The sequence below is a fragment of the Pinus tabuliformis genome, chromosome 4_2, assembly GCF_031772625.1.
Source record: "Pinus tabuliformis cultivar Carrire ecotype Pingquan chromosome 4_2, CPIR1, whole genome shotgun sequence".
Taxonomy (NCBI): domain Eukaryota; kingdom Viridiplantae; phylum Streptophyta; class Pinopsida; order Pinales; family Pinaceae; genus Pinus; species Pinus tabuliformis.
In genome coordinates this window covers 576,240,408-576,384,586 of record NC_142304.1, presented here as the reverse complement: position 1 = coordinate 576,384,586, position 144,179 = coordinate 576,240,408, and the positions used below count along the sequence as shown (strand labels likewise).

The 144,179-nt window shown below is 38.3% G+C and overlaps 2 protein-coding genes and 1 pseudogene across 3 annotated transcripts; all 3 read left to right on the top strand.

Annotated features, from left to right (window-relative positions):
• The first annotated feature begins 36,538 nt into the window (after positions 1 to 36,538).
• Positions 36,539 to 107,606, top strand: LOC149170615 (uncharacterized). 2 transcript variants are annotated; one of them, XM_089423940.1, is made up of 7 exons: positions 36,539 to 38,492; positions 99,269 to 99,512; positions 101,046 to 101,190; positions 101,275 to 102,005; positions 102,830 to 103,140; positions 103,245 to 103,307; positions 107,097 to 107,606. In XM_089423940.1, the coding sequence occupies exons 1-7, from the start codon at positions 37,217 to 37,219 to the stop codon at positions 107,480 to 107,482; spliced, it is 3,156 nt and encodes a 1,051-aa protein (XP_089280066.1). In that variant the 5' UTR covers positions 36,539 to 37,216; the 3' UTR covers positions 107,483 to 107,606. The 2 variants fall into 2 exon arrangements, 1 of the variants encoding a protein (XP_089280066.1); XR_016258999.1 differs by having other exon boundaries at positions 36,540 to 38,492; positions 103,219 to 103,307; positions 107,100 to 107,172.
• LOC149170614 (uncharacterized) lies at positions 107,522 to 108,400 on the top strand. Its single transcript, XM_089423941.1, has 2 exons — positions 107,522 to 107,602; positions 107,709 to 108,400. The coding sequence occupies exons 1-2, from the start codon at positions 107,561 to 107,563 to the stop codon at positions 108,114 to 108,116; spliced, it is 450 nt and encodes a 149-aa protein (XP_089280067.1). The 5' UTR covers positions 107,522 to 107,560; the 3' UTR covers positions 108,117 to 108,400.
• Positions 108,401 to 131,667: 23,267 nt separating this feature from the next.
• On the top strand, positions 131,668 to 132,084 carry LOC149170613 (putative sugar phosphate/phosphate translocator At1g12500 pseudogene; annotated as a pseudogene).
• Positions 132,085 to 144,179: the final 12,095 nt, after the last annotated feature.

The window sequence follows — 144,179 nt, the reverse complement described above, 5'->3', positions numbered from 1 at the left end:
ACTGACCACACCAGCAGATGCACAGGACCCTGTGATGGCCGGCTGCAACCAGTTAAGAGGTCTGTAAATCTAGTTTCTAATGCAAAGACAGGATGACAGCTCTCTATGCATTAAACAACAGAAACCTGCACACATGTTCTATGATACATGCTAAATCCTAACACAGAGGTGGGATGACAGCCCCTCTGATGCTAAACATTCACAGCAATAGAACAAATGCAAACATGCACAACCTGGAACAAGAAAGAGAAGTGGAAAGTGAGCAATAAACAACAAAAGAAGCTTGTATTAGCTGGAAATGAAGACCAGACGCTGCAGGTTACAAAGTAGTTATAGTCTCCAGAAGTTGAACCTTACAACAGGGTTCTCTTCATCTAACACTCATCAACCTTATTACATCCCTCTTTTGGGTATATATGGAGTTTGTTTACAAAATTGCTCTACTGGTGATGCGTGGAGGAGCCCATAAATGGCCACCAACCACATTTACAGTTAAAAATGGGCCTCTGCTACGATCTGCATGCTTTAATGAATAAATTGACCCTTTCTGCAGTTCGGCGGTTCTTCTCTGAGCAGGTGGCGTGTGATATGGACGAAGTCCATGACTGATAATTGCTGCTATCTGCCCAAGGCATGTCCTCTTTCCATGCGGCCATGTTGTGAATTAATTGCAGCCGCTGCTGCGCTGTACTGCCCCATGCTTGCTTTAACACATTCCGCGCCGCTGAGAAATTGTGCCCCCTTTGCCTCATTTGAGCACCAAAGGCTCATTCATGCATAACTCCTCTATCGGGTCGCCTCTCGGGTCACAGTCACGTATAGTAGCCGGCTGATCCTCTGTTCCTTGAAATTTGAAGAATACACAGAAAACGCGCCCAAAATCAATGAAAATGGCCTCAGCACGGACTTGAAAGTTTATAAAATGGAGCGCTGAATGATATCGGGTCCGGACCTCATCGCAACAGGCACCCGCCAAGGCTTCCTTTTGTATTTTCTTTATATAAAGAAAATACACAAAATACATTGAAAACGCTAAGGGCGCAGACTTGAAAAAATATGAAATGGAGTGTTGTGTTGTCATCGGGTCCGGCCCATCGGGTCGGAGGTATGCATATGTTTAAAGCCCCGCCCCCTTGTCATTGCCGATAGCGATATTGTTACGGACCCGCACATTTATCAAAAGGGATTTAATACCGTCGTCGGGTCCGGCCCATCGGCGATCGCTAATATATGCAAAAGGCCATGCTCCATTGAAACGCCGATAGCGATACGTCGATGCGATATCGGCCATCGCTCATCGCACAATAATAAAGCCCCTTTGTAAATCCTCCATTGCGATACGCCGATAGCGATATCGGCGATCGCCCATCGGCGATACCACCTCGCTGCTGCTGCCGCTGCCTGCCTCCTCCGATTGCGAAATGCCGACGCGAGGCCGAGATTACAGCGGATCCTTAAGCCTGCTTTTTGAATTTGTTAATGATTTTAGAGCAATTGTGCCTCCCGATAATGTATTTCCGCCCCTTCAAGGACTTTCCTCTTGCAGTTTTTTAATCGGAGGGAGGTTTTTGGCCATAATTTGAGGATTTCAACGGCCACCATGGATCCTCTGGCATAACAAAGCTAACATACACCATATCGAAGTAATTAATAAACGTATAAAAATTTAATAAATTTAAAATAAAACTATTTTTACTATAATAGTCATAAATTAAGATCCATTTAACCCTATAAATTAAAATAATAATTCATATTTATAACTATTATATTTTGAACTAAAAATACTTTCTTGAGTTGAACATTTTCCAAAGAAAAATTGATGTCAAGGTGTTCATTAACATTAGATGTAGAGACCGAAGGGCAAGAAATGGATGGAGCCCTATAGACCTGGTTTGTCACGGTTAAGATATTTCCCTAGTTGCTTGATGCAATCTAAGTGTCCTTTGAATCTCATTTTTTTAATGGTATCGATCCCGAGACCCGTGGGTAATGACCACAATATGCTTTTGTCGCGCTTTAATCTTCATGAATGATATACCTACATACTTTCACAAGAATGTAGTCATGCAATGGTCATGTGTTTAAGGATGGGCGTTATCTTTTATGCCATGCATAATGGCTCCACCATGGATTCCAAAGTCAACTATTAATACAACCAACGCAAAAAGTATCACAACGAATGATCTGATAATTGCCAATTTCCAGCAAGATCCATGCAATTTACAACGTTAAAGATTCACACACAAATACATAGATCCGCCTTAATACAAACACACATAAACCAAAATTGTAAATACCATTTCTCCTATACAATCGAAAACCTCTCTCAATCACTATCAGAGGTTTAATTACATCACACACCACACCATGGCTCAGTGTCCCGATTTACATTCAAATGGTCGTGCATTACAACGCACAATTTTATAATTTATAGGAATAACTACATAATCATGGATCATTCTAGATCCATGATCTTCTCCTAAGATCATTCAATGACTCCCCTACAGGCTCTTAACGATTTATTATGATCCCTTGAGGATCTCAACTATCCAAATTATAAGGCATTTCGAATGCATGTACATGGGGATCTAATCCTCTTACAAATGACGTGGCACTTCTAGAAGTCAAAACTCGGATTTGACTGAGGCTAATTGATGCTCTTGTATCATTGGGAAAGTTTATTGGCCTGTGGCCAAGTTATGAAGTCATTGAAGATTGGGTTTTTGACAACTAGGCAAATCATGAACCCCAACACATTCTATATTGTGAAAATGGGTACTATGCATTTCTTTTTGAAAACCAGGAAGCTAGAGACCATATCTATAAATCAGATCCTTATTTCATGGGTACTAGAGGTTTGTTTGTCACTCTTTGGTATCTGAAATTTAATATCATGATGGAAATTTCATTTGTACTTGTGTAATTAGATTGTCATTCACCCCTCTTCTTTGTTGGGGTGAAGACATTTTTAAGGCTATAGGAGATAATATGGGCACATTTATTTCTAGTAATATGGAACATGGGAACACAATTTCATGTGCCAAAATTTGTGTGGAAATTATGGACTTCTCAAATGGAAATGGACTTCTCAAAAGGCCTCCCAGAGGAAATCAAGCTAAATATGGATGGATGGTCTCACCTCCAAGCTTTGGAATATGAACATATTCCTTTTAAATGCAATCTATGTCATGAGTATGGACACTTTGCGAAATGTTTTCCAAAAGATTCAACCTCTCAAAGCTACCCTAACCCATCGCCTCCAGAAAAGCAAGGTGAAAATAAGCAAGGATTCACTCCAATGAAAAGGAAACACAAGAAGCATGGAAATAAGAAGCAACAACCATATAAGGTTGAATCTCAGCAACAACCTCCTTTTAAAAATAGCTTTGAAGTTTTTAATGTTCCTAAGGCAAAAGGAGAAAATTCAGAGGAAGAATGTGAGAATTTTGAGGCCCAAGCGCATCAGCTTAATAATCTTGTTCCAAAGGCCCCTCTTGATTTGATTGATGAAGAAGAATCAGATCAGGACCCTCTAAGGAAAACTCTGGTTGCGGGAAAGCTTTCCCCAAATGTCTCTCATGTATTAAAAGATGAAGAAGATAGTAAGGCGGCTGAGAAGAAGTCCTCCTATTCTCCCCTTCGTATTCAGATGTGCTTAAAAAGAACTGCTCCTCACAATTGGTAATAATAAGCAAGAAATATCATAGTCGAACGAACTCTAGTCCAGACTCCCACAGGCCAAGTGGTGGGACATCTTCTAATAATCTATATAAATGTTTTGTTTTTGAATTTTCTTGTGCAAACAATTTGTTAAAATTTACTCCTACTCTCATGAAGCAGTAGGAATAAAAATAAGAAGTCTTAGTTTTGGAACTTTGCCCTCCATGCCCTTATTGGGAGGTTGTTGGTCTCTTATTTATTTTTTTGTAAAAGTGCAATCAGTCGAAGCTGGTCAAAGAGGCTCACAAGAAGGACAACATATTGTAATTCATTTCTCAAATAATTACTGTGATCAAGCACATATTTTAATCTAAACTCTACTTGTTTTTGTTAAAAAAATATTATATTTCGAACTTTAGATTTAAATTTAATTAAACCATATAAAAATTCAATATTTATAATAATTTATTTTTTCCAAAATTATATATATATATATATATATATATATATATATATAAAATAAACATAAATAAATAATATTATTAAGAATCAACATAGATATTTCTTTAAGTCCAAATCTATCAAGTGTCGAGAGAAATTAATTTTTTCTAGGTGCAAACTTTTCTTGAAGTTTACACTCGAAAAGAGGTTTATATCTGATTGATTTGAGCTCTCTATGCCTGATAAATGTGAAGTTACAATGAATTTATATTGATTCACTAAATTTAATGATTCTTTTTTTTTGGTAGGTAAGCACCCACGGGGGATTTGAACCAGTGACCTATTGCAAGGAGTGTCTTAACAGTGCACCCATTCACCGTCAATCCAAAGCCCCATGAGCACTAAATTTAATGATTCAATATTTACATACAACTTAATTTATAAAGTCACCCTAACACATAAATCACCATTAACAATACCTCTATATAAACTTATAATCAATGTTTAATACATCAACACATACAAATAATTTAAGAATATTCAATTAATTTAGTATCACTGAAAATACTTTTATCAAATTTTAAACTTTCATTTTCATTAGACAAGTATTTCAACAGAGTACTTAACCATAGTGCAAGGTAAGGACATTATAAATTTTATTTTTGTTTACACATTTTTATTATGAATGTAGCAAATATTTTAGTTTTAATTCTATTTTTATCATTCCCTGATGGGGTGCTCTACCATTTTCAAATCATCGAATCATCTAATGTTTTTGTTTTCCGGCAAACAAAATATCCCTTCGGTCATGAGTGACATGCACATGGTTTGTATGGCCAAGTTGGAGGCAACCCTTGGTGAACGTGTTGTGGCCTCCACTTGGTGGGTCTTAGAACATGCGTGAATTGATGTTGGTTTACGTAGTGCCTTTGTATGGTGGAGGTGTTTTCACATTAAATACATGAGGGTGGGAGACAGGGTATGTGTGATGCAAGATCTTTTGCTTATAGATGTATTAAAGAATTACATGCATAAATTGTAGATTAAACATAGAAATTTAATGTGCACATGAGAGAAGAGGAGAAACACATAAAAAGCATGAAAGAAGACAAGAGACTTGATAACGGAGTTCGTCCGATTTGGACTACATCTCTGGGCCCTTCTCAATCAATGGGGAGGCCTTCATTCATAAGTGGCATGAGAAAGAAGAGAACAATCATCATTTACAAAAAGGAGTCTTATACCTCCATTCTGGAAAATGGACGGAAAATGGAGAACTCTATTGGAGAAACGGACAACACCATTGAGTTTGTGGCATCGAGAAATGCTGAAACCATATAAATTTTGTCGAAATCTAACAAAGTGAAAATCTGGCCCCTTAGAGAAATTGCACTGCTCATGGTTCTGCCACCTACAAAATTGGTATGCCTCGAACTGCGTTTATGCTCCCCCTCGCTGGCACACTAAGCAAATATGTTTATTTAATGTTTCGATGGGCGGACTTAACAACGAAGTGGTTTGGTGTAATGGTAATATTAGTAAAGTTGTTGAGGAGGGGTCGAGCAATCAAATCCCGCCCCTCCCCTTTTAACAATAACATGTTACAAAGTTTGTTTTGGGGGCTGGGTCCGCCAGTCTCGGTGGCCCGCTCCCCCCATTTCCGTTATGTTTGAGTGAGGTGGAGGGGTGGCAAGGTTGACAGCCCGCGCCCCCAACTATTTCAAGCGTGATTCGTTGTATGGTTCTGGGGTGGTGGGGTCATGGCTACCCACCCCACTTGAATTAACATATGGTTTCGGTGGGTACCGGGGGAAGCAGGGTCATGGCCGCTTGCCCCATTTTTTTATTAATTTTTTATAACCACCACCCCCTTGGGGATTTTCCAGAACCTAGGAGTTAGGAGACAAATTAACGGACCCACAAATTTTCCCAGAAAACTGGTCAGATTTCGGTGCCGGATTCTTTCCAAATTGTGCCCTCCTTAAGCCTGCCACATGGGTAAGTCAACCCACAACTTTGATTGCCTCTATCTTCCTCATCCGGACTCGGATTGGGGTGTCGTTCACACCATTTGAATTAGGACGACGAGCACTTCGATCTAATGTCAAGTTAATCGACTTTCTGCCACTTTGAATTTTGAGCCTTTTTCATGCCCTGGTGTCTATAGATCCACCTGGATCAATCCTCCCCATTGAGGAGCGTTTGGACCACCAAAATATTTAACAGTCAATTGGCAAGTGAGGGAATTGTTCCCTCACTCTTTCTTTTTCCAACCATTTTGCCTTACTAGGGTGCATCCCTTTGAAACCAACTTGAAGGTATTCCACATCTCCCTGTCGTGAAGTCCTGGTTCTTCTGTCAAAGATGATATCTTCAGGTAACTCATCAAGATATTATAGTGTAAAGTCATCAATTGTAGGAACTGTGCCCACCTCTTCGGTGTCCATAATCAATGGTGGCTCATACAGGCTTAAGTTTTCCACATTCACTATAGAGTACATTTGCATATATGTCGACAAATTGAGATGGAAGGCATTGTTTCCAATCTTATCCAAGATGGTGAATGGACCATACCGGATTGGTTGCAACTTTTTCCCTTCTCCCTTCATCTTGTCCTTGCTGATATAGAACCACACTTTGTCGCCCACTTGAAATTGATGGTTGACTCGGTGTTTGTCATGTCAAGCCTTGTACCGGGTTTGACTTTTCTCCAACTGCTCCTATACTGCTTGGTGAATCAACTGGATCCGTTGAATGAACCGCTACACTTTGTCCCTATCATCACGTCCACTAGAGTCATCTTCCCTTCCAAAGACCATATCAAAAGGATCTTTTGGTAGGTAGCCAAAGCATGTCTCAAATGGTCAACGATGCGTAGATGAGTGCATTGATCGATTGTAGGAATGCTGCACATATGGAAGATGCTCATCCCACAACTTAGGATGTTTCCCACAATAGCCTTGCAACAAGTGTACCACGATGCGGTTGACAACCTCTGTCTGTCCATCGGTTTGTGGATGAAATGTCATGCTTCTTTTCAACTTGGTGTCCATCATCTTCCACAAGCTAGTCCAAAACTCTCCGAGAAAGCGAGAGTCCCGATCTGACACAATCGATGTGGGCAACCCAAAATGGACCCAAACATGTTGAAAGAAAAGATAAGCAGTCTGATCTGTAGTGATCTACTTTTTACAAGGCATTAAAATACACATCTTACTAAAACGGTCAACGACGACATACAAATAGTCGTGACTTTTTCTAGACAAAGGCAAACCTCCTACAAAATCCATCGACACACTTTCCCATGGACGACACAGAATAGGGAGTGATGTGTAGAGCCCGAATTTTCTATTAGAGGGCTTTGAAACAAAGCACATCACACATCCCTTTACATAGCGAGTCACAATTTTCTTCATATGAGGCCAAAAAAAAAAAATCTTTGTACATGACACAAAGTTTTTTCAACACCAAAATGACCAAGCACAAGGGAGGTGTGGGCCTTTCAGATTAGATGTATTCTTTCCCCTATGGGTATGCACAATTTACCAAGGTGATACAACAGTTTCCCCTACAAGTGACAGTTGTCCAACTGTGAACCATGGGTTAGTTTTGCATAAATCTCCTTAAAGTCATCATCGTTAGCATATTTTTTAGCATAACTTTCAAAATATAACGAAGCATTATGCAAAATAACAGAAGCATAAATAGGAGGGCGAGATAGCATATCGACCACTTTGTTTCTAGTGCCCTTCTTATACTTTATTATCAGATGAAATTGTTGAAGAAAACCCATCCACCTGAAATAACGAGATTGTTGCAACTTGGTTTGTGACTGAAGATACTGCAAGGGCTGATGATCCGTATGGATGATGGTCTCCTTGCCGATCAGGTAGTGTTTCCACTTTTTCACACTCTGGACCAAGGCATATAACTCCTTGTCATAAGTGGGATAGTTTATCACAGCCTGAGAGAACTTCTCTAAATGGTAACATATCGACTTCTTTTGCTGCATCAGTACAACTCCCATGGCATATCCACTAGCGTCTGTTTTGATCTCGAATGGTTGTTGTAGATCTAGTAAGGCCAAGACCAGTGCGGTGCTGATATTTTCTTTCAATGCTTCGAAGGACTTATGCTTCTTTCCTCCCCATTGAAAGACCTTCTTTACACTTGTAAGCGTGTGTAAAGGTGTTGCAATAATAGATAAATTGGCAATAAATCTCCTCCAATACTGTACTGCACCCAAAAAGCTGCGAACCTCGGTTACACTAGCAAGCTTAGGCCAATTTACAATTGCTTCAACTTTATAAGGATCAATCTTTAACTGACCATGACCAACAATATGACCTAGGTAAACCAAAGAGGTTTTCCCAAACTCACACTTTGACAATATTACATAGAGTTTTTCTTTTTTCAATACATCAAGCACTTTCTTCACATGGCATACATGTTCATTCCAACTTTTACTAAAGACAAGAATATAATCTAGATATATAAGAACAAATTCATCAATGAAAGGCCTAAAGAGATTATTCATGACCCTCATGAAAGTGGCTGGAGCGTTGCAAATTCCGAATGGCATCACCATCCATTCGAACAACCCCTGTTTGGTCTTGAAGGTGGTTTTCCACACATCCTGCTTTGCAATTCGGACCTGGTGATAACCACTACGCAAATCCAATTTGGTGAAATAGATAGCATTATTTAACTGATCTAGTAAATCATCAATGTGCGGAAGAGGGTAACGATTTTTTACCGTGATTTTGTTTAGTGCTCGGTAATCCATGCATTTCCTCCATGTGCCATCTTTCTTCGACACTAAGACAATTGGTGAGCCGCATGGAGAAGTGCTCGGTCTTATGACCCCTAGGTTCAATAGTTCCTGCACCTGTTTTTTGATCTCCTCCATCTCAATGGTCGACATCCTATACATGCCAATATTTGGTAAAGGAGCGTCATGCTGCAAATGGATCTCATGTTGGATTTCCCTCTTTGGAGGTAATCCCCTTGGTTCCTGAAACATCTCATCATAGTTAGAAATTAATTCACATAATTCCTTTTTATGCACATGATCACAACCCTAGAAAGCATCGGATAATTCTGCATCTTTCCCCCTTACAACCATAAACATGCAACCCTTACTGGAATTCACCAAGCTCTTCATTTGTCCTGCACGTATAAGGATGGAATTGATTTTAGTTTGATGAGCCCTTACAATATATTCTACCCCATATTTTGTGATTTGGTATTTGTTTTCATGACGGAAGAAGATTGCTTTTCTATCATATAGATATGGACTCCCTAACACCATGCCACAGATATCCAATGGTATCACATCAAGTTCTACCTCATCCACTAACTTAGAAGCTATCACAAATTTAACCTTGCATTGCTTAGTTACATTCAATTTTGCTTTATCATGTATCCATCCAAGTGGGTAAGGTTTTGGATGTGGTTTGGTTTCTAAGCCTAGCTTCTTTACCAAGGACTCTGAAATTAGATTTTCTTGGGATCCGGTATCAAATAGAGTTTCCACTTTTGTATAGCTCAATTCTCTTTCGTTCATTAGGAAGAGACTCATCTATTGAACTAGTGCCTTCATGTGATTTAGAATTAACATGAGGTGTAAGAGTACCTTTTGTTCCTGCTGCTGTGATCAATGCTTCATCTCCGGAATCGGATCCAAGGTCTTGTTGCACAGTTGCCACTGTCTTTTGTGTGCCTTTTCCTCCATACTTCTTTGGTCTCTTTTCTGGGTACAGTTTCCAACAATGATTGTCGTCATGTCCTTCCTTTTTGCAGTGAGTGCAATAAGGCCTTTCTCCTTCATTTTTCTTGGTTGATGTCGTCCTCTTCTCCTTTCCTTTTCCTTTCACTTTGGGTTTGCGATTTGGAGGTTTGAAAGGTGGTTTCTTGAAATGATCATATCTTTCATTTTTGCCCCTGTTCTCAAGATGAATGGCCTTTACACTCACCAAGTCAATAGTAGTTGGTTCAAACAATAATAATGAATGTCTAATGTAACTATGTAGTGATCCAATATACTTAGTTACTACTTCAGGTGAGTCAAGTGCAATGCCAAAATTAAGTGCTTGTTTTCTAAACTCCTCTGTAAATCTTTGAACATCCTGACCTCTGCCTTGCCTTAAGTATTGCCAATCCATTAAGGATTTTTGCTTATAACCCAAGGGATAAAATTGTTCCTTTAATGCAGAAATGAAACTAGGCCATGAGGAAAGAAGATTACCCACACTCTTACTGCTTCACAATTTGCTCTCCCACCAGATGAGAGTGGTACTACTCAACTGAAGAGAGGCTAGTTGAATCTTTGCCTCATCCTCTTCGATCTGTTGAATCCTGCAGTAGATTTCAATCTGCCTAATCCAGTTATTAAGCTTTTCTGCATTACTTTCACCGTTAAACATGGGAAGATCAAATTTGACATCTAATTTAAAGAAAGGTTTCTTAGATGCATCCCTTGAATTTCTATGATGATGGTGATGAGAGGAAGAAGAACTTTCACTCGTGGAAGGAGAAGGAGGGGGTTCTTCTTCACCATTTCCATGCACTGAACCTTGTTCTTCTACCTTTTTCCCTTCTACTTTCTCCATCCTTGAAAGCAATTAATCGACATTTTTTTCCATTGTATAGAAGGTTTTGCAGAAATTGAGCTCCTCTTCATAACGAGCCTCTTCATCTGCCATGTTTCTCCTTCGATGTGCACACCCTGCTTCGGGATCGAAAGACTTTAGTTTCCCTTCACCTCTTTGGAGCCTGTTTCTTGTTAGCATACAAACATGCAATTCACATCTACAAAGACCTGCTCTGATACCACTTGATCCAAGATCTTTTGCTTATAGATGTATTAAAGAATTACATGCATAAATTGTAGCTTAAACATAGAAATTTAATGTGCACATGAGAGAAGAGGAGAAACACATAAAAGCATGAAAGAAGACAAGAGACTTGATAACGGAGTTCGTTCGATTTGGACTACGTCTCTGGGCCCTGCTCAATCAATGGGGAGGCCTTCATTCATTAAGTGGCATGAGAAAGAAGAGAACAATCATCATTTACAAAAAGGAGTCTTATACCTCCATTCTGGAAAATGGTCGAAAATGGAGAACTCTGTTGGAGAAACGGACAACACCATTGAGTTCGTGGCGTTGAGAAATGCTAAAACCATATAAAATTTATCGAAATCTGACAAAGTGAAAATCTCGCCCCCTGGAGAAATTGCTCAGATCATGGTTATGCCCCCCCTCTTTGGACTGCTCATGGTTCATCCACCTGCAAAATTGGTCTGCCTTGAACTGCGTGTCGCTCCCCCTCCCCAGCACATTGAGAAAATAGGTTTATTTAATGTTTCGATGGGCGGACTTAACAAGGAAGCGGTTTGGTGTAATGGTAATAATAGTAAAGTTGTTGAGGAGGGGTCGGGGGATCAAATCCCGCCCCTCCCCTTTTAACCATAACATGTTACAAAGTTTGTTTTGGGGGGCGTGTCTACGGGTCTCGGTGGCCCACTCCCCCATTCCCATTATGTTTGAGTGACGTGGAGGGGTGGCGAGGTTGACAGCCCACACCCCCCACTATTTCAAGCGTGGTCCGTTGTGTGGTTCCGAGGTGGCGGGGTCATGGCCGCCCACCCCACTTGAATTAACATATGGTTTCGGTGGGTATTGGGAGCGGCGAGGTCATGGCCGCTCACCCCACTGTTTAAATAATGTTGTTATATGGTAGCTCCAGGGGCGGCAAGGTCATGGCCGCCCGCCCCATTTTTTTATTAATTTTTTATAACCACTGCCCCTTTGGGGATTTTCCAGAACCTAGGCGTTAGGAGACAAATTAACGGACCCACAAATTTTCCCGGAAAACTGGCCGGATTCTGGTGCCAGATTCTTGCCAAATTGTGCCCTCCTTAAGCCTGCCACATGGGTAAGTCAACCCACAACTTTGATTGCCTCTATCTTCCTCATCCAGACTCGGATTGGGTGCGGTTCACACCATTGGAATCAGGGCGATGAGCACTTCGATCTGATGTCAAGTTAATAGACTTTCTACCACTTTGAACTTTGAGCCTTTTTCATGCCCTGGTGTCTACAGATCCATCAAGATCAATGTGAGATTATACAATTTTTGGCATCCCAATTGTTCAGTTAACACAGGTATGGGGTTGAGAACATATGGTGGATCGAATATGGTTGTGCATTCCTCTGATAGGTCCGACAGGCAATCGAGGTTCATTTATGGCCTCACCATCATGCGAGCTCTTGGGATGATGAAACCTTGGGAGAAGCATTACACTTGGTGTTTGTTGGGAGTATTGTTTCGACCTTGGCTCGCATCTGGTAAACGTTGCCTCTTGTCTGTTGTATTATATACCAACTCGCTTAATGTTTTAAGGTGGCGAACATCATTAGAGTGTTTAAGGTGGCAAACCTCACTAGTCCTTCATATAGGGTTTTCTCTGGACATCCGCTTACTCTTATGTATTATTCACTCACCTGATAATTACTGTCTCAAGAGAGGATTACCCTTACTGGTGGTTTCTCGCCATAACCTCCAATTTTTAGGTTAGATTAAGTATTATTGTTGGTTTTCATCATTTACCATCTGAGGTTTAGGTAAGTTCACGTATCAGTGTTGTTCACTGTTACTGGTGTTTTCTTTCCAAAACTTATGTGGTTCTGTCCATTTCAAGTTTGATTTTTGGTCATTGTTCTATTGTAGTCCGTCAACAAGAATATAGCTGCGAGAGTGACATCATTACATCTGGGGAGCCAATGTTTTTTTCTTCTTGCATAACACTTCGTTTGGGCCTTCATTCGAGTTGGTTGTTGTTCTCCCCAATGCAGACCTTCAATCCCTCGAGCCCTCTGGAATCTCGTTTAAATACCCTGTCCTGGTTGCTAGAGTCTGGTACAATGGGTCTTTTTCTATTTGGTTCTAAGTTTGTTCACTCTTGGGTTCTACAAAAGGTTTTTCCAAAGCCATAAGGTGTCAATTGCTCTTTTGTTTCAGTCCACAAAGGCTTCAGTGTCCAGTTTGGTTAGGAACCATTCTCTCATAACTTCCTCGATGACGTATACATTGAGTTCCCAGTTGTGAAGTTTAAGCTCTTTATTATTTCTCACTTGGTACTTTAGGTCCTAGTCGGGTTATCCCATACAATCTTTAGTAAAATTCAGTTCACTTGGTTGTTCCAAACTACTCTTGGTAAATTTACTTACAAGTACTGGACTCTTATGACCCCCCGCCAACGAATGCTTAGTCTTAGGGGAGGCACATTAGGGGCGTCTTCTTACAGGCACCAACGACTATTTAGTTGGGAGTCGGTTGCCAATTTCTTTGATGTTGTTCCCATGGAGGTGCAAAAGGAAATTTGGACTTTGGAAGTGAAGGAGTTTGGAGATCGAATGTATCATTCAAATTTCGAAGTTTGCAGTGGTAATACCAAATGGGTGTCAGACCTTGGTAAACTGAGGAAGAGAAAGTTATATTTTATGCATTCTATATCAACACACAAACAAATGGAGACTCTTCTTCACATGGTGCTCCGAGATAAATGGGTAGATAACTACAAGCTCTTTGTAGGTCAGGAGGATTTGAAGAGGATACTGAGGGACATTTGTTATGATATGGATGACATTGTGGTTAGGTTGAACAAAATGGAACACTATATAATCTCATATTCTGACACTGACTCAAATGCACCTCAAAATGGGGAAGTGGTTATAAATGCTCAACCAATCAATATGGTTAGTGCAAACTCCTCTCCAAATTACCTAGTGATCATCTTGGATGAATGAGTCCATCTCTGCTTTTGTTTCTGTCTCATGGTTTCATAGTTGGTGGTTGTTCTTATGTTTTTGTCATCCTTATCCTTGTATGGTACTTGATGTTAGAGGATAAAACACTCTTTTGTTAGCATCTATGGTTTTTTTGTATGGTTGGTAATCCACCATGTCAATTTGTTCACAATCTGGTGGTCGATCTTTTGTTATGTTTTCAACGAGATATTGATCTTTTGACCAGGGCTCTAACGAACTTCCAATGAATTGTGTTTTTCCAATATTAATAGAAATCGATGGTTAGATATTACAAAAAAATAAAAATAAAAAATAAAATTATGTTTTTATCACAATTTTATTGAGAAATATTTTATAACTTATTATCACATTGGTGTTGTTTCTGGTGATGTTAATATGAAATGTAAAGTCTAAAATAAAAATTATATAAAATAAAATAAATTATATAATAATAAATGTAAATTGATATAAATTTATTTTAATTTTGAGTTTATAATTTTAAATATTTGTGATATATATATTTCCTTAAAATGAAAGTATTCGCTTAAATTTTATATTTAAAAATAATTACATCTTTAAAAAATTAATATTTTAAATTTAAAGTTAAAATAAATTGTAATTTATAATTATTTTAAAATCATCTTAATTTGTTTTAATGTTTAACTAAATATATATTTGTTAAATTATTGATGACAACATTATTTTTAAATTAGGCATAATTTAACTAATAGATGAAATGGTTTTTTAGTCGAATCTGACAATATAATTTTAGAGAAAATATGATTTTTTGTTGTTTAGAATATACTTTTAAATATATAAATAGATTAAGCACAAAATTCAGCAGTTGTCTTTAAAGAGACTTTTTGGAAGCTTTTCCGCTGGGTTTTTCTGGTCAAAATCCGGCAGCAATTTATTGGAATCGCAAGTTTGATAGCTAATGTACAATCAAAGCGTCTCAAAGGTTTTTGAGGGTCCCGAATCCAAATATGCAGTTCAAAAACCTTTTTAAATAATACAAATCAAGATTTAACCTCCATTTTTTCCGCCGGATTTTGTCACTGGAATCTCCAAAAAATCACACTAAAAACAACTCTCAATTTTTTTTGAAAATATACTCCGAAAAAAACAACCATTTTATATATTAATTAAACTACGTTTTAAACTAACATGATAATAATGTGAATGTAGAAATTAGATGCACCAACTCCCAGCCAAGAAGTGGGCGACAATAGTGGGGAGATTTCAAGAGATAAGTATGTCTTTGTCTCTATTGGGTTGCAGCAAATAACCCAACAAAGCCAACTAACCAACCTTGGCCATCGTGTATTAGTAGCTTTTGAACCTCACGGGGCCTTGGTACGTGTGCTTGCAAATTTAGTTATAAACTCAAAACTTGATGTTATGTTTACGATCTCTGACAGAAGATTTGCATGGAACGGTAGATAAATAAAGTTGGTTATAAAATTTAATTTTTTAAAGTTTACAATGGTTTTAGATTTTTTAAATAAGTGAGATTATGACTTAGTGTTTTAATTTAATTTAATTTTTAGAAAATACAAATTAATATGATTAAAAATAAAAAATAAAGATGAAGTAAAATAATATTTTTTAATAATATATTTTTTGTTAAATAATAATGATGAGTTAATCTATATTTTTTAATAGTTATTGACAATTATTATTATTGATTAACAAATAAATTTAAATAAATTTTATCACTAAAAGTAAATAATAATAATAATAAAATTATAATTATAATTTAGTTAAAAAGTAAAAGTGTATATGAAATTTTCTCATGCAAATTATAACGTTTATCTTTTAAATAAATATTTATTTTCAATATTGTTAAAAAATATTCTAACATTTTATTGGATCATAATTTAAAGGTCTTACAACAATCTTTGCACAATATAATGCTATGTGGATACTTGTCTCATAGATTTTCTAAGATAAATTCGATGTAATATTTATGCCAATATTTTTGCATGTTTAAGCAATGCTTTTTTATTGTGAAGTTCTCCAACCACTCATAATTAAAATCTTTGAAAATAACTCATACTCCATTGTTATCATTCTGGTTGATATGACCCAACCTGTCCCACCCGAGTGATAACATTCATGTAAATAACATATTTACCATCAGTTATGCCTACCATAATTTAAGCAAATCTTTGCATAAAAAATGAATAGGAATAAGATGTAAAAAAAATGTAGTCTAACAAAAATGTACTTACCATAGCATACCATTATTTATGTGCTCCTCAACACTTTAACAAGTAGGAGTAAAAATGCCCACCATTGTTTATGTGTTCCTCAACACTTCAATAAATATGAGTAAAAATGTAAATGTGCATACTTACTAGGGGTTATTACTACAAAATTTTAAGCATTGTCTAATGCAAATTATAATGTTTGATTTTGAAAAATATATAGAGATTTAGCAGTGATTAACACATGTCCATTTCGGATCCTCCCACATCTATTTGAGTGGAAAAAAAATTACTTACCACTAATTACTACCCGCCATTATTCATGTGTTGTTCAAAACTTTAATAATCAAGAGCAAAAGTGCCCACTACTGTTTATGTGCTCCACCATTATTCATTTGTTGTTCAACACTTTAATAATCAAGAGCAAAAGTACCCACTACTATTTATGTGCTCTAGGACACTTTAATAAGTAGGAGTAAAAATGTAAATGATTTCTCCACTTCATATGCCCACCATTATTTATCTGTTCCTCAACACTCTAATAAGTAGGAGTAAAAATGTAAATAATCAAGTCATGGTGCTAGAGTAGACAAATAATTTCCCCACTTGATATCAATTTATTAGTCCCCACATAAAGCAAGACTATAACAATTTTCCGGTTGACCACTATTAGTTTAGCATCGACCAATGCAGATTATAATGTTTGACTTTGAAAAACACACAGGGAATATAATCTTTGAACAACTTACTATTAGTTTACCATTGACCAATGCAGATTATAATGTTTGACTTTGAAAAACACACAGGGAATACAATCTTTGAACAACTTTCTACGTCGTGATTAACACGCATCCATTTTATATCAACTTTTAAATAACATACTTACTACTATTACAAAAATTTTAAGCATTGTCTAACGTAAATTAGAATGTTTGACTTTGAAAAATATATAGAGATTTTGTAGTGATTAACACATGTCCATTTCGGATCCTGAGACATCTATTTGAGTGAAAAAAATATACTTACCATGAATTATTGCCCGCCATTATTCATGTGTTGTTCAAAACTTTGATAATCAAGAGCAAAAGTGCCCACTACTATTTATGTGCTCCACAACATTTTAATAAGTAGGAGTAAAAATGTAAATGATTTCTCCACTTCATATGATCACCATTATTTATGTGTTCCTCAACACTCTAATAAGTAGGAGTAAAAATGTAAATAATCAAGTCATGCTGCTCGAGTAGACAATTAATTTCTCCACTTCAGATATCAATTTATTAGTCCCTAAATAAGGCAAGACTGTAACAAGTTTGTTGTTGACCATTATTAGTTTAGCATTGACCAATGCAAATTATAATGTTTGACTTTGAAAATTATACAGAGAATACAGTCTCTCAACAACTTTCTACATCGTGATTAACACACATCCATTTTAGATTTCCAAACTTCCCGGGACATCTATTTGCACCCTCCACTTGATATCAATTAGTTAGTCCCTATCTAAGGTAAGATTTATAACAATTGTCTAGTTGACCACTATTAGTTTAACATTGACCAATGCAAATTATAATATTTGACTTTGAAAATATATAAGAATATAGTTTATCAACAACTTCTTACTTAGTGATTAACACGTGTCCATTTAGTTCTTGCGTAATGATTAACACATATCCATTTAGTTCCTGTAGTGATTAACACATGTCCATTTCATATTTCCAGTCTTCTTGGGACATCTATTTTTCCTACTATACAAAATTTCTATCAAGTACAACTTAATTTATTGGTGAAGCTTAATAGATGCCTTTTCATTAAATTTGTTCGTTTGCATTAGTGCTTAGACTCTATTTTCCTTAACTCTGCAAAATTCCTATTAATTACAACTTAATTTATTGGCTAAAATTAACAAGGAAGCGACTCAATTTCATTTTCAATTTTGAAAGTCATGAACCAACTCCCACATTTGAATTTTGAAAGTCATGAACCAACTCCCACATTTGAACAAGGGTTGTAGAGTAACTACTTTGGCTTAGTTTAAATATAGTTAAATTAGAGTAAAAAACAACAAACACATATAACTTTATATTAATAAAAAGTACAATTAAAATAGTAAGATAACTTGAGAAGCCATTTCCATATCACCATAATTATGCTAACTTAACAAGTCAAGAAGGTTATTAGTGCTAACTTAACAAGTCAAGAAGGTTATTAGTGCTAACTTAACAAGTCAAGAAGGTTGTTAGTGCTATAAATATTTTGAAATTTAGAACATATGTAAATAAATGTTAGACAATGCAAGAGAAAGCGTTTTTCATCTTCAAGGTATTTTGGGCATTGAACAACACCCATATTCACTTTGAGGCTCATGAGACTTAGTACTTATCTTTGTAACGTTTATTTTCTTTTAGACAAATAAATAAATCATATTTTCAATATTAGAATTCATCGCCTCTTTATAATATTTTCAAATTAATATATATATATATATAATTAATAATGTAATGGGTTAAATTCATTTTCTAGTTGTTTGTAATATTTTAAGTAAAAATATAATTATTGTTATTTAAAATTAATAATAATGAAATACTTTTTATTTATTTCATTTGGAGTTGTTTACGTAGGCAGAGGAATTGTCCGGTCAAAAGGTAAGCTGAGGAGTTGCCCGTCAAAAGTGGTGGAATCTCTGGTCAAAAGGTAGGTGGAGGAATTGCCCGTCAAAAGATAAGAGGAGGAGTTGCCCGTCAAAAGTAGCGGAATCCGGACAAAAAAATTCCCGTCAAAAGTAGCTGAATCCGGACAAAAAAAATTCAAAAAATCTTGTAGATGCAGTGTTTGAATCATGTTTTTGATGGTGGAAATGGATTCAACACCATCAAAAACTTCTAGGACACCTAAAATTATGAATTTTGACAACTTTTACTTGGATTTACAAAAATTGGTGTTTGATTTTTTCAAAATATGGTAGGAATTTTCATAATTTTTAGGGCAAAAAAAGCATAATTTTTAGAATACAACATTTCGTTTATTCACAGAATAAAAATACAATATAAAAATATAATATTTAAAAATATATTTAATTTCAAATTTTAATAAAATTAATTATATTTATATAAGCTTAAATTTATTTTAATAAATTATAAATTAAAATACAACTCAATTAATCAATTATAATATAATTTCATATTGAAGCTTGTGTAATCCATAACGAACTAAGCAAAGACTTAATTCAATCAAACTTAATAATTAATACGCTTTTTAATATAAATTAATCAGACTCTAATTTCTAATCATAAGTCAATTTCATGAGTTTGCATTGAACAAAAGCTTACAAGTTGGGTACTTACCATACTCAAATATCTAATCGAATGTCAAATTCATTTAGGAGTTGCCTTTCCTATCAATTTGAGGTGCAATCTTGAATTGTGTTATTTAAACTGGGGGTTTTACTGTATATATGGATTCAACACCCTAAAAACCCCTAGGGCACTTTGATTGTGCAGGGGTTACCCATCAAACCTGTGATTTCAATAAATTCCTCCGGGATTTTAGAGAAATTAGATCGGAAAAACCCACCGGAAAAATTTCCAAAAAGTCGCACTAAAGACAACTCAACCATCATCATACAATAAGAGTGAAACTCACTCAACCAATCACAATTTAAATAAATATAATTAAATTATTAAAAAAATTAATTTTCTTTACAATGCTAACCTTATAAAATGTTTTTAAATTTTTGGTCAAACTATTTATTAATCCATAGTCATTAGTGTACATTAGTGCTTAGATTTGACATGAAAGTACATCTATTTTCTTTAACTTTGAAAATCCTTATCAATTACAACTTAATTTATTGGTGAAACTTAATAAATGATTTTTCATTAAACAAGTTGTTCATTAGTGTTTAGATTTTACTTTTCAAGGAAAGTTTGGTGGGGAAATTTAATGGGTCTATATTTGTGGATGACATTTTTAATAAACTTTTGCATCATGTTGATGGATGTAGTTTAATTTATAGTTTATGATTATTTTGTTGGTTAATTTTAATCAAAATACCACATAGATTTTTAAATACTTGAGTTTAAATTGTTTAATTTACATAATTCGAGTGCTTCAAAGAGGTTTCAGGGTGTTGAATCCATTTATGCATTCAAAAATAGATTTTGATAAACAAAAAAACTTGAAATTATATTGAGAATGGTAAATTTAGGTGAAAAACTATTTCTTCTATAAATTAGACTAAACCTATATTAATGCATTTCAATTAAAGAATTTTTACCTAAAACTTACTCTTACAAAAATAATAAAAAACTAAGAAATTTTAGTGACAATCAATTGCCCTAACCCTTTGAATTTTTTCCTACATCTTCACGACACTTGAGAGATCAAGTGAGTTAATCAATATCTAAAAAAGATAGTCAACTCGATTAATTCGTAAAACTCAATCACCTAAACGAACCCATTATCTTAAAGATTAAAACTAAAACTAAACCTATAACTCTCTGATTATAAATAATTTATAAAACTTATTTTTTTTATTATAATTCCAATAATTGTAATTAAAACATATGGAATTACATGGTTGGCCTAGAAAAAACGAGATGAATTAAAACATCGTTAAGGCATCGGAGGGATACATCGTTGCACTCTAGTCATGGACATTTAAAGATCAAAGGATTAGAATAGGTTTTTTTCTCATATTAAGTTTATTATTTTATAGTTAAGTTTTATTTATTATAATTGGTGTGGGGAGGATATAATGTATTTTTATTGATTTGTTATTAGTTTTTTTATTAAAAAATTAATATTTATCAAAAGTTTAACATATGATTAAATTCATTATTTTAAAATAAAATTTATTTTTATTTATCTCAAATATGATTGGTTAAATGTATATCTTTTTATTGTGTAATGATGGCAAGAATTGACTTTTGTGTACTTTATTATTAATTATTATGAACAATAAATATAAATAATTTGAAAAATAACATTATATATTAAATACTATGTACCATAAGCACAAATGATTTATAATTAAGTTCAAAAATCCCATTTTATCATAGATAGTTTTTTTTTTTAAACAAAAAAATCTAAAAAATATAAATTTGGAAAAAATATGTAAAAATAACATGTGTACAATTTGTACAACTCTCATTATATCAATCTATACTCTAATGATATGACATGTGTATTATAATATGAGCATTATATAAAAAAAAATTATCATCATTCAATTAAATAAATAATTATTAACTTGTTGTCATTCTCTTCATATATATATAACTAACTTTTATCTACCAAAAAAATGTTTAATTATATTAAAAAAGATTAATAACAAATAAAGTTAAACAAATATTTATATAACTTAATTTACAATTTTATTATTGTTTGTAGTACATATAACACATCATGACATTAAAATATTTTATTAAATTAAGTGGTAAGAAATGCTAACTATAAAACCTTGTTTATTGATGTGTTTTATTTTATAGTTTTTTTTATTGATTTGTTTTAAGTGATTATGATGTTGTGATTATTATTATAAAAATATATTTATCTTTGATTTTGAATTCGTATTATTTATATTATTTTTAAAATATTTTTAGATTAATCACATGATTAATTGTTTGTGGATTTAAAAAAAAAACATTTTTTAAAGAAATATTTTTTTATTATTATGAATATTGTTATTAGCAAATGGTGTGTATCTTTTCAAAATTATAACATTGAATAGGAAAAAAAAACAAGGAATAACTTTACCTAAACTATGTAAAGGTAATGATGTGGCTGAGGGAAATTGAAATAACAAATGGCTCACTTCACTTGAGAAAAATTATCGTGGAGTGAAAGAGTTTATATCTTCTCAAGTTAAAATCTAAATTAAGTGGAAGAAATATAGATAATGATTTTATTTAAACTATGTAAATCTAATGATTTGTTAGAGTCATGTCACTTGGTTAGTTGTTTTGTGGATATTAGTGGGCTTTATTCAATGTCATTAAGTTGTTATAAGTACTTAATTTATTCTATATATTATTTTTGAAAAAGTTAAAGTGCTTAATTTTTTTAGAATGTATATTTTATAATAAAAAAAGTTATAAGTTTTATAGTGGGAAAATCTAGTGGTTAGTACAACGGGATGTTATCTTCTCCACTTGCTTTCAAAATCCACAGGTATATATCTTTCTCCAATAAGTTACAAATTTAGCATGAGAAAATAACAATTTTTTTTAAAGTTTCAAATTCAATTTTTTGCTTCGTTTTGTAAATCAAATTTTTATTCATAGTTTTAAAAGGAAATAGATTAGAGGAAAAATGTAGGTAGTCTTAGCTCGACCATGTTTTGTTGATTACCGCCGAAAGCATATGACAATGAAACAAAAAAATAAAGAGAGAGACAATCCACAATTTCAAAGGCCATAGGCCCCAGTAAACATACATAACATATAAAACACATGTATCCATGCTAGTCATCGGAGGTGATGGAAGCTGGATTGTCCGAAGCTGTACTAGGAGGTGGCAGAGGATGAAAGAAGCATTGGACATGCTCCTTGAAATGGGCCATCCAAGCCTCTAGTTTCTCGACCTTCTCTGATAGCAAATTCTAGCCACGCTAGACCACCACAACACGCTCCTGGGTATGACATTGAAAATAATGCATTTTGTTCAGAGTTGCTATCAATTCAGTGTGCTCCTCTTGTCTAACTCATTCTGAATTCTCTAGACCATCCGTAATTGACTGAACCACATCTCAGCAGTGCTCCATGCAACAACCTTGTCATTGACCGTAGCCACCCTAACGCACTGACACACGATGCCCAAAACCACCACGAGGAACCGAACCCCCTCGCTGTAGAATGGACGAAGCGAGGTGACCTCGACTCTCAGCTGAGCCCTCGTGTCTACCACCTCGAGCTGTTGACCTTGCACGTCTAGAATGCCCCAACCGGCCACCACCTCTGCCTCCTGAAGTCACGTGGCTCGAACCCTCTGCGTTTAGACCTTCCATACTCCCTCCACCACTGCTAGACACTAGCTCGAGCCGAGGAAGAGACTTAGCCACACATGGCCTGCCCAAATTAGGTGGCACCTGGGCTGACGATTTTCTTGAGCGAGGAACCAACTGCATGCTTGAAACCCCAACACCACCTAAGCGAGACGAAGACCACCCTTCCAATAGCTCCCAAACAATCCATGCAGGGGTCAAGACCACTGCCTTCGGTTGAACTTCCTCTCCCTCTGACATCAGGCACCCACAACTTACAAAGCTATTTCCCACCTCGAAACAAGCAGCATACACCCCCCTTGAAGTGATCCCTCACAATTCCAGCAAACCAAAACCCACGACAAGCTTGCCAATGGTACCACCCCATAGCCCAGGACCCTGTGAACTGGCTGGGGAGGCGCACTTCAATAATCCCGCTCCACCAAAGGCAAATTCGCAACTAGCCCGGATTGAAACCGCACCAAACAAACCAGAAGCCACAACAAACCACCTCCGTCAGAAACACATACACCTTGTAGACTTGCTCTTGCTAAGCCCAATTCGGCAATTGACAACTACCCACACCCACTAGTAGGGGCGGAACCTTCTACGACAATGCCGACCCTTCGGTCGGCCCGAAGCACCTCTGCAACACCCTCCTCTTCTCCTAACACTCCACACATAGGCTCCAAAACTCTCTTTGCTGCAGAATGACCATCGAACACCCCCACCACCCTCCATAACATTAATGCACTCACCACCCTCTACAAGAACCAATGTGACTCAAGGTTTCCCACGCTGGTATTTACTATCTCTCGTACTCAAAGTAATGTGGAAGCGCCGTGAGGCCAACCCGCCATCCTGTAGCCATGTGCTTACCATAGGCGCCCGCGCGTTCCCTCGAGAAAATCTTCCTCTACGTTCCTCACCCCATTGAGGAAGTCATAGGTTCAATTTAATTAATTTATTTGAGGTTATTAATTATTACTATGGTTAGTGATTAAATTACCTTCCATCCTAATATTTATAAGAAGATTTTTTTTTAACAAATTATTAATAATCTAATTTATACACTATTTAGGCCGATAGGCCTTCCTTTGGAACAGACTTTCGTCGTTCCTTTGTCTCTCGTGCTGACACATGGACAGTTCTGCAATCGCGTTATGTGCTGACACGTGGAGAGTTCTGCACCGCCTCTAACAACCTCACTGCGTCACAACCTCCACTGCGTCTAACTACCCGACTGTATCGGCTAAGTTTGATCGGTTTTGTAGGTTCTTTGTTTCTCTGGTAGCGGTTTGTTTCTCTGGTAACGGTTTGTTTCTTTGGTCACAAGAGCTCCGCTGGGGCAGCAAGCTGGTCATGATTCTCGTCTCAGTGATGGATCGGCCAACGGGGTATGAGGTTTTCCGGGCTTGGTTTAGATATGTTTTTGCTATATTTGTTCACTCGGGCACTAATTCCAGTATTGAATAGATCAGTAACCTGATCGAAATCCTTGCATTTTGTTTTTCTGCAGGTGGATCTGGTAGGAGGATACTATGGTCCTGGCCTCCAAGGTGGGTACTGATGAAATCTTATGGATATTACAACAGATCCATGTACACTGATTCAAATTGAAGGAGTTGTGCAACTTCATGTTAAGCAATATAGAGTTGCCCATTTCCAGATTGTAGGCACATACAGAGCTTAAACCCCAGTTCTATTGTGGCTTTGTTGTTTTGGAATGTCTTGAATTTGTTCTGTTTGGGTTTTTTACATATGGAGGTTATCTGGAATGGTACTTGTTTGTGGTTATTCATCTTTCTCTTCTTGCTTATGATGGTGTAGTTGTTTTCTGCAGGAATGAGGAGGATGAATGTGTTCTATTTGTGGTATAATGGCTGCCCTTTTATTAGGTATTACAACTGCCTTCTTGTCAGCACCAAATGACTGTAACAGCATCTGAATTTCTGCTGGAGTCAATTTGACCAATGGTACTGGAAGCATGATTTACCGCTGAAACACGCGGAACGTTATATTTGGCAATTCCCCTATTAATCCGACGAGGGAACGAGGACTTTGTGTGCGATCTGCTATTTATATGAATGTTACCACACCGACCATCTACATTGAAACAGTAAAAAACAGAACGTTGTGAGTTGTTATAGGGATGCTCTGCAGTGTGGGAAAATTAGCATGGTACGATTGGGAAGACTTGGTCGATTTGTTCTACTCAGTTTTCCCAACCCCTGCCATGCCTTTATTCCTCACTGCACATTCCTGTTTTTCTACCCACTCATGCCATTGCCTCCAGATTTTGTTTGTGGATTTGCGGGATTTTGTTGTTTTTATGGCCATTTGCTTGTTTGGGTGTTGTTCTCTACAGAAACAAGGTCGATCTGAGGAATAGGTTAAGTGAAACCCAAGTAAGCTACCTTTCATAGGGTACGGTGGCATATCTGCAAAAAGTAACTACAACTTTGACAAGCCATTCCTCTGCTTGGCACACAAGTTCTCAGGCTAAGACTTCAGTCCAGTTTGTTATAATCTGAAATACAAATGTTTGTAGTAAAAATGGGTTGATTGTATTTCAGGGATTCAAATGTCATTTTGCGGAGTCGCCTGCTCCTGTTCCTCCATGTTCAGATAGACCTTGCAACTCAACAACAGTAAGTGGAATGATTGGAAGCCTTTTTCTATTATCTTTTAAGAATAATGTGAGATTAGTAGCCTCAAGCAGTGTTGTTGTTTTTTAAGCCTGTTTTTGTATGTTGGCCAAATTAATCTATATGCTCCTAAATTCTTATTTTGAAGTTTTTTCCAGGTTCGTTCTATTTTGGTCAGAAAAGATAGAGTCCAAGTGTTACAAAAATCTTAGTTTATATTTATTGCAGGTTTGGGTATTCAATGAATATGTAGTTAAAACAGAGTAGTCTAAACAAGCCATGTTTTACAGGTGAAAACAATAGAAGTTCCCGTTTATTTTGAGAAAATCTGGGGAACTTGTGCAATTATCAATTTTCAATTTTTTTTTATCAAGTGTCAGAATTTTGTGTTCGATAAATTTTTTTAGATGATGTTGAATCTATTTTCATCGTAAAAATAATAATTTAAAAGCCTTTCCTCTCTTCAGTTTAGAGAATTGGTATTACAGAGTGTTGGTCCTCCTGACAGGGAAACTACCAGATCCTCAAGTTGCAGTGGATTCCCTTTCTATCTGGTAAAACCTGCTTCTCTGTTTCTTATTAGAATGATGCATGGTAATTAAATTCACATTCTAATATTTTGAGACTTGAACTTCGTTCCTTTCAGCATGAACATTAATGGTTGGGAGATGATGATACCCCTTGGATTCTTTGTTGCAGCTGGGTATGCTCCGTGTTCTAGTATTTTGGATAGCACCTAATGTTTGTTTTTCTAAGAATGTGCATGGGTTTCATTTGGTCTGTTATACTGGTTATTTTGCAGTGTTCAGCCTTATATGGGAACATGGTTTAAGGACTGCACGGGTGAAGCCATTGCCAATTTGAGTCAGTTGGCCTTCTTAAGCCTGGGTAGAAGTAGCCTCAATAGCAAGATATATGAAGCCATCATGATTTGACCTTAAATCTATGTGCAAATAATCTTGTGGTAGAATAGCTAAAGCAACTACCCATTTGAGAGTTTAACCAAGATTTTCAGCCAATGGCAGTTTTCTGTTCTCATTCTAATCCCTTCTTTGTCTATATTTTGCAATTTTTGGTTATTTACGTCAAAACTTCAGTTAATACTCAATGGAAACTGGGTTACTGGACAGAGGCTTTCTAGCATCTATGTCAGTTTTCTCTGTTCATTGTTCCTCGACCAACTGTATCTAGTGTGCTCCTCAATGGGAATATGGACACAGCATTTGCAGCTTCTACAACAATCTTCGTAGTGTAATCACCTCTTGGTCACTAGGGCCAGAATCTTGGGCTAACTCTATCAAGCTGTTGGATTTAATGGAAAATACAGTGACTGTGATTTTGCAGGTACCTAGCACTTTTTCAATAACCTTAGAATTTTAAGTTGAGCAGTGGGTTTTGTTTCCCTTAATTGTTCATATGGTTTTTGTATTTATGAATTGATCACAAATCTTATTTACTTAATATAATAATTGTGCAGGTGCTGATCTAAACGGATCTTTGAAGCTTGTTTGTTATGGTGTTGGTTTTGTCCAACAGTAAATTCACCATGACAAGTTATGAGAATTTGCAATCATGAATGTTTGGAACATCTCGTGGAATGAACAGAATATACTTGCTTAACAATAACATGTGAAGTCTTAAGAGCCTGTCATTTGTCTGAAAGGGCAAATACATGTTGTTTCTCTTTCTCAACAATTACTCTGGACTAGTTATAGCCAAGTATCTGACTATTTTATTTAACAGCCATTGTTGACAAATCCGAACAGGTACACAGGTTCAGATATTTGATTGTGATTTCATTTCAAAGAAAAAGTGCATAAAGATCAGACCAGTCAGAGGCGTGGAGTGCAGTGGTTCTTTTTATCTAACAGTAAATTCACCATAACAAGTTTTGAGAATTTGCAATCACGAATGTTTGGAACATCTGGTGAAATGAAAAGAGTACTTTCTTAACACTAGCATGGGAAGCCTTAAGAGCCTGCCATTCATCTGGAAGGGAAAATATATGTTCCTCTTCCTTAGCAAGTACTCTGGATTAGTTAGCCAAGTATCTAAGCATTTTATGGAACAAACATTGTTGACAAATCCGCACAGGTAGATAGGTTCAAATCCTTGATTGTGATCTCATTTTAAAGAAAAAATGCATAAAGATCAGACCAACCAGAGGCGTGCAGTGCAGTGGTTCTTGTCCACGACCAAATCCTGTTGGATGGTCCCTCTCAAACGTTATATGGAAATTGAATCCATTTGAGGTGTGTGCAATCAGACAAACCTTTTGGATTAAAACCCATTGCAAAATAAAGGGGATGTCAAGTAATATTCCAATAGTGCTTTACGCGGTCCAAATTCTGATGAAATTCCTTTTTTTCCGGGAGTGGAACCTTCTATTAACCGCAAGAAAGATTACATATGTTACATGGCTTTACAAGTGTAAGGACCAACGAGGCCTAACCCGATAAAGATTAACCAACTACACAACCCGAAACTTTATACCTAAAGCTTACATCTAAACCTTCGCCCATTCGCGTTTTGACTGTTTGTTTGTATTCTTTTCCGAGCGCGTGCACCCGTTTCTTCTGCCAGCAGCCGCCCTTTCCTTTCGCCCGCCATAAATCTAGCAAGCGGCGCCTAAATAAAAACAAACCAGGTTCACAGTGGGGTACAGGGACCTTGTGAACGAAGAGAATCAAAGAAAACCTGAGCGAGAATGTAGATAACCGTCACACAAAGCCCAGCACTCCAGAGTAGAGTAGTAATGGCGCATTCTGTTTTCGGAGAAAGATGCGGTATGGTGCCTTCTTTCAGTTTGGTAGCTACCCAGTTATGCGGTCCCTGTTTTGTTTTGCGTGCACAGCTGTTCTGATGCACGATCAACTGTTCTGCGGTTTCGTGCTTTCATGACCGGGAGCCTTCTTGGATCAAACTACTGGAAACTTTGTACAAAAACTAAATGATTTCTCACAGCTGTCATCTTCTGGAATCTGCATTCTCTGATTGTCGCTGCTTATGCTCAACATTCAACTCAACATTCAATGGTTATGGTCAGTTGTTTGATGTAGAGTAGTCTTTTCATAACGGTAGAGCTCCAAGAGTTCCAGTGTCGAAAATGGTTGGCGATATTTCTCTTTCGAAAGGATATACGCAGATTACATAATTGATCTTAGTTAATTCGAATCTATATTATCTGGATTGGTAAGCCCAAATACAATACCTAATTGCTTTTACGGTAATTTGAATCTACAATTTCTGGAGTAGTATTTGGCGGTTGTGAGGTTATCTCTGTTTGCAATTTCATGATTAAGCGTTACTGCTGTCTAGAGATACTTGTATGGTGTGACCTTAATAATGATTACAAATATAAACTAAATCCGTTTTGGTAAAAGCATCAGTGGTCGAAAAACTAGGGAGGATAAATCATGATGACGGTAGAGCTCCAAGAGTTCCAGTGTCGAAAATGGTTGGCGATATTTCTCTTTTGAAAGGATATACGCAGATTACCTCTCGCGAGATTCAGACCGCTGTAAGACTGGCGCTTCCAGGGGAGCTCGCCAAGCACGCCGTCTCGGAGGGTACCAAGGCTGTTACCAAGTTTACGAGCGCTTGAATTTGATATTTTTATTTTATTTAAATTCAATGGTGTCTTTTGACACCACATATGCTATGGAAAGCTTAACATATTCTTTGAGTTTAATCTTCTGTACCATTTAAAAAGAAATATTTTTAAATTATATATTCTTGTGTTTTTCCTTGTCTGATAGTTGGTTGGAGACAATGGTGGGAAAGTGGCTTTGTTGTTTTCAGGTTTTTCTTTCCCTGGTTACTTTAGGGTTAATTTCGATCTGAATGTTTGACATATTGATCTTTTCTGAAGAACTTGATTTCATTTTGCCTTCTGTGTTCGAGGTTTCAAAAAGTTTAACCGTTTAGATACCAAGTGGCTTAGATTACATCAACGTTGTTATGGTGGTTTTATGTTGGATTGGGCCAAGCGTGTTGGTTGAATAAATCAGGTTTTGTGATTGGATTTATTCTGTCGGTGTTGTTTGAATGTACCTTTCTGCAATCAATACAATCAGTGGATCGATGGTAAATCACTGCATTTTAAAAGGGGCTAAATGGCTATTGTAAAAATATACCTCTCGTGAAATTTACTCTAAAATTCCTCAATGGTGGGGTTTGCAGCCTTATGCAGCAAAGAGTCTCGCATCTGCAGAGCTGATGCATTTTCAGTTTCTCTTGTTTTTTAGTGGTGTAGTGTTTCAATCATCTATTATTACTATTGTGCTCAGTGTTTTGTGTTAAATTAGACTTGGTGTGAGATTGTGAGGTTATATCTGCATGTAGTTTGACCCCTGTAGGTTCAATTTTTTCTTGGTGCTTGTAATGTTGAGAATGATTGTGTGTTAAGTTATTCTTATATTTGGAGGGCAGGGGTGGTGAAAAGATTCGAAGTGAGCATCTTCTGCTTCATTTGATGCAAGAGGTGGGCCCACAAGTTAATTAAATAACATTAACAATAACATGGGTTAATTGGTGTTGAGAATGATTATGTGCTAAGTTATTCTTATATTTGGAGGGTAGGGGTGGTGAAAGATTTCGAAGTGAGCATCTTCTGCTTCATTTGATGATATGATGCAAGAGGTGGGCCCATAAGTTAATTAAATACCAATAACAATAACATGTGTTGTTTCTTAATTTATCTGTTTTTGGATTGTAATGTATCCTGAAACCTAGCAATAGGTAACAAGCAGGCTACTAAGTGGAAATCTGGACAGAGAGAAGCCCATGCGGCAAAATAAAAACCACACGTTGTTTTCAGTGAAAGGGAAAAAGCTAGCCTGGTATGTCACAGTGATGTTCTGCGAATCTTTAAATTTGTGAGGACAATAAATTAATAAATTGTGAATTTGATGTAATTTTTTTTAACAATGGGAAATTCTTTTTCAGAAGAAACAATGGAAAAACTTATCATTGTCAAACCAGCAGTGGATAGTTATTGCAGTGGACATAGTTATTGTAAGCTGACTTACTCATTTAGAAAACCATGTCAGAAGAAACAATGGGAAAACTTATCATTGTCAAACCAGCAGTGGATAGTTATCATTGTCAAACCAGCAGTCGATAGTTAGTGGATAGTTATCATTATCAAACCAACAGTCAATAGTTATTGCAGTGGACATAGTTATTGTAAGCTGACTTGCTCATTGAGCAAGTCATTTAGAAAACCATTTCAGCTGGAATTACCTGAGAGTGATCAGTAACGGGACAGGCTAGGCTTTCACTCCCATTGGCCAAATGTTTTCTAACAAAGACACTGCCAAAAAGACACGAGTCTATTTTTTCTCGGTTGAACTGGAATAGTGTGCTAATGGTGCTGCTGAGCCATCATTAATGATGGCAATAATTGAAGACACTTCAGTAGAGTATGGAAATCTAGAAGGCAGAGAACATAAATTCTCGGTTAATGATAAGTTTGTTAAATAACACGGATTATTCCTTGTATGGTGTGACGTTAATAATGATTACAGATATAAACTAAATCCGTTTTGGTAAAAGCATCAGTGGTCGAAAAATTAGGGAGGATAAATCATGATGACGGTAGAGCTCCTGGAAAACTGGAAAAGGATAAAAACATAGTGTTTAGCCTTCTTCCTTTGATATTCCCCTCAAAACCACTTTTGTGCAGAACAACAATAGAGAATGACAAATGTTACCTTTGTTTTGTTTAAGTTAGTCGATTGTGAAGTGCATTTCCATGTGTGGGTTTTCGTTCTACAACTAATGCTTTTGCATGGTAACTTTGGAAGATTCTCAGTTTAGGTGAAAACATAAAAGTCAGAGCCAATATTGGTATATGGAATAGTTACCTTTGTACAGGATGATATTTTTTCTTAATTTAAGAGACTAATTGTTATGAATATCTGTCATATCTATTTTCCCTGATGAGAGTTCACAGGAAATGTTGGAAAAGTTTCAAAATTCTACAGATTATACTAAAAAAGATATACGATATCTGTTAGTACTGTTTCAAGAAACGTTTGCCTTGAAAGCAATAGTGGTAATATGATTCCCACAAGATGTCAGTCATGCAACTACCTTGATGTTCTATTGCATGTGGAAGAAGGAGCATTTTCAAAAGGGAAATGATCATCATGATCAAACCTGGACCACTATGTTTGACAAATTTTGAGCTTCGCTGTTTAGTCTTTCAGTGAACACAATTGATTAAGAAGCTTGCTTGACTGAAAAGCGTGACATATATTGGACCCGGCCCTGAATAAGGGGTTTTGTATCTCAAAATCGAGTTCCAAACTCTTTTTCCTTCTGTCTTCAATAACAGTAGTGGCATTCACCTGTTTTCCATGACAGCAAAGGTTACTGATCAGAAAATTGTAAGTACCAATACGTGGCACCAACTTCTTCTTTAAGATAGCATCCAAAATCTCAATCTCTCTGCTGAAGTCAACTATTTATCAAGAAGGTTTCAATATATATTTTGTTGCACCTACAATAAAATTCACAGCATTGACAAAGCCTAAACTACATGCAATGGCTTCTGTAATTGAAGTTGCTACCTGTAATCAACAGTCCCACATGCATTTCTTCCTTTCCTCTAAATGTTACTGAAATGGCATCCTTGGCCTTGTTCATGTCCCAACAGATGTAGTTTATAGAGGTCTTATCTTCATCCATCATTCACAATATTTGACCAATGGCTTTAAAACGTTATTATACCTTCACTAGCCTCCATTTAAATGATACCAAAAAGTGGAAGGGATGTTGCTGTCATATCATCTAACAGTTGTATGGAGAATGGTCATATGATATTTCTTCTTATCAACTGCAATGTCCATGTTCACAAAAGCACATACAGCAAATCATAGCTGTAGGTTATGATTTGCAGTGTCTGAATGATATACTACTCCATAATCAAAGAGAAGATCCACAAGGAGAGGTGGTTAAGGCATCATGGCTTCAACTAGACACAATGTTGTGAAAAGTCAAAGACGATATGGACCCATAGATTGAGAATTATTTTTGTAGTTGACATAAGAAAATTTCGACATCAAAATATGGATCAGTTTACTGGAGTCTTTGTAAGGCCACTGGAAGTTTGCAGCTGAAGATAACAAGGAACATTCTCCAATCAAACTAAGCTTCCACACTCCAAACTCCAATACCATGTTTGTTGACGACATTGCTATGTGTGGTTATGTGGAGATTCAACTAAATAAAGATGTACAAGAAGGATTGCTGACGAAAAATTCCATAATACTTTTGTAAGGAATGCGAGTGCAAGTTTTGGGGGCATCAAACTGTTTTGGGTGTCTGTGAGTGTGCAGATTTGGGTAAATGTGGAAGACTAAAGCGTTGTTGCAGTATAGCTTTTTGGGCTTCCTGCATTGATAATCTAGCGAGCCAGTTTTTATTTTGTCGGGAATCTATAGTTCAATTTCATTTCTTGGTCACCTGGATCATTGATATGGAAGAAGCCAATGGTAAGCAAGCATTCTGGTTCTTGCCTTTTTATTTAGCTGAAAGTTAATTTATTCCGACATAATTTATCGTTTCTGGTTCTCGAGCTTGTTTATGTGATGGGCATGTGTGCACACACCCATCAGTGCCTTATTAGATGAGATATACGTACAAACCCAAACACATCTAATATGCAAATACCCATTCTTTAAATTGAAACCAGTGTGTTTCAATACAAGAAATGAGGAAATAGGAGGACCTTGTTATGACAATTTATCACATGTTTTCTGATGCAGTTATAGAATCCAAGGATGGGACCATTTCTGCAGCATCGGCATATACAGGTCATCATGAAGGTCAGATTTTGCTAGGTTATGCTTGATAACAATATTTTATGCTACTTTTCAATGGACTTGTTCTATTTGGGATCATGAAGATTGGTGCAGAAATCTACATATAATTTGCAGAGTGATGTTCTTTTACGGATTTTTAGACAAACTTTTGTTTTTCAAAGATGAATTCTGCGATTTGAAATCTAATCCACAATAGAAGGATTGCTGACGAAAAATTCCCTTCAGAAAAAAGGAACGTCTGCCTTGCAATTTCGAGATGCAGGATTGCAAATTCACATTTTTGGAGTTGATTGGGTTTATCTCTTATGTTTTTGTTATGCTTTTTTTGGGGATTTTGGAATCACCTGAGTGGGCTTTTTGTCCATTATTTCGCTCTCTTTAAATAGACTTCTATGAACCCTTTCTCATCCAATTGCACAAGACTATTTTTTGGTTCATCTATAGAAATGAGTTTCAAAATTTTAATAATTCTAATTTCTATAATTAAATAAATTATTTTTATTAAATGAATTTTATGAAAAGCATCTTACAATTAGTTGATGTTTTAGTTATAGTGTGAACCACCAATGTAAGTGATTTGTTTTAATATTTGTAAATGTAATTCGCCGCTTTTCAATTACCATGTAAAACACTGTAATTTACTTTTTATTTGTTCTTTTAATATCATATCTGCTGGTACACATTGGTCATCGTGGATAGTACCTTCGTCACTACTGAGCTTTGTATATGCTTGCCTATCTGAGCTTTATATATGCTTGCCTATCTATAGAGGTTTCCTCCTTTTAATAATCCTATCGGCCTCTCTTTGTACCTTTTGGGACAATTGCTAGTAAATATACCTTAATATTACAATGACCTTACCACTTCAATGCACAATATTATTTTTTTATTATATATAAAGTTATTTTTAAACTTTATTGGTTTAAACTATATGTTATTTAAGTTTTTTTTGAAAAATCACATTGACCCTAAATTTTCAATGTAATTTTTCTGAATTTTTTTCCTGAAATCTCTATATAAAACCATATGTTATTATTTTTATCAAATAATATCCAACTTTTTAAAAAACGTAAGAGAGCTCCATATAAACTAAACCACTCGCATGATAGAATGTTGTCACTTTCAATTTTAATATTAGTTTTTGCCAACGTGAGGATTGACTAGAGATATTGCATAAGCTTAAGCTTAAATATAAATTATTACTATAATTTTTATTTGAGATGTAATGTATTTAAGTATCTCGTTTGAGATGTAATGTATATAATTTTAATATTTAAATTAATTTTTAATTTTAATAATATAAAAAAATATATTATATAAATTTATAAAATAAAATAAATTATATATTTTTAAAATAAACCAATTATTAATAATATATATACATATATATTGGAAAAGTGGTAAAATTTTATCATATTTAAGTGGTGAATAGATAATAAAGATAGTTATTTGCTAATTTATTAATTTTTATTATTATGTAACGAAAATTAAACTCACAATGGTTTTCCTGGTTTGAAATTCTTACTTACTAATTTATATTATTAATAAAAATTAATTTTAATTTATATTTTTTTTTGGAAAGTGTTAAAATTTATTATAATTAAATAATTAATAAATAATAATTTAGGAATATGTTAACTTTTCATTATTATTCAAAGAAAATTAGATTCCAATATGGTTGATATGAAATTGATATTTACACCAAATAACTCTATTTAGTATTTGGAATCCATTAAAAAAAATCCCGATTGTTTCTATTTTATGAAAACAACTTATTTTCTTGAAAAAATAAACTTTACACCATTTAAAACAATTTTAAATTTCACTTCGAAACTAAAATAAAATAAATTTACACTATTCTTTATCTTTTTCCCCTAAAAAATCCGTAACTTTTCATTAAATAGGAAAAATTACATACTGTAGATGCTATCGCATATGCTGTGTGTCACTGTGGACTATGACCATAAGAAAATGCTATGGAAACTGTTACCAGATACACCCAGGGCGATCTTCTATATTCCGCTGTGGAAACTATCAACTCTATTATGCTTGATTTATGCCTGTACATGAGCCACGCAGGGCCCTTACACTTAGTTCAGTAATTATAAAAAAAAATTGTATATTGTTCAGAATTTACAAAACGAAAAATAACTTGGTCAATGACAATCCGTAACTTTTCATTAAGTAGGAACAATTACATATTGTAGATGCTATCGCATATGCTGTATGTCACTGTGGACTATGACCATACGAAAATGCTATGGGAACTGTTACCAGATACACCTCGCACGGCGATCTGCTATATTCAGCTGTGGAAACTATCAACTGTATTATGCTTGATTTATGCCTGTACATGAGCCACTCAGGGCCCTTACACTTAGTTCAGTAATTATAAAAAAAAAATGTATATTGTTCAGAATTTACAAAACCAAAAATAACTTGGTCAATGACCAAACTTCTTCTGATAGATTGGATCTATATATGGCCGGTGGTAATACTGGTATTTGTTTGTCCCTAGCTGCTCCGTAATCACCCATTCGCCTCTGGGCATTAACGCGGCCTTCTTGGATAATTTGTCAGCTTTGCTGATATGCGCCCTGTAGATATGAGAACAAGAGATATTGTTAAATTCTGTCTTGAAAATATTTACCTCATTTAAAATTTGCTGAGTGTATGAATGTGACAATCAGAAATGCCATTGAACCAATTGACATAATCTTTGAGTCCCCTAAAATGTTTACTATGGTGCACTGGTGTGCCAAAGTGAAATGCATTAGATACTATACTTTATCATTACTATAATTATTTTAAGGAAAACAAAAACATTGCACTACAATTTTTTTTTCAGAAAGCCATATAAAAATAAATAATAATTAAAACCAACCTGGTCAATGGTCTATATCTTCCATTCTCATCGTTGAAAAATCGTAATTTTTTTTTTTTCTTTGAAATTTATTTCAGAGAGCCGTTTCTATCTCGTCTTATTGACGGGGTCCTTTGCCTTCCTATTGGCGTCAAAGGTCCAGCACAGGGTTTAAAACGCAGATTCCTTCGAGATCACCGATTTCTGAACGGTTTCGCTCTTAAAACTTGCGGCCAGGGCTCTCTGCGTCTTCTGATATATCTCAGGTACTTTGAAATTGGATTCCTCATCGCAATTAAGTTCAGACCAGATTTTTCTTAGAAAAATGCTGTGAAATTGAGGTTTTACTGAGAAAATCAATGCAAGATGGGGTGTCGCAGGAAAGGAAAATTACTTGCAGCATTTGTGAAGTTTTGAATGCAACGCGATATCCGGGGTTTTAAGGAAAGAAATCCGATTTCTTCTGGTTACATTCTTCCTGAGCTGTTATTATGCTGTAATTTATTATCGTTTGGGCTTTATCAGGGTTTTGGATGGGCATGCCCGGCTTTAAATATGCGTTCCGAGGGATTTTTAATTGATTGGTCTGATTTATGGGTTCCAGCCTGGTATGGAAAATCCTGAGATTTTCAATTAGTTGAGATTCCCAAGAATAGTTGAATATAGGCTTCCGCATCTTGTTTTTCTTGGTGTCTGAAGAGGGTTGGAGTGGAGGTGGCAGTTTTGGATGTACTAAAATGTTATGGTTTACTTCAGTGGGAGGCAGGTTGGATGCCTTCTCATATTGCCAGTATGTCTGTTAGCACAGGTGGTACATTTCAGACTCAAAAACCCTTTGATTCATTGAAAGACCAAGCGCTGCCGATAGCAGGATTTGATGGTGTTTTACAGGAGATTGCAAGGACTAATTTACTGGAGCAAACTAGAACAGAGATTTCTATCGGCAAGGAGAAAAACATTCCTTCTGTAGACCCCAGCAAAAAATGCAGTGCCGAAGAAGCATTGCCTAGCGAAGGGGACTGCCCGTTAGATGAAGAGTGTATTAGTTCATATGGCATCCGAAAAGGAGTAAGATATTTGGCAGCCACAGATGGTGTCGGGCTGAGTCCATCTATTACCACTGTTAATTACCGAGACGCTTCTGTTGAAGTTATTGCGGTGGATTCCTGCTTGCCATCGAGGGAACCATTGGCAAGTTCTGTCGGTCATGATTCGGGTTTCGATCATGGTGTGATGGATGGTAAACAAGACGTAGATTTTCGAGGTCCATCGCGGAGCGCTAGTTTTGTCTGCAGCAACAGTTTGGTCGCAGTGCACAAGAAGTCGAGCGGAACAGTTCTTAATGACAGCGGGAATTTGGCCGAGATGAACTGTGAACATGCAAGGAACAAAGAGGGGGCTGATATAAGTGAGGGAAATTGCAGACAGGCATTGGCTTTCGACCACTGTACCATAGAGGGCAAAGATCGATTTCAGTTTGCGGCTCTCACAAAGAGCACTGATATCGCGGGTCAAGATAGCCCTATATCAGCGCAGAAGCTTTTGAGGGTAGCCAGTGGGAGAAATTTGGTAGACATGACTCCACAGCCTTCAGGCAGTGGAAAGGCTATAGGTGTCACAGATTTGTTTGGCAGACAACCATTGACTATTGATCAGGATTCTGTGTATGCCAAAGATGCTTCACATTCTCCTGGTCCTTCTATGAGCACAAACGAGAGTCCAGTTTCTGTGCAAAAAACATTAAAGGCAAAAGATACCTCTGAAACATGTAACTGTTTGGTTGGCATGGACTCTTTACCTACAAGCAGTGGAAAAGTGGCCGATGTGAGAGAGTTAAATTCTACACTGGAGAAATCCTCTTGCAGGGTGGACACGGAAGACATCACATCAAAGAGCCGGCATTTAAATAAGGCCACAGGAGCAAGCGTAGCAGGTCTTGGAACATGCATTTCTGTTAAGACCGAAACAGGAAGAGAATCCCTTGTTTGTGAAAATGGCAATGCGCATGAGATCTATTCATTTCACAGGCCTGCTTTCAACCCTCAAGGTCAATTTTCCTTTAATAATTATCGATTATTACTAACTTCTGTATCTTGTCGTCTTCATTCTGTGGGTTTGACTAATATTTTAATTGTTCATGTTTGTTCATCAAGTAGTTCTATTGGACCTGCCATTTTAACTTGCTGTCATATTTACGTGTGTGTCTTCCTTATTTATTCGTTGTTGTTGCTCCATTCGATTAGTATGCTTACTTTGCCACTCTGTTCCATGTTAAATGAAATGAGGTTCATAGGTGAATCGATGATATGTCTTTGCATCAAATTTGTTTTCATTGTGTCTTATCACTAAGGCTTAGAGCAAACCACTTCAGGAGTTCTCAGATATAATATTATTGTGCTAGCCTTTCTTGCATGTGCAGGATGACATGTCAAACTAACCTAACGAATTCTTCAACCAAAATAGATATATCAGTAGCAGTATAAGCATGTTAGCAGGATTTAAAACTTCTACAATATACATAGCCTAAGTTGGAGCGCAGAACTTTGTTAATTCATGATAACAGGAAGATATATATATATATATATATATATATATATATATAGATAGATAATAACATATTTCTGTTTGTCCAATCCGACTATGAGTATATATAATATATGTGTTATATGTAAAAATATTTGGATGCATCCCTCTGTCCAAACCCACCCTCTATTTTGGGTTCACTCTATGGATCGGAAAGGTGCAATCCACACAAAATTATATGAGATTAGTCATGTAGGCCCATAAGTGTCACGCCATATGAACCCACAATATGTAATGGGTATGGAAGGGATGAGCACCATGGGCTAGCAAGACAGAGATTATAGTGCAAGGATGAAGAGGCAACATTAACCAAAGAATGTTACACATATTAAATAATATATGTTAAACATTTGACACGAGTTTACCTCTATGCTTGACTGTTTGTGTGAATCTGCCTTTCCTTCTTGCAAGCTCATCCTATGAGTCGAAAGGGGTGATCCATGAGGGCCTACAAGGCATGAGCCTTGTGGGGTTGTAAGGCTCATGTTATATGGGCCCATCATGACTAAATGTTTGCCATCTAGCAATGAGCCTTGCTTGTGAGTTGACTTGTGAAGCTTGAAAGTCAACTCATGCATCAACAAACAATTCTAAGCATGAAAAGGCTTGCTTATATTAGGTCCATGCTAGAGCATCTATGTATGTATTTAGCTACACATACTTATATATATAAACCTTTCACATTGACAAAGCTTCTTGTCTATCTGTCTAATTGATCCCCCCTTTCCTTCTTGTGAGCTTACCTTAGAGGCCAAAAATGCAAATGCATGTTGACCTACATGACATAAGCCTCGAGGGCTTACATAGGGCATGCTTTGTGGACCCTCAATACCCAACATACCGACCAAGTATAAGCCCTGAGGGTATGCGAGACATAATAGTCAATCCTCTTGATATTTTCAAAGGAGCAATTCTTCTCTATAACGATATTTTTGAAGCTATTCCTCTTCATCAAGATCATCTGTGGCCAAAATAATGTAAAGATAGTTTTCAACCTTTAGTACGATAGGTTTACCTTGCAACGTGTTTGAGTGGGGACCTTAGAGTGTGAAAACCCTTTGTGAAAAGATGTTCCTTCTTAGGAAAAATAATCACGTCCTTTCAAAATGGACCTTAGGATGGAAAAAATTATTTTCCCCTTCTTTATAAGTGTCCTTCAAAGTTCTTTTTTTGCTCATGGAAATATGTTTTTTTTTCCAAGGAGAACCTTGCGGAAAACTCTCAAAGTACTTCTGCATGTTCCATGGATGGTAAATGGGGTAAACTATTAGCCTTGATTATGGATCCCAACCTCATGGAGTTCAAGATTCGAATTTGCGACCTCCCCAACCTTGAGGAAGAGATCTCATGTTTGGCTCATGACTACTTGAGCTAACCCCTGTGGCCAAGTCTCAAATCAAGGATAGATATCACGATTCTCAAGTTTAGGAGAGAATAGTATATTTTGTTTTTCCTCCAACAAGAAAGTCCTCTTTTTTCCTTTACAGTAGGAAAAACCAAAGTCACCTTTTCTTTTACAGTATGAAAAAAGGTCCACTTTTTGATTTTTAGATATCAAAAATAACTTATTATTTTCAAGGTAAAAGTTCCATCACATTTACCACATTGCATTTATTCTCATATGTTCCCTCTCACCACAACTTCTTAAGAGAGCTATAAGAGAGCCTTAAACTAAATGCGAGAAATTAATATCTGAGTCTATCTTATAACCCAAAAATAAAAATTAATTAGGAGCCTTTTATTGGCGGTATCTCTTCTTTGTAAAGTCAACGTGACATTGATTTGAGGTTAGGGCTTTCTAAATTTATTGCATGTTGGAATTCAATCCCAACATAATCCCATGAGAATATAGAAATCTCCTTTTTGCAGCATTGGGTGACACACCTGTGATTTGGCCACAAAAGATGTATGAACATGGGAGTGTGTTATAACTTAACTACTATTCAAGGCATTAGGCTTTGATGGTGGCACTTGAATCATAATCGAAGTGACAAACTAGTTGTGGTAGCTCGACAAACACTCCAGGTGCCACCAACCCCTAGTTGATACCCTTATCAATAGTTAGGGTATTTAGACACTTGACCAACGATGGCACCCCCTAAAAAAATATGTACTCACTCAAGTTCTTGGATATACTAATGAATGATTTTCTATGCTTAGGTATTTATTCTCATTGACTACTTATTGACTTTTTTCTAGGATTCTCTTTGGTTATTATGGATTCCCACAGTTGATAGGATGATGTTGAATGTTGCTTATCTATTGATTAATTTGATTACCACTGGGGATTAAATGAGCATTATTACTACATTTTTCATGATGATCAAGGCTGCTGTTACCTAAGTACTAAGTACTGATCACTAATACAACTCTATTATAACCAATAATCAAGTCTGTTGTTTACTCACTTGAAATGGTATTTGAAACAATGGTGGAGTTTCTTTCGGTGGTGGAGTCTTTTCCAGTGGTTGTAGATCTTTCATTGGGGTTGATTCATTACTGGTGGAATTGGATATTGAGATGACCTTCATTATTAACGGATCTACCTTGTAATTTATGCTTCCAATTGGATTTGGCATTAAAGTAATTTGGAATGATGGATTGAATTTTTGACTAATCTGATTGCCATTGGATTAAGGTTCAAAGATACACACGTGAGAGGAAAATAATGAGAGGTAAAATAATGAGCGAGGGCATAAACAAGCCTCTTTTGTAACACCAAACATCTCTCCTCTCTTCAATAATGAGAATAAGGAGAAAGTTTAGAAGAGCCACAGGTCTAAACAAGCCTCTTTTGTAACACCAAACATCTCTCCTCTCTTCAATAATGAGAATAAGGAGAACGTTTAGAAGAGCCATAGGTCTGGTCTCAATGTGTTTGACTAATAGAAAATCGCATGGAGAAAGAAGTAGAAAAATTGCCATATTACACTCCTTAGAAAGTTAAAGATGCAGTTTTGTTCCCCATTGATAAATTATCAATGGGAATGATTTTCATGTTAGGGCGGAATGGAACTATCCAAGTTGAAGTTGAATTATCAATGGGAATGATTTTCATGTTAGGGTGGAATGGAACTATCCAAGTTGAAGCTAAGGCAAATATTATCAAAGGTTGTCATTGCTTGAAAGTTGGTTTAAAAAAGACACCCATGCTTTACCTATGTGAGCAAATTCACAACAACATTTGAGCTTGTCACACCTCATATATTGTATGAGGTTTTACGTTGTGATTTTCATCACATTGATGGGGTTTGTAATTGGTACCCATGGAGCATTTGGATGGATTTGGGGGTTACATAACTTCATGGAGCTTCTTCTCTTCTTAATAGTGGATTCTTTGATGGAGATCTTTGGTGGAGGAGATTAACTTCTCTATGTTAGATGGTTAGCGAGTGTTTTGGTGCCACTTTCATATCTTTGCTTGATGGATCACTGTTTTGACATATGGATGCTTGCAACTTCATGTCATATATTCTTTTGGAGCATCCTAGTGACTAAGTATGATGTTAATGTTATAGTGGTTTGTTGTTGGGCGGCATGTTCTACGTGGTCCTCTTTTGTTGAATGTGTAGTGGGGACATACTTGATGTTTGATGAAGTTAACACCTTTCTTATTTTTACTTTTCCTATGGTGTTTGATGTAGTGTGGTGATGCACTTTTTCTTGGTGGGATTTCCCTAGGTGATATAATCAATGGCTTTGTAATATTTCTAGATGTCACTTAGGGGCAATATGTATTTGATGGTGTACATACCCTTTTTGATGTGTATAATTTCCCAAGTTTGAGTTGAAGGGGGCATTTCATGTGTTTTCATGGTGATCTAATCTTTTCTAAGGCACAATGATGTAATAATACTTTATTAATTCTTTGGTGGTGGTGCAACCTAAGTTGATTCTAATGTTTTATTTTTATCTTGGTACCATGGTGGGGATTTGCTAGGAGATACAACTTCCTTTAGATCAGTGTAGCATGCTCTTTATAGTGAGACGAGTCACTTGCATAGAGCCCGTGGTTTCTACCCGTACCTGCCAAAACTCGCATAAAACTCGGCTACCCACATTAAACCCGTGAAGAACTGCATATGACCCACATAAGACTCGTGGAGACCCTTAAAATTAATTTATTTTTATTTTTATTTTTTTGGGAGATCATGTGGAGGGAAAAGAAAAATGGAGGCAGAGTCTTATATGGGTCATTCCTGAGTATTATACGAGTCGCCGAGTTAATAGCTAGACGAGTCTTATACGAGTTGTGCAACATCGATTGGGATTGATGGTTGACGCCGATTTCGCTTCAAGTTGCTAATGTAGTTTCATGTTGACTTGTTTCTGATGATATAAGCAGTTTTTAGAGCTTTCGCATTTATGTTGATGCTATTGTGGTCTTGATATTAGAATGTGTTGAGCAATTTGTTGAGCCAAAGTCAAAGCATACATTACAGAGAAACAATTGGCTTGGCATCTCATGATCTTGTTTTTCCTAGGGAAACAAGTAAGATAGCTTAAGACTGGACAAAATACAGACCTGTGGCACATCAAATTGTGCATGAGGACAACATTAACATTGGCAACAATATTGGATCAAGTGTTGTGATAGTTGCACAGTAGCAGAGGTAGTTCAGTGGCTGTGGAATACGAGTTCTTTTTTAATGTTGTTATAGTTTGTCATTAGATATACATGTTGAGCAGTAGTGGATTTATTTGTTGAGCAGAGAGTATTGAGTACTTTTTATGGTTCAACTAGGGTTTGATTTTTGACGAGTAGTTGTTGTTGACAACCTTGTGTCAGTATTGCAGATCAACAAAGTCATCAGATTTGTTTGATATAATTTATTATGATATTGAGCACAGGTGGATCCAATCTGAAAATTGTGAAATGTGGTCCACTGTGATGAATTGAAAGTCAAAGTCCTTAGGGCAAGTGGTGGATTTGTTGAGAAGGGTGGTAGGGTGGTGCAAGTCAGAGAGTGGAGTCTTCTTCATGTTGGAGCTTGAGAAGGCTTCAGGGTGGTAGGGTGGTGCTAGGGCAAGTTGGAGCTTGCAGGTGTTGGAGCATCCTTCTAGTTGGAGTTGGTAAACTAGGGTGTTGGAGCATCCTTTCATTCAGAGTTGATAAAACCAGGGCATTGGAGCATCCTTCCAGTCGGAGTTGGTAAATCAGGGTGTTGGAGCATCCTTTCAGTTGGAGCTGATAAATAAAGGGGTTGGAGCCTCTTTCCAGTTGTTGATGGAGATCCTTGGAAATTGGAGCTTCCTGTTGATGTAATTTTTAAAGACCTATATTGAAAGTGGTCAGTGGTTTTTCTCCCAGAAGAGTTTCCACCTAAAAAATCTCTTGTGTACTATCTTTGATGTTGTGCATTGTTCGATTGTTAAATTATGGTATGTTCTATGCTTAAGAGCAATTCACTTCAAATCTTCTTATTAGCCCAATATCAATTTCCAGTATTGCAATCACATCAACATGATAGTAAAATGCAGATAGAACATGAATGTAAACAACAGAAGACAAGCCAAGACAAGAGACACAAGATGTGGCACCAGCCAGGGACAAACCCCACTGCTGGGAAACATTTTGATCAATTCTTCTATATTCTTCAATAATTCAGCAGAGAGAGAGAGAGATAGTACAATATCACAAATATGTGATTTTACAATAGTAGTAGTGTAATCCAAATTAGCAAGGTCAAAGTTGGTCAAACAGCTCCCAAGTGACCTCAAAATAAACTAGGAGAACTCGGCCTCCAACAGTAATAGATAGCAACCCAAAACAGTCCTCAAAACATGGTCAAACAATAGTCAACATATCAGCTCCTGTAGTCAGCCCTAACCAGTCAACGTTGGTCAAAATCGTGGTCAAACAGAGGTCAATGAAGGTTGATCTGAACTGCGGCTTGCAAGATAGAGGCTCCCCACACAAATCTGTAGTCAAGGGTATCCTCACGCTGGTCAACGCTGTCCTCTAGCACCTCGGTCAACCCAAGTCAAAGTTGTTGTACCTTCCTGCGTCCTCCTGCACCCAAGTCAAAGCTGTTGCTCCTAACTGTGTCCTCCTTCTTCCCACGTGAGAGAGAGAAGCTCCTCCTACGCATACCCAAACAAGCTAGGAGAGAGAAGAGATGTGGAGATGAGATGAGTGTCATAATGCCTCAAGGTCTCCTCTACTTATATGCCACGTTGAGGTTTAGCTGGGGGTGTGCAACACTATTTTACTTGCTGGCCGACCTTGACAAATTGTCAAGAAATACAAATAAATTCATATCTCCATGAATACATGTCGGAATTGGATGATCGTTAGATCAATCCTACACCTCTCGATGAGAGGAATCCAAGAAAAATATCAGCTGCCATAAATAAGATGACCCACATGGAGTTTGGCCCTAGTTGCCAATTTTAACATGAATGGCGTTGTTGATTTATGTCTCGATCCAATGCTAATGATAATTAATGCTTTGTGAAGTTAAAATTAACTAATTGAAGTGAAATACTGATTCATCCCCCTCTTAGTGTTTCCAACATTACAAGCACCCTTTCAGATCAAGGAGGGGAATGTTAGACACCTAAACCTTAGGGATTGGGTGAATAACTTGTAAATATGTAAATAAAAGGAAATATGAATAGTTAGGATAGGAACTGTTCTTGGAAGCTAAAAACAAGGGTCGCTCTTGTTTGTTATATAAATCTATTCTCATCAATGCAGTGGTAATAAATTTCGGGATTTATTTCATTGGCTTGACAATAAGTATATTCTTTCATCTTGTGCTAGTTGAAGAATTAAGGTTTAATGAAAATTTCACCGAAGTGTTGATGTTTTGTGGCTCTAACATCTCCTTGAACAAGATTTTCATCAAGTTTATTTTGAGGAACCCAAGTGTAGCTTCATTCCTTTAAATCGCCAAAGAAGATAGAGTGACTAATTTTAAGGAATTGAGAAGCACAAGTTTGTCTTTCTCTCTCCTTGAAATCGCTTTCATCGATTTTCTTCAATAGATTAATATCCGTAGACCCCATTAACCCTTGATTGAGAAAGGCATCAATCCTATCTCTTGTGTCAATCCATAAAATAAAAAGCTATAAATCGTAAATTTTTCCTTTTATGTTTCTTGGGTAAATTAGGGTTATCTTATAACTTATAACAAGATCTGCATTTACTACCATTATTTAGCTAAGACCTTATTATCATAGGGTTAGATGTAGCATGCATTCATTCGAAAAAGTAAAAAATATAATTTTACATACATTTTTCAGCCATTAATTAGGGTTGATGTCTAGGGTTTTTATTGTTGTTATATGTGTTTTCAACCATTGTAAATTGTTGTAGGCTAGAGCAAAAATTATCTTTGTACTCCCTCTTACTAGGAGAACCCTTTTGCCACAAACTTTGCTTCATTCTTCTTGATGCTTCCATTTGCTGCCAGAATCATTGCGTTGGCAACCTTCATGATGTACTTGCAAACCTTATTTAGGAGGCCATGGAAGAAACGATTATAACCAACCAAAAATTACAAAGACAAGAGGCTCACCAAGGAAAAATAACAATAATCAAGGGAGAAAGATATGGAGTACTTATCTCTTGATTAAGGAAGAAATTGCTGAGTGCTGTAGGGAATTGTCAACTCCATCTTGATCCTTGCCTCCTTGCAGAAATCAATGAAGTCCATTTGCAATCTCATCAAGCTTGGATTTCTTTGACTTCTTCTAAGGTGGATGCTCTTCCCCTACATCAACTGTTGATGAATACTACTTTCCTTTTGTTTTTCTTGTATGAATTGTAAGGGTTGGGGTTTCTTCATCCTATAGATTCATTGAACTATCTAGACATATTAAAGGCTCAACAATAAGCTAGAATCAACACCAAGTCATTCCACATGCTATCAAGGAGATAAACCAAGTATGCATCACACAAACTCCACTTGCATCCAGCACTCCAAGTCTTTCTCTAGGGTTTCATCCCACAAACGCTAGGACTATTTCATCCAAGACTTCAATACAAGTCATAGGGTTTACAAACCCTAGGTCTTCCAACTCTTGTACCACATAAGTGTAAAGACTCCAAGACAAATACATCAATATTAAAAGCACATACTTTAATAGGTGTTATGATAGGCTCTCTTCTCGATTTCTGTGTTTTTGTGCTTCATTCATCCGGTGACTTGGAATTCCAATTAAAATTGTGCAAGTAATCAATTTTAAAGGCATTGGTCTCTAACTAACAATCTCGATAAATCTAACCAAGTGGTGTTTAATAATCATACTCGCCTATTAATATCAACCAAGTTATTAGGCCATTCAGTTGTATCTCCTTTACTTGTTGGTTTCCAACAAGTAGTTCACCTCTCCATCCATAGGGACTACCCCCCTTAGTTTGCAATTAGGAGACAACTTAAACAGAAAGGGTAGGGATTAGAGTGACAGTCCCTGCCCTGAGCGTTGTCGCTATCTAGTGTACAATTTGAGCAACAATAGGTTTCCTTGAGACTTCAAAAGGATCTATATTCCAAAACAAAGGAACATAATGGTACATAGGGATGTAAAGTTTAAAGAGGACCTTGCACTTAGGAAATTCATTAAGCATATTCCAGTGATAGAGGATGGGGAGCAGGAAGCTTTGAAGGTTGAGCCAAGGACACCACAAACATTAGTGAATTCCAGTACAAGACAATAGTATTCAATTAATGAGGAGGAGACATTAGCCCCTACTAATTATGTCAAGACACCTTAATGGTTCACTCAAACATTAAGGAATGCTAAAGAGTATCATGAGCCTCTTAGGAGCACATTTAGAGAGAGCATACCTTTGAAGAAGTTTCCAAACTATATGTCAATGATGAGATGTATCATAGATTCAAAGCCTTCCAGTGTTCAAGAAGCAACAGACCAATAGGTTTGACGAGAATCCATGATGGAGGAATGCACATCCATCATGAAGAATGACGTATGGGATTGTTACTACAAAATCGAGCAATTAAGTGCAAATAGTCACTAAGAGATCTAGATTGAGAGCAACAATGGGATTAGTTACCATTGTCACATTAGCAACTACTCCCCTTCTTTTTGTGGTTGGATACAGTTCCTACAAGGAAGGCTTCCCCAACAAGTCTTAGGAATTAAACCAAATGATCTTAGGCTAAATACCCCCTAAGGGTTCTACTACAAGATTCACCCAAGGACAAGTATGCAATATTAGGGTTTTGGGTGATTTTAAGGTGCAATTTCAAGAGAGTGAGTTTAAAGGTCTATGTGGCTAAATCTTGAGCCCTGAGTTAGACCTTAAAAAGCTCAAATAGGCACTCAAACACATGTAATCAAGAAAATACACATTTTTGTTCTAAACTAGGGTTTTAAACAACAATTAACAACATGCAAATGTCTTATAACAACAATAAGAAAACAACCCACTGTGTTCAACAATGCCAAGGTTTGTTTTTGATTTATTTCAGTTTGGCTATGGTTCTGCCCCATCTGTAGTTCTATTCGATTTGTTGTGTCCTGAAGCCTCTTAATATCGTCAGTGTGCCCATTAAACTTATTCTGGAAATCAACTAATTTTTTATTGACATCATCGGTGTGGCTAGTAACCTTATTCTCCACTTCAATCAATCTTTTATTGAAATCGGCCATTGACATTGTTGACATTGAATGAGTTTGTGGGGGTGTATATTTATCTGCCAGCTTAATTTTTTTTTTAATAATTAAATTATATATTGAAATTGTTTTATAACATAATTTTTTTTTTTGAAATAATTAGATTATATAACATATAGTTTTCAAACTATATAATATATGTATATATAAATAAATAATAAATAATATATGTTATATAATATATGTTATATAATATATAATTATTTAATATAATTTAGCTATATTTATATTATAAATATATATAACGAAAATTCAATATCGAATTTAAAATATTTAATGGGAATAAAACGGTACGACGTTTGACGGCAGACGTGGCCAAATCGAAGGTTAAGGAACAGAACGATGAGGGATAGCGGATAACGAGCCGTGGATTATTTTAGACGACATAGAATGGATAGGGAACAAAATGATGAGGGATGCTGTGCGGCAAGCGGATAGCAGGGACAACAGTCGACAATGGACAACAGGGACAGCGGACGGGGCTGATGGGAAGTATGGAGTGACCCGTATGGGTATGGGAGTATGGTCAGCGGAAGTATGGAGTGACCCGTATGGGTATGGGAGTATGGTCAGCGGAAGTATGGACAACGGTGGCCTGTGTGTGACGGTGGCAACAATTAGTAGGGACACGGTTGGAGAACTCCGTGACCTGTGCATTGCGAAATCGAGGACCAACCTGCTTTGATACCAGATGAAGCACAAAAACACAGAAATGATATAAAACATATATATTTTATTAATTAGTTGAATGATGATGATTGTTTACAGTGAGGGTCCCTGGCTTATATATTGCCATGGGCACCCTTTTGGGAAGGGCATGATCTTCTGATTGTGCCCTTTCGTATAATTAACCTAAAGTTAAATAATTAACCTAAAATTAAATAACTTTTACATAACAATGAACAATCGCTGCAATATGCAAATTCTATCCTATATGAAGTGCGGGTCCTAGATCTATGTGAGATGCAAGCTCTTGGTTACTTTTAATTATATGCCTAATCTAGATTTATATTTCTTCTCAATTATTTTGGAACTAGTCTCAAATGCAAGTTGTAGAGAAAATTCCAAAGGAAGGAGGCTAAGGCCTCATTAACGATACCTCCGGTGGAGTTCTAACCACCTAGATGCCTCTATTTCTACTAGGGATTGCCCGCAAGAGAACTGCAAGGTCACCAATGTTAAGTTGTTAATTATGAATGAGGGTCGAGAGTCCTGAAATTGTTTAGAAAAGGTGTTCCTATCTTCTTACAACCAAGTTTATGCTTGGAGGTAGATTTTAAAATGCACTTCTAATCCTAGAATGAAATGCAAGATGTGATTGGAACTTCAATGAGATTATTAAGATGATTAAGTTCTCCAACTTGAAACCAAAATGCTCATAAGGATATTCATATAAGATAACAAGAGCAAGTAAATGAAGCACTTTAGAGCAATTTAGCAATAATCTCAATGAAACAAGATAATAATTCTAGTGAAACACAAGTGACAAATTCAATGATGCACAATTAGCAAGAAATTATTAGAATTTGTTTATTGTGCTAGATAATTTCACTTATAATCTCAAGAACAAATTAGAGCACTTTATGACAATGAAACAAGGCTAGCAATTCAAATGGAAACAAAATTAGCAATTCCAATTACTTCAAGAACTAATGGGAGCCTATCAATATGTCAAGTTTCAACAAGATCTTATCTTATGATTAGTCATAATGGTTAGTCTCAATAACAAGTTATCACTTCGATCATAAGCCAATGAAGCATATTAGATGACAATAGTAACAAACACAAATAAACATAAGGTGAGATTGCTAGATACACAATGAATGCTAGATACACAATGCAATGATACAATGATGTAACGACAATGCAAGAATGCAAGGAGAAGGTCAAAGCAAGACTTATATGACCAATTCACCAGTGAACTTCTCATAATATCAGACTTATGCAAATCACCCCAGCAAGCTACTAATGTGAAAGCAGTCCCAAAACTTGAATGAGAAGCTAGGAAACACAATAGAAATTAAGCCCTTAAGAGATGAGGATTACTTGTTAGTGTTATTAGACTTATTTAGAGGTGTGTTTAAGCTTCTTTAGAGTGATTTATCTTTGATTTATGCCACTGTTATATTAGCTTCAGATCTGATTTGATTTATGCAGCAAGTAAAAGAGAAGACAAGGAGAGAGACCAAACCCTCAAGGCTTCTAGACCTTTGTCCAATGGAGAAGACAAGGAGAGAGACCAAACGCTCAAGGCCTGTAGACATTTGTCCAGTGGCTGATTTAGCTAGTCAAGGCACCAATGAGGCTAGTTTTGGCTTTGAATGCACTTTGTGAGCTTCCCAACACCTGCAACCACAAATGTAAGTCTGAAATATGATGGATCAACCACTAAAAACCCCATGGCCAAGCTAGAGAAAGCCTTTCAAGGCTGCGGCTAGGGAAAAATGACAAAATTTGGCCACAAACAAGTGAGGAATGGCCTTGAAACTTGGTGATTAAGCATCCAAAGACCTGCGACACAAATGCATTAGCTAGAAAACACCAATGGATAATGAATCAACCCTCTAATGCTAGTAGTTAGGCTTGAAAATGGTCTTAGGGTTAGCGGCCAGGCCTCCAAGGGCTAGAATGATGTAGCAAATGAATTTTTGCCCCTTGAAACCCTTATTCAATGGATGAGAAGCTTGAAAAACCAAGATTAGTCGACTAGATAACAAAATACAATGGAAAATCACTGTAAACCGTTGTCGGAAATTGTCTTAAGCCTGCAAAACAAGGAACTAGCCCTAGGAATCACTTGAAAAGACAATTTTAACCCCTCCCAGGGTTGCGGGTAGGCCTTAGAGGCCTAATTAGGGCTGTGGCTTTCCAAGAAAGGCCTCCAAGAGGTTGCAGCTAGGGCTTTTAGCCCTCAAAACCCTGCAGCTAGGCCAAATTTGGCCTCAAGCCCTTGCGGCTAGGCCAAATTAACCTTAAAACCCTAAAATTGCCCAAATAATGCCCTCAAACTTGAGAATCCACTTGCAAAACAACTTCAAAAAATTTTGTTCAAGAAAAACCCCAGTTGCAGCAGCAGAAAAGCCCTCCAGGGCTAGCAGCTCCCTCTTCCAGGCCTAATGTCCAAATCTGGGCACTTGGGTCATGTACATCTTGGTCTCCAGACCCTAGATCCACCCTCACAAGCCCAACGCACTCCCCAGAAAGGCTGAACGACTCCTCCTCAGGCTGATGCTGGCACTGAAACCCCAACATATTGGGCTGAATGATGGCTGGTCACTTATGCTTTAGATTTTCCTTTGAGATTTTGAAGTTATGTGCTTGCAAGATGAATAAATAAAGCACAAGACACAATATCTAGAAATTTCTCAGACAAAACCCAAAATTATTATTTACAAGTAATAAAAATAATTTGCAAGGGTTAGAAATAATTTACAAAATATTTACAAATTATTTACGATAATCTACAAATGATATTAGCTTTATTTAGCAAATAAAACATTATTAGCTCAAGTAGGTTTTTTAAATAATTTGATGGAGATAATTTCAAATTTTAATTTACTGGCCAAACCCTCCTACCAAAAATAAATCGTTAGATTAAAGTTTGAGGCCAAACAAGATCAATTTCTTCCCTCTCTCTGTGTACTTGGGATTTTCCAAGGGCTGGAGTACCTGTAGATCTCTATTCAGCTCAAAAGATTGATTGTTAGTTTCAAAGGGACTTAGATCTATACTTAAAAGTTAAAACCTTCAAGATCCAAAGATACCTACTAGATCAAGTGAGTAGTAAGTATGTATCCAAGATCCAACACCTAAGGCAAGATACCTGTACCAGTAGATGCTCCTACGACCAGCTATTGAAATAACAATACTCAATAATATATCAAATTTAGAGCATGAAGCACAAAAATACCAGCACATACCACGAATCAGCAAGACATAAACACGTTGAATTGAACCTCAAAGTCTTTATTAATTGCAAAATTCCAGCAGAGCTTAGCTCAGTACAAAATATTTTCAGCACCATTGCAGTTACAATGAGGAGCCTGAAAGCTTCCTTATATAGAAAATGAGAGGGATCATCCCCTCCAAGTGGAAAATAACAGCTAGTTCCTTGATCCATGGCTTGATCCTCCTCTAAAATTTTCGGACCCTTGATTAGCTGGCACAAATCTCTAAAATAATTTGACTTTCCTTGTTCACTGTACTGGAGGGGTCAAACTTTGACTTCTGGACCATGAAGGACCTCCAAAAATAGAATTGTCATTACTTGTGCAAAACAGTTCTCTGTTTGGTCCCAAAAACTCGAACTGCTAGGAAAATAGTCTTTTCTGCCCCAACAAATTTCTGGACTGGGTCCTTCTGCCTTGGAAACGAGACATTTTATCTTTGACTTGAATTTTTCTTTTGAAAATAGCCTCAAATAATTTTTTGATGATTTTTCTACTTGGAGGATAATTAATTTTCCCTCCCTTTTATTTTTTGGATAATTTTCTGGCTAATTTATTTTTTATTTTTGCTAGAAATTAAAATAAAAAAGATTCAAGAGGGGATTAATTATTTTTTCCACCCTCTAAGTGCATCTAAAAATATTTTGGTAATGGTGTTCTAATTATGAGGAACCATTCACCAAAAATATTTCCTAAATAACACTTTTACATCAAAATATTACAATATCAACCCTTAGAATGGGAAATACACATGGACATGGACTCTTGAACTCAATTAAATTCTGTGAGAAGACACATGATCTAGTATGAAAACTACATAGACTCGATAAACACTAGGACTCACCTAAGACCTTGTCAATGAGTTTCACCCTAGCTTTGGAGTATATTTGGGAGAAAAACTCTGCCAGTTATCCGTGTTTAGAAACACATAATTTGGTGAGATTAATAAACTCCTTAGGATGAAAGCTTTTGAGAAGAATCATAGGCTTACCTAGGTGTTGTTACATGGTTTAATAGTCATACTAGAATCATTTACAATAATTTTGCAGAATTTGGGATTACAATGATGAAATTGACTCAAAAATTTTGATCCACTGCTTTATACTCTGATTCTCTGACTGTTGACATGTACATGGTCAACAAAACCCACAAATAAACCCTTCCTACTAGAGGGCTCCAACTCGGTCCTCTTCTCTACAAGTATATGGATATAAAATGGACAACCAAAGATGCAAAGTGATTCACCTCTGGCTTCACACCAATGAATGCCTCCTTTGGTGTTTGGTTCTCCAAAATGTTCTGAGGAAACTTGTTTTGGATGTAGACTACTTGTGTTGCATGCTTATGTCGAAAGAAACACCAGCAAATCCTAGTCATGAACCATGGCCTTAGCAACCCCTATGATGAATCTGTTCCTTTGCCTTACAGCCCCATTTTGCTGTAGGTTGTATGAAATAGTTAACTTCCTGTCGATTCCTGCCTTTTTGCAAAAATCTTCAAAGTCCATGGAGGTATATTGTTCCCCATTGTTTGATCTCAAGACTTTGATCCTCTTACCTGTTTGGTTCTCAACAAGAGCTTTGAACTATTGAAACTTGCTAAAGATGCAATCCTTGGCCTTTAAGTTGTAGATACAAGTCTTGTCAAAGAAGTCATCAATAAAGGAAACATAGTACATGCTTCTTAAGATTGATGCCACTGACATCGATCCATAGACATCTGAATGCACTAGTTGTAAAATTTGCTTAAACCGATGCACACTTCTTGGGAAAGTAGCATTGGCATGCTTGTTAAGTCTGCACCTTGTGCATTCTACATATTGCTGAGTGTTTGACTTTGGAAAGTTGATGATTATCGCCCATAGAATAGGCAATGGCTTATGATGCTGGTGGCCCATCCTCTTGTGCCACGATTCACATGTGTTGTCACTGTTATGTACCAAGGCTCGAATAGGTTCACCCTGCAACCTGTATAGATTGACTTCCCTAAGTGCTATCTCTTATGCTGCTTTTGGGCTAGATTCCTTTGCCCTAATAGGAATTGTTGGTTCTTGAACTCTACCAAGTAGCTTTTATCATCCATGACCAAAATTGAAAGCAAGTTCTTCTTGAGACCTGGAACAAAAAGAACATCATCAAAGCATAAACTTTAAAGAATTACTTGATTGAAGTTGGAAGGGAATGATACCAACTTGTGCAATTAGGTACTTAGCATGATCAACAACCTCTACTTGAACCCCATAAGTTGTGCTCTTTTAGATTGGAAAACACTATTGGGCTTATTCCATATGCTGAGATGTGCCATTGTCCACATAACAAGCATCCCTTGGAATTGTGTTGGTACAAAGGCAATACCATCAAGAAATCCTTCACGAATTTGGTAAAAGACTTGTTCATCTGAGTTTCCACAGAGACTCCACTTGCTTCTATTGTTGCTTCCCTTTGCCCTTATTTTCATTGTTGCATTTATTGCCTTAGCGAATTTTTTGCCAAGGGTCCAGAATATAACTTATTGATGATATTGGGGGAAATATCATAAATTAAAATTATCAAGAAACTTAAAAATACAAAATGAAAATCATTGTTTGTCAAATTTTTAAACATCTAAAGCAACAATAACATCAAACACATTGCTCCATAAATATAGAAATAAAACTAATATATAAGATGTATAAGATGTTAAGTGGTACATCACATATCGATATTGAAATGTGATATCTATCTTAAGTCACAAGTCTTGACAGCATAATACAAAATCACATCAAAACAAAAACAAATGTATCTCATGTGATGATCATTATGAGGCATCTAATATACTGTAAGGATAATCGTAATGCACTAAGGTATCAAGGATTCCCTCTATCCCTTTTATGGGCAAAGGTCATTGTTGGTGCTCTTCCTCTGGAAGTTTTTGGTGGATGTGTTGAGTCTGAGCTTGAGGTTGAAGGCACAACATCTAGGGCTAAGGTAGAATCTGAAGCGAGTTGTCTTTCGATTCTTCCCTTATCTTTGAGGTGGTAGTTGCAACACACTCTCAATGTCCTCCAAATCTTTCTTTCTTGAAACTGGAACATCCTCTAATTCCTCCTCCTCCTGAACACATTCACATTATGGTCCAACCACTCAAGTGCCTCCTCCTTGATAGGCCTCTTGGTCAAAATATCAGAAATTAAAATGATCTGGAAATATATGATACTTATCTTATTGGCAAAAAAATATAAAAATGATATAAAAATTAAAAGCAAATATATATATATATATATATATATATATATATATATATATATATATATATATATATATATAAGCAACTAAGTAATCTAATTTAGATTTTAATAGTATAAGGTCTACTAATATCAATATAAGTTATATGCAATATTAAATATTTTAAAATTGAACTAAAAATCACTATATAATTTAAATTTAATAAAATATGTATACGAGTCATATATGCAATATTGTTTTTGTATAAAAAGTTATGGGCAAAGTAGAGAAAGTATATATATATATATATATGAGACTTATGTTATGGGGAAAGTGATTGAAGGAAAAAAATATAAAAATGATATAAAAATTAAAAGCATATATAAGTCAATAAAAGAGATCTAACATATCCTTCAATATGTGAACGTTCCTGAACAACAGAGAGTGATTCAGTTCACTCAATGTGTAACAGTATTCCAACAACAATTCCCACGACCATTTCAACCTCTGTGGAGTGGCAGTAGAACCTTGCAACATATACTTGTCCTATACCCATTCGATGAAGGGCATAAACAGAGGGAAAACACATCTCAGGAGACTCGTAGTCGTATCCATTACTGTTTTGACTATCAGTGCCAACAATATTTTTGGTTTTATTTCACTTCAACTAGGTAATCTAGGGTAATCTTGTAAGCTTGACTATGCTCCACTAGTTTCGTTTCTTCCTTTGTCAAGAAGCTTGCCAATATTGAAACAATCATGACATACTCCAATTATTTACCACCAGAAATTGGCAATTGTAGTTAGCTTTGTACATTGCCATCTTTTGGGTTTGCAAGGATAGATTTTGTGAGAAATTAGGAATTTGAAAAAGCTCTGTGTTAATTTTTTCTTAGGGCAGTAGTGTTCTTTGCTTTAGATAATTGCATTTTTAACCTTTCATCATACACATGAAATTCACCCCATAACATTGTTATGTCATTAGCAATTATACAGAAAGAACAGTAACATCATATCAGCGGAACATAAAGGAACATAAGAAGAAAAGCATGCGCAAAGAGGACACCAAGATTTGGTCAAAGACCAGGGAAAAACCCCACAAAGGGAGACAATTTAAAACCCTTCCAAAGTCTTCTTCTTCTATTAGATTGTCATTGAATAGTTCTACAGAGAGTTACAAGTACAAGATATCTTGAGCCCTAATATATCAAGCTCTACAGAGGCTATATCTGACTTTTTCACAACTTTGTAAGACTGCCACACAACACTGACTTTAATGGATTGCCATACTGATATAAGGGCTGAGTGCTGATTCCAATGTAGCTATGCCGAAAGTCTTTACTGAACAGAGTATATAGTGACTGTAGGATAACTATATGCAGAGATATACACAGCAGAGATATATACTTTGCTAAGATCATAATCATGAGTGACAACAAAACAACTACCCATGACCACGACTTGTTCACAACTTCGATTGTGAACAAGTCTTATTACCAGAATTTCCATATGATGCCAACATCTATAACTTGCCAAAAAAATGCCATCGCTGCATTAGGATTGTAAGAATGCCATACATATATTAATACTTCTGAAACACTGACAGTATGATGATTAGGGTTTCTGTTGGAGATAGGGTTTTTGCATATCACCTGAAGATGCCCGGGAATGTTGAATGCTGCCATACACAACTGTAGTGTCAAGTGAAATGATTCAATGAAAATAATACAACTGTAATACCAAGTGCCAAATAGAGGGAAACCACATCTCAGGAGACTCGTATCCATTACTGTTTTGACTATCAGTGCCAACAATATGTTTGGTTTTATTTCACTTCAACTAGGTAATCTAGGGTAATCTTGTAAGCTTGACTATGCTCCACTAGTTTCATTTCTTCCTTTGTCAAGAAGCTTGCCAATATTGAAACAATCATGACATACTCCAATTATTTACCACCAGAAATTGGCAATTGCAGTTAGCTTTGTACATTGCCATCTCTTGGGATTGCAAGGATAGATATTGTGAGAAATTAGGAATTTGAAATGGTTGTGTGTTAATTTTTTCTTAGGGCAGTATTGTTCTTTGCTTTAGATAATTGCATTTTTAACCTTTCATCATACACATATGAAATTCACCCCATAACATTATTATGTCATTAGCAATTATACAGAAAGAACAATAACATCATATCAGCAGAACATAAAGAAACATAAGAAGAAAAACATGCACAAAGAGGACACTGAGATTTGGTCAGAGACCAGGGCAAAACCCCACAAAGGGGGAAAAGTTAAAACCCTTACAAATTCTTCTTCTTCTGTTAGACTGTCATTGAATAGTTCTACAGAGAGGTACAAGTACAAGATATCTTGAGCCATAATATATCAAGCTCTACAGAGGCTATATCTGACTTGTTCACAACTTTGTAAGACTGCCACACAACACTGATGTTAATAGATTGCCATGCTGATATAAGGGCTGAGTTCTGATTCCAATATAGCTGTGCCGAAAGTCTTTACTGAACAAAGTAGATAGTGACTGTAGGATAACTATATGCAGAGATATACATTGCAGAGATATATACTTTGCTAAGATCATAATCATGAGTGACAACAAAACAAACTACTCATGGCCATGACTTGTTCACAACTTTGATTGTGAACAAGTCTTATTACCAGAATTTCCATATGATGCCAACATCTATGACTTGCCAAAAAAAAAATACCATCACTGCGTTAGGATTGTAAGAATGCCATACATATATCAATACTTCTGAAACACCCACAGTATGATGATTAGGGTTTTTGCATATCACCTGAAGATGCCAGGGAATGTTGAATGCTGCCATACACAACTGTAGCATCAAGTGAAATGATTCAGCGGAAATAATACAACTGTAATACCAAGTGCCAATGATTCAGTGGAAATAATTCAACTGTAATACAAAGTGCCAAATGCAACTGACAGTATAATGTCACAGTGATGCCAAATGTAACTGACTGTGATGCTGATGATGCCATGCGAATAACTGAATTGTAATGTCATGTCATACCTATAAGGAGGAATGAAATCTCATACATATGTTACAAGCATATATTATTGTAATGAAACCAACCGTGCTTCTGTGCAGAGATCGAGACCAACCATAGCATTGAGATGCCATATATATATATATATACGTAAGAGAGAGGTGCTATCCATATACACAGTGCAGTGGTGCCATCAACACAGAATAAATACGATCTTCATCATCAATTCAGTGCACGACCTCCTATAGCAGATCCAATATATGATTGGATGCCATATTCCAAAGTATGATGCGATGTCAAGAGTCATAAACGATGGCATGAAGACTGATACCATAATATGATGCCATGAGATATGCTGGGATACATAGTCATGAAGCAATGGTTTGATGCGTTGCCATGAAAAGATTCATATATATACGCTGACTTAGTCAACGGAAGATACAAGCCATATTTTCGATAGAATAAACCACGTACAGCAAGTCAAACAGCGAGCTTCTACAGAGCTATACGAATCAAGTCATAATTCTTATGAAAACAAAAACACAGAGATCCATATGCCATACAAACTTCAGAGATCACAGTGTTATCCGAACCATAGTGCAGTGTATAGAGCCATCTGAAGTACAGTGAAGTGACCTATCTGAATCCAGAGAGATCACAGAGCTATCCGAACCGCAGAGAAGTAATCCATCTGAAAATCTCAGATCCATTCCCTCTCTCGAATACCCATTTTGAAGATCAATGGTCTATTTATAGTGATTGCCGGAGGTGAAGGGATACAACTCTTGGACTCTTGGAGGAGGCCGACCTTACCTTTTAAATTTCAAATAATTTTTCCCTCCAGGGCCGACTTTGAAAAATTAAATATTTTTATTCTCTATTAATTAAATTTGTCTTAAAGTTAATATTTTGAAGATCAAGGGAGGGCTAGGGAATTTCACCCTAGCTGCGAAATTTAACACTCTGTAGAGACAATGCTCCAGATGCTTGAAACACTGACTCAGAATGGCTCAAACTTCAGTGAAAAGCTCCTGAAACACTCCCAAGTACTGTATGCCATACCTGCCCATTTAGGTGCCTTCCTGCTCCAAAGCTCCTGGGAGGGCAGAAAGACTCGGTACGGGCTCCCCAAACATTGGGAGTGGTACTTGTGCACCTGTGCAAGAATCCAACTAAATCCCCTATCAATAGAAATAGATGGTGGAACTAATACACAACACAAATTATGGCTTTAAAAAGGATCATTAGATATTTATTAGGCGACTGTTGTGGTGGTGGTGCAAGATCCTTTAGTGTCCATTGTGCGTGTTGTAAAATAACCTTCTGCTGGTACATATGAAAGTGCTTTACCTTTTACCTGTAGGTTTTGTGGTATAGGGGAACTACTGATATGTGGTGGTGTTATCCCTTGAAATTGTCCTTGGGGAATTTGGTTCCAAGGGAATTGAATGAATACTTAGGGAAGGTTCCAATGCCACCTTACACAATCCTTCTTGCTTCGAGCTAGTGCTCGCCAGCCTTGGGGCATAATCCTTAAGCCTTGGGGCATAATCCTTAATGATCTGAACTCCCCTGTAATTTTTTTTGTGAGATATGCTTGCTGAAATCTCGAAAGAGCTATGATTTCTGGTATTTAATGTCTGAAAACAGGAAGCACCATTTAGATTTGCTTGTTCTAATGTCAAATCTGCATTAATCTTTATTATTTCTGCTATAATATTCTTCAGATCTGCAATAATTAGTTGCAGATCTGGAAGTATAAAACTCAAAACCAGGAAATAAACTTGTTATTTTTACTTATCTTTGATCAGTACCTTAAATGATAAATCTAATGGGCATTGAGTAAAAGAAGAGAAAATTAGTTCGGCAGCGGATATACCTGAGGTCAATCAATCAAAAAATTTCCAGTTTAAATGATGGAAGTCATCCACAAACAAAATTGGCTTCTAAAAGAGTGTTACCTTTATTCCAGTGCTGTTAATACAAAGTTTGAAGATATCAGCTTTGTTGCCCACTGTTGGACACCTAATCCTCCAAGGGTTGGTGTGGAATGTGAGCAGTCAAAGGGAGTCCAAGAGACCGTGGAATATGGAATCCAATGGTCACTCCAATTTATTATAAATGTACATCTATGTTAATAAGAAATGCAATACACTGTTCTATCATTCATGACTGTTTACATTCATGTGTGCCTGACATGGTATCAGAGTGGGTACCTTCATAACATGCTCAATCTTGTGTGAGCCACTAGTTTTGTGGCATTTGTGTGCATTTCAGCTCTGCCATCTACTATGTTGCTGGCATTCTCAGCCTGGCGTGCAAAACACTCCTCACTGTGCACCTACTCTAATGCTCTGAAATCTACCTGGAAACCTTGGCACCCCTCAGAATTGTATTTTTTAGTATGTTATTCCTTTGCATGCGCTGCTATGTCCTGTCAGATAACAGTTCCTGAAATCTTTGAAGCTTGTGTCCGGTGGGTGTGATAACACAGCTAAGCCTCTGGCTACCTTCTCGCTGCGGAATTGAATATGCGTAAAATTTCTTAATGAATTGGGCCACCACATTCGTAACAACTGCACGAACTGGCCGCGTCCATCCACCAGGTTTTATATGAGGTCATTTGCACCGATTTGTCAAGATTACAGGAAAGGTGTGCTCCACGCCACCCTGTTCAAGTCAATGACCTTGTGGCAGGCGTGAGGAAGGTTAAGGTCAGCCAGTATTTGTGTCTCTGTCTATCAATCCATGTGATACAATAATCAGGTTCAGCTCACTGCTTCCGTTATTGCAGTTGACTTGTTCCTAATCCTTTTCATGTCGATATCCCTCCATAAAGATTCCAGAAAACTTGAGACACGGTCAAAGACATTGCTAATGGATTCGCCCTCTGGAAATTGGTAGAAAAAGTGGCCGAATCTTTCTCTGGTCTGCTTAATGATCTTCATCCGCTCCTCTTCTTGAAAATTGCCGAAGTCCTGTTCTCTGAGACGAACATTCGCCAAAAGAATCAGAGCCTCGCAATCAAACTTATGACTTCATGGCCAGGGTGCACTCTGTCCACATAAACAAGAACTCGAAAACCCAACGTCTCAAGATCGAATCCTCAGAACGTCACAGGCCATTGGTAGCAAGGAGTCCAAGTATTCAGAAGGATATTGAAGATTTCAACCAGGAATTCTCTTCTGCTCAGTTTCATCAGCTTCAGAAGTTACTTGTCGTATTCAAGCTTTCAATTTTGGAATAACTGCATTCTTGAACAACACACTGGCACCAACACCCGTTGTAGTGAGCAATCCTACATCAAAAATCATATGCGTCCAGGTTGGTTGAACCAATGGGGCCATTGGTGTTGTAACTAGTGGAGCCACTGTATGCTGCAACGTTTGAACTGGGGGTTGATTTTGTACAGTACTGGGAGGTGATGATCGTGTATCTTGGCTTTGAACAGTTGCTTTAGCTGGTAATTCATTAGAGGGGGGGATCTGGCACACTGCCGAAAAGCATCATCAATCTCCTTTTTTGTTAAAGCTTTCCTCTCAAGAAATGAGCACTGGTAGATGACTGGAGAACCACATACTTTTGGGTGAGATAAAAAATTTTGACTGCATTTTGAGCCTGTTCTTCCCTCATAGGCTCTGAATTCGTAAACGGCCAGTTACCATCCTTTTCCTTTGAAAGTTCTCCTTTTGCTTCTAGATCTCCTCCTCACCGTATTTTGCTAACTTCTAAGGCCAAGATTTACCAATAAAAAGGGCCGAATTTATATCTAGGAGGCCGAGTTACCTTCTTTATTTGTTGGAGGTTTATTTGTTAAAGTGGGCCAAGTTCCTCCATTTTGAAGTTGGTCAAGTTCCTTGTTTAAACTGGGCCGAGTTTCCCTTACCTTTCAGCTTGGCATGGCTCCTTCTGTTGGTCATGGAATTCCTCTTCAAGCTGGACGAGTTAAGTATTAAGTGGCAACGTATTTACTTGCAAAGATTAATTCCTGAGGTACATGCAGAAGGGACACTTATTATCTGCTCAAGGCATTGTTCAATGAGCTATTATAGACTTAAAAAAAGGGAGGGCTGAGTCATCATTAAATTCGTGGGCTATCTATTCCCTGTGCATGGAAGGAGTCTGTTTACTGAGGTTGCTTGCTATCTGAAGGTTGAAACCTTCCCTTGTTGGCTAGATGAGTTGTTATTCTCACTGCTCATTCCTGATCGAGTTTCTTGTTGTGGGTACCAGAATTGTGTACATGTTGGTGGTTGAATAAATTACAGAGCATGAGCTGGGAATTCGAAGGTATACTTAGAAGTTATCTTTGTCATAGAAGGTTGATCTCACTGTGAAGAAATCGATACTAGGTTCCCTAATTCCTTATCATTGTAATCTCTATTGCATTTTTTTAAACCAAACTTTTGATAAGGTCATTAGTGCCATTGCTATTTTAGCGACATCACCCACTAATATTCAAAGCTTTTCCTATCACACCTCTTTCTTGTATTTAGTTTTGAGATTAGTAGTGGGTATTGTACATCGGAATTGCTTTGACTAGTCGGCCTCTTGGAGCATATGAACTTGCAAACACAGTTGAAGAGCTAGGAGTTGGTTCGAGCATCTTTCATTTACTTGACCTGGAGAAAAATGGCTAGACTCAATGGAGTATTAGAGTTTTTGAAAACTATGATACAATCTACTACTGATAACACAATCCAAATCAGTATGGAAACTCTCTTGGATATTGGAACCTGTTTGCAAAATGCACATGAAAAGATAGAATTTTTGCAACTTGAATCACAGTTACAGAGAGATGAGTTACAAAAACACAAGCATCATGACACCCATCAATAGCTAGCAAGTGGTCAAATCAGTAACATTGAGGTTGACTCCCATCATGTGCCCATTTTAGGAGCAAATTTGCATGCAAATGTAGAAATTCAGCCTGCACTTCCCAAGCCCATAATCAGACCTTGGGAAGAGCTTGTCCATAACAAGCACATAACTGGTCTTGGATATGACAAGGATGTGTCTTTTCATATTCCAAATTACTCAAAGCCCATCAAATTTCAGAGTGTTAGATTTCTTCATTCTGCTCTTCTTCCATAGCAACAACAACAAAATGTTAAATGCCAACATTGTGACCGAGTTGGCCATGTGAAAGATCACTGTTTTGATCTTCATGCGTGTAAGCATTGCAGTTAGCGCACTCATTCTTCAAACAAATGCTTTAGTAACAAACCTCCTGCAAGAACAAAGATTCACCTTGGATGGATCACTTCTTGGTAATGGGCTTCAACAACCAAGAAGATTGCTCATATCACATAATTTATTCTCGAATATTGAAAAGTCTTGCGATTGAGATCTCTTCATCTTCTCACCTTGTATCTGACAGGGGGGAAATTGTTGGTCATCTACAAGCTTCAAATCCACATCAAGCGAGCGCGAGCCACAACCTGTGATACCATATTTAGAGTTTTAGCCATAGATAGGGCATGCCTTTGGTTGGTGGTCAACCTTAAACCATCTATGCGGGGTTAAGACCTCCCTTTTCAGGTTGAGCTTCTCCCTCTTCAAAGAATTGGGGACACTTCCTCTACCAAAAGACTTTAGCTTCTTGCTAGTTTTGAAAGAGTTCCAGGAATTGCATTAGCATTCCAGAGTTGGTGGTCATCCTTAAACCACCGCAGGTTGAGACCTCCCTTTTCAGGTTGAGGTTCTCCCTTCTTATGCAGGTTGCACACCTCCATTTTTCAGGGTGAAGGCTTCCCTCTCCAAATCATTAGGGACACTTCCTCTAGCAGATGATTTCAACTTCTTGCCAAATTTGGAAGAGTTCCGGGAATTGCACTGAGCATTCCGGTGTTGGTGGTCATCCTTAAACTATTGATTTTTGGTAGCATCAGATGTGCTCTAAGCCCCAAAATTTGTAGGGAGGCTTGGACACATGTATTCCATAATACCCAGAAATCGTTTTGGGAAATTCCACTCCCACTCGGAGAAAATTTTATTAAAATAATTAATTATTGTTAATTGTTCCCTAAGTCTAAACTTAGGAAATTAAAATAATTAATGGGTATTAATCTAACTGTGGGTGAAACTTCTAGAAGAAGATGAGGATCTAGCCAAAATGATCTAAGCCATTGATTAGAAGTTAATTCGGGCCGTTGGTTGTCCAACAGAAAGATGATATAAGAAGAGGCTTGAGGGGCACTTGGAGAATACATCGAAAGATCGAATTTCTAAAGCAAAGGTGCTGCCGGTGAGAAATTCGAAGTGAGCTTTTGCAGTGAGGGGCAGGGGTAGTTTTGGTTGGAGATTTATCCTGATCCGAGAATACTCAGCAGAGGAGGTAGAGAGAGATTCGGTAGAGGCAACGCAAAGCCAGAAGAGGTTGACTCAGGGCCACGCAGAGGTAGCGTAGAGCCTTGAGGAGGTCCTATAACAAATAGAAGGAACTTAATCAGTTGCTGCAGTAGAAATTTAGGTTTCCAAATTTTCACATGGAATCAGAGGTTGTAAGTGAAACAAGAGGGCAGTGCCGGAATAGCCCAACATTGAAGGAAGAAGGGAGTTCGAAATTCCTGTAGAGGAAGCAATTCGAATCCCTAGAGGGATTACACAGTTTAGGCCAGGAGGGAAAAATTCTCGCGGTAAATTTCTGTCTGAGTGAGTCGACAGAGAGGTAGGATTTCCAGATCGAGATTTGTCAGCGACAGAGGGTGCAGCGCAGCAAAAGCTTCAACAAAGAGGGGTTTCTGGTGTGATGCAATTTTTTGCAGGCAGTTGCTGGGCAGAAAGTCATTAGAAGAAAGAAGAGACACTTGAGGGAATTTCATCCTTAGAGAATTCCTAGCTAGGGAATTCAAATTCTCGTTTGCTGAGTAGCAACAGGAGAGAGGAGCTCATTCGACTTTTTCGAGTGGAAGAGATGGTAGCGAGTGGATTGAGAGATCATGATCGGTTGGATGGTGCATCCAACTATGTGATTTGGAAGGCAAGGATGTCGTGCTTTTTGGATGTGCATTTTCTCAAGATCTATGTTGGCAACGTGGTAGCTGAGCCCGCAGATCTAGATCCGCTCAAGAAGTATAAGGCAGAAATGACGAAGACCAAGAGAATGATCCTCGTCGGAGTGAAGGATCATGTAGTCTGTCACATTGCTGGCAGAGACACTGCCAAGGAGATGTGGGATGCTTTTTCGACGCTATATCAGGGATCTTCCAAGCAGCGAATGATGTAATTGGAGCAGAAGATGAGATCTATGCAGATGCAGAAGGGGAACGCATTGATTTGTTCCTTACTAAGCTTCAGGAGACCCGAGACGAGCTGGCAACTGTGGGGTCAACACCTCAAGCTTCCGAGATGGTAAGACTAGCCCCGAATTCAGTTTCTGAGGAGTGGAAAGTTTCTGTCCAGAGCATCTCAGGCAGGGTGACTTTGCCAGACTAGGATGGAATGTGGGCAGCTCTTAAGCAGGAAGAGATGAGGAGAGACTTGGTCAAGTGTAAACTTGATGGAAGCAACAACAGTGGGTCAAAGCCCAAGGAGGAGGAAGAGACTGCAACCCTCGCATCCAAGGGGCAACAGGAGCAACAAAAGAAGAAAATGTTTCTAAGATCAAATGCTTCAGGTGTCGTGAATTCGGTCACTATGCAACACAATGTCCTCTCAGGAAGAAGGACAAAGATGAGAAGCATGATCTGAAGGTTGTAGTTGCGAAGATCGAGGAGGAGTTCGCCATGACAACCCAGGCATCTCCAGGAGGGGGTGGGGAGATTAGAGCTGTAGTTCGAAAGGACTGCAAATGGGCAGGATCCTTGAGGATTCCACCTCTCGAATCAATTCCTTGCTACGGGAGCCCAAATCAGAAGTAGCAGGATGGACAAGTGCCACTTGGTGCAAAGGAGTGCCGAAGTGACAGTTGCAGTGGCTAGGAGCCCAGAGGCTGAGCAACGCAAAGCAGAGTTGGCAACAATGTAGTTGGCATAGCGCAGAGGTCAGCAGCAACGTAGAGGCTTCAGAGGGTCAACGTAGAGACTAGTAACAGTCAGACTCCAACAACGAGATGCATCATACTGAACACTTGTTCAATAATTTGGGATGCTTTTCCGTTGCTGATGCAGTAGCAATAGCAGTTGGAGAAGGTTGCAGTGCAGATGCAGTGTTGGTAGTGGCAGTGCCAACAGCAACACGGATGCAGAATTTGAGAGGGAGTTGCAGTTCAGATGCAACATTGGTAGTGGCAGGGCCAACAATAGTATAGATGCAATATTTGCGCAGTAGTTGGTGGGCAACGATGTCAAACATCAACAACGCAGAGTGAGATGTTTCAGAGTTAGAGTGATGCTTCAACAGGTTGCATTACTAGAGCACATTCCTCGCTAAGAGGGAGTGTTGATTTCTGATAGCATCGGATGTGCTCTAAGCCTCAAAATTTGCAGGGAGGCTTGGACACATGTATTCCACAATACCCATAAATCGTTTGGGAAATTCCGCTTGGAGACAGTTTTATTAAAATAATTAATTATTTTTAATGGGTCCCTAAGTCTGAACTTAGGAAATTAAAATAATTAATGGGTATTAATCTAACTGTGGGTGAAACTTCTAGAAGAAGACGAGGATCAAGCCAAAATGATCTATGCCATTTGATTAGAAGTTAATCTAGGCCGTTGGTTGTCCAAAAGAAAGATATAAGAAGAGGCTTGAGGGGCACTTGGAGAACACATCGAATAGAGTTCAGACAATCGAATATCTGAAGTATAGCAGTTGCCGACGAGAAAGTCGAAGTAAGCTTTTGCAGTGAGGGGTAGGGATAGTTCCGGTTGGAGATTTCTCATGATCCAGGAATACTCAGTAGAGGAGGCAGAGAGAGATCCGGGAGAGGCAGCGCAAAGACAGAAGAGGCTGATGTAGGGACACGCAGAGGCAGGGTAGGCTGACGCAGAGGCAATGCAAAGCCTTGAGGAGGTCTAAAAATTTGCTGGAGAATCGAATTCTAGGGCCAGAAGTCGGGGTGTGAGACTGGGAGAGCAGAAGTCATAATCTCAGAGGCAAATCGATTAGCCGGGAGGAGTGGCGCAGACCCCAGACAATGTGATGCTGGGTTGACGCAGTGATTGCGCAAAGGCAGCCGGGGGCTAGTCATTCAGTAGCTGGATCAACCAGTGTTTTTAGTGATAATGTGATGTAATCTCACTCATCTCTTGTCAGTGATATTCTATGTATTGGATAGCCAACAAGGCATCCAAAGATTGTATTAAGAAACTACTGCTTAATAATAGAACCCTTAGCTGCTGCACCGGTTTTCCCACATTGGGTTTTTCCGGGGACTTTTGTTCAAACACAATGGTGTAATGTGTTGTGTATTTTTTTCTTGCTCAATTTCTTGTTTCCGCTTATAATTTAATTGGTGAAGACTGCAATGTATTAGTTTTGGTGTTTACTGTAGGAAATAGTAAATAATTTGTTCAGTGATTAACAAATAGAAGGAACTTAATCAGTTGTTGCGGTAAAAATTTGGGTTTCCAAATTTTCACATAAACCACCACCTTATTCCAACATTTCAAAGAGCACATTCAGTCTAGTGCTGGCATGCATTTTTACACATCCTGTATTACAACTCTCTTCTTGGACTCATACATACCCCTTCAGATTAAGGGGGGGAATGTTGGCACTTAATCCTTTGAGTGTTGGTGTGGAATGTGAGCAGTCAAAGGGAGTCCAAGAGACCTTGAAATATGGAATCCAACGGTCACTCCAATGTATTATAAATGTACATCTATGTTAATAAGAAATGCAATTTATTGTTCTATCATTCATGATTGTTCACATTTATGTGTCCCTGGCACCCACCAAAAGTGGGTACCCCTAGGAGAACTTTTCTCCTATTCATCTTCTTCCAGTCGACAACCCCTGACAGCCACATTGTAACCAATGTGACGTGCCACTTTATCTCTGCTCCCTGCATTAGTTGTATGTTTCTTCACCCATTTGTTGAAACCTTATGTTAGAAGGTGGGCAATCCAACCCAAAAAGGTATGTTTTTCATAGTGCAATTGGGTGCTTATGCTTGTTTTTCATTTGGGCATTTTGGAAATGGATTATTGGGTGACTTGGAAGAATGAAGGGATTTGACCATAGTTTTGTTCCCTCACCTTAAATAGGGGGTTAATCCTCAATCCTAGTCCCATGGGATCTCCTCTATTTTCCCATCGCTTTAAGAAGGGCGCTACTTGGGAAACCCCGAGTTTGGTAGCATGGTATCTTTTTCCCATTTCATATCTTTCACTTCCATCCGCGCATTACGAACCGTATTTCACATTTGTCCTTCTCCCGGGTCCACAGGTCGCTAACACTTTCCCTCCCCTTGTCCACATATCTGGGTTGGGCCTAGAAATGATGCCTTGGAGGTTAATGCAACTAAAAGAAAGTTAAAAGCATATCATGGCCACGAGCAAGAAACAAAAGAAAAAAAAATCATAAAAATGCAAAAGATGGCCAATGTAGGAATTTACAGGGTAAGTTCCTCAGATAGAACACCAAAGGACACCGCTCACAAACAGATCACAGATCAATACACCAGTATTCTTGACGTGGTTAGAATCCTCAAAGAGGGAAACAGTTCACGACTTAAGCCAATGTGGCCACTTCAGACAATTTATTAATGTAAACGAAAGAAAATTTACATAAGCTTCTCTCATGAACGATCACCTTACAAATGACCCTCCATGCTCTTTAAATAGAGATAATGGACCAATTGGGTGTTAAGCCACGGATCAAGTGACGGTAATACCGAGGAGAGAATGAACTGTCAGATCACTTCATGTCTAGAACATATCATGGCCGTCGGATTGTAAGTTACAAAAAGTACATAGTAAAGAAACACACTTTACTTAACTATACACTAGACCAAGTTATACTTAACTATTTCGTATTTGTCGGAATATCCTAACAGCCAAGACATTAAATAAAGCACGTGGGCAAAAGCCAAGCATGAGCTCTACTCTTTATCACTATGGCCATCACTCGATTCTTAGGGCCCGTGATTACCCCATCACATCATAAAAGGAATCCATGCACATCCCAACCCCTGGTGGGTGATGAACTGTTCCATCTAAGGGCGTAATAATTGCTATACATCACTCACAACACATGCTCCCATGTCCTAGAGCTTCGAGCAATAATATAAAGAAAAATCAAGAAAAAACAAAAGACAAATAAATAGGGGTGGAAAAATGAAGGTTGAAGCAACTCATGCAATCACGATTGCTCCCTCCTAATATCTGTACACCCAAATATAGACTTTCTCATTATTGTTATCCATGTACCCATCGCATTTGGCCCTGAGACCCCTTCATCCCCATCTATTTCATCGTTAATCACATGCCACCTATTGACTGAAGGATGTACCAGGGACATGTCTTTCCCCTTAGGGGTTGGAAACACACCTAATAGGGTCGTTTATTAGCCATTCCTACCTAGGGAGGCAACACTATTACGTCATCAAAGCCCCAAATTTGGAAGAGAAGCGCCATATGAAGTCTCAGTTTGCCCTTGACTAACAAGCTTGGTTCACCTAGATGCACTAATGATTAATTGTACCTAATGGTGAAGATGTAGCACTGGATAATAATATTATGTGTGATTAGTAGGTGGTTTTCATCATGTGTTTGACAACTTAATTGGGGCCCATATCCACTAGAGGAGCATATGATGCCCTACAGGTAAAGCATTGAGAGTCATTGGACTCCTATCACTTACAGAGCATCACTCTACTCCATGGGCACCTACAACACCCCAACAGTTTGCGCTTTGCCCTACATTATTCATGAGATGATGCATTTGGACTAGTATGCCCTAGCCGTCTTAGCAGTGCACTTATGGTTGGCAGCTGATCTGAGGCCCAGATGAGGTTTGTCTCACCTCTTGAGACATGAGAGGGATAGTGATGTACTCTGAGCCCTCAACGTTGGAGTAGAATCAGGCTATTCTACTACAGGAGACCCACAGGATCAATTTTGTGCCGCAGTAACAAAACTGGGGTCCACTCAATGATTTCCATGGAGTTCTAGGGCCAACCCCTAGAGGATGATTTTTGGAGCCCTCTTGACTCAATTTGGCACCAAGGGAGCTCAAGGCATGTCTCAAAGAGGCCGATGCAGTGATGATATCAACATTTTGGCCCTCTTGTGGGTTAATTTTTATGATTTCACATTGGCTGTGTGGTTGGCTTGTAACCACAATTAGTTTTTCCCCATCATTTGACAACTAAGAGGGGCTTTAGGCTAAAATTAAATTTGATTGGACATGTATAAATATGAGAGACATCATTTATTCTCTCATCATCATCATCATCATCATCAGTTGGAGAATTCATACCTCATTAGAGAACTCACGCATTTTTCTTTGTTGGCTATTAGAGTATCTTGGATGCATTTCGATGTGCGGAAGCTATTTTGGATTGTCTTTGGAGCTATTTCTTTGATGAATGGATGGATGTACCACATGTTATCTTGTAAGTTCCTATTGTTGAAGATTTTCATTTTGAAATTGTCTAATGTATGGAATCGCTGCTTCTAGATTATGCTTGTTTGTGCCCTAATTTGTTGAAAATTAATTTTAATGGTTATCTAGTTGAGAATTGCATATGTTACTCATTGTATAACATGTAATGAATGTTCCTAGTGGAGGAATTCTTATAACTTTCCATCAAACTCCATTTATTATTGAGTGGGTAAATGCTTAAATTTTGATACCTAGGGCATCAAATTTTGGCCTCCTTAGCAACAAATTTGTCTTATTTAGAGCATCCTTGACTCCATATGCACAAAATTTAGGGAGTAGGCTTTTTAATGATTTGAGAGGTTAAACATCAAGAGTTAGGTCTAGGCTACCTAACCTATCAATTTGGTGGGCATCCACTCAAATTTCATCGATAAAATCTCTTGCCCTATGTGTTGCTCCAAGAGGGAAATCCTAGTTCTTTTCCCCTCAACTTGAGTACTCCAAAATCCTAGTTCTTTTCCCCTCATCTTGAGTACTTCCTTGAAGGTTGTACTAGATGCAATGCTCCAAAACTGAAATTTTGACCCAAAAATCGCAGTCAAATTTGGTCAACGCACCCCTAGTAAACATTGGCCAAACTTGCAATAGATTATTGAAATTCGGCCTTGTAAATTTTCCTGAAATTTGACCTTTTTTATTGCCACACATGTGAGGAAAAGAGATGCCCAATAAGATGTACGAATCAATCAGATGAGGAGAGAGAAGAATATGTCGAGTTGATGAAGTGCCAAATGAGGGTGGAGGTCTCTCTTATTTATACAAGTCGTTGAGGGTCAAAAGACATGTCTGTTGGACTTCATGAACCAGATTTATGAAGGAACGAAATGAAATACAAACATAAACATAGAGATGCAGCGGAAATAAATCTTCATTTCATTAATATTAAAGAACTAAAAGATGCCTACATACATAATGGAAATAAACTAGCTCAGATGATGGTAGCTTATCTCTGAGAAGAGATGTGGCAGCTACATGTCTCTGAACTGTGTTACAATGAGGCTCAAGGGCCTTTTCATAGTTGAACAATAAAGGGAAACCCTAAACAACCAAAATCGTAACCCTAGGAGATGGAACACTAAGAGTTTGTGGGCCCTTTTGGGGTTAGTTAGTTGGACAACTAACTTCTCGGGGTTGTAACTTGGTCATATGATCTCTGTTTGGCGCGTACGATACCTTGCTAGAAAGGTCTCTCAGAGTACTATGATATTTGTGATGGCTATGGGCCTGCTACAAACCTAAAAAAAACACCATTTAGGGGGTCAAAACAACTACGAAAGTTCACGATTTGAAAAATTGCTAAAAATAGTAAATTTTGCTATAATCAAGGAAACTAATGAAATTAGCTGGAGGTCTAGGTGGAATAGGTAGGTGGTCACCAATATCCACCTGGATTAGTCCTCCCCCCTTAGGAAGCAATAGTCCCCATTGGGTGCAGAGCCTCCATGATGTGAAGAAATTTTTGTTGAACCTGGTCCCTGGGGAGCCACTTGCCCTAGTGAAGGAGTTGGCTTGCTTTGACAACTCGATATAGTTGGATCCTCTGCTGGTGAGTGTTCTTGATATATGTGTCCATGATCCTATCAGTTTTCCCTGTTCGATACAACTTGGGTTAAGCTTTGTTTGTGTCAACTGCCGAGCAATGTCTGATGTGTCCAACAATGGGGGCAAGTATGGTCGTAGTTGGTCCACATTGAATATTGGGTGCAGGCCAAAGAATGGTGGAATGCGAAATTTGAAAGCATTGTCTCCTACATCCTTAGTGATGGTGTAAGGCCCATATCGGAGCGGGCGAAGCTTGAGATGGACCCCAAAGAGGCGCTTCTTCTACAAATGTGACCAAACTTTGTCGCCCACCTGGAACTTGTGTGGTACCCGATGCTAATCATGATGTTGTTTGTACTTAGCATTTGCTCTGTCCAATATGTCATGGACCTGTTAGCAAATGTGTTGCATGCGTTCAATGAAGCTGATAACTCTGCTAGCTTTGGATTGGACATGAGCCGAATCTGCCTGAGTAGTGCAAGCGGCATGGCAACATCAATGGGACATCGTGGCTGGAATACCAACCCCACATGAAAGGTGCTGTGGCCAGTTGAGTTGTGAAGAGCTCTGTTGTAGCTGTGCTGGACATAGGGGAGGCTTTGATCCCATGTGCGTGGATGCTTTGAGTTGTACATGCGCAGGATGTGCATGATCATCCTGTTGACGACCTCTGTTTGGCCATCACTTTGGGGGTGGAAGGCCATGGACTTAGTGAGCTTGGTATCCAACAACAACCAAAGGCTTGACCAAATTAGGAACCTGCGGTCCTAATTTGGGATAATGGACTGTGGGATCCCAAAGCGTATCCATACTCGTTCAAGAAGAGTTTGGCAGTGGCTTCAGCTATGATACTCTTCTTGCTGGCCGCCATAATGGCCATCTTAGGGAATCTGTCAACGACCATGAAAATAAGGTCATTACCATGCTTGGTGGAAGAAAGGCTCAACATGTAATCCATGGAGATGGATTCCCAGGGCCGACGAGGACTAGGTAGAGGAGTATACAAACCTTGCTTATTGATTGTAGGTTTGGCAATGGCATAGGCAGTGTAGGATCTGATGTACTTCCAAACATTCTGGCGAAGGTTTGGCCAATGAAAATACTTCTGTAGCACTACCACTGTTTTTTCTACCCCATAATGTCCAGCGACCCGACAATAGTGCACCTCCCAAATCATCTTGGCATGCTCGCTTGAAGGAACATAGAGGTGTCCCAGGTGGCATAACAATGTGCCTTGGAGGTGAAATTCCAGAACTTGCTTGCCTTCCGGGAGCATCTGGGATATGGTGTCGAATTCTTGATCACTTTTGTAAAGATGCGGCGATCTCGAAGTCTCGTGTTCACAAGAGTTGAGCACAGTGGTCAGCGCCATAACCGATGGTCCGCTGAGGCAGTCTGCAACATTATTGGTGTTGCCCTCCTTGTACTTAATGTTCAAATTGAACTGTTTCAGATTTGTCGACCATTTTTGATGGCGATTGTTCTGCAACTTTCCTTTTGTTTGTATGAGTTGCAGGGGTTGGTGGTTTGTGTGGATGATCGTTTCCTTCCCCAGAATGTAATGCTTCCATTGTCAGTAGGCTTGCGCAATGGAATACATCTCTTTGTCATAGGTGGGATACTTTTGGACTGTATCTGAAAGTGTCTCACTGTGATATGCCACTGGATGCCCTTGCTGGGTAAGAACTGCACCAATAACATAGTTGGAGGCATCTGTCTCAATTTCAAATGGTTGCTGCAGGTCTGGTAATGTGAGCACTGGTGCAGAGCAGAGGCAATGCTTCAACTCGACAAAATGTTGGATTCAGACCAAAAGAACTTTGCTTTCACTCTGCCCTTGGTGACTTGACTCAAAGGCAAAGTGATATGAGAGAATCCCAACACGAACTTGTGATAGAAATTAGCAAGACCCAGAAAGCTGCAGAGCTGTTAGAGTGGTTGGGGTTGGCTAATCCCGAATAACTTGTATCTTGGCTAAGTCCACATGCACACCTCGCTTATCAATGATGTACCCCAAATACTGAACCTGGGTCGCACCAAAAGTGCATTTCTCCAAATTGGCACACAATTTGTGTTGTCGTAGGGTTTGGAGGACCTGTCGAATATGGTGTAGGTGCTCTTCCCAACTCTGGCTGAAGATTAGGATGTTATCCAAATACACTACCATGAACGAGTTGGTGAAGGGTTGCAAGATGTCATCCATCAGCCTCATGAAGGTTGCAGGGGCATTCGTCAACCCGAAAGGTATGACCAAACATTCGAAAAGGTCTTCCTTGGATTTGAAGGAAGTCTTCCAAACATTGGAGGGTTCGATTGGTACCTGGTGATAACCAGACTTAAAGTCAAAATTGTAGAAATATTTGACCCCCTTGAGCTAGTCCAGAAGGTCATCAATCCGTGGGTTTGGATACCTATTCTGGACAATCATCTTATTCAACGCCTGATAGTCAATACAGAGCCTCTAGGTTCCATCCTTCTTTTGTACCAACACAATCGGGCTCCCACAGGGTGATGAACTTGGCCTGATGTGCCCTTTTGGCAACAACTCCTAAATCTGCCTCTTCATTTCGTCGTTCTCAAGAACAGAGTGTCGATAGATCGGTCCATTGGGTAGCGACACACCAGGGGTCAGATCGATGGAGTGCTTGACCTGACAGTGTAGGGGTAACCTTGTTGGTCAGGTGAATATGTCCTTGTACTCCTCCACAACCTTGTCCCTCTGTTGTTGCTGTGCAGAGGAGCCTTGTCTGGAGGTTGTGGATGTGGCCACAATATTCTTCTTGCTCTGAGGGCGAATCATAAGGAAGACAAATTTCCCGGTTTGGGAAATGATCTTACTACATTGTTTAGCAGAGATCAAAGAAAATGCAGTAGGTTGTGCTACCTTTGGTATCTTGTATAATTTTAGACCCAAAGTAATAATAACATAATGAGGTCTGGATTCATATACAACACGACCCTTCCATAGGTATGGCTGACCTAATAAAACATCACAAACTTCCAAAGGGGCAACATCGCATAGTACCTCATTTGCAAAGGGCTTTGATGCTATAAGGCAAGCGACACTGCTGGCTGATATACAGATCTCACCCTTGGTGGAGCCACTCGATGGTGTATGGCTGTGGGTGCGGCGTTGTTGGTAGCTTCAATCTCTTAACGACCTCGACTGAGATCAGGTTCTTTTGGCTCCCACTGTCAACAATGAACTGCACTGGCGAACCCTTTACCGACATCTACGAGTGGAAGAGGCGCTCCCCCTCCTTTGGATCCTCAGGTTTTGCCTTTTGGACCTTGGTGGTGGCTACTGTCCTAGTGGGTTTTGCGTCAATGATCTGCTTTCCCTTGTCAGTTCCTTTGTCAGGTTCTGACACAGAAATAGAGCATGCGTCCATCTCTGAGTCTTTTAGCTTGGTCACAAGTGCCTTCTTTGTGCGACATTTGTTCTTGTTGTGAGTGGGAGTTTTATGGAGCTCACACCACTTGCTGGTGTCCTTCGCCTTCCTATTATTTTTGGCTTGCGGCTTCGAAGAATTGTCTTGGGGGATTGTGGCCTGGCTCTGCCTTTGCTTTATGGCTTGGGGGCACCTTTGCTTTGTTTTGAGTTCGCAGATCCAAAGTCTTGCTTCTTTTGTTTGAATTTATGTTCACTTAGCAGCATATCAGTATGCTACACTAAGCGAGGAGATGTCTAGTAATTCCATTTCCACTTGAATGTATTTGTGCAAAAAACTGCAGTACTTGAGCACTAGATGTTTCTCAGAATCTTTGATACCTAACTCTGCGCACAAAGTATGGAAAAGATTCGTCAGCGCATGCACATCTTGATCCCTGTGTTACCGCAGCGTAGTCCATTGTATGTACTTATCATCATAGTGTCCAACAGGATAATATTTTTCCTTGATGGTGTCTCAGAAAGAATTCCAAGTGGGTGCGGTTGAAAACAACAAGGGTTCCCTCTCGTCCCTTTGCTCACAGTAGTTTTCCCACCAATCGTTGATGTGGGGGGCGAAGTGCAAAAATATTCTTCTCCCTATTGGAAAAATCATGAACTGAAAAATATCCTTCCTATAGATTTAACCATTTATCTACAACATCTGCATCTTTCTATACTTCAAATATGGGAATGTCACAATTGACTTGAGTGCAAAAATAATCTTCTCCATATTGGAAAAATCATGAACCGAAAAATATCCTTCCTACAGATTTAACCATTTATCTACGACATCTGCATCTTTCTGGACTTCAAATATGAAAATGTCAAAGTTGACTTGTACCTTGAAGGGAGTGGTGCCTCTAGGGTGGCTGCAGGATTAAGATGCACCCCTTGTGGGTATCCACTGAAGGATCTGGGCAAAGTTGTCTATCATCGCGTTCCTTTGTCGCTTGAGGGCTTCCTCGAGCAATATTTTGAAAGGATCTCTTGCTCTCGTCTTTTTTTTCTTCCGCCATGGGAGCTTGTCAGGGTCGGCGAGGTTGGCCTTGCAAAGGTTCAACTAGTTCAAACCTTAACTCCTGATACCCCGACCTCATTGGGGACATTCACAAAAACCCAGAGAAAGAGCATACCGGCTATGATACCACTAATTTAGATTTATGAAAGAACTGAAAGTTGCTTACATAAAAAATGGAAATAAACTAGCTCAGGCGATGGTAGCTTATCTTTGAGAAGAGATGTGGTGGCTACATGGCTCTAAACTGTGTTACAATGAGGCTCAAGGGCCTTTTTATTATTGAACAATAAAGAGAAACTATAAACAACCAAAACCCTAACCCTAGGAGATGGGACACCAAGAGTTTGTGGGCCCTGTTGGGGTTAGTTGGACAACCAACTTCCCGATCGTTACTTGGTCATATGATCTCCGTTTGACCCGTACGATACCTTGTTAGAAAGGTCCCTCTGAGTACTACAATATTTGCGGCAACTACTGGACTGTTGCGGACCTAAAAAAAACGCCTTTTAGGGGGTCAAACAACTCCAGAAGTTCAGGATATGAAAAACTGCTAAAAATAGTAAATTGTGCTATAATCAAGGAAACTGATGAAACTAGCTAGAGGTCCAGGTGGAATAGACACCACCAGTGATGTGGCCGACCTTGACAATTTGCACGTGTGGGCTTGACCTCAAAAACATATTTTTCCTTATCCAAATTTGATGATCTTTAGGTCGATTTTGGTCCTCTCGAAAAGAGGAATTCAATGCAATGATCATCTCCATCAAATGAGTTGTCTAAGTGGAATTTGGCCCTAGTTGCCAATTTTAACACTCCCTCTCAATTAGGGAGAATTCCACCTACCAATCCATCCATCATCATGCCATCGTGATTCCTATATCATGTACTGTCTTTGCATCTCATCTCAACTCTGTTGAACATTGATGTAATAATGAAGAAGAATCAATCGAGAGTGAGTCACAAGACCTTGCCACTCTCCACTGATCGAAGTCAATCCAAGGGCAGAACTCCAATCAGACTCGATCCCAGATCAAGTTTTTGAAGACCATGCATCCTAGACATAGGGAGTACGACAGTACATGATGCTTCAATTTGTAGTGCTATGGGCTCTATCCACTTTTCCCAACTCATTGGCCAGACAAGAGGTACTTCCCATGAGTTCCAGACTACATGGGTAGGATGTATGCTGGGGCATATGTAGGAGAAGGTGAACCACTCATCCTATGCATATGTCATCAATTGTAGGGTGAAGGTGAACCACTCACCCTACACACATGTGTCATCAATCATAGGGGAAGGTGAACCAATCAACCTACACACATGTCAATCATCATGGGGTATCACAGGGGAAGGTGAACCACTCACCCTGTATACAACATACCTATAGGGGAAGGTGAACCACTCACCGTGTATACAACACACTTATAAGGGAAGGTGAACCACTCACCTTGTATACAACACACCTATAGGGGAAGGTGAACCACTCACCCTATGGTCGCTCATAGCTCCAAGAAGTACCCCAAGCTCCTAGGATCTCCTAAAGCTCAGTGTCCATTTCAAGCGGGACTCTCATGGGAGGGTCCTTCCACAACTCCAAGTCTCTGTCGAAAGGCTAAGAATTTGACCTTCCCCAAGGGTTTCGTGAGAATATCAGCAATCTGCTCATCAGTGTTGATGTGATGGAGTCTTATTGCTCCTCGTTGTACCATATCCCGAATAAAGTGGTACCCGATGTCAATATGCTTGGAGTGGTCGTGGAACACAAGATTCTCTGAAAGATGAATCCCACTCTGGTTGTTGCAATAGATCACGGTGATATCCAACACGTGCTCAAATAAATCACTGAAGAGCTTCCTCAACCAGACAACTTCACAACAGGCCATACTAGCAGCAATATATTCGACCTCGGCGGTGCTTAAAGCGATCGATTTCTGCGCCTTGCCCATCCATGAAATTGAAGCAGACCCTAACGAGAAGCAACATCCTGACATGCTCTTTCTATCTATCACATTACCAGCCCAGTCAACATCAAAATATCCATGCAACTTCAAATTCCTGACAATGTATCTCAGCCCATAGTTGATTGTGCCACAGAGATATCTCAAGAGATTCTTGCAGCAATCCAATGTATTTGACGAGGTTCAACCATAAATTGACTCAAGCTATTTACAACGAAGCATATGTTCGAACGAGAGTTTACCGAGAACATCAGGGCCCACACAAGTTGTCTATACTCGAAAGGGTTTACCAATTCGAGCCTAACAACACTTCCACATAACTTTTTGAAGTTGAGTTCCATCAGAATAGACACAGACTTGCAATCCACCATCCCACATCTCTCTAGTAGCTTCACAATGTATTTTCTTTGAGAAAGGAAAATCTCACCTAGCTTTTAATAAACCTCTAGGCCTAGGAAGTAATGCCTTAGTCCTAGGTCTTTCATCTCGGACTCGGAAGTCAACTCCCTCTTGCATTGATAAATGGGAGAATTTTCACTTTTTAGAAAGAGATCATCAACATAGAGAACCAAAATAAGAGGCATGTCCTTTTCAACCTTTAAGTATAGGTTAGGATCAACATAGCTCCTCATAAATCTTGGCTTCACGAGATAACTGTCAATGCTCTCATACTAAGCCCTAGGGGTTTGCTCCAACCTATAAAAGGCTTTCTTCATCCTGCATACATGTGTCCTTTGATCTTGTACTTGAAACCCTTGAGGTTGCTCCAAGTAGACTTCTTCCTTAAGTGAGCCATGCAAGAAAGCCGTTTTGAAGTGCATTTGATGTAGGCTCCATCCTTGATTGGCAGTGAGAGAAATAATAGATCGAATACTGGTATATCGGACCATTGGTGCAAATATCTCGTCATAGTCCACTCCTTCCTCTTAAGAGAAGCCATGGGCTATGCACTTGGCTTTATATTTTTCAACACTTCCATCAACTCCATGTTTAATTTTGTAAAGCCATTTCGAGGTGACCACAGACTTGCCCTTGGGTCTAGGCACCACATCCCATACATCATTATTCATGATTGATTCATATTCCTCATTCATCACATCCTTCCAGAGTTGGTGTTTTACAATTTTTTCGAACGTGCATGGTTCAACTTGAATGATAGTACTCATAGCAGCCAAGCACCCTTGATACCTATTTGGTTTCTTACTTACGTGAAATGCCCCTATTGGAGCAATATGTCTTTCAACATCTTCGAGAGTATCTTTGAGCCATAAAGATCATTTTCTTGAGGTAGAGGGATCACCAGGAGGTGGATCAATAAGATCCATCGGGCCTTCAACGTCAGACATAGGCTCATCTATCAGATGTTCATCCTGTTTTTCGGCAGCATCATCATTATCCTTCCTTGGGATAGGGAGATCTCCGAATTTCCCAAGGGAAGTGTCTTCATCAAAGGTGACATCATGGTTTACTTCCACATCTCTTTGACCAGGCACATAGGTTCTATATGCTTTTGAATTTTCATTGTAGCCGACGAATATTCTTTTCTTCCCAGAAGCTTCCAACTTATTCCTTTTCTCTCTAGGCACGTGAAAATACACGAAACAACCAAATATTCTAAAATGAGAAACATCAAGTTTCTTACCAGTGAAGACTTCCTCGGATGTTTTGAAATCCAAAGCTTGATGTGGGCTACTATTTTGAACATATATGACAATGTTGGCTGCTTCTCCCCATAAAAACTTTGGTAGACCTTGATCATAGATCATGGCATGGGTGGCTTCCATAATTGTTCAATTCTTCCTTTCAACAACACCATTTTGCTTAGGAGTGTATGGAACATTTGTCTCCCTCTTAATGCCAACCTCTTTGCAAAAGTCATTGAAATCAATTGATTCATATTTGGTTCCATTGTCGGTCCTCAATATCTTGATCTTCTTTCTTGTTTGATTTTCCACTAATGCTTTGAAAGAACGAAACCATTTGAACACTTCATCCTTCCTCTTCAAGAAATAGATCCATGTTTTGCGAGATTAATCATCCACAAAGATTGCATAATATGAGTATCCTCCCAATGATGTCACGGGTAACATACCAGACAGGTCAGAATGGACCAATTGAATAATATTGATTGTATTGCTTTCACTAGAGGGAATGGTCCCTTTGTATTTTTCCTAGCTGCACGACCCTGACAAACTCCTTCATGGTTCATGTTCAACTCAGACATATATGTGACCATCTTCCTTACCCCAGGTAAGGCTTTGTAATGTAGGTGGGCATATCTCCAGTGCCATAATTCACATTGTAGAGAATTATCACTCGCCAAAGCTCCCAAAGGACTTCCTCCAACTTGATAGAGACTATCAACCCTAAATCCAAGAGTAAATGCATTTTTAAGGTTTCTTCGCCAAATATGTACTTTTCCATCAATGAATGCTACCTTGATGATCTAGAATTGTGATCCAAGACAATTAATAAGGTATTACAGACTCATGTGCATGGATGTGCCTATGTTATCTTATGCAAAAGATTGATAAGATTGCAAAATACACAGACACTGAAGCAGTTAAAGAAAACATAACAAGCACAATAAGTTTAATAAGCAGTTCACCCAATACTCTTAGGCTACATCTCCCGATCCAGCCTTCAGTGGTGGCCTCTCTATTATGTTTTCAAAGCAGAGTTTTTACAACAATGAGGTCAATTCGAGTCCCACACAGCAGATACAAATTAGTAAGACTGTACTTGGATTCCCCAAGTATCTGGAGTACACAGACTCTCCTTGCTGAAACTCAACCTCTATTGGTCACAGTAGTATGAGCCCAATCTGAGACTCATACATGACAAGCATATACAAAGGAGTTCGCTTGAACCTCTCAAGCCTTCTCTGGAGTACACAGACTCTCTGGCTCTCTTTGGCTTTGTCTTAACTCTGACTCGATGCTGCCTTTACTTCTGCAGGTCAGCTCGGCTTCTTCTCTTTGCTCTTAGCTTTCTGCGTCTAACTATTGCTCTTCCCCTTTCTCTGTCAGCTTCGTGGCTTTAAAGCCAATATGCTTTCTCACTGTTCGTTTCCGCTTCCCGGCTTTTCGGTTCCCCTGCCTCTGTCTGTTTGAATCCCTCTGTTCTGCGTAATCATCACTGTATAACGCCTCACAGGGAGGTGGCCACCTATTTCATAACGAACTGAGTGTCAGTTCTCTTGGACGTTTTCAAAATGACCGTTTATTCTGTTAACTCCAAGAATGCTCGTGAACACGACCTTCTGCCAATGCATCATCCACGTCGGACTTCAAATCTTATACAACTCTGCCTGTTAACCTCATCAAATCCTGTCATCCATCGGATTGCGTCTCCGCCATTGATCTAGAGCCTCCAAATCCAACGGTCATCTTCCATATCGGGCGGATAAGTAACATGACGTTTACCCACCTGATGTGAGCGGTTTTCTCTCTCTTTTGCCAGACATGTGGCACCCATTGTGTGGCATCGGGCGGGACTCGGTTGAAACCGCTTACCGTTCGAAGCCCTTCCTATATTCTGCGGGTTTTTTTTTTGTGGGACCCCACTTTTGACGGAATCGGAACGCTATTTTTATGTAGTTTACCATTATTTCGGGTCCAAGTGCTTGGGGCTTTTCCTTCTTTGAGGGGTTTGCCCTGCAATATGCGATTAGCGACAAGGCATATTAGAAACTGCCCCCGTTTCTCGAACTGGCCTCTGGTTTCGCTAATTTGTGGCAGTGCGCGTTACCATGGGCCGATGGTTTGCACACTTGACCGAGGGTCCTCGTTGCTCCGCGCTGATCACAAATTGCAACTGTTACGAGGATATCTCCAATAAGCTTGATCTTTATAAGACTTTGAAACTTTGCATGATTTTTAATGAGTTCATGAAAACTTGGAGAGTGTTCTAGGATCCAATTTGGATCACGACCTTCCCACTGAAAAAGCTTTTGGACCACCAAAAGTTGGTTTTTAAGCATCAATCAAGTGAGGGTACAAATTCCTCACTTGCCCAATTTCTATCCATTTCGCACTGCTTGGTTTTGAACCTTTGAGTCCAATCCTGAGGTACTCAACATCCCTCTGCGCGTAGTTTTCACCTTCTTGCCCAAAACTGTATCTTCCTGCAATTCATTGAAATATTCGGGTAACAGATCATCAATAGAAAGCAGTTGACTCTGCTCTTCAGGATCTTCAATCAATGAAGGTTCAAATAGCCTCAAGCTTTCTGCATTAACTATTGAATAGATGTGCATGTAAGCCAACAAATCAAGGTGAAAATCATTCTCACCAATTTTCTCTAGTATTTTGAAAGGTCCATACCTTATCGGCTTCAGCTTCTTACCTTCACCTTGCATTCTGTCTTTGCTGATATACAGCCAGACTTGATCACCAACATGGAAACTATGCTCAGTCCGATGCTTATCATGCCTTGCCCTGTACTTGGCTTGGCTCTTTTCCAGCTGTTCCTGTACTACCTGGTGAATCTCTTGTATTTGTTCAATGAACTTGGTTGCCTTGTCCACATCATTGTGTCCATCAATTGTTATGTCTTTACCAAAGACAAAATCCAAGGGAGACCTTGGTGTTAAATTAAAATAGGTCTCAAAAGGAGATCTCTGTGTAGAAGAATGTTTAGCCTGGTTGTAAGCATGCTGCACATAACATAAATGTTCATCCCAAAGCTTGGAATGCTTGCCACAATAGCCTTTGAGCAACTGGATCAATATCCTGTTGATCACTTCTGTTTGGCCATCTGTTTGTGGATGAAAGGTTGTGCTCTTCTTCAGTGCGGTGTCCATCAATTCCCACAGACTCGACCAAAACTCCCAACAAATAGAGAATCTCGATCATATACAATGGAAGTGGGTAATCCAAAATGAACCCATACATGCTGAAAGAACAACTTCGCTGTTTGTTCAGCTGTAATCTGTTTGTTACAAGGTAATAAAATACACATTTTGTTGAACCTATCCACAATAACATATAGATAGTCATGACTTTTCCTAGATTTAGGCAGCCCCCCAACAAAGTCCATGGAAATACTTTCCCAAGGATGAGAAGGGACTGGTAATGGAGTGTACAAACCTAGTTTTCTATTGCTGGGCTTGCTTTTAGCACACATGGTACACTCTCTTATATATCTAGAAACTGTCTCATTCATTTTTGGCCAATAACAAAATCTTTGCAGCTGTGCAACTGTTTTACTTACACCAAAGTGACTTGATATTAGAGAAGTGTGTGCTTCTCGAATTATCTTTACTCTTTCGGTTTGAGGAATGCATACCTTTCCCAAATGATACAAGAGTTGGTCTTAACATGATAATCCAATTCTTTTATTTGTTTGCCATGACTTAAAGTTGCATATACATCTTTAAGATCTATATCTTGAGCATATTGTTCAATGTAGCTTTCATGCAATACTGAATTATGCTTAAGTATAGTAGATGCATTTATGATTGGTTTAGACAACATATCTGCAACTTTATTGTGTATGCCCTTTTTGTGTCTGATGACAAGATGAAACTGTTGTAGAAAACCCATCTACCTATAGTGTCTTGATTGCTGCAACTTAGTTTGGGAGTGTAAATATTGAAGTGGTTGATGATCAGTATGTATAACTGCCTCTTTGCCCATTAAATAATGTTTCCACTTTTTCACACTCTGTACTAATGCTTATAATTCTTTATCATATGTGGGATAATTAACTATTGCAGAATTAAATGTCTTAGAATGATAACATATGGGTTTACCGTGCTGCATCAACACTGCTCCCATGGCATAGTCACTAGCATCCGTTTCAATCTCAATTGGTCTTGAAGATTTGGCAATGCTAGTACTGGTGCTGTACTAATATTTTCTTTCAAGCTGTCAAAGGCTTTTTGCTGTTTGCCTCCCCACTGAAACACCTTGTTCAATCTCGTTAAAGCATGTAAGGGAGCTGCAATCAAGGAAAAGTTAGAAATAAACTTTCTCCAATACTGTGCTACTCCTAGGAAGCTTCTAATTTTTGTAGCAGATTTGGGTTTAGGCCAGTTTACAATGACTTCAACCTTAGAGGGATCTATCTTCAATTCACCACCCCTTACAATATGACCCAAATAATTCAAAGATGTTTTGCCAAATTCATATTTTGATAGCTTAACATAGAGATTTTTCTTTTTTCAAAACATTGAGAGTCTGCTTGACATGCTTCAAATGTTCTTCCCATGTTTTACTAAATATAAGAATGTCATCTAAATATACAATAACAAAATCATCAAAAAAAGCCCTGAGTACATCATTCATTACTCTCATGAAAGTAGCAGGAGCATTAATTAAGCCAAAAGGCATAACTAACCACTCATACAATCTTTGCTTTGTTTTGAAAGCAGTCTTCCATGCATCTTGCTCTGCAACTCTGATCTGATGGTAGCCACTATGCAAGTCCAACTTGGAAAAGTAAACAACTTCTTTCAACTGATCTAATAGATCATTTATGTGAGGAACAAAAATCGTTATCTTATTCACTGCTCGGTAATCAATGCACATTCTCCATGATCCATCTTTCTTTCTCACCAAGACAATTGGAGACCCACATGGCGATGTGCTAGGTCTTATGAACCCTTTCTCGAGCAGCTCCTAAAATTGCTTCTTGATTTCTGCATTCTCTAAAGCGGACAACCTGTACATTCCGATGTTAGGCAATGGAGCATCTTGCTTAAAATTAATATCATGTACTATTTCCTTTTTGGGTGGCAGACCTTTATGTTTTTGAAATAGTATATCATATTCTGAAACAACTTTTTCTAAATCAGCTTGCTGTTTAGCATTACAACCCCCAAATATATTGGTTTTATTAGGTTTCTTTTCCTTTACAACCATCGGTAAAAATTGTTTGCATGAATTTACAATTCTTTTCATCTGCCCTGAGTTTATGAGTATAATTATTCTTGAGTTTATGAGCTCTTACAATATATTTGATTCCATCTTTAATGAGTTGATACTTGTTTTCAGCTCTATAGAAAATGGCTTTCCTATCATACAAGTAAGGACTTCCTAAAACAATTCCACATATATCCAAAGGAACTATATCTAACTCAACCTCATCTACAAATGCTGACCTAAAAGAAAACCTAAGTTTACATTGTCTAGTCACTTGTAGCTTCTAGATTAGTAATCCCAGCGTCTTTACACTTGCTTCAGAAATTAAATATACTTGTGAGCCACTATCAAACAAAGTATCAATATTTTGATGCCTGGAAATAACTCGAATATGAAAAAGCTCGTGCCTTTTCCTCATTTTCTTCATTATCAGTAGATTGTGCAGAATTACTAGTAGATGCTTCAAAATTTTTACCTTTTATCCCTGTGGCTGCAATTGTTGTTTCATCCCCTGAGTCTAACCCCAAATATTTTTGAATAGCTACAACAATCTTCTTCTTTTTGCCATCGAACTTCTTGGGTCTCAGCTCCGGATGCAAAATCCAACAGTGTTCATCATCACGCCCATCGTTCTTGCAATGAGTGCATGAAGGTTTGGTCTTTTGTACAACATTTGCCTTCCTCTCCTTCCATTTCTGTTTTCTCTTTTCCTTGTTCTTGTTTGCAGTGGGTTTTGATGATCCCCCAACTTTTGGGTTCACATTCTTGCCTCTAGCCTTTATATGTGTAGCCTGAACAGATACCTCATCTATGCTAGTAGGATTAAACATGAGAATGGTGTGCTTTAAATAGCTGTGTAGACCACCTATATACTTCGCAGAGTTTCAGGTGAGTCTAAGGAAATTCCTAGAATCAAAGCTCTTTTTCTAAATTCTTGAGTGCGCTTTGCCCTTTTAATTGGCGAAGAGTTTGCCAGCTTATCATGGCTTGCTGCATATAAGCTAGTGGATAGAATTGCTTTTAATTGCAGAAACAAATTCACTCCAAACAGAAATAGTTTTACCATGCTTCTTTATGTTAGCTTGTCCTGCCTTCCCATCATACCAAGGCAGTGCTTCCAAGGCATAGGCTAGCCAGCTGAATCTTACTTTTGTCTGAATCAATGCTCTGCACCCTACAATACACATCAATCTGTCTAATCCAATTATCCAACTTCTCTGCATTCAACTCTCCATCATATATCGACAAATCAAATTTAACATCTAATTTAATCAAAGATGTTTTCATTTTATTTTCAGGGCTATTAGGAGGTGTGGGAAGCTTTTCTTCTTTACCTTTGCCTTTAGAATGGTCATGGAGGAGAGATTCTTCTGCTCCTTTATCTTGTTTGGAGTTTGATGAATCTTCATCTCTACCTTTCTTAAATTCTCTATACATTTCTTCTACCATGGCTCTCATGGTCATGAAACTGTCCATGAACTGGGTGTCTAATTCCAAGGGACTTTCTCTGACATTTTCCTCTTAGGATAGACTTCCAATTTCTGGGTTAGCTTCAACCAACTCTCCTTCTCCTAATTTAAGCTTTGATCTAGTTATCATTCAACAAAAGAATCCAGCACAAGCTTGTCTAACCTTAGTAACCTAGAGCTCTGATACCACTTGATTTGGAATTGATCCAACACAATTAATAAGGTATTATAGACTCATGTGCATGGATGTGCCTATGTTATCTTATGCAACAGATTGATAAGATTGCGAAATACACAAACACTGAAGCAGTTAAAGAAAACATAACAGACAAACATATAAACACAACAAGTTTAATAAGGAGTTCACCTAATACTCATAGGCTACGTCTTCCGGTCCAGCCTTCATTGGTGGCCTCTCTATTATGTTTTCAAAGTAGAGTTTTTACAACAGTGAGCTCAATTCGAGTCCTACACAACAGATACAAATCAGTAAAACTGTACTTGGATTCCCCAAGTCTCTGGAGTACACAGACTCTCTTTACTGAAACTCGACCTTTATTGGTCACAGTAGTATGAGCCCAATCTGAGACTCATACATGATAGGCATATATAGAGGAGTTCGCTTGAACCTCAAGCCTTCTCTAGAGTAAACGGACTCCCTGGCTCTATCTGGCTCTGTCTTAACTCTGGCTCGATGCTGCCTTTACTTCTGCAGGTCAGCGCGGCTTCTTCTCTCTGCTCTTAGCTTTCTGCGTCTAACTACTGCTCTTCCCCTTTCTCTGTCAGCTTCGTGGCTTTAAAGCCAATCTGCTTTCTGATTGTTCGTTTCCGCTTCCCGGCTTTCCGGTTCCCCTGCCTTTGTCCGTTTGAATCCCTCTGTTCTACGTAATCATCACTGTATAATGCCTCACAGGGAGGTGGCCACCTATTTCATAACGAACTGAGTGTTAGTTCTCTTGGATGTTTTCAAAACGACTGTTTATTCCGTTAACTCCAGGAATCCCTGCGAACATCACCTTCTGCCAATGCATCGTCAACATCGGACTTCAAATCCTATACAACTCTGCCTGTTAACCTCGTCAAATCTGGTCATTTATCAGATTGCGTCTCCGCCATTGTGTTAGGATATTCCGACACATAGGAAATAGTTAAGTACAACTTGGTCTAGTATAGAGTTAGGTAATGTGTGTTTCTTTACTATGTTTATTTTCAGTTTACAGTTATTTTCTCTCTGTTTATTTCGGTTTCGGTTTATTTAGCCTTTTTTATTACCGGATCTGAACCTTTCATTTCTGTGTATGCTCTTTGCCCCGCGACTCTGTGCGATCTGGGCAAATCAGAAACAGAAAGGAAGGATTTTTCTCATGCGTATGCTCTTTTCCGCTGCGCCTTAGTGTGATCTCGGAAAATCAGAAACATTGAGAAAAATATTTAGTTTCCGGCTAAAGCTAACTTCGAGTCGTAAGGTTCGTTTTTTTTGTATTTTCGTGTTGGGTTTTGTGTTTTTTGTTTTGTAGGGAAAAAGAGCTTTCTCAAAGCAAGCACACAACCCAAAGCTTCACCACCCCCCCTCTCTCTTTCAAACTTTTTGTATAGCTCACTTGGTCCAAAGTTAATTTATGAGAGTAGAGGTCTTGGGTTCAAGTCTCCATTTTGTGGGGGCGGATTTTTCATTTCCGCACATTCCCGCACTTTGTCGGCGACTTCATTAAATTTTCTTCAAAAAGCCATAACTTCCTCATCCGGAAGCCGTTTTCAGAACCGTTTTTTTTTGAAACAGCCTAATTTTTCGAGATCTTTCCATTGCAACATTTAGTTTCAGCATCTACAGCTTCAGTTTTTAAAAAAATGGAAAGTCCATGCCAAGTTATTCTTGACAACACCAACTACTTCCAATGGTGGTCCTACATTGTGGATTTACTTAGAAGTAAAGGTTTTTACAGAATAGCCACAGGCCAAGAGACCAAACCGAAAGATGAAGACAAGGTAGCTAAATGGGAAAATAGACAAGACCAAGCACGTGGGTTGATAGGGATGTCTATTTTTCCAGATCTTAGATTCCATATTGCAGAACTTGATACTCCTGATGAAGCAATGAAACAGATTACTAAAGTCTTTGGAATTAAAAATGAACTTAAAGCCCATCAACTTGAAAATGAATTGCTTACATTGGACCCCAGTAATTTTTCTTGCATTGAAGATTTTTTGTCCAAGTTCAAGACCCTTAGACTTCTCTTGGAAGGTGTTAAGGTTAAGAAAGAAGATAGTAGCCTTATCTACTCCATTCTTACTAAGTTGGGACCAGCCTATTCTGTGTTTGTTTCCATCTTCATTTCTCAAGGACAAACCTACAAGTCCCCTTCCTTTGATTCCTTTTGTGATTCTTTAATAAGAGAACAAGAAAAACTCTTACACCTTGGTCTTCTTCATCTTGGAAACTCTTCTAAGAAAGCGTTAGCTGCCCCGCAACAACCAAATCCAAAGAATCCTAAGAAGTTGTATCCTAAAAAGAATGGTCCTAAACCAAACAAGGGTCCAAAGCAATTTCAACCTCAAAATGAAAAATCATTTCAACAAAATGATAAGACAAATAAAAACAAAGGGAAGAAGACTGATAGAGATTGCAACTTTTGTAATCGAGATGGCCACGTAGAATCCAAATGCTTTAAGAAGATGGAAGCCTTGGAAGCAGCAATGAAGAAGCATAACATCCATTTGGAGCACTCTTCAACTTCAACTTCATCTTCAGGAATGGCACTTTCTGCATGTGGTTGTCAAGCATCTCGGTCTGGATATGCACTAAATGTATCTTCTTCTTCTCATTCGCATGAGTGGCTCATTGATTCTGGAGCTTCTTATCACATGGCCAAAAACAAAGCCATGTTTTCTTCTTTAAATGATTGTAACACCAAAAATATATATGTTGGTAATGATAGATCTCTTAGTGTCGTAGGGACTGGAACTGTTCATATAGACAATGGTCAATTTAATGATGTATTATGTGTTCCAACTTTATCCTGCAACCTTCTATCTGTATATCAGATAACTCATTCAGGTGAAGGTAAAATCGTTGAATTTTCACCTCACGATGTTGTAATTAAGGACCTAAGAGATCCTAGACAGATTTTAGCTACTGGCATTGCTGATGATTCTACAAGGTTGTATAAGTTTCACAACTTTGGGTCATCAAATCTTCCCTCAGTATTTGTTGCTCATAATGATGAAGTGAGCAAACTTTGGCATGAGCGATTTGGTCACTTAAACTATCGCTCTCTTCAGAATCTATGTAAAGAAAATATGGTGACAGGTCTTCCAATGGTATCTTGCAGAGATGGTGTTTGTTCCGGATGTGTACTCAGAAAACATCATCGGGACAGTTTTGAAAAACGTGCCTCTTGGCACGCCTTAGCCCCTTTACAGCTTGTGCATAGTGATTTATGTGGTCCACTTCCAGTTGCTTCATTCTCTGGCTACAAGTATTTCTTAACTTTCATTGATGATTTCTCCAGACGCACTTGGGTATACTTCTTAAAACTCAAGAGTGAAGTATTTAACATGTTCTTGGCCTTTAAGGCCTTTGTTGAAAAACAATCTGGACATCAAATTCTTAAGCTAAGATCTGATAATGGCAGAGAATATGTTAAAAACACATTCATCGACTTTTGCACTAAGAATGGAATTCAAATGCAACATACTGTTCCATATACTCCACAACAAAATGGTGTAGCTGAAAGGAAGAATCGCACCTTAAAGGAAATGGCTAATTGTATGCTTCAATCTAAAGGACTTAGTCTTAATTATTGGGCAGAAGCAATTCACTGTGCAAATTACATAATAAATCACACTCCTACTAAGGTTTTAAAGAATATCATTCCAGAAGAAGCATGGAGCTCAATTAAACCAGATGTAAGTCACTTTCGTGTTTTTGGAAGTGAAGCATGGGCCCATATTCCAGATGAGAAACATAAAGCTTTAGAACCTAAGAGTGAAAAATGTATTTTTGTTGGATATTCTGAAGATGTCAAAGGATATAGACTTATTCCACTTAAGTCCAAAAATGTTATCATTAGAAGAGATGTAAAGTTTGCTGAAAATATATCGGCCTGCGAGCCTAGTTTGGCGGATGTGCCACCTCTCCCTATCTCTTCTATGTTTGAAAATATTTCTTCTTCAGATGATGAAAGCGAGGATGAAACTCCTCCCCCACCTTCTCAGGATCCTCCTTCAGCTCCTCAGCTTCCAAAATGGGTCTGTGCTACTCGGGATGCAGATGATCCTAGACAGATTTTAGCTACTGGCATTGCTGATGATTCTACAGGGTTGTATAAGTTTCACAACTTTGGGTCATCAAATCTTCCCTCAGTATTTGTTGCTCATAATGATGAAGTGAGCAAACTTTGGCATGAGCGATTTGGTCACTTAAACTATCGCTCTCTTCAGAATCTATGTAAAGAAAATATGGTGACAGGTCTTCCAATGGTATCTTGCAGAGATGGTGTTTGTTCCGGATGTGTACTCGGAAAACATCATCGGGACAGTTTTGAAAAACGTGCCTCTTGGCACGCCTTAGCCCCTTTACAGCTTGTGCATAGTGATTTATGTGGTCCACTTCCAGTTGCTTCATTCTCTAGCTACAAGTATTTTTTAACTTTCATTGATGATTTCTCCAGACGCACTTGGGTATACTTCTTAAAACTCAAGAGTGAAGTATTTAACATGTTCTTGGCCTTTAAGGCCTTTGTTGAAAAACAATCTGGACATCAAATTCTTAAGCTAAGATCTGATAATGGCAGAGAATATGTTAAAAACACATTCATCAACTTTTGCACTAAGAATGGAATTCAAATGCAACATACTGTTCCATATACTCCACAACAAAATGGTGTAGCTGAAAGGAAGAATCACACCTTAAAGGAAATGGCTAATTGTATGCTTCAATCTAAAGGACTTAGTCTTAATTATTGGGCAGAAGCAATTAACTGTGCAAATTACATAATAAATCGCACTCCTACTAAGGTTTTAAAGAATATCACTCCAGAAGAAGCATGGAGCTCAATTAAACCAGATGTAAGTCACTTTCGTGTTTTTGGAAGTGAAGCATGGGCCCATATTCCAGATGAGAAACATAAAGCTTTAAAACCTAAGAGTGAAAAATGTATTTTTGTTGGATATTTTGAAGATGTCAAAGGATATAGACTTATTCCACTTAAGTCCAAAAATGTTATCATTAGAAGAGATGTAAAGTTTGCTGAAAATATATCGGCCTGCGAGCCTAGTTCGGCGGATGTGCCACCTCTCCCTATCTCTTCTACGTTTGAAAATATTTCTTCTTCAGATGATGAAAGCGAGGATGAAACTCCTCCCGCACCTTCTCAGGATCCTCCTTCAGCTCCTCAGCTTCCAAAATGGGTCTGTGCTACTCGAGATGCAGCAGGTGATCTTGCCGGTGATCCTACAGATCAGCGACGTACACGTTCTCAGCTCGATAGAGCCTCTTCCTTACTGGCTCAAGCTTCAGTGAATTATGATCCTGACACCTTTGCAGAAGCTTCAGGCCATCCAGATTGGGAAGCAGCTATGAATGAAGAATATCATTCATTATTGGCAAATGATACATGGGATCTTGTTCCTCTACCAAAGGGATGAAAACTTGTTAGATGCAAATGGGTTTACAGAACCAAGTATGGACCAGATGGGAAAGTTGATAAACATAAAGCTCATCTTGTTGCTAAGGGTTTTTCACAAGTTGAAGGCATTGACTACACTGAAACCTTCTCCCCTGTTGCCAAAATGAACTCTATCCACCTTGTTCTTTCCCTTGCTGCTTCTTTCAAATGGGAAGATGGATGTTAAATCTGCCTTCTTGCATGGGGATTCATTACAGTGCTGAAGCAGTGCCTCTATTGGTTGGTTTCACTGATTTCGATTGGGCTGGTGACCCTGATGATTGGAAGTCTACTGCAGGTTATGTGTTCACTCTTGGTTCAGGACCTATTACATGGGCTTGCAAGAAACAAGGTGCCATTTCTCTTTCTTCAGCAGAAGCAGAGTATCGTGGTGCCGTAGAAGCTAGTAAGGAAGCCCTGTGGCTTCGTCAGATCCTGTCAGAGTTTGGCTTTCAACAGCAGCATCCGACTACACTTTGGTGTGATAATCAAAGTGCCATTCAGCTATGCAAAGATCCAGTCCAACATCAGCGCAGAAAACACATTGAACTGCACATGCGCTTCATCAGAAAGCTCATTCACAACCATGTTCTTGAAGTGCAATATTGTTCAACAGATGATCAAGCTGCAGACATCTTTACAAAGGCTGTCATAGAGGCGAAGTTCACTAAACTTCGATTTATGGTTGGAGTTTAGGAAGTTGTCACTAAGGGGGGATAGGCTCTAGTGCCTCCTTCCTTCTCCTATTGTGTCATATTTGTAAATCCTTCAATCCTATCCCAAGTTGTTCTTAAGGGGGGATGTTAGGATATTCTGACATATAGGAAATAGTTAAGTACAACTTGGTCTAGTATACAATTAGGTAAAGTGTGTTTCTTTACTATGTACATTTTGTAACTTACAATCCGATGGTCACGATATGTAGTGGTCCGACGGTTCATTCTCTCCTCGGTATTACCGACACTTGATCCATGGCTTAACACCCGATTGGTCCGTGATCTCTATTTAAAGAGCATGGAGGGTCATTTGTAGGGTAATCCGTCTATGAGAGAAGCATATGTAAATTTTCATTCTTTTATTAATAAATTGCCTGAAGTGGCTGCGTTGGCTTAGGCCGTGGACTGTTTCCCTCTTTGAGGGTTTTAACCACGTCAAAATACTGGTGTATTGATCTGTGATCTGTTTGTGAGCGGTGTCCTTTGGTGTTCTATCTGAGGAACTTACCCTGTAAATTCCTACACATTGATTTGGAGCCTCCAAATCCAACGGTCATCGTCCATATCGGGCGGATAAGTAACATGATGTTTATCCGCCCGATGTTAGCGGTTTTCTCTCTCTTCCGCTAGAGGCGTGGCACCCATTGTGTGGCATCGGGCGGGACTCGATTGAAACTGCTTATCGCTCGAAGCCCTTCCGATGTTCTGCCCTTTTTTTTGTGGGATCTCGCTTTTGATGGAATCAGAACGCTACTTTTCCGTATTTTACCAATATTTCGGGTCTAGGCACTCAGGGCTTTTCCTTATTTGAGGGGTTTGCCCTGCGATATGCGATTAGCAAGCGACTTGTTGCTAATCGCATATCAGAAACTGCGCCCGTTTCTTGAACTGGCTTCTGGTTTTCCTAATTTGTGGCAGCGCGCATTACCATGGGCAGATGGTCTGCTCTCTTGACCAAGGGTCCTCGTTGCTTCGCGCTGATCATAAATTGCAACTGTTACGAGGATATCTCTAATAAGCTTGATCTTTATAAGACTTTGAAACTTTAGCATGATTTTTAAGGAGTTCATGAAAACTTGAGAGTGTTCTAGGATCCAATTTGGATCACTTGAAGCCTTTGTCTTCCATTGATGAAATAGACACAAAGTTCTTCCTCGAATCCGGCATATACAATACATCTTATAATTGAATGGTTTGACCTTGATTCAAGTGAAGAGTGACAGTGTCTATCCCTTTCACGGGGTAGGTGGCATTATCTCCAAGTATGATCTTCAAATTAGTCTTCTTTTCAACCAAATTTGAGAGGGCCTCTTTATATCAGAATGCTATTTTTTCGTATTTTACCATTATTTCGGGTCCGGGCACTCGGGGCTTTTCCTTCTTTGAGGGGTTTGCTTTGCGATATGCGATTAGCGACCCCCGTTTCTTGAATTGGCCTCTGGTTTTGCTAATTTTTGGCAGCGCGCGTTACCATGGGCAGACGGTTTGTGCGTTTGACCGAGGGTCCTCTTTGCTCCGCGCTGATCACAAATTGCAACTGTTACGAGGATATCTCCAATAAGCTTGATCTTTATAAGAATTTGAAACCTTGGCATGATTTTTAAGGAGTTCATGAAAACTTGAGAGTGTTCTAGGATCCAATTTGGATCACTTGAAGGCTTTGTCTTCCATCGTGAATAGACACTGAGTTCTTCCTCAAATCGGGCATATACAATACATATTATAATTGAATGGTTTGACCTTGATTCAAGTGAAGAGTGACAGTGCCTATCCGTTTCACGGGGTATGTGGCATTATCTCCAAGTATGATCTTCAAATTAGTCTTCTTTTCAACCAAATTTAAGAGGGCCTCTTTATATCTAGTGAAGTGCCTTGAGGCTTCACGATCAATCAATCAATGATCCAACGTATCCAGAGGAGAGGTAGTAGATAGATCGAAAATAAGATAAAACTCATCTTGTTTTTCTACAACATTAATTTCATCATACTTAGGCATTTCTTGTCCTCTTGGGAGGTCGACCATTTCTATTTCGAGTAGCAAGAGCATTCCTCTCTCCTTTGTTGTTGAACCTGTTGTTCCTTTGATTGCCATTGCCTTTGAAATTGTTGTGGTTGTTGTTGTCATCATCCCTTGGAGTATTCTTCTTGTGATGACACTCTCTAGCATAGTGGCCGAACCTGTTGCAATTGTAGTACCTTCCTTTTCTTCCTACCTTGAATCCTTGACCTTGTCTCCTTGGACAATTATTACTCTCTCTTTTTGCATGAGCAGAGAAGGTAGAAGGTTCATTTCCATTAGAGGACTTATCTCTTTCCATCATCCTTGTCTCTTCTTGAGTGCATCTAGCGAATAATTCATCAAAACCAGGTATTCTGTCATTGTTGAGAATGGTGGTGGTAAATATATCCCATGGTCTTTAAATACCTACAAGTGCAATGAGAGTGAGCTCCCTGTCAGCAATAACTTCTCCAATAGATAGAAGGTCATTTTTGATTTGAGTTATTCTCATGAAGTAGTATTGGATAGGCTCAAATAATTAATCAAAACCAGGTATCTTGTTGTTGTTGAGAATGATGGTGGTAAATACATCACATGGTCTTGAAAGACCTCCAAGTGCAATGAGAGTGAGCTCCCTATCAATAATAACTTCTCCAATAAATAGAAAGTCATTTTTGATTTGATTTATTCTACATTTTGATATCCTTCAACTTGTTTTTGAGAAAGAGGATTTGACTTGCATTGTTCACTTTGAACATCCCAACTAGCTTATCGTATATTTCCTTAGAAGTTCCCAAATCAGAAACATAGGCAACCAAATGCTTTTGACTGGAGTCAATCAAAATTTTCTTTGCTTTGACTTCACCTTTTTTGTATGTCGTCTTAGCAGTAGCAGGTGCATTTGAAGGAGGCTCCACCACTTTTCCCTGCACATAGTACAAGTAACAATACTTAATGCTCTTCCAAAGTGAGGTCCAAAGTCATCTTCCATGCATGTCAACCAAATGCTTTTGAATGGAGTCAATCAAAATTTTCTTTGCTTTGACCTCACCTTTTTTGTACGTTGTCTTGGCAGCAGCCGGTGCATTTGAAGGAGGCTCCACCACTTTTCCCTGCACATAGTACAATACCTCATGCTCTTCCAAAGTGAGGTCCAAAGTCATCTTCCATGCATGATAGTCATATTTGTCATTGAGCTTGTCCTCGTCTTGAAGTAAGATGTAGAAGCCATTGAGACTTGTCCTTGTCCAACTGATCTTCCTTAGTGATTGCTTTTCTCTCTTGCTTGGGCTTTCTTTTCACTTGTGCTTTGATACCATGTTAATTTTAGTTAACAATGGTATGTTCTATGCTTAGCACAATTACTTCAATGTCCTTTTAGCAAGCCAATGACAATTTCCAAACTAGTTTCCAATATCAATCACATTAATCATAAATCACATTGACAATAACTATAGATAGAACATGAACAATAAAATGCAGAAGACAAGCCAAGACAAGAGAACACCAGATTTGGCAAATGCCAGGGAAAAACCCCAAGATGGGGAAAACCCTTTGATCAATTCTTCTTATTATTATATCAAATGTTCAGCAGAGAGAGAGAGAGAGAGAGTACAAAAATAAGTCAAAGTTGACTTGTCAAATCACTGTCAAAACAACCCTGTAAAATTAATTCTGACCTTGGTCAACAGCAGTGAAATCAGCCCTAAGCAGAAAGTCAACAGAAGTCATACTTCTCCAAAACAGTTTGGTCAACCACGGTCAAACCATGCACTCCAAATTTGATGATCTTTAGGTCGATGTTGGTTCTCTTGAAAAGAGGAATTCAATGCAATAATCATCTCCATCAAATGAGCTGTGTTCGAAGTGCAATTTGACCCTAGTTGCCAATTTTAACAAAACTTAACACTAGAACTTGCATGGGCAGATTTGGTGTTAACAGTTAGTTGAATTGTTGTCATAAATTACTTTTTTCTGTTCTCCATAAGGTCTGAAATTGCTTGGCCTAAAAGGAATACCTATTTTATTAGTTTTGAATTGTGTGTTCTTCTTTTTCTCAGATGTTGAAATTAATCCTATGCTTGGGCATTCCTTTCCTGATAAACCAGAACATATTAATCCAATTCTGCATATATAAGGCCCAGGTCTTAAATCCAACAATATTCCTTTCTACAGTGTGCTGATAGACAAAATACATACTTACATGGGTCCATTACCAACCTGCTGTTAAGTGTCTGTATACATTGAAGGACCATGACAGCTATGGAGTTACTATTGTTTCTGTTAAATTACTAAGGAGATTTGGGAAAGAAACTTCTAATACAACTGATAGCATACTTCTATGGTGGTTAACTGCTTTGTTACCCAGATTAAGAAAAACTTTCCAAATAACAACTTGGTTATATGGTTGTCAACTCCAGGTAGATACATGAAGGATAATTAAACAATTACGGAGTTTTTCTCGTTCAATCTGACAACCAAGGATGATTAAGAAAAATCTGTGACTACACTACAGTGATAAACTTTTGAATCTCGAGTTAGCAAGAATTGAAAAATGCTTCCAACTAACAACATGCTTATATGATGGCCATCTTCCAGGCTAGTCTGAAATGGATATACATTTATTAATTTGAGATTTCCAGTGAGAACGAGGAGCACACAACATATTGGATAATGTAAATGGGAGTTAAAAGCTACATAAATTGAAAGATCAAATGGGTTGTCGCTCCTTCAGGAATTTTTGTGTAAATCAGAGCTATCTTCAGTGATTGATGTGCAGGGGAGCATTTCATTACTCTCCTTTGGAAAACAGGCTTTGAGAAGAAGGAACACCCAACATATTGAATAATGGAAATGGTAGTTAAAGAACTACATAAAGTGAAAGATCAAGTGGGTCGTGGTTCATTCAGGAGTTTGTGTGTAAATCAGAGCTATATTGAGTTATTAATGTGAAAGTAGCATTTCATTAGTCTCTTTTGGAAAAGAAGCATGTACAATGCATTTTCAAGTCACTTATATTTCAGATGACTGAAAACTCAAGAGTCAAAAGGTCTAGCAATTGTTGGTGATTTGGAATAAATCTGTAACACAAGTAGAAATGTAGAACGCTTTAAATATTAGAGATAAAAAACTTATAGCATTTATTTATGTTTATTTGTCAACTTAGTAGTGTTTCTAACCCGGTGAATTTTTCTCATCAGGTGTAACAGAAGGTGTTGTTGGCAAAGGTTTTCTTCCTTCTACCTTGGGGAAGCCAGAAAAGCCAGCCAGCCAAGAGCCAAATGGTGGACGGAGAGAGCATGTGTTTCATAAGGTTTGTACTGGTAGTGATCCAGGAGATCAAGGAAATAATAAAGGAAGGTTGTGGAAGCAGGAGCTACAAAAAAGTGGCTTATCTGCGGATGATAGAATACATTTAAAAGATATCCTGGAAGGGCTTGTAAGGTAAATTAAATTGTCTCCGTGTCCAGTGTTGATGAGAACCCCTGTGCCTCATTGAAGTGAATCACATTTTTTGTTTCCTGTGAGATGCAAATATCCCAGAATCCAGGCTGATTTCTTTTAGTATGTCAGGCTTGTATCATTCTTATAATAATATGGTTTAATAAATCCCTTCTTGTTTGTGCTTAAGAGATTGGACAACTGGAATAAGCTTAATTATTTGTTTGCTAAAATCTCTTATAGGAGCTATAGTATTGCTTATCTTCAATGTAAAGTGTTACAGCAGAAGATTTCAATCGTAAGCTGTTAGGAAGTTATTTAAATATTCCAGGACTGTCCTGGTGTATCTTTTCAAATTGGTATTTATGTTGAAGATTTGCTTGCCTGTTATAGCTTAGTGATGGGTTTTGTTTCAGGTTACTTTTTAGGTTTTTTAATTTTACATATATTTTACTATGCAAGACATTGCAGCTGCAGACCAAACCGTTCAAAATTTTGAACTTTTGGGTGTATTAAAGTTCTAGGTTTGTTCTTTGATGCATTTTTAGAATAGGCTATATTTACAATTTATGATGCTCTATTAGCTATGGAGTTTTCTGAACAGTGTGCTAGATGTTGTAGATACTTTTAGATCTCTCCATCTAAAGATTTTTATTTTTTATTTTTTTTCTTTTCCCCTTTTTGTGTTTGTCTCTTTTTAATTGACTCAATTGAGCTTCTGGCCAACATGAGCCAGTGGCAACTGTTATATTTTAAATTCAACACTGGGAGAGAAACATTATGCAGAGCTACATAATCCTTTCAGTTAAGAAGCCATGGGTGTCTGTTACCTGTTCTTCCAAAGTCGCCCAGCGCTTGTACCTGGCCCGACCAATTTTGTGAGCACAGGCACACATGAGCACAAGCATGTTGTTGTATAGACTTGAACCCAGGTGAGGGTGATAAAAACACATGGCTTTCACTGAGCCGGCGAGCCACTGTTGATAAAAAAGGCTTTTTATTTTAGTTCTTATTCCTCTTGCAGACGCCTGGACAGAGCAAATATCTCTACTGATAATTGGTCTTAAATTTGCCAACTTTGATTATGTGACTCACGCTATGGAGGCATCGTAATCATCCTTGAACCAACTTCCAGACTCCAGAGAACTTCTTGCATGGTTTGCATGTGTCAGACGTGCTGTTTGCCATAAGTCACATTTTTTATAATTTATGTATTAGGTTTTTTATAATGTTCAAAAAATGGTGGATCCCTTTTTCATCCAGTATATGCCGTACAACTTTCAATTGGGGTAAGGTAGTAGAAGACAATTCACAGTCTAGGGAATATTTCCTCTGAAGGATGTTGATTTTTGGTTGGATGGGATGGGATATATGCATATCATACTAGACAAAAAAAAATTGATTCTCCCCATTTGTCTTGGAACTATTTTTTTAATAGGAATTTCACTAACTGAAGATCTATCTAATATTTTCAATTCGCAATTTTAGGACATCTTAAGGACTAATATAGAGGTGTATTTTTAATATTTGGAACAGTCTGGATGAGAATGGGTTTTTCTCCAATCCGTTGGAAGATTCCTTTGGACCAGATCATTTGAAGACACCTAGAAAACCAATCTGCTTTTCTTATATGCGTCATAAGATCCATTCTAAGGACTACAGAACATGGAGATCATTTGTGGTATGCTTCCTCTAGTTTCAATTATATGCCTGTCTTGAAAAAATTTGTTGAATTCTTTATAGCTCAAATTGTGATATTTTGCAGGATGACTTTGAAGACATCTGTCACTGTGGAATGAATTATAAAGAGAGAGGCTCTAGCATTTGGAATGCTGCACATACTTTATTATATCAGGGTAGAAAATATCTTGAGCAGTTGGCAGATAGAGCACAAATGTGTTTTGGTCTCCCAAATGAAACTAAGGAGGGTAAAAGCACCTGTTATCTTGAAGCTTTTAGCAATGGCCATCGTAAAGTAGGAAATATGCTTTATCAAGATGCAGATTGCAGTTTTTCAAAAAAAAAAGGAGAAATTACCAAAGCTGTATTACCTGTGAAATATAATAATCTGCCTGATCAGAAGCTTGTCAACCTACTGAGAACCGCTGACACCAGTGGTTTCCCTGAAGATGAAAGCCTCCAATATGTCTGTGGTCCTACTTTGCCATGCACACAAAATATGGTCTATGTTGAAGAACTGGAGGAGAACAGATCAAACACTGAGACTATATTTGATAATATGTCTGAGGCTAATCTACAAGTACAAACAGATGAGTCAATGGTGGAAATTTTAAAATGCACCGGAGATGAAATCAGATTCAATCCTGTTGAGCAGGCCACTGCGTGTTCAAGTTCGTTTGGAGACATCGAATTTGACAGTGATAATGATGGTCCAGGCTCTGGAATGTGTGATGCTTCTGAAGTAGAATCAGAGTTGCGTAATGGTAATGGAGCTGCAACTTCTGTAGAAGTTGATGCAAGTGGATTAATGAAGAGGTACTTGCCTATTCTTAATCTTATTTTGAAACAATTTATGTTGCTTTGGAACTTTGATATGAACTTGAAGACAACTGTCTGTAGGCAGAGGTGGTCGCTAAGCAAATAACAATATTTAGATACTTCTTCTAAATACATAGAAGCATCTTTGAGAAAATTAGAGTGACTTATTTAATCCTTTTATTTAGAGAATAGGAAATGTGATAAATGTCAACCCCCTGGATATTATGAGATATGGGAACATGAATTGTTTTGAAACCAAGCATGACAGGTTGTGTGCTGAAAAGATAATCTGAGCATAGAGTCATAGTGGACTAATTACATCAAAATATAAGAGCAAGCTGAAGCAAAATTATCCAATAAAAAACACAGGAAGAAAACAAGGATGAATATTTTGTTAGATTTACTGGATTGTCACCATATTGTAGAATCAATCTCTGTTCAAAGGAAAGATACAGCCCATCCAATCTATTGACATGTACATGAAAGATAGTTTACAGGGTTAACAAAAAATTATGAAATGATTCAGCACATGTGAAGTTAAATATATATTTTAACAACACAGCCATAGAAATGTAAATACAGCATTACCATGACAGTAAACAAAGAACAATGCAATGAGAACTTTGCAAGTTAGAAATGTGTTTGAGTCTATGTGTAAGGTAATGAGCACTCCAAATAAATCCATAATATATTCCATCATATTCATGTTCCATATCTATAAATATGCACATGTGACCTAATAAATTCCACTTGTTTATTTGGTACCTTTACCTTCAAGGTGGCTTGGTGTTAATATTTAAATGCTGCTTTTTTCATCATAGGAAGAAGGCATTGACACCTGAGTGGAAAGATTATAGACACCATATTGAATGGCGTTGCCAATGGCTTGAATTGCGGATTAGAGAACTTTTATGTCGGGCTTCCAAATACGACTACTTACTTGAAGATATTCAAGCAAGAAAGCCATGGAAGGATGAGCAGCAAGCTGTGAAGGCATTTACAGCAAGATCTTCCCCTTTAATAGATAAAGTTCACAGGCACCGGATTTTGCAGCGCAGGCGAAGGAAGAAAGTTGAAAATGTGGTGGAGTTGTCTTTGGATATCTCTCATCATCCCTTGTCTTCTTTATATGGTACTCTAGTGCATTTCTATTTTGGAACTGTTTTTTTTCTGTGAAATAAGTCCAGACTCAATATATATAGCATCTTAGTTTTTTCTACATAACCTTGCTTACAGAGAAGAAGAAAAGATTGGAAGCGGATGGAGTCTCAATTGATAATGATTCTAACAGCATGAAAAGTAAGCAGTTTCTGGAAATTGATGTTTTAATGGGGATGTGTTTTATTGTAACTGTGATATTGATATTTAATTATTTTGATGAATCCAGCATATTACTTGTTGTTGCTTTATTGTTGGATTAATTTTCTATTGTCTTATAGGTTTCCCCAGTTTAGCGTATAAATATTTCATGTCCAATTTTTGGATTTCTCCTGTGCTAAATTTTCCAAGAGAAAAAATTCATCCATGGTGAAATTCTTTTAAATATTGGTATTTTTCTCTAGGATGAAAATTTGTAGTATCTACTACTGTTATAATTTTTGGAAGGTAAATAGGATGTGCAACCAAAGCGTGCAGTGAGGCGAATCCATAGATCATGCAAAGTGATTATTTAAAAATCTCAAGCAGGCAATTTTTTTATAAAATTTATATTTCTGTATCTTTGTTTTTTCTTGGTCGGTAATTCCCTTTGGACTGGAGAGTTTATAATTATTTATAAGATCAGCTTACATCCTGAAGACCTTTGGCTATGATGCTGTGACTGAAGGGCATATATTCTATCAAAATTACCCAGGACTTGTTCGTGGCCTCTCTAGCCATAAAGACCGGGGAAAGTTTTAACATTGTCTTTCCATTCTCCCAGAACTGGTGTTGTCAGATTAACGCAAACCAGACTTAAAAATGAATTGTTCAATCAATTTATCAGGGGGAGCATGATTGTTGCGTTTTGAACTCAGATTATTATTGTGGCAAGCTGTAACAAACATACATATATGTTAAATAATAATTAGTAATTGAAGAGACATGTTCTAAAGGACATGACTATTTGTGAAGGGTCACCTTGCCTAGTATATAAGCAGGGCCCTCATTGTATCAATCAATCATTCTATCATCTTATATATATATATATTTACAATACATTCTGTACAACACATTTTAAATACAAACAAAACATTGTTTGTTTACTACAATGGTATCAGAGCTGTTCAACCCTCTGGCCATTCAACCGCTGGACCAGAGCCACGTTAGGCCACCTTTATATGTTCTAGTCTTGAAATCATGAACATATATTTCAAAGAATCAAAGGATTTTTATAACTCTCAAGAGGAACTGTTACAAGAAATGAGAGAAATGTCTATAGGTTGGTTGAAGGATATAGATGATCAAGATGAGGAGGAAAAAAATGAAGTTATGCAGAATATTGATGAAGAGTCACTGCATTTGGCATAAGAACATAATAACGAAGTTAAGGAGGATGCTAAGGAAGGGAAAACTCTTACTGCAAAGGAAAATGAGGCTGATAATCGAAGTGGGTATATGGTAGCTGAGGATGAAATCATGGAAGAAAGGAATGGACTATGCAGAATACTGGAGAAGAATTACCACATTCTGCAAAAGATTACAATATCGAAGTTAAGCAGGACAATGCTGAGAAACAGCATAAACTCACTGCAATGGAAAATAGGACTGCTAATGAAAGTGGGTATATGGCAGCTAAGGATGAAATTAGGGAGGAAGAAAATGAATCTACAAAAATTATTGATGAAGAATTAAAAACTTATAGCACGTTAGACATAGCAACCAATGATGCCAATAACAGATGTATGAGCTACGCCATTTTAAGTTTGAACAACATTCGTGAGTGTGACACAATGCTGCAGAAAGCATTTCCAATGTGCTTTTTCTCTGAAGCTGAGGCAGGTATACTTTTGCGTCACTTCTATTGGGATTCTAATAATGCGAACGACCAATGGTTTTCAATTGAGGAGAAAGTGAGAAATACTTTGGGGTTATTGTTGCAGCCCAACGGAAAACATGAGACCAATGAAGCAAAAAGGGAGTTAACTACCTGTCCGATATGTTTTGATAAATACGACATCAGAGACATGGAGGCACTCAAGTACTGCCGTCATTTATTTTGCCAAGATTGTTGGTGAGCTTATATTCATACATCAATAAATGATGATGGTGCAGGATGCCTCACCTTACAATGTCCATATCGAGATCCACCATGCCGTGTTGTTGTCAGTGAAGATATGGTTTTTTCTTTGGGGTTATCCGAGGAAGATAGTAGCAAATATAGAACATCTTGTGAGGTCATATGTTGAACAAAACAATATGGTTAAATGGTGTCCGGCACCCAATTGTGAATAGTGTGTGGAGGTTGACTTTGTTTCTAATGTAAGTCAGGAGGTTGTCTGCAATTGCTCCTATAAATTTTGCTGGAACTGTTTAGAGGAATCTCATCGTCCAATAGACTGCGACACAGTCAGAAAATGTTTTGATCAAATTAATGACAGCGATTCACTCAGCGTGTACTGGATACTCAGTAATTCCAAGCCCTGTCTAAAGTGTAAACAACCAATCGAGAAAAATCAAGGGTGTATGCATATGACATATAGGGTCCCGTGTAAGTTTGAATTCTGTTGGTTATGCTGTCATGATTGGTCTAACCATGATTCTACACTTCGTTGCAACCAATATAGGCCTGAGGTTGCAAGATCAGGAAGATATAATGGGAATCAATCCAATTCGGCCTCTGACGATGTTATGACAATTTTTGCTAAAACATCTTCGGATAGATTGGTATTTTACCTGGAAAGATGGAAGGCAAATGAAAAGTCTGAGGAAAAGGTCTTTTCTGATCTGCAACATGTGTGAGAGGTGGATGTTAAAAGATTAAATGAGTGTATGCAGATGAGAATGAGTCAATCTGGTTTAACAAAGTTCAAATGTGTGGTAGATGCATGCGTACAGATAGCAGAGTGCAAGCATATGCTTAAATGGACATATGCATATGGTTGTTTTTTAACGCCGTCCTGTGACTTAGGAATGAATGGTTATTGGGAATGAACTAAAATAATACTTTATTGTATTCTCTATGTAAATTCACCATCTTTTTCATTTAGTTCAAAATCATAATTAACTAGATTGAATTTTAATGCATTTGATTCGGTAGCTCAGTATTTGAAGCCTAAGAGCTTTAACAGGAAATTCAATGCTAGTGGACCATAGTGTGTCCTTTGGAGATAAGGATGTACATGACATAATAGAAATCATCTTCTACATATTCTTTCAGAAAGAATGTAAATTTCTTGTTGAAAACGGTCTGAGCAGTTTCTATTCCTTGCACCTTATTTTTATGGTTTGTATCCTTTGTATTCTTTCTGCAAAGTAAATTCTTTCTTTGGATTCCAGTTTCTTCTGAACAATCCTGCAATTCAATTCAGCCGTTAATATCAACATAAGCTAGTACCAAAAATATTAGAAAAGAAGTAAAATTCAAGTGGAACATTGACCAACCCTGTCTAAATATAGACATATAGGCATTTGTAAAACTAACAAGTTCTCCTGGATCATTGAGGTTGACTTTTATATAGACTTGCCTATGGATGGTCCTCTTGCTAATTCAAGACCAGTTGTTCCTGTGTTAAGAACACACTGTGGAAGAAAATCCTATTTTTTATATGTTAAAAATTGAGTTATTTGTATGTTTTTCTCTTACAATGTTTACTTGATATGCATGCGTTGTTATTTAGTTGAAGAAAAAATCGTAAGTGTCAAATTGCAAGAATAATATGCTGCATGCTTTTAAAGAATTGTTATCTTAAATGTTTGTTTACGACAATAAATACCTTTTTGCATTGATATGCAGTATTAGTTTTGATTATTAAATGTTTGTTTATGGTAACAAATACATTTATTTTTGCATTGACATGCACTATTTGAGGTTGTTTTGAGTTGAGCATTTTCAGTTAATTTAATTATAATTTGCATTTACATATTTTTTCCTTTATCTTGTCTGGACAGCAGTTACAAGTACTGTGAATAACGACAGATTAGAGGAGAATGATTTCAAGGATCATTTAACAGGGACAGAATCCAAGGATGGAGAAAAATCTGTAGAGCAGTTGTTATGGCAAATTGAAACTTTACAATCACGTATGCTGAAGATGAAAAATCAACTAAGCAGATATAAGTCTAGAAAAGCTGTGAAATACTCTGCTAGGAACATTTCAAACAATTTCTTGAAAGCTAAGGCCTCAAAAGGGGTGTTCCAAGCCCCTGTTTTCTCTCCAGTTGACTCAATGAAGGTAGAAACACCAATTGAGAGAGGCTCGAAGTTGCAAATGGAGCCTAATCTCTCTTGTCAACGCAATTCCAAGTTTTATAACTCCGACTTGGTTATGTCATGAAATGTAACCTCATCTTTTGTTGAACCGGCTCAGCATGACTTCAATGAATACCCCAAGTGCCAATTGTTTGATACTGATATGATATTAGATCAGCCAGAGAGGGAAGACTCCAGTGATGAAGTAATTTTTTTCTGCTTTACCTTAGTTTTAATTTCAAGTTTGGTTTGTTCAGGTAGAAGAATAAAATTATATTAGAATGAGTTATAAATTTCTGCTGGATGAACAGGTAACAAATGAAGAGGTTTACAAGGAACATACTACAGTTATGGGGGTGAACGAAAAGCAGCAGCAGGATTTTCCTTCTCCAGTTAAGAGACTTACTGAAGCTGAAAGCATAGTTGGAAAAGGGGCATCTCAGTCTCAGACAACAGGGGCAACAGAGAAGGATGTCAGCCCAGCAGCTGTAGGAGAAAGCATTTCAAACAGGATACACTTACCTTTTGATCTACATGTTCCTAGATGCAAGAGAAAAAAACCACACTCCAGACCATCCTCCTTTCACAGGGTTGAAGTTCTGCATACCTCACCTGCAGTAGAGGAGAACAATCCTTCGGAGCAGGACAATGATGTCAATGGATTGAAAATGGAAAGCAAGGCAAGTCCCATCAGTGACAGAAATGGGGATAGTGTTTAAGGCCTAAGCATTCTGCTGGGGACTTGTTTAGGAAAGCAGTGCTTGCATACCACTCAAATGCAAACTGCTTCAGTTATGGATTGTGTGCTTTTGCCATTATCCAAAAGTTTATATGTACTATTATTTAGATGAAAGGTTCATATCATGCAAATTTGGAAGAATTCTACAAAGGCTTCTTGTTGCTGTTTTCAAGCATGATAAGCATCTGGAGTTCTTGGATTTTGAAACCTTCATATTGAAAAGGTTTGTTGTACTGTGAGCGCTACTTGTATGCTGCTGCCAGATACCGGAGATATAGATGAGATCGTTCAATACGTTATTGCTAATTTTCAAGAGGGTTGAGGACTAATTAATGAGAATCTTAGAAAACCTCAACTTGTCTAATCTATTTGCAGAATTAATTTCTATGAAATGAGCCATTATGAGGTGTGCATTTCACTTGTCAAGAAATGTATGACTACTGTATCTGATTTTACCAGGCAAGGAATAGATAACAGTTATTCTTAATTGCAATCTGTATGAATGAGAGAAATATATCTTTGTTGTTCATATCTTTGTAAGATGAATTTTTCTCATTCCTTTAACATTTCATCGTTTTATATACTAAATTGACAATTTGATAAGTGTATAGCCAAGTTCGAAAGATGCTATAAATCAAATTGAAAGCCAGTTTGATAAAAATAGCATATCGAATAATTCATTGTTAATTCTGCAGAGTATTCATGCTTCAAGAGTCATAATTAAAGTGAACAAATAATTGTGAGTCTGGGCAGCTTTATTGTGAGTCTCTTTTTAGAGAGTATAGGAAGATCTCCATATCTTCAGAGTTGACCATCAATCAACTCTGTCACCATTCTCTGACTTGAGACTGAAAGTGAAATGTTTTTTGAATAAGATGTCAATAACATTTGGAGTGGGGATGCCATATATTTTCACGAGGGGAGACAAAATAACTGGACAGGATTGATTGTGTTGTCTGGTTTATGTAATAGTACTAATAGTATAATATCATTAGTCTTTGATTATCTATGTAAGCCTGAATCTCAACTTTGAATCGGGAACCTCGCATGAAGAATTTAAGAGGGTTGAGTTGCATTTTCATGGGCATATGGTCTTCAATTAGACAATTCACAAGCTGGATTGCCAAGACCTCGAAGTTGTATGAGAAAAACTGCATCAGCAAACTCATTTTATTTTATTTTACTGAAAACCCAAAATGCTTTACAGTGTATGTTGTTCTATAACAATACAAAAATGAAGTAGTGCCTTGTATGCAAATGTTAACTAGAGATCATGACAAAAATAGTTATGATGACTTATAATAACATAGGCATGCAAATAAGTAAGCTCTATGAAACAAGCCACTCTGTCCACCTAAAAACCATAGCACTCTAAAGTCTTTGCCAGCCACAAGATCTTTGACCAACTCTTAGGCTCGATTAGTTGTTGCCATTGTAGCAGTTCTTTATCCCTGGCCTCTCTGCTAGTTGCCATGACAATGAGATACTTTAATATCTTTAAAATTTATTAGATGAAGTCTATGCCATTCTTGAAGCTCTACAATGTTTTCATCATCTTGTTTTGCCCATTATGAGATCTAGCATTTGAAACGTATACTGAGCCATCTTTTGTAGTAGATTTTCCATATTGATCATCTTCTACAAAGACTAAATTTAGGCTTTTATTCCCGTTGACTATTTGACCTCCAAACTTAAAAGGTTATTGGCCCGAACCAACAGGGAGGTCATCAATCCTTTATCTTCCATTGGCAAAGCACATATTTCCCTCTTTCTAGGTGCATCCCTTTCAACATCAACATGCCTTTTAGCCGTTGCCCCCTTTGCAACAGATTTTGCACATACTCCTTGCTGGAATGCAATGAGCACATCCTTAGAAGAGTGTGTACGTGACTGAGACGTCAAATGAAATTAATGTAACTTACAAGATATAACTTATAAGGGCTAAGGAAGGCTGTAAGTCAATGGGTGGGCCTTTATATTGTGTTAGGTGTATACTGGGGCTTTATATTGCAAGTCACATTTTAGTTTTTTGGTAATTTTATTCATGCTTCTAATGTTTTGAATGTGGGATAATTCGCACTCAAAAGTCCCCTGCCTTTCTGGCAGAAATTACTGGGAATCGAGGAGCTGCAATCTGAGCACTCAAAAACTACAATCCCAGCAACCGAAAACTGTAATTTTAGGGTTTTCAGTGCCTCTGAATCGACACAATCTCAGAATTGCAATCTGAGCAAACAGGTCTGGCAATTTCTGCAATTGATTGTTTGCTGGCTTCTGGGGGAGGTTGCCAGAAATGAGGTGATTTCTGTGCCAGTTATCATGCTAAAATATTTTGCATTGTGAAGCTGCCGCTCTGACAACATGGTATCAAAGCAGATTTGTGGATCCAAGGTAGTGTGATTGGAATGGTGTGGATGAAATCCAGTCCAGGGATTGTGGTGAATCATGAATGACTTTTATTTTTGCGATTTCTCTCCAAGCATTCAGATATTTATCAGATGATCTTCCAAGTTGTTCTTTCGAGTTTGTAGCACTTAAATGCCCGATTTGTCTCTTGTAATACTTCTGAGTATTCCAGTTATTATAAATGAGTTAGAAGCAAATGGTTTCTTCAAGCTCCTGCAGCAAGATTGAGTTTTGAGCTTCTGTATGTCTCGTGAGGCTTTTTAAATAGAAATTGTTTGATGGGTTGCATATTGGCAACAATGGTGTTTACTGGCTGGTTCCATTTTTCAGGCAAGTACTATTTCTGCTATGGTGGGGGAAGTTATGTTTCATTTTTGTGTAATTGAATTATTCTTCTTGTGGTAGGGCCAAGCTGTTCATTTTGTTGTTTGACAATCATCTTAGTTTCAAAGGTGTGTAACAATTAGTTCACATATTTTTAAGCATGAGATCAGGATTATTTGCAAAACTATTTGCTTCCATCCTGTTCTCAAACGTTTTGCTTATAATGGAATCAGGTGTTTGCAATACTCACCAAACTGCAGCAACACCTGTGCCTGCAATCCTGTGCTGTAGATGTATGGTTACGATCCGCCGAGATGTGACAGACTGAAGCCAATTCATTTCACTGCTGCTCGATTCACTCTTCTTGATTTTGTGGTGTCTCATTTCATTTGTGTCGTAGTTCATTCATTCGTTCCATTTTCTCGCTTATGTTAGGTTTTAAAATATGGCCTCATTTTCAGGTGTTGATATACGAAATATTCTTTTGGAAACGTGCTAAAAGCATTTTAACAATGCAATCTTGTTATGATTTTAAGGCCAAAATAACAAGCAACCTAGTTCTGTTGGACACCTAATCCTCAATGGGTTAGTGTGGAAGCCGAATAGATTAAAGGAGTCCAAGAGACTTTGGGATGTGGAACCCAACGGTCAGAACATGTACTATAAATGTATATCATTTGTTAATAAAAATACACTCATGTTTTATCTTTCAGATTATTCTTGTTGCACATGTGTGTTTAACATAGTATCAGAGCGGGTGATTGCTGGTCCTGCTCCAATTTGAGCCACTTGTTTTGTGGTCTCTATATATATGTCAGTTCTGCCTTTCTCTTAATCCGAGTTGATCAGAATTGCCACTTTATAAAGCGTTTTACTGTGTGCATTAAAAACACTTCTTGCTCACACTGCCATTTCTGCCCATTACCTGTAACGCTCCATTAATTCATTGTCCGCCAGAAATCCGCTGCCTCTCTTGATTGACATCTCTGTCACTGTGTACGTTTTTGCTGGTAACACTACTTCTGACTGACATCTCTGTCACTGTGGACGTTTTCGCTAGTAACGCTATCTCCGACTGACAATGCTGTTTCATGAACTCGGTTGAATTCTCCATACGTTGCTGCTCTCTGCACGATAATCTCGGCGTCAAATCAATAATTAAACCGATCCATCGGACTAATTGTTTAACTTTCGCTGGACCTCAAAACAATGGTCTCTTGGATGTTACTGTCTCGAAGTTCCTTCCTCGGCCTTACTACTGTTGAACCATTAGACTCTGCAACACTGCATTCAACCTCCTCAAATTTCCGCTTAGTCAATTCACATCTCCGCTGGGCTGATGGCATTCTCATGAAGTCTCCCCACTCATGATTTTAATTTTATCTGCGGTGAACATGCCTCCATACGTTGCAGGCCTCTACCCTCTCCATGTTGTTGGCCTCCATATCCCCTCATCGTTGGAGAGATCTATACACCGCTGTTGACCAGTTCTCAACCCATTTCATTAATTGCACGCACTGTTCATCGATCAAAATGCCGGGACACACGATACGCTTGGTTAGTTAAATAAAGCACGAAATCTTGGTGAATGAACGAAGGGAATGTGCAGCAGATAGAGGCGATGCAGAGCGAGCTTCAACAACTCCTTCCTCGGCTGCAAGCAAGGGTGAATTGCTGTTAAAGAGCAGGGTATTCACTTGTATGACGGTGTGTTGTATGTCTTGAAATTCTGCTGGTGGCGCTGCCCAGGCGACTGATAAAGTAGATTTCTTTCCCTTCTGGTGGCTCTCTGACATACAGTGGCATTTGAACCCGTTCTCATCCCTGCATTGCTTCTCACACATCTGAAAGCACCATTTCAGCGTCTGTAAGCAACGTCGCATCCATCGTTCCTGATGGCAACCGAGAGATTTGAAAGGTAGTTCCTATGGTAATCTATTCGCTTGGTGTCCTGCAGTGCTTTGTCCAAGGATATTAAAGGACTATTCGGATCATCAATGCCATTCTCTGTGATAATAATTGGTGGGTTGTCGTATTTTTGTTTTATGTATATCATCAAACTACGGATTCCCCATGGAACCACATAGAGCCAACGTGAGGCACCCCGTTCTCCGATCATAACTCCTTTCCAGAAAGTTACGGGTTGTGATGAGGGCAGAGTCTGCGTATGCGTGGTTCAGCAGTCTCTTGCGAATTTGAAGTCTGTCATTTCGGGCATATAGGGTTCGTCACGACCCTCCATGTCATTGGCAAGCTATATCGCTACAGATTCGGAGGAGTTTGAAGAGGGCTTCAAAATCTGCATCTCTTTAAGGTGGTGGTTCTCATAAAATCTACCAATTGATTATTTTCCTTCCAGTCCTTTTTATCAAACAGAAAGGAAATGTATATGCTTTGCAATTTTAGTAGGGAGATGGTTTTAGCAAGACGAAGCAAGTATTTTCCTTCCGAATTTTACTCACAACATTTCATTATGGTAATGATCCCTTGAAAATAGTTATGTTCCTTTTAAGTGTATATCTTGGGGTGTTGCGGTGGTAGATTTTCCTTTATCAACTAATCAGCTTTCAGGATTACGGCGGGACCATAATCTTGGTATATATATTTTTTATTAAAAAAAAATACAGGACTCTTTGCGGTTTTCTCTTAGTTATTCTAGTTGGGTTTCCTACAATGGACTATTGTTTTCTTTGAAGAAAGTGGCCAGATCAAAGAATATTTGTTTGTACCCTAGTCAAAGCATTTAAGTCTTGTCCATGATATGGTGCTATAGTTGTTGAAGTTTTGGTAGCCATCATTTCTGCTTTGAAAGTGCAGGAGTATTTGAAGGATCCAAGCAAGTTCGCAGTTGCTGCTGCCCTAGTGTGGCATTGTATTTAAAACTCATTATAGTTCATTGATTCCTTGATTCCACTGCTGCATAAAGAGTTTGGTGGGCTGATTGTAATCTTTTATGGAGAAAAGTTTAGTCGGTTGTATTGTCAGAACATAATGCTGGTCATGAGTAAACTCTTATTTTATATGTAATGGATTGTAATTGGTGCTTGCTGGTTACACACTGATCATTCGCTGCACATTTATAAAGGATATTGCTGTGTACTGTGAGTAGGTATTACTTTTCTGCGTTGAGTAGTAGTTGTGATCAGTTTTTTAAGGTGTAAATCAGACATTGAAGAAAAAATGGCCAGAACCAGTGAAGTATTAGAGTTCCTTAAAACTCTGATATTATCTACTAATCATGATACATTAAAAGTCAGCAAAGTTTCTCTCACAAACATTCAAGTCTGTCTACAAAATGCACAAGAGAAAATTGATTTTTGTAGCTCGAATCTCAGCGACAACAAGAAGAATTAAAACAGAGGAGTCATTCTGAACATGTTTCTGTTCAAAACATTGAGACTGCAACCCATCAGAAGCAAGTCAATAATGTTACAGTCGGTTCAGATTTACTACCCAATAAAGCAACAATTGTACATGCAGATGCATAAACTCAGTGTGCACTTCCCAAGCCCATCATCAGACCTTGGGAACAACTTGCCCACAACAAGCACAGAACTGGTCTTGGATATGAGAAGGACTTGTCCTTTGATATTCCAGACTACTCAAAGCCCATTCAGTTTCAGAGTGCTGGATTCCTTCATGACATTTCACATCCAACTGTTCCAGATTCTGCCCCTCTTCCACAGCAACAACAACAACAATAGATTGTGAAATGCCAACACTGTGACCGAGTTGGCCATTTGAAAGATCACTGTTTTGATCTTCATCCATGTAAGCACTATCATAAAACCACCCATTCTTCACACAGATGCTTCAGAAACAAACGTCCTGCAAGAACAAAGATTCATCTTGGATGGATCGCTTCTTGGCAATGGGCATCAACAGCCAAGAAGATATTCCAATCACATGTCAGAACTTGTTCTAGAGTATTGAACAGTCTTACAGTTGAGTTTTCTCCATCATCTCACCTTGTATCTAACAGGGGGGAAATGATGGTCATATACAAGCTTCAAAGCCACATCAAGCGAGCCTGAGCCACAACCTGTCACACTAGATTCAGAGTTATAGCCAGAGACAAAGATGCCCCTGAGCATGCCTTCAGTTGGTAATCTGGGACACTTCTTCTAGCAGAAGACTTCAGCGTCTTGCTAGTTTCGGAAGAATTCCAGGAACAAAATTGAGAACACTTCCTCTAGCAGAAGACTCCAGCTTCTTGCCAGTTTTGGAAGAGTTCCAGGAATTGCATTAAGAATTCCAGAGTTGTTGGTCATCCTTAAACCATCACAGGTTGAGACTTCCCTTTTTAGGTTGAAGTTCTCCCTTTTATGCGGGGTGAGACCTCCCTTTCATGGTTGAAGGTTTCCCTCTTCAAAACAATAGGAGCACTTCCTCTAGCAGAAGACTTTAGCTTCTTGCCAGTTTTGGAAGAGTTCCGGGAACTGCACTAAGTGTTCCATTGTTGGTGGTCATCCTTAAATCACCGCCTTTTATACCAACATTTCAAAGAGCACATTCAACCTAGCGCTGCTATGTATTTTTGCACATTTTGTATTACAACTCTCTTCTTGGACTCATACATAACCCTTCGGATTAAGGGGCGAAATGTTGGACACCTAATCCTCAACGGGTTAGTGTGGAAGCCGAATAGATTAAAGGAGTCCAAGAAACCTTGGGATGTGGAACCTAATCATCAGAACATGTTTTATAAATGTATATCATTTGTTAATAAAAATACACACTCATGTTTTATCTTTCAGATTATTCTTGTTGCCCAAATGTGTTTAACAAGTTCATTTGCAACCCTAGAAGTATTTTTCTGTTGTTTAAACTTTAGGAAAAACAGATTCTTGGGGACTACATCCTGTTTAAGCTTAAAGATCAAAATTGTGTTTTCGGCTAAATATTTATATTTCATTGTAAAGTATGGCCTCATTTTCAATTCTTGGTCATACGACGTAATTTCTTAAAAATATGGATAATAGCATTTTAAGAAGCTCATTATGATTTTGGACCAAAATGATCAGGCAATCTAGTTTTTTAGCAACCCTGGAAATAAATTTTGTTCCTTAAACTTACGGGAAAAGGATATTCTTGGGGTCTACATCTTGGTTAAGGGCAAAAGCTATATTTTTGGGTCATGATATCTCATTTCTGGACCGGCCTATAATTTTTTAACCACCTGAAAATGCGTTTTGGGCAAATGGTAAATGGTTAAATGTAATTGGTTTCAAGGAGGGATTATCACCGTTAGGGCTAGATTTTTTTAATAGCAGATAAGCGATCTTTAAAAGTATTTATTTATGTACGTTGCTCAGATGACATGAGGATCCTTTTCGTTGGTCATAGGGAGTGATTGATCCAGGGAGATAAATATATGGATAGGTTCTGTTGTAAAAAATGTTACATTATGTAGTGTTCAAAGTCTCAGAAATCATTACGGTGATTTGAAAGACTCTAATCAAAACTCCAAGTAATGGACTCGTGAAATTTTACAGAATCCATATTTCTACCAGTTTCAATGTCAAGAGGATCTAATGCTCTACCAAGATCTGAGCCTAATTGAGTTGCGCTGAAGAGCATGCAGATCAACATAAGCCACGAAACAAGTTCCAAGCAAAGATGTGACATGATATGCCATCAATGTTCTGGGAATTACTGGGACAATAACAATTTAACGTTACTTCCCTAACAAGACAAACTCTAAGTCATTCAATTCTGACAACCTTCAAGCTGGGCACAATAATCACTGCGCCTCGTTTTGGCAACTGCTTCAATAGCAAAAAATTGGATGCATGGTTAAAGAGTATCTCTTAATTAGGAAGGCTTTCTCGTGCCACGATGCCTTTAGGGCTCATGGCTCAGTGAAGCTATTGAGGACCGTTCTCACCGACTCTTGCTTTGTCACAGCCTCACCAACTGCAGCCAATTCATCATGAACTTGTGTGATCCTAGTGAGATAAGAAGATACTGCATCTAACTTGGTGCCCCTGGGTTTCTCTCTTAGGACTTTTTTCCTATTTTGGTTATTGTTCTGGTACAATTTAGTTAGAGCCTCCCACATATCCTTGGGAGTCTTCTTTCCACTAAAGTGAGGGATCACATGATCCTTTTACTGCATCTAGAATAACTCTCTTGGCTTTCATGACCTTTTGGTTATGAGCAATCGGTGGTGTAGCATCCGCAGGAGAGGCAAGTTCTTGTTCTGCAAATGCCCAAATGATATTGTCCATTTGTATCAATGCTATCATCTCCTTCCAATAACTTGGGAGCGGGAATGGGGAGCGACATTTTCAAAAGCTCCCGGGTCGGGAGAGATTTTTATATAATATACTTTTTTATATGTTTTGATGCATATATGTCAACAAAAACAGGTAGAATGATGAATCACTGAGAAAAAAACATAAAAACATGGATTAAACCATATAACATCATTCATCTAGTAGTTATAATTTTCATCAATTACATGTCCACAAGTTACAAGTTCTCATTTATATAACATATAAGGGTGAACATAACCAATAACATCAAGTGCAATTCATCTTCAAATCGAAAATACATCAATAAATAGGCTCTAGATGGCCTCTAGCGTTCAAACAAATCGTGCTACAACAAATACCTACGTATCATCAAAATCATTGCCTATCTTGGGATCTTTGTCATTAATATCACCCTCTAAACATTAACATAAGATAGAAAAAACGTAGCATTGCAAGTCAAGATTTTGTTTAGTGATCGGTACATTTTTAGTAAGGTCATGATAAAAGAGTTCGAGAACCAATGTCACTAACATCAAGGTACATAGGGGCTTGGTGCTCTTGATTAAATACAAATTCCATACCTTAGTGCATGACAAAATCCAATGGAAACATTGCAGTCCCCTCCAATCATGAAATCCTGAAAAACTGATAAGTCTGTTGGGTTTTGAGGGAGATCTAAAATTCTACTTTTTTCATATGAAATTCAAAGAGGTCTGAACCACTCTCAAACATCCCGAGTCATTCTATGGTAATGTTAAAAATTTAAGTGAAAGAATGAAAATGAAAGATAAGGGAGAATGTCACTTTTTTTTAAGGATTTAACATTACCATGAATTGCATATCAATACTAGGGACATAGGCTTGAATATTAAGCTACCCCAAATTCTTGTTTCCAATCTTCATTAGCTCCCTCTATCGCTCCCGAATTAGCAGGGAGCGTACTCCCGATGCACTCCTACTCAGAGTGCGCTTCGGAAGTGGATTCAGGCAGGGCACTTCTTTGTAGCCCAACACCCTCCAATTGGTGTTCAAATCTCAACCCAATTGTGGCCATCCTTCCAAATCAAATACTCAACCAAAGAAAACTTTACTGCTAGAAATTCATTTGCTACAAACCTGTGTGAAAATTTGATCTCCCACTTCTCAGAGTTGAAGCTCAGATACTCTGTTAATTTCCTAAATACCAAATCTAGTTGATGTCCCAAGTAATTTGTATAAATTATAAATCTATTTAACCCAGTGAATAATTTTTTGAAATTATTGAATAACATAAATTGGTGTTTTTAATAATGATATTTGACAGCAGAAGCAAAAGTAGAAAATCTATCACATAGTAGAATATATAAACCTTCCAATTTATCCTTCACTTTTATTTCTCAAAATAAATATGGGCTCCCTTATGAGGAAAATGGACCACAAAGAAATGTAGATAGCAATAGAACTTGGAAAACTCAACTCCTTGAAAACCCCAAACCGCACCTTTGCCTAGCTCCTCCTCACACGTACAACCTTCCTTTCTTCTCGTTGTCACATGTGTGGCTTGCCCATTGTACTATTCACATGTGCACCCCAAACTCAACATTGTCGTGACGTGTGGAATTCCTGCACAAACTCTTAGCTTGTGCGACTTTTCTAGAGCTAACTCTCGTTCCCACATGCAACCCTCTAAAAATCTAGTGCTCAATAACTCATATAGTCTTTGCCTCCATTGAGTTTCCTTCTCCAAAATATTTCAACTGCAAATTTTTCCTTCTCTTAAGCGTTGAGTCTCTCACTCACTTGAAAAAATCTCCCTTTCAAAATTTAAAATCTTGTCCAATAAGCCTCAACATCTCTCCCAAATGCAAGGGGAGACCCTCAAAACATGGTAAGATGCTTCTTCATTGAAGAAAATTCCAAGAGGATGCCAACATCTAGCCTCAAAGTAAGAACCAATCACGCGTGCGGGGTGAATGAAGTCCAAAAGAGGGGATAGCTCCAAATATGCTCCAATATTCTCCATGTGAAGTCTCCAATGTGATAAAACATCCTCACATTATGCAAGCTATGGAAGGGCTCTCCTCGAGTTAAAAGGTATCTACACGTGCCAAAATGGCTAGTAGAGTGATCCTTCAAAGGGAATGGCCCTCAAATCAAGAGAAAGATCCCCCAAAAATGATTAATGAAGAGAACACTCAAGGATCTAGGATGTGGCATGTCAAGAGAAGATCCATGCATGTAAAAATAACCCCAAATTTCCTTGGGAAATGTGATTAGTGCTTTGGGATCTGTGAACTACCTCAAGATTTGGAAGTTTCCTCGAGAACCATGTCTTCACATGAATAATTGTAGAGTGATCTCCAAGTATCCATAGCCAAAGTGACAACTACATAAGTAGAGATCCATGCTTGTGTATAAGATAAGCATGTTCCCATAGGTATGACAAGCTTTACAATATGAGAAACACTTAGTGAAGCGAAAAACCTCGCGATTCTCTAGGTCATGTGTCCTAACAAATCCATTCCAAGACCCTTGTGTACCTATCTAGGTCATATAGGGCTACTTGGGATCTACTTAATGACCTTCGAAGGGTAGTCAACTGAGCCACAAGAGCGAGGACTATTTTGAAATGAGGACTAAGACATGGGCCATGACCAACTAGAAGAGGTCTAGAGACACGACCTAGGTAAAAAACACTTTTACGTATATCATCTAAGAATGGTCCAATATAATACATGAGTACAAAGAGGTCATACTTTTGGTTGATAATGATACAATGGCATAAAGCATCATAGTGGCACATCTAATTGTAGTATTATGAGCTCTAACATCATCAAGATAGGTACAAAACCCCCTCATATGATGGGTCACATTCAGCGAAAAAACATGAGGTGCACTGAATTGAAATTAAGGTGTAACAACTAGCTCCAACTTGGGGACAAATGCTCATCTAAAGAGGCATGAGAACTCCAAAATATCAAATATTTATAAACTTGTAACATTCTTTCTAGATGGATGTCAAATATAGGGGAGTGGGGAAGACACAAGTGCCTTGCCCTTTCCCTCAGATAGAAACAAAGCCAAAGCCATGCATAATTGAAATGGAACCAAGGATAAGTTAAGTAGGACCAAATCTTAGAGAAAAATACAAACATGTTAACCTCATCTTACTTCACTCTAAAACTAAATGAAAAATATATAAATCAATAAAGTAAATGAAACACACAAATAAGTCAAATGCTCATGCTAAAGGGCTTGTTAATTCTTACTCTTAACATTATAAATAAACATGTAAGGTAAAATAAAAAATCCAATGCATCGATGCCATGAAATTTACCTTTGTGCTTGGTCAAAAACCAAAATAGTGAAACATCAAATGTAAAGTAAACATGTGCCAAAATGTCCTGGATCCCTTGGCCAAAAATTGAAGTAGGCTCATAAACACGGAAGAGAAGACCCGAAGTTGACCTATATTGTTGCAACTTCTTCGTTCTAGAGGTGTGGTTGATGTAATCATCTTTCTTGATACCATGATAGGGCAACTCATAACTATACCACATCAAATCATCAAGAAAGATGTGATTTACGGGGGGCTCCGAAAGCAACTTACAAGAAAAATGTTTCCCCTCCTCACTGTCCATAATCCTATATATGGATGACGCACGAGAAAACCTATCAAAGCTGAAAAGATGTAAATCCATAACTTATAGTTGATTGCCATAACATATGAGGCTAAAAAATATATGCAATATACTCAAAGATTGAACATGTTTTCTACAAAATATTGCAATCTCAGACATCATTACTAGACGGATTTTCATGCTTAAGAAAGGCATGAATTGGAAACCTCCAAGGTTGAAGAATTTTTATTGTCATTTGGCCAAGATAACCCCATTGGTGCACTTGCAAATCAACCTTATTAGTGTGGTGACATGATTGCTCATGCATCATGAAGTAAGTTTCACATTCCCTAATTTTGTTTGGTTATCCACAAGACCAAAAAACTACAATCTTATTTTTAGAGCCATCATCATCTCTGTCATAAATGAGATCTTAAGCAAAAATATTCCTTGTGTTTTTCAGTGTGGAGAAGAGGATCAATATTTTCAATTTCTTTGTTGTCAAGCTATTTTTATAGATAAGGGTTTCTCCATTAGATTTTCCTTTCCAAATTACTAAAAGATGTACCATAAAACTTGAAAACTTTGAAAGGAGTGTAACATATTGTTAAAATTGGCAACTAGGACCAAATTCCACTTTGGAGAGCTCATTAAAGAAGATGATTATAGCATCAGATTCCTCTCTACGAGAGGACCAAAATCGACCTAAAGATCGTCATATTTGGATAAGGAAAAGTGGGTTTTGAATTTATGTTTCCTAACATATAAATTAAACCTTTAGCCCTCTGGGGTAAACTTGAGTTCAAGAATGACAAATCTGTGACATTCTCTTAAGATCATGGGCACCAATCCAAGAGCTACTTGAACATCTCATATTTGATGCCTTGACAACCTTATCCTATCTCCGACCTTGATAACAAATTATAGTATCATTTTCTTCAAAGTTAAAAACTTTATCATATTGTGAAATGTGGCTCTTGGTTGTCAAATCTACTTGACCTCCTCTCTCTTGAAATACTAAAATCATTCAAAGCTAAGATTATAATGAAACATCTCCATGAACAAAGTCGAAGGGCAGAGGTATCAGCTTGATAGAAATTCAGTTTGAAATCATATAAGTGACAACTGAATTAGGATTAGTTTTCTGAAGATATGTCTAAGATTCAGGTTGAAAATTGACTGCTCGTAGAGGTTGCCATGGCATCATTGATAAGAAAAGGTTCCCCTCTTGTTGATATTCAAAAGTTGTATCACTGATACACATCATCAGCTGAATGTTGTAGTGAACCTGTCGGAGGAAAAAACATTGAAATCAAGGACAAACCTTGCTTCGCAGGATAGGGCAATGTTGAGATTCGTTATTACTGGACATGTATTACTATTGTCTCCAGAATAATGCTAAGAATCCTTGTTAACAAAACAATGTTTGTATGGACCATGATGATTACCTACCATAGTCATCTTATGAGGTCTCTATATGAAGACTTTTGAGTGGATCCATGGATATGCCCCATAAAAAATTGTTGCTTACTAAGATATCCCTGTGACTCTATTGCCTGAAATACATTGTTGGTTAGACAATATGGTAAATGAAAAGTGCACATCTAAAATTCACATTACTTTATGAATAAATCAAAGTCTGAAATCTGGATCATTATGAAGGCTGAAATCAACAAGTATGGCTTACTATGAGGCCACTCTATTGAAGAAGCTCTTCAGTGAGCCATTTATGCACACCTTCATTGTATATTGTAGAAGAAGATTCCGAGAATCCAATATTTCTCATATCACCCTATATGGTACAACAAAGGACATTCCTACTCTATGGCATGTTTGGGTGGATAAATCTTATGATGAGTAGGTTGTTTGATGAACACAATGCACCCTGGAAAGAAAAGTTTAGACTGTGGTCTCCCTGAGCAAGAGGGAGTAAGATTAGTCAAATACTTTCTTCATCAAGAAATGCAAGAAGCAGAGGACTGCTAAGTGCTACCAAGATCTCTGCTATAAATCAATATGTTTGTTATACATACATTTACATGCTACTTAATGGTGCTATGAGGCTCCTATTGACTTTCAGAAAGAAGCTTGACACTATTCCCTATATGAAGGGATCCTTGGTTAAAGATTGAACATTGAGCTTTGGGAGCTCTTGAGGACTTGGGGTATTTATTAAGCTATGAGTGACCATAGGGTGAGTGGTTCACCTTCCCCTATCGGTGCGCTATGAACAAGGTGAGTGGTTCACCTTCCCCTATTGGTGCGCTATGAACAGGGTGAGTGGTTCACTTTCTCTTGTGACACCTCATGGTGATTAACATGTGTGTAGGGTGAGTGGTTCACCTTCCCCTACAATTGCGGACACATGTATGTAGGGTGAGTGGTTCACCTTCCCCTAATGTTGATGAAATATGCATAGGATGAGTGGTTCACCTTCTCCTATGGCATATGAGCAGAATGAGTGGTTCACCTTCTCTTGTGGATACCCCAGTAAGAGATGCATATAGGAATCTATTGAAATGTCGATGGGACATGGTTCATCTTTTCCCCACATGTAGGATGCTCATTCCCTATGATTGGTGGTTGACATGTCAGTGGGACGTGGTTCATCCTTTCCCCACATGTAGGATCCTTCCTACGAATGGTTGGTTGGCATGCATGTAGGACGTGGTTCATCATTTCCCTACTCTCGGTGGTTTGCATGCGTGTAGGATGTGGTTCATCTTTTCCCTATGTGTGGTTGTGATATGTAGGATGTAGTTCATCCTTTCCCTACACGTGGTTGTGATATGTGTTTGTAAGATGTGGTTTCTCCTTTCCCTACATGTGGTTATGAACAAGATGTGATATATTCTTTCCCTATTGGTGTTTCTACATCATCCTACCCATGTTGTCTAGGACACATGGGAAGTACCTCTCAATTGGCCAATGAGTTGGGAAAATTGGATAGGGACCATATCACTATCGATGGATGCATCGTGTACTGTCATAATCCCTATGTCTAGGACGAATGATGTTTCTTCAACTTGATTGCTTGGGATCAAGTCCGATTGGAGTTCACCCTTTGATTATGTGGACTGGCTTTTGTTAGTGGAGAGTGGCAAGGTCTTGTGATTCACTCTCAATCATCTATTCTTTATTATTCATATCGTTGTTCAATAGAGTAGAGAAGAGATGAGATACAAATATAGCTCATGACGAAAGAATGACATGACAATCATGGTTGTTGGTTTGACAAGTGGAATTCTCCTTAGTTGAGAGGGAGTGTTAGAATTGGAAAATAGGACCAAATTCCACTTTGGACAACTCATTAAAGAAGATAATTATGGCATCAGATTCCTCTCTATGAGAGGTGATGAGCCCCAAAAATGGACAATTATTTGGGCTCATTCAACCTCCTAAGTTGACTTAATCCACCATTCTCATTGGTTTATTGCATGTTTTTGATTATTTTTATGTTAACAGAGTGAATTTGGTTAGTCATTATGCCAACATGTCTAATGGGTGCTTTGTGTAGCCTTTTTGGTCCACTTGGAGACAAAATTGAAGGTCTTAATGAGCACTTGGCAGCCAAATTCGTGGGAGAACAAGCTAGAGGATTTGTAGGAAGGTGTCCCCCTCATTTATGGGCCCTTACCTCGAATTCTCCACCATAAGCTCGGAGTACAAAGGCCACCAAATCAATGAGCACAAGGGCAGCCAAGCAAGTCAAGTAGGACTGCTGTTAACTACAAGTCTTGGGCAGCGAAGTCCCTAAATTTTAGGAGGACTGTTGGGTCCTCAAATTGTATAAATAAGAAGGCTTAGGGCCTCATTTTGGTTAGCCAGTTAGCCAGTGTAGCCAGTGGATGTTAGCTAGTTAGCCAGTAGATAGTAGCTAGTAGTTAGTCATTTCATAGCCTTGTTGTAGTCATTTTGTAATTCGATTTGTATGCAATAGATTAGCTTTGCTTTCAGCTCATTCTCAAGCTCTCCTTGTGGACAGTTTTGATGTAAATCTTCATTTCTTGATCAATAAAGATGAATCCAGCTTTGCACCAGCTCTAAATCTCTCTTTGGAGGCTGTAGCTCTTGGGGTTGGGCCCATCTCAAGCGCCCAATACCTCCTTTGTTTATCTTTATGTGTTTTGCTGCGTTCTTAAAATAAAATCTGCTATCTAGATTTAGATCTTGCTTCGTTATTTAGATTTCTTTTGATGGTTAAAGTAGCTGTTTATGTTTAGAATATATTGGTAGGATAATAACAGGAAAAAGCTCCAAAAAAGGGTCAGCAAACGCTTTTGGTTTCACCTCTTCCTTATTGGATCAGGGGCTGGAGTTGAAGTAACCATGCTGTCCCAAACAAAAACACTTTCTTTGCTTCACCATGCAATCATTAGTGTTTGAATCTCGTTCGTAGAACTTGATATCAGTTTGGATGCATGCTTAGGTTTATGATCACTTAGTTTCATAGTTGTTTCACATGGTTTCACTGCAAATAAACTTCTGTTCATTTCCTTTTGCTGTTAGGTTAGATTAGAGTGAAGTAACTAGGTCATAGGTTTTATAACTAGATCTTTGTTTTCCTGCATGTCTTTGTTTGTTCAGTTTGAAAAACCACTTGCAGAGTACCTGTTATCCCTCCTTACCTGCCCATACTCCATCCAACCTACCTGCTTCACCCTTCACTTATAACCCTTACCTTACATTTGCCTCATCCGCTTACTTTGCCATGATTCTCATCTTCTTGTGCAACATCGTTTCATCCATCCTTGAACAAATCCAATCGCTCCTTGGCCTCATCCACCAAGTCCTAGACCTCTTCACACCCCTATTTCACCTTCATACTCATTCCTCCATCTTTTTCCCTCCATCCGTGCTCCAAAATCCCATTTCGAAACATCCTGTAGAAGAATTGCAGAACATCCTGTAGAAACCCCTGCAGACTTCCTGTAGAAGTCCATAACCTCGATTGCATAGCATCCAAACTTTGTGAAACTCTCGGAAAGAATGTTAGGGATCCCTTAGACCCTCTCGGTACCATCCCAACCTTTTCCAAGCATTCCTCCTCCTTGATCCATCCCTGCACAGTGAAAAGCCAGTTAAAAGCACATGCATGATAATTCTAATAACTTAATCAAAAATACAAAAAGATGTTTTCTTCAGATAGTGATAACTTAGACACATGCATTTTACCTTCCTAGAAGTAATGGCATCTATTTTAGTAGTTTGCATGCTCTCCTTTGCATCAGTAGGACTAATTGGTAGAATAAGGGTTTGCTAGGGTTTGTGTTTCTTTTTGGCTTTCAGTTTCTTTTTGCAATTAGATTAGCTTCCTTCGAGTTAACTTTCATCCATCAATTAAAAAGCTTCTTCTAAGAGCTCATAGAAGTTGGCTCAAGCTCCTAGCGGACTTGTGCCAGTTGACCAAGTGACAGCTGCGGCAAGAGCTAGTACTTGTGCATACAGCACCGTCGCTTCCAAGTTTGTTACGAACTACCGGGTTGATAAAATTAAAGAAGGGAGTTCCAGGAGTTATAGCATTATTGCTACAATACTGGAGCCCACCATCTTCTTAGCGCCGTTGCCGGGGAAGCGTCAGAGTATTGGTGATTGCCGCTTTTCTTCTATTTTCCACTACAATCTTCTGCTAAGTAGTTTATTTCATTTCCATTATGCAATTTCGTTTATGCAAAAGTATATTAGCATTTCCCGCTTTCATAGATTAGCATTTCAATTCCGCAATTTCATTTCTGCAAGCGTAGATTAGAATTTCAATTCCGCAAGCGTAACCTAGAATTTCATTCCTGCAATTTCATTTGAGCAAAATAGATTAGTCCTTTCTTGCTTTCATTTCAATTCCGCATTTTCATTTCAGCAAGATAGTTAGTTGTAGTTCAATCCATTCTAGTTTTGCAGGTACAAGTAGAAAAAAATAAAAAATAAACCAACAAGATTTCATTTCATGCCTTGTAGGAGTAGAGATAAGTTAGAAAAATATTTTTACAACACCCCCCTTTGCTTCACACAGCCAATCTTCTCTCTTCTTCGATGGTTGTGACTAAGAAGAACCCCTGGGTGGACATCAAGACATATCTGAAGAACCTCTAGGGGAGAAGAAGAAGAAAACATTCCTCTAAGCGAATGGCTACAAGCAGAAACGTTGGGAGCAACATCTTGTCCAAAGATGAATTTGAAAATCAGATCAAAGATTTCAAGAGTGATATGAGGCAGTTTCTTGCCATGCAACTGGATACCTTGCGGATCCAAAAGAAGCAAGAAGAAGCCAAGAGGGCTTTGGCCATTTTTTGTCCTAGGTGCACTAAAAAGCATCCTAGGAACGAATGTCCATTGTACTCCATAGAAGTGTGTTTTGTCTGTGAAGAATACCATCCTACAGATCAGTGCCCTTCCTTACCCAGAATCAAAGCTGCCTATCAGAGAGCCAAAGGAGCCACTGAATCATTCTATTACATGAACCAAAGTTGGCCGCATGGACCTAGATCTTACCAGCAGGAACTGCAAGGGACACCCGAGACCTATTATGACCCCTATCAAGCCACTTTCATGCCTTCTTGGGGTCCCCCTGCTCATCCTTCCTAGTTTACACCTCCTCCTTGTTCCTTCACAGATCCATATTATGCCCAACCAGTTGCTCATTCATTTCACTCTTATGCTCAGCCACAGCCTCAGTGGAATGCACCTTATCAGGAGTGGAGACCCCAGTACAACTCTCATCCCGGTCATTTTCCTCCACCACCTGCTCATCCACAACCATCGCCTCCTCCTCCACCAAGGCAACCCCAAATGCCTACCCAACCACAATGCCATCCATCTCCATCTCAATTTCACACCTCCACTCAACTACCCGTACCACCATTTCCAAAACCATACAATGGAGCAGCTCAACCCAATTGCAAATCTGAGGCACAACATATGCAAACAACTCCTCTTGAGCTCAATGATCTTCACCATAGCTCAGGAAGAGTGTTGCAAAGCAGATACTATATTGCAAGCATTGAAGGACCGCATCCAGCAAAAGAAGATTCAAAAGAGGAGATCAAAGAACCATGGGCTGCACTTGATGAAGAGAAGAGATCAAAATCAGAGCTCGAGAGAGGTCAATCATGGTTACCATCAAATCTTCCATGTATTCAAGAGAAAGATCAGCAAAAGGAGGAAGATGAGAAAGTCATGATAGAAAGTGACATGAAGAATGATCCAGATCAGCAAAAGAAGGAAGATGAGAAAGTCATGATAGAAGGTGACATGAAGAATGATCCAGATCAGCAAAAGGACCAAGGATATCAAAGCTATATTGAGACATGGTTCCAGACAGTCACTAAGTTGCAGCAGTACTCTCTTCCTCAACTATGTTTGATCCCTTCAAGATCAGATCATTTGGTCCCTGAGATCTGGGTACCTATCCAAGCATGCATTTCGAGCCTCCACATCATTTTGTCTCTAATCTCGATGTGCACATGGCTCCATTGGAAGTATTCTTATACTTGAAAATGATTTTGTTTTTCAAGTAGGGTAGGGTAGAAGAAAAAAAAAAAATGAAAAAAGAGGAAAATAGAAATCTAAGGTGAAAACCTCCTCGGAGGCGCCTTAGATTGGATCATTGATTGAAAACCTCCATGAGGCGGTCAATGGGTTGGAAAAAAAAAAGAGAAAAGAGAATAAGATCTCTGGGTGAAAACCTCCCTTGGAGGCGCCCAGGGCAGGCAATTAGGGTGAAAACCTCCATGAGGCACCCTAGTTGTTTTTCAAAAAAAAAAAAACAAAAGAGAAAAAGAAAAAGAAAAATAAAACTAATTCCATTGGCTAATTGCAGGTTGCAAGAAGGACGTTTCATGACAGGAGGAGCACTCAAATCAAGGTTAAAGGAATCTTTTTGTGCCTTCTACAGGAAGCTCTGTATAACTTTTGGACGAACCAAATTCAAATTCAAAATGGAATCTGATGGTGGGAATCTGTTGATTAGACCTGCAAGCACTTGTGTGGTCATCCCTTGCCTTCCTCCATCATTTTTTCCACCTCATTGTGCTTCTCATTGTGCTTCTACAGGAACTTCCTGTAGAAATTGTGGGAAACTAGACATGGATTTCAAAAAGTGGTTTGGCGAACATGGTAGCTTCCTCAAGGGTTCAGAAGTCCTCAGAAGATCTTCCAACTCCTCCTCCATCATCTCCATACCTGCATCACAGCCCAAGCTCAGTTTTCTCTTCCATGCAAACTCATGCAAAGTGCCTTGAAGAAAATCCATAGAACAAAATTGGTTTTTGCCATAACTTGAAAACCATGCATCCATTTGACAAACCGTTTTATGGGGAATTGTACAAGGGTGATGGAAACATGCTTGAGCAGTTTCAGCCAATTCCGGTGCACGGTTTCCAAGAAATCAGCCTCCATCACCATCAGCCATTTTTGCATTTTCTCCATAACCGTGCATCCGTTTCAAAACCTGTTTCATGGGGATATGCACATGGGTGATAGTAACCTACCCAAGCAGTTTCAGCCGATTCCGATGCACGGTTTCCGAGAAATCGATCTCTGAAATCTTCAGCCATTTTCCATTTTTCTCGAAATCCGTGCATCCATTGATCACGATTTTGCTATGGGAGATGCATCATGATGATAAAAACATGCTCAGCAAGTTTCAGATCAATCCGCTTTACCGTTTGAGAGAAATGGCGAAAACACGTTCTGGTTCTGTGACATTGCAGCAGCAGCAGCTTGAAAGTGCAGATATGAAAGATTAGCAGCCAAGCCACATGCAATCAGAAAAACCAATGCATGCAGCAATGATAGGCCACAACAACTCACGGCAACCATTCAACTTTGAGGTATGTGACTGAAACTCATTCTTCTATTGCATAAATTTAATTTAAAAACTGCATGAATGAATGGAATGGTGGAATTAAGCCACGAATATAGCAAGGTTAAGTCAATTTCCTTCTCTAGCACTCAGCTGGAAGTCACGCAGTGCACATGGACAGCTGACTTACGTGAAAATTAAAGCAACCAGAAGTGTTGGCCATTTAAACTTCAATTCAATTCACGGCAGTTATTACAGGGGTAAAACACGCAGTTCGGGAACAACACTTCCAGTTTCATGTGGCCACGTACACTTGGCCACTTCACTCTCTCACGTGAACCACGCAGCAATTAACGAACGCTCAGCTGAAACTCACAGACTGCTGTTAACTTGCACTTGCAACATTTTCAACTGAAGTACGCATCCTCTGCTTCCACAAAATGATTAACCCATCGTCCTCCATTGAGCTTTGTGGCCTGGTTCACAATTCTCCAGCGTATCGGGCTCACTCAGAGGCGCAGGGGCACTCTACAGGCGTTTCTACAGGAAGACGTCCTACATGAAAGTATAGAAAAGTCGTCCAGAGCAGAAAAGCCCGAGTTTTTCTTCATCCAGTTTGGAGATTGAAGAAAGGTAGGCTGGAAAACACCATTCCCATGCATGATATTTCGGAAGGTGGTGAATTAAACTATTTTGAATAAGAATGTATGAAACAAGTCTGCTTGTGAATCCAGAATAGTAGTTTTCCTGTGTGTTACATGGAATGTTTTAGTTGGGTCTGCGTCAAATTCTCTTCCACAGTTCCTGTTAAGAAATTCCTCTGCTAGAAACGATAAACCACTATGAGGGTTAACCGATGCATGAAGAATATGAATTTTATGTGATTGTATGCATGCTGAAAATGAAGCTCTGCACTCTGTCTGTGGGAGCCTGATTCCCTTTTGACAGTCGGGTTTGGGCAGCAAAAGCATTATAACCAGGGAATTGGTGCAAAGTTGAAATACAAACACCTGAGAAATCTTGTCCTGAGGATCAAAAGAGGAAAGCATAAAAAAAGCAGTCCCTTTCTGCTCAGAGCATTGAGACAGGGCACTCTCACCAAACCAGACCAACCAGCCTACATCCTTTTTGTAGCAAGGTCAGCCTTCAAATTGTGAAATATATTACCTGTGAAGGGCGATTAAGCATTGTGTATGGTTATCACTTCCGCTTGTTAACAGAGCTCAGGCACACGATGGATTTGCCCTCAAAACAAAAATTGAGCATTACATACTTCCTCATATAGTCATTGGTTAAGTGTAGCATGAAACTGAAGGAGGAAACACCAGACCAGCTGGCCCATCATGGGCTTATCAAGCTCCTTGTAGAAGATGCTCTCCATACTTATACTGTCCCTATTTCTTGGGAGTTTTTCCACAATATGTCCAAGGGTGATGACATCCAGACCCTGGCCGAAGAGTTCACCTCATCCAGCAGCAAGGACCCGGAGCACATCGAGGCAGAGAGGAAAATAGAGGGGAAGAAAGCTAAGGGTAAGAAAACCCAGGGAAGACCATCATAGGAAAAATCACAGGAGAAGCCACAGGAAAAGCAAGAAACAGGACAAGCTGTTGAGGCCAAAGCTGCAGGTGAGATAAAGACACAAACACCCCGAAAGAAACAATTGCAAAGCGGGGCAGTAATCCAAAGCTTGAACAAGAAGTTATTGACATAACTCCAACTCCAACAGGAGAAGGAAAATATGGTGCATTTCCTGTGTCCCAGACTATTACAACAGCTCTCATTATTGCAACTTGGTACTCTTCCAATATTGGTGTGCTATTGCTTAACAAATGCCTACTTAGTTTTTTGGATGCAGATACCCAATATTCCTCACAATGTTGCACATGTGTGCCTGTTCATTTTATGGTTTTCTGGAAATTTCATGGTTAGAGATTGTACCAATGCAGTTCATCGTCTCCAGGAGACAGTTTCTTGAGATATTGGCACTGAGCTTCATTTTCTCCTTCTCGGTTGTTTGTGGCAATATTTCTCTGCGCTATTTGCCAGTCTCCTTCAATCAAGCTATTGGGGCAACAACTCCCTTCTTCACAACAATATTTTGCATTTATAATAACATGTAAGAGGGAGTCTTCTGTGGTTTATATGGCCTTGGTGCCTGTGGTATTTGGCATTGTTATTGCAAGCAACAGTGAGCCATTATTCCACCTTTTTGGCTTTTTGGTTTGCCTAGGATCAACTGCTGCCAGAGCATTGAAATTAGTTGTTCAGGGGCTCCTGCTTACCTCTGAGGTAGAGAAGCTTCAATCTATGAATTTTCCCATGTACATGGCACCAATTGCTGCGCTGTTATTGCTTCCTGTTACTCTTTTTGTGGAGGGTAATGTATTAGCTATTGCTATCGAAAAAGCCAGAGAAAACACCTTTATCATATTCCTGTTGCTTGGAAACATGACCATGGCTTATCTTGTGAATTTAACCAACTTCCTTGTTACAAAACATACGAGTGCCCTCACGTTGCAGGTTTTAGGAAACGCCAAGGCCACCATTTCTTCCATATGATTGCATATACTTGTGCACTCATAACAAGGCTGAGGATTCACTAAGAAAAGCAGCAGACAGTGAGGAAGAAGAGCAGAAGGGCGAGAAGACGAAGGCTGCCACAACCAAGCTGAAAGGAAAAGCACCCTCAGCCAAGCAGGCTAAGACAGTGCCGACTGTTTCTACAGGAAGACAGAGAACTGTTAGCAGACTGTTTCTACAGGAAGACAGAGAACTGTTAGCAGACTGTTTCTACAGGAAGACAGAGAACTGTTTCTACAGGAAGTTTGAAAAGAGGGAAGCCAAAGGAGAAATCAGCCGAGATGTTAGCCAAAGAAGCCACCAGGGCCATCAAAGACGAGGAGAGAGATTGGTTGCTCAGAGGATGAGCAACACTTTCAGTAGGGGGGTGATGATGAGCCCCAAAAATGGACAATTATTTGGGCTCATTCAACCTCCTAAGTTGACTTAATCCACCATTATCATTGGTTTATTGCATGTTTTTGATTATTTTTATGTTAATAGAGTGAATTTGGTTAGTCATTATGCCAACAAGTCTAATGGGTGCTTTGTGTAGCCTTTTTGGTCCACTTGGAGACAAAATTGAAGGTCTTAATGAGCACTTGGCAGCCAAATTCGTGGGAGAACAAGCTAGAGGATTTGTAGGAAGGTGTCCCCCTCATTTATGGGCCCTTACCTCGAATTCTCTACCATCAGCTCGGAGTTCAAAGGCCACCAAATCAATGAGCACAAGGGCAGCCAAGCAAGTCAAGTAGGACTGCTGTTAACTACAAGTCTTGGGCATCCAAGTCCCTAAATTTTAGGACTGTTGGGTCCTCAAATTGTACAAATAAGAAGGCTTAGGGCCTCATTTTGGTTAGCCAGTTAGCCAGTGTAGCCAGTGGATGTTAGCTAGTTAGCCAGTAGATAGTAGCTAGTAGTTAGTCATTTCATAGCCTTGTTGTAGTCATTTTGTAATTCGATTTGTATGCAATAGATTAGCTTTGCTTTCAGCTCATTCTCAAGCTCTCCTTGTGGACAGTTTTGATGTAACTCTTCATTTCTTGATCAATAAAGATGAATCCAGCTTTGCACCAGCTCTAAATCTCTCTTTGGAGGCTGTAGCTCTTGGGGTTGGGCCCATCTCAAGCGCCCAATACCTCCTTTGTTTATCTTTATGTGTTTTGCTGCGTTCTTAAAATAAAATCTGCTATCTAGATTTAGATCTTGCTTCGTTATTTAGATTTCTTTTGATGGTTAAAGTAGCTGTTTATGTTTAGAATATATTGGTAGGATAATAACAGGAAAAAGCTCCAAAAAAGGGTCAGCAAACGCTTTTGGTTTCACCTCTTCCTTATTGGATCAGGGGCTGGAGTTGAAGTAACCATGCTGTCCCAAACAAAAACACTTTCTTTGCTTCACCATGCAATCATTAGTGTTTGAATCTCGTTCGTAGAACTTGATATCAGTTTGGATGCATGCTTAGGTTTATGATCACTTAGTTTCATAGTTGTTTCACATGGTTTCACTGCAAATAAACTTCTGTTCATTTCCTTTTGCTGTTAGGTCAGATTAGAGTGAAGTTACTAGGTCATAGGTTTTATAACTAGATCTTTGTTTTCCTGCATGTCTTTGTTTGTTCAGTTTGAAAAACCACTTGCAGAGTACCTGTTATCCCTCCTTACCTGCCCATACTCCATCCAACCTACCTGCTTCACCCTTCACTTATAACCCTTACCTTACATTTGCCTCATCCGCTTACTTTGCCATGATTCTCATCTTCTTGTGCAACATCGTTTCATCCATCCTTGAACAAATCCAATCGCTCCTTAGCCTCATCCACCAAGTCCTAGACCTCTTCACACCCCTATTTCACCTTCATACTCATTCCTCCATCTTTTTCCCTTCATCCATGCTCCAAAATCCCATTTCGAAACATCCTGTAGAAGAATTGCAGAACATCGTGTAGAAACCCTTGCAGACTTCCTGTAGAAGTCCATAACCTCGGTTGCATAGCATCCAAACTTTGTGAAACTCTCGGAAAGAATGTTAGGGATCCCTTAGACCCTCTCGGTACCATCCCAACCTTTTCCAAGCATTCCTCCTCCTTGATCCATCCCTGCACAGTGAAAAGCCAGTTAAAAGCACATGCATGATAATTCTAATAACTTAATCAAAAATACAAAAAGATGTTTTCTTCAGATAGTGATAACTTAGACACATGCATTTTACCTTCCTAGAAGTAATGGCATCTATTTTCGTAGTTTTCATGCTCTCCTTTGCACCAGTAGGACTAACTGGTAGAATTAGGATTTGCTAGGGTTTGTGTTTCTTTTTGGATTTCAGTTTCTTTTTGTAATTAGATTAGCTTCCTTCGAGTTAGCTTTCATCCATTAATTAAAAAGCTTCTTCTAAGAGCTCATAGAAGTTGGCTTAAGCTCCTAGTGGACTTGTGCCAGCTGACCAAGTGACAGCTGCGGCAAGAGCTAGTACTTGTGCATACAACACCGTCGCTTCCAAGTTTGTTACGAACTACCGGGTTGATAAAATTAAAGAAGGGAGTTCCAGGAGTTGTAGCATTATTGCTACAATACTGGAGCCCACCAAGAGGACCAAAATCGACCTAAAGATCATCATATTTGGATAAGGAAAAGTGGGTTTTTGAATTTATGTTTTCTCACACATAAATTATCAAGGTCGACCTCTTCTATATGTCGGCTCACCTAATCCAATAGTCATGTCCCTTGACCCCCATCAATTGCTATATATAGATGTGCTTTCTCCCTCATTTGATACATCCAAGTGCCCATCCTCTCCTCTGAAATAGGACGACATCTGAGGCAGGACGCAAGTGGAAAGGGTCAAGTTTATGATGAGACCCATCTCTGTTTAGGGTTCAACTTTCTTGGGAGAAAGAGCCACAATATGTGGCATCATGTGTGGAGGATAGGAGGTCTGTATGGGCAATGTATCTCTTGATTTTGGATACCGATTTCCTGTTGAATAGAGCCGCAGTCAGAGGAATTCTTGTTGGATTGTTTTCTGTGCTATTTGGTGAGGTGTATCTTTGTTACAAGTTGCAAGAATAGATCCGCTACAATAGCTAGTTGTTAAGCTGTTTGGAGGGTATGAAGGCATGGATAAGTCCTCTCTAGGTTGCATATGCCCAGGCTTGAGCGCAGGCAGGTCCAAATTCTTTCATGAGTTTGGGACTGTTTTATCTTTCCACTGATTTAGGTTTGTTGTAGGGTTTGTTGAGGAGGAGCCTCAAATCTCTAAATCAGTGATTGGATGTCTTCTAATGGTAAATCACAGTAATGGAGAAAGAGGGATGAAGCATACAACCCTAACCAGTGACCTAGATTGCAGAAGAAAGACATTAGCTCTTGAAGCTAACTGTGTTTGTGCCCTAACCATTATTTAGAATTGCAATATAGAAATCTCCAGCCCTTGGTGCCAAACTTGCAGTTTCATTGAGTCATCTTCATGTTTAAGAGCTTTGATGTTAGAACTTCTATTTGGAAAGTTAGTATTGACTTTAAATCATTGTCCTCTATCTTTCTCTCTCTACTGAACATTTTATGATTAATAATAAGAAGATTTATCAAGGGTTTTCGCCATCTTATGGTTTTTCCCTGGCTTGAGCCATATTCTTGTGTTCTTCTATCTTGGCTTGTCTTCAGCATTTATCTCTTATGTTCTTTCATTAGTTATTGTATGATTGCTAATGGATTAATGATAAAATGGATGAATGAAGTAACTAACCTGAGCAAAGAACATGTTAAGTTAAAATTAACAATATCAAACCCTTGCTTTTACAAAGGAGAAATGAAAAATGCTCTTGCTATCAAGGTCACTATCAAAGTTATCTTCACATATTTGACCTTCATGTGGATTATGATACATTTATTATTTTCAATGAAAGCATGATAATATTTTTTTTCCCTAAGGAGACACAACAAAATATTCAATGCCTTGATCATCTTTAAGAGAAAAATAAGGTGCTTTTTGTGACCTTTTTTCAATAAGAACATTCATTTCGTTTGTCACATCATACATTTCCTTGAATAATTTCAATACAAGATATTCATTCCTCATCTTTATCTATTTTTGGAATATTATGCAACAATGTCTCATAGGAGGGAGAAGAGGGATGCGTTTCTTCATATAAATCATCTTCACGCTTTAGTGTGGAAGGCTCGTCATATGTTGCTTCAATATAAGCATAGATGAAAAATTATGCATATTTTCTTTTTACTATGTCCACAAGAAGATTAATTGGTGCATCATCATTATATTCATCATTGTATCATCAATCTTTTCTTACATTTTGTCTTGTGTATCAAGAAAAACACAAGCATCTCCAACTTTTTCATAACCATTGATCCGTTGCCTTCGAAACTCTTATCAAATGTGGAAATGATTTTATCAAAATTACAATACCAATTCCATGCATTTTTTCTTTGTATTAAAAATGCAAATGTGCTCATCTAGATATCTTCATATACAATGCTATATTTTACTACATAACTCATAAAAAATCAGGCTGACTTGAAACAATTGCATATTCCTATCAAATTTTGGGGCATTGGTAAACACATCAACAAGGAGCATGAGTGGACATCTTTGAACACATGATATATCCAAAGAAATAAATACATTTGAATAAAATTTTGTTTTGTGAGAAGCTATACTTGAAACATATAAACGATTCTTAAAATCAAAGAATTGCATACTAATCTTACAAATACTAGAGATGTATTGTCAACAATATATAGGGAAGATTATGAGAATTTGAGTTCATAAACAACTTTCTTATGTTTGAAATCAGTTGAGATCAAATTATTTTTATCTTTAATTTTTTTCATAGAAATTACCTCTCTTTATCTTTATTCTTTCTTTATTGGAATCACCTCTTGTAGTAATTTCTATTTTTTATATGGTGTATGTAGATGAGACAATTAAATTAGTATTCACAACATCCTCATCAAAATATACATGTGAGAATGAATCCCAACAAAAACTAAGTGAAGGACTTTCTTCAGGAATGTTGAAGATAATGCTTCTATTGCAGTATAATTATATTAGAGTCGGTTTGGGTTCGGGATTGTTGAGATATTTTCTCAATTATAATCTCCCTGTCTAAAATTAATTCAATATAGTTCCAACTAGATATATATATGAGACTGTATACAAGTAAGAAAAATATTCCCGTGTTTAACTCTATTTTCTTTCTTGGTATCAAAATCAGAGCTGTCAATTTTCAATTCTATTGTAGATCAGGTTGTGTGATCCATAAATGTTCAATTCTATTATAGATCAGATTGTGTAGGACAGAAAATTTATAATTCAGTTTTTTTGTTGTTGCTTGATTGCTTAGTTAACAGTTTTGTGCAAACCCGCGAATCGACTTTGAAGAATTTTGGGCCAAGGTTTGAAGCGAGTTACCTCATCTTCAGTGGAAATCGCGAACACTTGATATCTGCAGTGGTAACTTGAGCATAACTAGATCAACACCACACTTCAGGACATCTTTAGAGCTAGAGAAGAAGTGAATATTGAAGATCAACTTTGGGGAGTGGAGGAATATCCTATGATGTTCAATGTTGAATCAAATGAAGCATTTTTTCAGCTAGCATCAATTAATGAAATCCAATCAATGTTGAAGTCATTTGCAAAAGATAAATGTCCAGGACCGGACGACTGGACGGTGGAAATATTTTTACACTTCTTCGACCTTATGGGATAGGAGCTTCTGGAGATGGTAGAATATTTAAGGACCTCAGGGCACATTTCAGGTTCTATAAATTCACCTTTCCTTGCCCTTATCCCAAAGGTATCATATCCATCCTCTTTTCTGGACTTCAGACCGATATCTCTTTGCAATATTACATATAAGCTCATATAAAAAAATGTTTCGGAGCACATCAAGAGGATTCTACCAGTTCACATAGCCAGGGAGTAATTTGGTTTTCTTCACAATAGGTCGATATATGATTTGAATGGGAAAGTTAGTGTTTGCTATACTAAATTCCAATTCAGAATAGTAAATAAAGTGCTTGAATATTATGAGGTAAATTTCAAGTTAACCATGAGTTTTATGTCTTTAAGTGTAATTCATGAGCTTAAAACACGAATTAAAAAAAAAAAAAAACAATTGAACAACAACATAATAGTAATACACTCAGAAATTAATAAAGGAGTTCACTCCTCTTGGGCTATGTCTCCTTGGTCCAACTTCCAATGGCTTGACCCAATCTCATTATGCTCAAAATTCTCTAGTGATGAAGAATAAATAGAGTGTGCTGACCAAAAGAGTGGCTAGTTTCCCCTTCAAGGAAACATTCTCCTGCAAAGAATTCTCACTCTAAAAACATGACAATCTATAGTTAGTCATGAAACAATCAACAAGAAAAGGGTTCTCGAATCAAGACCCCATACTCCATTTGACAATGAGAATAACAAGTACAAAAATTCACTTGAAGTACTAAAATAGAACTTTCCTCAAAGACATAATGAGAAAAGAGAAACATGAGCTACACCATAGATGTCTTAGCTATTGCAAAAAACATATCAAGGCTAGAAAACCCCTACAAGTTCCTCTCCATTTTCAAAATCCTTCAAAAATTGATTCAACCCATTGGTTGATCTTAGCACCCATAGACCCAAACTTGTAAAAAGTCTCTTCAGAAGTGCTCCAATGGCTTTGAAACCTATTCCATTGGCTTCAGAAGACCCAAAAATGTCTGTCTAGCTTCTTCCTGCTCCTGAAAAGACCAAAAAATCCAAAAAATGTGAGGTTCCCTAGCCTTTTTGTTAGTCATTCTACAATTTCGCATCCGGCTAACAGTCCTACAAATCTGCCCTTTTTTTCCTATAACTCGGCGCCAAATTCGTGAGATTTCGGGCAAATTTGTAAGCGCGTTAATTCACTCAGTAAGCCCTTAACTTGAAAAATTCGGTCATGTTAGGGCACATGGAACTGGGGGTTGGGCTCTTAACTCCTGCCCCCACCACGAACTAACCAGGCGGCGTTGGAGTGGTCACATGCAGAAAGTTCGAGAGGCATTAACCTAGCGGTCACATTTATCAACACCCTGTGCGGTCTATACTCCGGTCACATGGTTGCGGTCGCCGTGGCAAGTATGTCGTGGTTAGTTAGGGAACGAGGCTAGCCTCCCGCCCATGGTCTCGTCCCAAGTCGTGGTGACCAGGCCTGGGGCTAGACCCTGACCCCCACCCCCAATGCACATACTTCATAACAAAGCCATTCACAATTCATAATATATTAAGTAACAATGCGATGGCATGGTGGTTAGGACTTGTGTTGATTGCCTAGAGGTCATGGGTTATATCCCTGACACCACTGTTTGGACCTCGCATAAAATTTTGGTGGCCCTCGGGCTGCCATGTGGCAACCCCTGTCCTTGCCACGTGGCAACCTATGATTGGCCACCACAAAACCAACGAACCAATGAAATTATTGCACAACACACCAATGACGAGGTGCCACTTGGCACCACCTGATTCGCCAGAGGCAACCCAATCAACTGTACAATCACCTACCACATCAACATCCCAGTCAGCCTGTCACATCAACAATACAGACTGCTAACTGTGCAATGTTGCTCTTTTTTTATGACAATTCGCTTGTTTGAGAAAACTGACAGAACGCAATTCTGGGAGCATACAATGTCTGTTTCGCGCGAAACAAGTTGCACCAAATTCAGGACGACGAGCACTACATGGTCATTCAGGTTCCACAATGATCTGACAACTTTGAATTTTGAGCAAATTTTCGAGCTCCACATAACTCCTCCCCACAAGGATCTTTTGGACTCCAAAAGATCACTTTCAATTGTTCAGCAGTTGAGGGTATAGTTCCCTCACCTTTCCAATCTTGATCCATTTGGCCTTGCTCGGATTGGTTCCTTTGAGCCCCACATGAAGGTAGTCCACACTCCCTCGTTTTGAAGTCCTTGTTCTACTATCAAGAATGGTGTCTTGCTGTAGTTCTTCAAGGTACTCAAGAGAGAAATCCTCAATGGACTTCTTGGATTTGTCTATGTCGCTATGGCCATCAATAGCAACATCCTTCCCAAAAATGAAATCCAATGGCGATCTTCTGCAAAATATTTACCAAGGATCAAATCCAAAAAGACTTTGGCAAATAACCCAAACAAGCTTCACATGGAAATACTTGTATAAATGAGTGCTTGACACATTTGTAACATATTGAATGTGCTGCAACTACTCATCCCAAAGTTTAGGATGCTTACTAAAATGTCCACAAATGGAAATGCATCTTACAATATGGAATAAATTTGACTCCCAAATTCCCATACAAATTGAATCATCATTAAAGCCAAAATTGAATCATCATTAAATTTGACTGTTGCATATAAGTGATTTATTCACAAACATCACTTTTACAAAATACTCAATAGTGTGGTCATGCAACATGTGAAATAAAAAATAAATGTATTTTTTAATTAGACAAATAGTCCAACCATTTCTTACCCAACCATGCTATGGAATTTTCTTTCTGCACTTCACTTCCTTCTAGAACTGCTTTTGGAATGGTTATGGCGTGCCTTGCACATTCCTCTACCTTCTCCTTCTTAGGTGATTCCATTACTTGTTTTTCCTTCTTTGGATGAAGACGTGGATGCAACTTCCAACACTTTTCAATCAAATGACCACTTATGTTGTAATGAGTGCAAATGTTTTGTGAGCTTTTATTGGCACAAATGTTGTTAAAATTGGATGAGAATTTCCCTTCTTGGTCTCAATTCCAATTGACATATTCATCTTCTTGACTAATTCTTTCCTTTTGTGGCACTTAGCTACACAATGGTTAGGTGCATGACAAAAAGTGCACAGAAAAACATTCCACAACATGTTATTCAAATCATCATGTTGTTTGTAATCATCAAAAGCCTTTGAATAATCAGGACACTTATACCTCTTATGGTTGTCCTTTGGCTTATGAGCTTGGTGAGGAGAACTTGAATGGCGAGAAGAACTTGTCTTAGTCTCTTCTTCAACTTTCTCATCTCTCTTTGGAGAAGTCTTGCATTTCATGTCCTCCTTTTGCTTTAGAAACCAAGTTGGTACCAATTCTGGATGAAAATCCCAACAATTTGCCTCCTCATGTCCTCTCTTAAGACACAAAGAACAAGATACCAAGAGCTATTGCTGGAAGACCATTCTTCCTTTTCAACATACCCCAAACCTTCATATCGAGGTCTCTCCTTTGCCTCAATTGGATGGATAATTCCTTGATTTTTCACTCCAAGGCCTCCTCCTTTGTAACCCATCTTGGACAAGAGCTTTTCTCCTATGCCTTTGCTATGATTTTGAAAGGTTGCAAAAGATCTTAAATCAACATTTTCATGTAAAGACACTAGATGTAAATTCTTACCATTTTCCTCATCTTTTGATCGAGGGACAAAGATGCTCGTAAACTCTTTCCTAATTCTTGAGGTGTCTTCTTGGACTCTTGGTCTTTCTTCTTTCAGCTCCTTGGACTTTGACACTGATAGAACCTCATCCTCATCATTCGAGCAAAAGGTGAAAACTTGGCCATCTTCCTTCTCCGAGGGGTTTTCTGCACTAGCCTCTTGTATAAGAGTTGTTGTGGAAAAGGATGATGATGAAGGTGATGGTGGAGATGGTGGAGGTTTACGTCCATTTCCATTGCCTCCTCCTCATGGAGAACCTTTTGCTTTTGGAGGATTGGAGCTTTCACCTTGCAGTTTGGTATTCCTCTTCATAGAGGAATCTCACCATTTCTTCCATGTCAAAGAAAGCATTCCTAAAATCATTCTTATCCTATGACATATTTTTAGGCTCTCCTTTATATGACATGGTTGCGGAAGCTTCAACTGCAATTTGAGGTAGAAATGGTGGTGGAGATTTTGGAAATATTGCTCTCCTGCCTAAACCTTCTCCTCTCTTGAGCTTCAAACTTGTAAGCTTCAAATTCACTTGAAAACAGTTAAGTCCTCCTTGCACAAAGAAAACCAAGAGATATGATACCAAAATTCATCTGAATGGTAAAGTTAGTGTTTGCTATGTTAAATTCCAATTCAGAATAGTAAACAAAGTGCTTGAGGATTATGAGGTAAATTGCAAGTTAACCATGAGTTTTTATGTCTTTATATGTAATTCACGAGCTTAAAACATGAATTAAAAAAAACATTGAACAAAAGCATAACAATAATACACTTAGTGATTGATAAAGGAGTTCACCCCTCCTAGGCTATGTCTCCTTGGTCCAGCTTCCAATGGCTTCAACCAATCTCATTATGCTCAAAATACTTCAGTGATGAAGAGTAAATAAAGTGTGTTGACCAAAAGAGTGGCTAATTTCCCCTTCAAGGAAACATTCCCTTGCAAATAATTCTCACTCTAAAACATGATAACCTACAGTCAGTCATGAAACAATCAACAAGAAAAGGGTTCTCAAATCAAAACGCCATACTCCATCTGACATTGAGCATAACAAGTACAACAATTCACTTGAAGTACTAAAAGAGAACTTTCTTCAAAGACATAATGAGAAAAGAGAAACATGAGCTACACCATAGATGTATCAGTTGGTGCAGAAAACATATGAAGGCTAGAAAACCCCTACAAGGTCCTCTCCATTTTCAAAAACCTTCAAAAACTGATTCAACCCATTGGTTGATCTTAACACCCATAGACTCAAACCTGCAAAAAATCTCTTCAGAAGTGCTCCAATGGCCCTGAAACCTATTCCATTCGCTTCAGAAGACCCAAAATTGTCTGTCCAACCTCTTCCTGCTCTTGAAAAGACTAAAAACTCAAGAAAATATGAGATTCCCTAACCTTTCTACTAGCCACTCTAGAATTTCGCCCAGTCCGGCTAACAGTCCTACAAATCTTTCCCCTTTTGCGCTAACTGTGTGCCAAATTCGCGGATCCGTAAGAATTTGTAGGCGCGTTAATTCACGTTGTAAGCCCTTAACCCAAAAAAATTGGTCACGTTGGGGCGCATGGAGCCGAGGGTTGGGCTCTTAACTTCCACCCCTGCCCAATCCACTAACCACCAACTAACCAAGCGACATTGGAGTGGTCACATCCGAAAGATCAGGCGGAATTGAAGTGGTCACATGCGGAAAGATCGGGCGGAATTGAAGTGGTCACATGCAGAAAGATCGGGTGGCATTGACATGGCGGTCACATTTATCAACACCCTGTGCAGTCTATACTCCGGTCACATGGTTGTGGTCTCCGTGGTAGGTATGTCGTGGTTAGTGGGGGCATGGGGCTAGCCTTCTTATCTGATTAAGAATATTAGTTTGCTGTGCTAAGATCCTCCTCAGACTATAAACAAAATTCTATTCATGTGCTAATGGATTCATGAGTTTTGCAAGTGAAAAGTGAGTTTTTATGTTAATTTTATGAGCAATTTTAACATAAATAAGAGACTAAACAACAAGATAAAAACATACAGAACATCACCAAAAACACATCACAATAGGAACATGATGAAGGAGTTCACCCCACCTAGGCTACGTCTCCTTGGTCCAACTTCTAATGGCTTGGGCCTCTCTATTATGCTCACATGTGTAAAAAGATGTGTTTACAATGCTCAAATGCTTCTGAAAACTGCTCCAATGAGTCCAAAATGTAGAAAAATGGCTATCTATCATCTTTTTCCATCCAATTTGGTAAAAAATTGGATAAGTTATGACCTCCCCTAGTTTTCCCACTATTTGCTCCACAAATTGCCCAAAATCCAACATCATCCTACAATTCACCCCATTTTCAGCTAACGGACCACCAAATCCACCGAAATCGGGGCGGATTCGTTGGATGGTTAACTTTATCACTGAGGCCTAAAAATAAAAAAGTAGGGGCATATGGGGCCCATGCGCCCAAGGGCTAGCCCCCAACGCTTTCCCCCTCCCTTCAACGGTTACATAACAATTTGTTGGAGCGTTCACATGCGGAGACCGTTGGCGGTCAGGCATTTGATGTTTGGTGGAATGGTTAATGGTCTTAGTTACATAAACAGTTGTCTGTTGTGTTCACATGGGGGGCGGTTAAGTCCACCCGCCCCCCCATACCTTGTGGCATTAACATTT

Coding starts and splice junctions, on each gene's coding strand:
- LOC149170614 (XM_089423941.1), top strand. CDS start 107,561: ATGATATTAGATCAGCCAGAGAGGGAAGACTCCAGTGATGAA. Junction 107,603..107,708: donor GGGAAGACTCCAGTGATGAA/GTAATTTTTTTC, acceptor CTGGATGAACAG/GTAACAAATGAAGAGGTTTA.
- LOC149170615 (XM_089423940.1), top strand. CDS start 37,217: ATGCCTTCTCATATTGCCAGTATGTCTGTTAGCACAGGTGGTACATTT. Junction 38,493..99,268: donor GCCTGCTTTCAACCCTCAAG/GTCAATTTTCCT, acceptor TTTTCTCATCAG/GTGTAACAGAAGGTGTTGTT. Junction 99,513..101,045: donor ATCCTGGAAGGGCTTGTAAG/GTAAATTAAATT, acceptor TATTTGGAACAG/TCTGGATGAGAATGGGTTTT.